This window comes from Peromyscus eremicus, chromosome 6 (genome assembly GCF_949786415.1).
Source record: "Peromyscus eremicus chromosome 6, PerEre_H2_v1, whole genome shotgun sequence".
In the NCBI taxonomy this organism is placed as follows: Eukaryota; Metazoa; Chordata; class Mammalia; order Rodentia; family Cricetidae; genus Peromyscus; species Peromyscus eremicus.
In genome coordinates this window covers 15233282-15355177 of record NC_081421.1, presented here as the reverse complement: position 1 = coordinate 15355177, position 121896 = coordinate 15233282, and the positions used below count along the sequence as shown (strand labels likewise).

The window sequence follows — 121896 nt, the reverse complement described above, 5'->3', positions numbered from 1 at the left end:
AGCACCTAGAGGGTAATTTGGAAGATTTTATAGTTTGGGAAGATAATTATATGGCGGAATGAAAAGGGAACTAAGAGTTGTGCTAGACCCTGCTCTGAGTGAGATCCTGGAAGGATTCTGAGCCCATCTGTAAAGTCATGCCCTTGAACAAGATTAGATGACTCCTCGCTCCCTTCTCCAAGAGAACCCATAGTACCATCATGCTGACAGTTTGAAGTTCAGAAACATTGACTGTCATTGGTTTCAAGCTCTGTTTTATGAACAAGGTAACAGACTCAGGAAGGCAGGTCATTGTTTGTCTAAAATCTCTCACTTAAATTTGAATATCAGAATGTCAAGTCCCAGGAAATGCAGCCCACATGATTTCACACATAATTAATATTTCATTCTGATGGGATTTACGGGTTTTTTTTACTTCATTTCTTATCTTTTTTGTATTAGCCAAACCTCTCTGATAACAGCTACATCACTTAATAGAATGCAAATAATGAGATAACTTTTATAAGTCCATGTTTTAACCATATGCTTTCAAGTAAATCACTTGTTTCTCTGTAAAATAGTAACTACCTTCATAGCTTTTTCCTCCCTTTTGTTGAGAATTAGATGAAGCTGTCTATTCATAAGCCTAGTGTACGGGCACACAGTAATGAAAGAATCTGCACTTGACATGGTCACTACTGATGCCTCCTGGCAATCCATGTCACTATGTGAAGTTCCTCTAAGCTTGAGAAAGTATCCTAGACAAGTTCTCCAGTAGGTAGAGTGTGAGTGTGTGCGTGTATGTGGGTGGATGGGTGAGTCTGGTTGCCACTGTATAATTTTGTCCACACTGATATCTGCTACCTCCACATTACGTAGATGGGCGATGTGTTATAACCAGGTGGGTGGTGCTTAGCTGGGAGTCAGACCAGTCATATGGCTACCACCCACACTCAGCAACTGGTGATTTGCACAAGAAGAATTGAAACATAAATTAACGAGAGAAAACTCCAACCCAGACCTCTAAACCAGAGATTCATGGGTGAGCTTGAACCATGGGACATTTTGAAACAAGGCTCCCCAGCCTGGGCCCTGTTCACATCTCAAGCTAGATTATTCTGGATGTGGCTCGCGTACTGTATTGAGCAGGATCCCTGGCATTTATGGACTAGCTGCCAGTAACACCTTCCCAGTCATGGGTCGTGGTTACCAAAACCATCTCCAGACTTTGTCAAATGTCTCCTGGGAACTATTCTTTGCCCTTCTCAGGAATTTTGTGAGAAAGCTTAATGTGTATTGCACTGTTTTCCTGGGAGGCTCATTACGTTCATCGTATTCTTACGAAGGATAGGCTTGGAATCACTTAAAACCTTTCAAACAATCACGAAAACAACCCCTGTCTCCAGCTGATGCTACCTAATTAAATGGTGCACTTGAAATTTTATTATGAAATATGCTCTCACTCAATTATTACTTCCAACTACTTGGAAAAGGCACATCACAAAAACTGTATCTGGGAAAGTATGTACTCCAAAAGTTGCCGTTCCCAGATGGTAGCTTCCTAAAATAACTGTCCTCAGTGGAGGCAGGGGTCAGCCAGTCACCTACAGAACAAGGCTGCGGCTTCCAAAGGGTTAAATGCTGATGTCAAGTCCGAACCCGGGCTGTTCCGGAGGAGAAATCAAAAGGAGCTGATTTTCAGAGAGGGAACCCAAAGGTTGTGTAGATTATAAGATTGATCATGGCGGGCGGGGGGGGGGGGTAGGGTAAGAGGAAGGGAAGGAGAGGGAGTGAGAAAGGAGGGTGTAAGAAAGCGCAGAGGGATATGGGGAGAGGAGGAGGGAAGGGAGTGGGGAACACCGGGAAGAGGAATATCTTGAAAGAGGTTCCCAAAGGTGTGCAGCTGTTGGGAGAGGCTGGCTAGAGGACTCGCCCGCCTTCTCTCTGGCTTGTCCCCCCACTGAATCCAGCAGCCTCGCGTGGTGTGCCCAGCCTTCTCATCCCTACGTCCACACCCTTCCATGGTCTCTGTCCTCCGAAGTGATCACTTCTCAAGAGCCCCTTAAAGCTCACAGACATCACTCTACCCCCTCTCGGAGGCTACTTCCCATCCTCGTCTCCTAAGGGCTGCGGGAACACTGCAGCTCCAGACCCCAGTGTTTGACCCAGAAAAGAATACAGGGCTAGGGTGTGGCCTCGGCGCCCCCCGAGGAGCTGCGGAGAAGGCGAGCAACTTTCTCCGTGATTTCCCAGTCTGTCTGCCGCCCCCACTCTCGCGCGTCCAGGGCTGCGCGGCGGGGCCAAGGGGAGGGGACAGCGGAAAGGCGAGGGCGGGGAGGAGGCGGCGCGTGCCTCGCCTGCCAAAGCTGGAGCCGGCATCCGCGCTGCTCCGGGGCCGTACGGCCACAGCCGGCGGGCTCTCTGAGCGGGTCCTCCTGACCCTCCACCCCGGCTCTCCAGAGTCGTCCCGATCTCTGTCTCGATAGTGGCGAAGGCGAGAAGGACAGTCTTCCGTGCCGCTCTGTCCCCGCCGGGGAAAGACAGCAAGTTGTGCTGCGCCCGGGACCCGCTAGGGACGGTGGCCGCCGCCCGGCCCGGTAAGTAGCGCGCGCCGCGACTCGGGGCCCCCGCACCCGGGTCCCTCCTGACTTCCTGAGCCGCTGGGTTCAGCTGTGGTCGGTGTCGGCCTCCGGGGGGTGCTGCCTTCCCATCCTTATCCGCCCCTTTCTCCGAGCCCGCTGCAAGAACTTCCTTGTGCCGCTTAGCATCCAGAGATCATTGTGTGTGTCCCTGGTGCTCCAGGGTGCGGTGGTTGTGCCAAGCAGTTTGCGGGGGAGCAGGGGGAGGGGGTGCGTGGGGGTCGCGGCTCTGAGTTGATCTGGACTAGGGCACCTCACTCCAGCTGAAGAAGAGGCCCTCCTTCCTCTCGCTCCTCCCAATTTCTGGTCCTTCTCAGACCAACTCAACTCCAGCCTCTGCTCAGAACTGACAAGATTTTTAAAACTGTAGCCAGAGGGAGCTCCCTTTGGGTAGAATCCAGAACTGAGGGCGAGAGAAGTGTTGGAAACAGAGTTTGCTTGTAGGCTCTGAAGCTGGAGTTAGGAAGCAGTTTGCAGATGGAACCCCAGGGTGGGTGTACTTTTGCATTCTTTGTGCGGAGTGTGTCCAGGTATGCAAGTCAACCCACCTCGTGGAACCCTTTGACTTAGCTGATGTTTGACACTGGGTTTTGGAAAAGTGTGAGTGCCCTCCCTAGTTAAGTTAAACACAGGTGAAATGACCAGCAGGTGAAATCACTGACGCCACTGAGTCCCAATAGGAGATGTGAAAATCACAGAGGCTTGCATTTACCCCTGGAAATTTAAGACCTAATGAGTTCTCGGTGTTATTGAGTACTGGGAGTGTGCGGTTCTATTCTAATGCATACACCTGGGTGGTAGATGATGTTAGTTAAATTTACATACTCTGTAATTGTAAGACGTTACCATCATTTTGCTTGGTTGGCGCACCCACCAAGAGATGCAGAGAAATTGCTAGGAACTAAGTGTGAACTTGCAAGCCAAATAAACAAACAGCAGTATGGTTCATTTTATTTTAATGTCCTGAATTATGTCTACTGCTAGTAAAAAAAAAATGCTACATTGCTTTTAATGTGAGTATGTGAAATGAATTCACTGGCTTGGCAAATAGAAGCCATTCATTTCTTTAAGTAAATAGCTGTCAGAGTTAATTTGGGAGCGTTTTACAGGAGATAAAGACATGGGGAAGCTTTGAGCTAGTTTGGCAAAACTTGTACAGAGATGCGTACAGAGTGCATTAATTCTTCCCACTTTTGAAGCATTGAAGGAAGTTTGACGCTTCTTAACTGAAAATTGTGGCACTTCTAGAGACCTATATAGAAGCTAGAGGTACTTAACTTTCACTGTTTCCTGTTGCTGTTTCACCAGGGGCCACCATCATTACTACAAAAGTATGAGAGCCTGATACCCAGTAAGACTGAAGATTGGCTACTGCTAGTAGCTGCATCCTCCTTGAAGAACTGTGCATTACCTGGGAGCTTCTAGCAACCAGCCGCCTTCATTCACACCTTCGGGACAGTCACGTTGGGTCCCCCTTGCATTGCCTGGTGAAAGATGGCACCCAGCCTGACTTGTACTGGGGTGATCTGGGCTTTGCTCTCCTTCCTGTCTGCTGCCACCTCCTGTGTGGGGTTCTTCATGCCTTACTGGCTCTGGGGATCACAACTGGGCAAGCCTGTGTCCTTCGGCACTTTCCGGAGGTGCTCCTATCCTGTGCAAGATGAGAGTCGGCAGATGATGGTGATGGTGGAGGAGTGTGGGCGCTACGCCTCTTTCCAGGGCATCCCCAGTGCAGAATGGAGGATCTGTACCATAGTGACAGGCCTGGGCTGTGGCCTGCTCCTCCTGGTAGCTCTCACTGCCCTGATGGGTTGCTGTGTGTCGGACCTCATCTCCAGGACAGTAGGAAGAGTGGCCGGAGGAATACAGTTTCTGGGAGGTAAGTGACTTTGCTAAACTTGAGTTGGTTCCGTAGAATCTCAAAGCAGTATTGAACATTATGTTTCATTTGTCTGCTGATGCAGTTGTGATTGACACTTGGAATGCATGGAGAAGTAGGTCTGAAATGGCCATGGTAATAGATGGAGTAGAGTCAAAGTTTTTTTACTGGAATTCTTTTACTTGTAAGGGTTCTTCATGCCCATTCATCCTTAGTACACGTACACATACACACACACACACACACACACACACACACACACACACACACACACACACACCCTTGGCCTACTGGGTACCATCTATGTGAGACAAGCATGTATAGGCTGTTTATTATATATGTACTGGGGAGGTGGTTTGCATTTAATAGCCTCTGGCTGCTTTTGTCCAACAGTAGACCCCTGGATTGTCTTTGCCTTGCTAGATACTTGAGGTCATTGGAGGCAAGGATTTCATAGAAAAACGCAGAAGGTGTTTGGTTCAATATCGTGATCACGATAAGCATTAAGACTCTTGGTGGTTATAACATTGACCCTTGTTTAATTTTCCACTACATTTCAGAGTAAGTTTCAGCTGAGTTATAATTTCATCTTGTCAACTACGTTTTTCACAGTGTTACAAATACAGTTCTAGGCTGGTTATAGTGAGATCTTAACTTCTCTGGTAACTTTTTCTGTTGGGGAAAGAACAGAACACAGTGTTTAGAGAATGATGTGAGCTGTCCCAAATGGACTGGCTAGTCTCACTAACACCAGACAAAGTCTGAGTTTTTTTTCACTTGGCACTCTTCCAGAAAGTATTGCTTCAATATCTCTGGTCATGTGGTTCTAATTGCGCTTTATATATTTTCCACTGGGCTTTTTCACCTCCATCCTTCAACCTGACTGGCTGAACTTGTCTGATTTACAATATGCCCTGGTGAAATATGACAACCTCCATTGATGGTACAGACTGAGGGGAAACAGGAAGCCTGGAAGACCTGTAAAACTGCATTTGTAACTTCATAACAAAGTAAAAGTCTATTATTCTCACACTTGATATTTTCTTACAGTCTTTGGTGAAGAATCCAGAAGAAGAAAAGGCCTTAAAAAATGACCCTTTTTGTGGTGTCTGGTACAGATTAGAAAAACCCAGTGCCTTATTTCAGATTATTTACTGTAAAACTTTGTAAGTAAGTGTGCTGAAAATGGGTACAGCAAAGCAACTTTGTGTTTCCAGGCAAGACTTAGACTTACATGCAGTCCTTTGTTTTCTTATCTGGCATAAACTGCACTTTGCCTCCTTGTCTGTGCTGGGATCTGCTTTGGGTGCCTGACAATCTCTCCTGCCTGCTTCTCTACTCACCACTGTCTTTAACACATACATTTACACAGAAATATAGTAAAACTTTTAGGAACCATCAGGAGGTTGTCATTGAAAATGGAAATGTAGATACAGTGCTCAGAAACTTGTTGGTGTCACAGATTTTTAGAGCAAAAATAATGTGGAGAATATGGAGAGGAATTTTTTTCTTTGAGGATAAACTGGGCTTGCTGTTGTTTTACTTGGCTCTGGAAAAATGCTTAGGCAGTTTCATTTTTCTCCTCTTATGGTAAATATTACTTTCCATTTTTTTTTTCATTTTGGAACAGAGACTGCTATTATTTCTGGCAGAATAGGAAAATGCTTACAAAGAGAAATCAGCTTTTATTGATTATCTCTAAACGTGTAATGAAGGAAGGCAACAAGAAGGGAATCCGAGACCCTGGAGATTTATCCTTCCCTCGCTAAGCTAAGTATAGATTTTTTTTTTGAATTATATGGAGCCAACTCTTCACTTTATAGACTACCCAAGGGAACAGACAATTGAGAAAGTTATATACATTTTTAAATAATCATGCTTTTCTTTGTATATATGCTTCATGATCCTGTTTGGTAAGAGTTACTGACATTAAATTAGGGATAGATATCATTGATATAGTGGGCCCTCCCTCCCTCCCTCCCTCCCTCCCTCCCTCCCTCCCTCTCTCCCTCCCTCCCTCCCTCCCTCCCTCTTTATCATTTTTCCCGGTGTGTGCTTGTGTTTCTGCATGTGTAGTAAGTGGACATATGTCCCTTTGTAGGTGCATGCAGAGGCCAGAGATGGACATCAGGTGTCCTGCTCTGTCACTTTCCACCTTGTTTCCTTGAGAGTCTCTCACTGGATCTGGAGTTCAGGCAGAAGCCTGCAAGCCAAGCATTCCTCCATCTCTACCCCAGAAGTGTTGGGGTTTCGGTACATGCACAGCCAAGCCTGACTTTGCACATGGGCACTGGGGATTCGAACCCAAGCACTCACGCTTATGCAGCAAGTATTCTTACCCTCTCAACAGTCTCCAACAGTTGGCATTGTCTTATTTCCTATACATGTTTCTTAGGTCAGGCAGAAATAACTCTGGTAGTAAAAACCAAAGAGGTTTATTAAGAACTCTTAACTCTTAAACAGACATGCCCATTACTACAGATAATAGTGAATTTAGAGTTTAAAAAAAATAACTTGGAACATGGAGAGAGATTTTGAAAATCTGTTGCTAGTCATCAACAGCTAATAAGAGAGCAGATGATAAAACAAAGTGCCTTCAGAAGAATTTCTCCAGTTGCTCACTACATAATTGTTTTTCTTTTTATTCACAAAACTTATGTGGTTAGGAGTTTTGTTTTATTTGATTTTTCATAAAGTGGGCGGGTATTTTTAAAGACCAGAAGATGCCTAATGAGTGAGTTCTGAGAGGCTTTAGCTTGGTGTCAGAATGTAATCAGCATTTAGGAGGCTCTGCCGGGAGGCAGATTCTCTTACTAAAAATGAATCGCCCAGAAGGGGTATGTTTAACTAAAGTGAGGGTTGTTCCAAGAACAACAGGAAGCAGAGGAATGGCATGATACAGAGGCATCTTGCTTACTCCTGCCTGCTGGATCTGGAGTCTGCCCATATGGTGTAACATCGGGCAGTATAACCCCTGCAGTATTTTGGAACAAGGTAAAGGACAGAGTGTCAACCTTGAATTTGAATAATCTTGTGATGGCTGAAGAGAGGTTGACATGACACCTTTCAACCAGTGAAACAACATAAAATGGAGACTTCTGTGTGGAGACCTTCTTCTATCTTAGGAACACTTCAACCAATGAATGCTACTTTCCCTGAAGTAACTTGTGGGTGAGCTTTATTGCTGTTGGCCTTATTAAAAGGCACACTTATATCTTAATTTAAAAATAGTGAGCTTCGAATTTTAGTCTTTCTTGAGTTTTTAAAAAGCCTGTAGGAAGGCTTTGGAACATATAATGTATAATAAAAATATTAGCATGTATGGAGTACCCTTAGGGTAGTCTGTAAAAATAGATGTTTGCCTTCTTTCTTGTCCAGTATAAAATTGTGTCCTCACAAACACTGTAGTTATTAAATACTGAGAGAGAGAGAGAGAGAGAGAGAGAGAGAGAGAGAGAGAGAGAGAGATGAATGGTTAGATTGGGAGGGCACTGGAGGAACTAGCTTTCATTAGTGGATGGTTTCCTGGTCTTCAACACATGTACAGAAGTAGATGATCCACTCTTGCTCAACGGTAGGGACCCTCAAAATCTCAGGATCCTACTTTTCATTACAGTCATGGGTCCTGATAACACACGAGGAATAAGATTGAGCTGGGGACATAGACAGTGCTTCGGTATGAGCAGGAAGATTTACAGTCTGATGTGACATTGACAGTGCTTGCCCGAGTCTGCCTGCTCCAAGTTCTAGGTTCCTTACAGGCAGGAATGATGACATCTTAGCTAATCATTCATAAAATCGGTAACACCGAAGTTTATATATTCGTCCCCAGTAAGGTTCTAAATGGCGTGTTTCAGGTAGCCATTGATGTCGGTCTTATGTTTCACTTGAAGAGCTTTTCTGAGCCTTGACCTAGGACTTTCCTCGTTGTTTTGTCCCGTTCCTATGAAGCTTCCAAGCTTCTCAGGGAGGGATTCAGTGCAGCATTCTTTTAGCTCTATGAGAGGCCTCGAGGTATCACCAGTGAGCATATTCCTCATGGAGAATCCAGAGCTCTGCCCCAGGATTCTCATGTTCAGCAGGGCTAGGTGGAGCCCAGGTGGAAAAGGTTGGATGAACTTTCCCAGGGAAGACAGGCCCAGGTGGTGCACAGGACCCTTTTTGAACCACAAGCCAATGCTACCTACTTAAACCCTCATCCTCTGCTCTAGGTCATACTGTATAGGTCACGGTGTAGACTTACACAGGTGCCAATCTTAGATGAAGCCATCAGACTTGTTATTTGGGGATAATAAGATTTGAGGCAAAGAACATCAGGATTGGTGCTATGGAAACAGCCTTGTCAATTCGGATATTGGCTTCTCTTTTAAAATATCCTGATTACCTTAGGTGGTAGTTACCCTACTACATGTGATTATAAAGCAAAGGAGAACTAACTATTATTTTCCATGCTATACTTTGAGAAAGATTTTATTTCAAGTGCTGGGCTTGAGTCCTTCACCTTGGGATCACGTGAGGCAACCTTATATCCTGTTGGTGACCTTCGGGTCTTGGTTTCTTTTCTGTGAAAGTGTACTCAGCCCCACCCCTGCACCATCCCCAGTTTGAGTTACTGTTTTTGTTTTCTTCTTAACATTGCCTCTCTGAAATAAATAATAGTAATGCCAATAATTCTTAAAAATGACAGAACATAGGGTTATCCATGGCCCAGGGCCAGCATATTAGCAGCCCCATGACAATTCTCCCTTCAGTTGCTGAAGTTTCTGACCTGCCTCAGTTCCTCTGTATTTTTTCAGAAGTGGAGAGTCATGTGATTTTTTCCCCTTAACTCTTCTTGTTACCACCAGTTAATCCATCCACAGCTAGAGACTAGAAAGGCTGGGGTTAATAATGGACTAGTTGCCCTCACTAGTATATAGGCTGCAAACTGGTTCTTCACAGAGTGAATTGACTGAGGAATGTGAACTAATAAGCATTTACTAGAAAAATCTCAAGATAGACAATTGAGATCCTTACATTGTTTCTATAAAGCATCAGAAGATGCATGACGTTTTCATGAAACGTGGAGGCATCATTGTGTGCCATGAACCTTCCAACATAGACAGAGTGGATTTGTAGGTGTGGGCTAGAATCAGAAAAAATAATTATACTAGTCCAAAAATGTCATTCTTGGTGCCTTTGGAATTGACTTTGTTGCTCTCCAAGTATCATCTTCAAGACAGTCTGAGGAACATTAATTCCTATGTGTACCAAGATGTGTTAACAAGAATAAGCTAATTAGCAGGAGCAAGAAGAGGTCAAGTGGTTAGTTATGACAATAATCAGCTTACAACAGATCTTTACAGATCTCTTGGTGTGCTGAGTCATACAGGCAGTCTTTGTGGAGAATGGACTGGACTATAGTATTAAGTATTCCCTTAAGTCCAACACCATGAAGACAACCATGTTTCAATTTTCATTTCACCTCAGTTAAGCAAGAAACACTCTTCTTATAGATGAGAACACTGAATTTTAGAGTGAGACCAATGATGTCTCCATTTTTTATTGATTAGGTTACAAATACTATCACTATACTATGAAAGTGTTAACAAAACACTACTTTATGGAGCTGGAGAGATGATTCAACAGTTAAGAACACTTGATGCTCTTGCAGAAGACCCGGGCTTGGTTCTCAGCACTCACATTGGGCAGCATACACCCACTTGTAACTCTAGCTCCTGGAGATCCAATTCTCTCTTCTGGCCTCTGAGGTTACCCTTATGCGTGTGCTCATACACACAGACACGTACATATACACATAAAAAAAAAACTAAAACAAATTCTTTTTACCAGCTGTTTTAGGTTGTATTTTGAATTCGAAGTTTCTGACCATGACAGGTAGTGGCTCTCTTAGTGCAGGTGACACGGTTTAAAGGTTTATTTGTTTTTATTCTGTATGTGTGGGTGTTTTGTCTGTATACCTCTCGGTGCGTCATATGTGTGCAGTGACTCCAGAGGCTGGAAAAGGCATCGGATCCTCTGGAACTGGAGTTGCAGATGGATGGGAGCTGCCATGTGGGTGCCAGGAACCAAACTAAGGTCCTCTGTAAGACCAACAAGTGCTCTTAAACACTGAGCTGTCTCCTGTGTCCCAGGTGAATATTTTATTGTCTCTGATGGCTTTTGCTTATGACTCTGGCAGAAACCAGGTAGTTGTATTATACAGCAACTTTTCACAAATATACATTGCAGGTTAGTGGTCATAGTCCTCTTGTTTGTGAAGCCAGTGCCTTCCTGACTGAGCCATTACCCTAGCCCCTCCTAGATCTTTAATGTGACTGTCTAATTCTATCTATCTATCTATCTATCTATCTATCTATCTATCTATCTATCTATCTATCTATCTATCCATCCATCCATCCATCCATCTGTGTGACTAGGGGAATATAACTTTCCACTTGCACTCTATCCTGAAAGTTACAATCAATCAGAGAAGACAGACATATACTTCTAATTAAAGTATTAAAAATTGCAAAATGTCATTAGCACATAAATTTTAGAAAGGTAAAGAACAAAGTCAAAATGTTAAAATAAGACCTTATTTTTGGAGTCCAACAAAGAAAGTGCTGGAGAGATCTGTGATAATAATTTGCTGTCTGCTCCAAACTCTGTATAATATGGGCTCTTTGAAAGTTTTTTTTCTTTTTTTTCAGAATGGCAGATGCTAGCCTTGTGTTGAATATTGATGTTAGCATCTGCCGTCAAGATGTCCAAACTCTAGAATCAGAATCTGTGCAAACAAATGTGATGAAAAGGCTAAGAAGCTTCCAGTAGATCTCCCTAAGATCCTTTGCAACCACCCTTTGGGTAGGTGTGAAAAAAGATCAGCCCATGGTATGCTTAGCCAAACTCCGCTTCAGATCCCAAGTTCTTTATTCTGAATATTCAGTACTCCTATGAGAGAGTGGTAGGAGCAGTCGAGGAGCCAAGGTTACACCTTGGGAGCTCTGGAACACTTGACTGCTGGCCAGAGTCTCACTTTGTAAAGTGTTCTTCAGAATCACTGAGGCCATTGAGTATCTATCTTCTCTTCTTCGTGCCTTGTGGAGAAGGACTGTCTCTGTCTTCATGCCCTGATTACCTCATCTCCGCATCCTCCAGTCAGAGTTCTCACCAGATGGTGGTACTCTTGATTGGCCATTCTTCTGAACTGGACTCTGCAGAAGTGTATGAGGCAGAGAGGAAGGGGAGGGGAAGGGGGACGGAGGAGGAGGGGTAGAGGAGTTGACAACCGGTTGTCACTGATGAGGCAATGGTCACTCTGGTTTCAAGTTGAAGTGACACCTAGAAGGACACTGTCATTCATGGAGAGGAAGATGTCTACAGATTTGGACAGCAAGGTTGTCAACTCATTTCTGGACGTTTGTTTGGTTCCAGTTCTGGTAGGAAGGAGTTCAAGGCTGAAGGTCAAGTTGGGAACATTGAACATTGAGCTTATAAGAATGATCAAGATTAGAACATATAGAATTATAGAGGTTTTGAAACTTCATGTAAGAAGACCTTACCCCATTTACTCTCAAAAAGGCGCAGCTTTTTACGTTTCATACTTACTTTTACCGTTTGCCTGCGCTGGCTGAAAGGCAAGCCCCGGCTGCGTCTGACTTAATGGTGGATGTTAAGCTTCCCCTGGAGAGTTCCAGCTGCTTGGCAGTCATTATGTGGTGGTTCAGGACCACAGAGGAGTTTTCACTGTGGGAGTAGTTTTTACTGTCTGGAGTAAAATGCCATGGAAATCAAGGTACAAAAATCTTTTTGCATAGTGTTCGTTAACAAAAAGCTGCCTTGGGGAAGAAGAGTCCAGAAAGGACTGGACACAAAGAAGAAAGGTGACTCTACCTTAACTTTCTGTAGGCGTGTGTGTGTGTGCGCGTGTGTGTGTGTGTGTGCGTGTGTGTTTGTGAGTGTGTGAGTGTGTGAGTGTGTGCGTGTGTGTGCGTGTGCGCGTGTGTGTGCGTGTGTGTGAGTGTGTGTGCGCGTGTGCGTGCGCGTGTGTGTGTGCGTGTGTATGTGTGTGTGCGCGCGCGCACGCGTGTGTGTGTGGGGGGCTCATGCATAAAGATGATGTTCCATTTTGATCCCCTAGTAGAGAAAAGTCAGTTCATTTATCTCCTCTTCACTGGTGGCTATCCTGAGCCATTTAAAATTCAATTTGGCTACCCATGCCCTCAGTGCTCAGTGGGTTTCATTAAATGACACAGCAGTGACTTCTTCTTCCCTGTGTGGCACCTTTTGATACGCGTTTGACTTTGCTGTAATTTCAGACAATTGTGCTCTGTGTGCAGTGGGCTTACCATGATAATCTTCCAGTCCACTTAGGGTAGACCCAGAGATAGGAGTCTGAGGGAGTTTGAAGACAGTAGAAACTGCACAGAAGAAATGTTCACATCTCTTTCTATGTTTGCTGTTCAGCTTGTTAGGCTCATAGGTTTTGGGTTTTTATTTATTATTTATTATTTATTTTTTTGCAAATAGTTTTTGTGACATTGCTTACAGCCTAAATGTCGGCTAGTATTTTTCCTCATGTTAGGTATTTCAGAATTTTCATGGAGTTGGATTCTAAATCACAGCCTCCTTGAACTCTTAAGTACAATTAAATATTACTATCTTTTTTCTCGTGTTAGCAGCCCTTAAGGTACTGCTCACTGTTTGTGGGTTCTCGTGGGAACTAAATAGACCCAGAACACGGTCATCAGGCTCGTGTTTCTGGCCCTCCCCTCAGTCCTTCAGTTAGTACTTAAACATACGTACTCATTGAATGTTTTGTGACTTTCAGGTATATATTCTATCAGGCCCCATCAAATAGATTCCCGATCAATGACGTCTATTATTGACAGGCCACTAAATACATGCTGACTGACCACCACTGTGTGCTAGCTGCCTTCCTGATGTTTGAGGGAAAGCAAAGGCCGAGGCTGACTGAGAGGATGGTGTAAGGGAAGAACGTGGATCCGCAGCAGTGGGAAGAGGGAGGGAGGAGAAAGGAAGGAAGGATTGTATCATCATTCGTTGTAAGTTTGCTACTGTTCCACACTGCAGCTCTCCTGCTGGTTTATGAAGTATTAATATTCTTATTAGGTGATTTTTTTAATTAAAGACATAAAAAGCTCCTCTTTTTTGTGTGTACACCTGTGCATATGTGTCTGTGCACGTGTGTGCATGCATGTGGAGGTCAGAGTTGACACTGGTTATCGGGTTTTTTTTGGTTTTTTTTTTGAGCTGAGAATCAAACCCAGGGCCTTGCGCTTGCTAGGCAAGCTCTTTATCACTGAGCTAAATCCCCAACCCCTTGGTTATCGTTTTTGATCACTCTCTACTGTATGTATTGAGGTAGATCTCTCGATGAAGTGGCGGTTGTCTTTTTTGTCTTGTCTAGCCAGCTAGCTCGCTTGGGCAAGTCCCTGCCTCTGTCTCCCGTGTACTGGGGTTCTATGGGGTCATCATAGCCTTTTGGCTTTTATGTGGGTACACAGGTTTGCGTGTTAAGCACTTTACCTGCCGAGTTGTCTTCCCAAGTCTGAAAAATCCATTTTTTTTTAAAGGCAGTGTTTTTGCCCTCCACAGACCACCATTTGAGATGCCTTGTGGGTATCTGTAGATGTTCCCAGTGTCCAGACAATTGTGTTCTGCTCTGTTTTGCTTGTGCTCAGTGTCCATTTTCTCACTTACAGTGTACTTTCTGGTCTTATCCATTTCATCTGAGAGAACTGCTTGTATCTGGGCATAGAACTCGGGGCTTTGTATCTGCTGGGCGGACCTTTTACCTCTGAGCCACACGTATAGCAAGAAACTTTCCCTTTAACTCTGCATCTCTCTTCCAGTACACCCCACATGTATTTTTAGTCCAATAACAACTTGTTTGCATTCTTCAAAATCACCAGAGTCACACTTTTAACATAGCAAGTATATCATGCACTAAATTATTCCCTACATGTTTTCTCACATAATCTTGAGAGGCTGCAGCACCTTTTGCTTTCAACTGTGATGAGTGGAATAGCAGATGCTTATATAATTCAGGGCAGAACTTGGAGAAGTCTGCAAATTCACTGCTTTGGCTGCTAGACTCTTTCCTTCAGGAATGCGCTACTGTTATTCTACGAACAGAAAGCTCCAGCACCGCTGTAGGGTTGGATTGTTACTCTGTCTTCCAGGGTGATGCTTGTCACGGTATGTTCAGGTGTCTGTTGTGATGCCAAGATGAGTGCACAATTCAGGGTTTTGAGAACTTTCATTTCTGATCCTCAGGGGAACTAAAGTGTGTGTGTGTGTGTGTGTGTGTATTTAAAAATTGTAGCAAGTACAGTGTAAGAGAAAAAAAATAAAAATACTTTGAAATTGATGTTAGAGATGGGTCATGGGAATTCACTGTAAAAATGAGTCATTTTGCTGGCCTGTGGTGGCATATGCCTTTAACACCAGCACACGTGAGGCAGAGGCAGGTGGAGGCAGGTGGATTTCTGTAGTTCAAGGCCAGCCTGGTCTACATAGCGAGTTCCAGGACAGGCAGAGCTGTTGTTACATAGAGAAACCCTGTCTTGAAAAAACAAAAACAAACAAACAAAAAGAGTCATTTGAGACCAGAGACTGAATCCTGGAAATGAAAAGAAATTTTGTCTTGAATATTCTTCATGTGATATGCAAATTATATGTAACTAAATTATGCTGCCATAGTCACGACTTCGATGCCCATTTACTGATAAAGCCGGGTGGCATTGTATATGGTTCCCAGTGTTGTGGCACTGAGTCTGCCTTCTGCCTGGTCTGTCTCCCTGCTTTCTTATTCCTCCCCATCTGTCCTCATGTCTCTGAGAGAATAATGTTGGCTGACCATGGCCCTTCATTCCTCGATTGCCCCGGTAAGACAAAGGCTTCCTGCGATGTGCTTTGGGCCCCATGGATGATGGCTGCAGCCTTGGACTTCTTCTTGTACTTGCAGCTAAACTGGATCCTTTAAAGTTCCCTGTCCTTCTGTCCACATCCTGTCTCCATGCTTTGGAGAGCACTGTTCCTTAACCTTTCATTTCCCTTCTTCACAGAGCCAGCTCTGCTTATCTTTCCAGATGCGCCCCACCCCCACCCCCACCGTGAGCCCTGACTTCTCAGGGGTCACTTCTGCCCAGCTGGTGAGGAGCCCTGCCAGAGCTCACATGGAGTCTATCAGCATGCTTTTCTGGAGGTGATGAGGACACTGTGCCCCACATATGACTGTCACATGCTCCTGCTGCAATCTCAGCAAACTGTGCCTGTTACATTTTTCTACACACTGGATTGCTGATGCCCATAAAAGTATTCAGGGAAACTTTATGTCCAGGTGTTCACTGGAGCAAGAGACACATTGGAGCCGATGACATGCTTGGCTCATGTGTTCTGTATTGCACTGTCGAGGTCCCTCTTTTCTCTGGGTGAGTCACCTGCGTTTGACACACTCATTTCACAAAGGCAGAGTCTGGCATTTTCTCCTTTGCACTCCATGGGCTCTATGCCGAAAAGAAAGCCTTGTTTAGGTGTGAATAGTTCTGATCCACACTGAAGATGGTCTTTTGTCTGGTCTCATTTTGCTTGTATTTCTACCAATAGTCGATGATGTAGTCGGTGGTGTAACTGTTCCTTTGGAAGAGTTCAGGGCCATTGCTTCCTGGTGATACTATCAGGATATCCAGCTGGGCGGGGTGCTTTTGTCTTATTCCAAGATGATTGAAAGGGAAAAAGAAGAGGTTGCCATGTGTGTGTTAAAGGCAGTGGGCGTCTTCAGAAGCCTGCTCTTTACTCCGTCTTTGTGGATGAATATTTTTTTTGTCGGGCTGCCAAGGCATTCTTAGTTCTGTGTTACCCAATGTTTCTATTTGAAAGTATTAGGCAATCCAAGAGTTAGTATTGGCTTGTGGAAGGAAGCTATCAGTTGTTCCTGATCTGCTCAAGTGTCTTCCTATTCCCTGTCCCAGCCATAAGGAGTGATAATGCAATTTCTCTAAGCAAAGTCCTCTAGGAAATACCTCAGATATTGTACTTTTCATTGGGATAAGCTTTAGAAGGTGACCAAAAGAACTTTCCTGAAACTGGGCTACAAGTGACCCTCAAGTGTTTACTGCTCCAGTTTTGCTTGGGGTAACTCCACTGTATCACTCCATATGGGTGGGACAGGGAAGGGCAAGCACTTGGGTAGATCAGGGGAGCAGCTAAGTTGGGCATTTTTGCTAGTTTAGGAATACATCTTTGCTCTGTGTACCCCTTGTTCAAGTTTCACAGGTCATCCTAGCACTTAAATATGATTTTTCACTTTTTCTTTTGTCTGTTGACTCATGGTAGTGACTATGTCCTATGACTATGTCAAACTGAATTTTCCTGTGCCTGTAACACCTCTAATTCACTGAGATTCCATTATTGATTGATTGATTGATTGATATATTGATGAACAAATGCCCTTTTGAAACAGCATGGTGGCCCATGTCTGTGATTTCAGTACTCTGGATGCTGTGGTAGAAGGCTCAGGAGTTGAGGCCAGCCTTTGCCACATGGCCAATTTGTAGGCAGCCTGTGCTAGATAACAGGACAAGAAACAACTACCTTAATTCCATCATTTAACACATAAGAGCAATTAACTAGTGACATTTGTATCTCTCACATAGGACAGGTGACATAATTTGAAGAACAGTCAAAACAAACACACAGGCCTCCAAGTTAAAAAATTACTGAGATTTTTTAAAAGGCAATGGAAGAGCCTTAAAAACTAAGAGTGAGTCTGTGTATCTGTCCAGGTTGGACACCATTCTACTCTTCTGTAATGTAGAAAGGAGACTGAGGTTTGAATTAGCATCGTGTGTGTGTGTGTGTGTGTGTGTGTGTGTGTGTGTGTGTGTGTTAGTTACACATTGTGTAAGTGTTATGCAGAGACTAGAGAAAGACATTGGGTATCCTTTTCTGTTGATCTCCATTATTTTATTTCTCTGGATATAGGTTTTTTTTTTTTTTTTTACTGGACCTGGAGCTAAGCCTGCAGCCAACAAATCCTGCAAGATTCTTTTCTTATGTCCACTCTCTTTGGTGCTGGGGTTCAGGCAGCATGTGGAGACTTTTTACCTGGTTACTGGAGATCTGAACTCAGATCCTCTTCTTGCACAGCATGCACTCTTACCACAGGCACATCTCACCAGCCCCCATCTTGGGAAATGAGTACACATCATCATTTCATTTCTAGGTAGTGGTAAGAAGGCCTTCACTTACATTCTTACCTGTCATGGCACAAATTGGATCTAATGCTTAATTTACCATCTTTGAAATGTGCCTTGTATCAGCACAAAATTTAAGGCAGTACACCCTACCAATCTAAGCAGCCTGTTCTCATTCACAGCCCTGGTATTTTTTTTTTTTTTATAGACTTTAGCTGTACTGCACAGGTAAATCATTGACTCAGCTCTAGTCTGTGTGAACTCTGGTAAAATGATTATAAATCAGAGTAGTGGGAAGTGGCTGAGTTCCACGCTAATTTTGGAAACATAAGGAGAAGTCTAAAATGAGATAGTCTCTAGTCCCAAGATCAGGAAAGAGCTCTTCCTGTTGAGGAAATCCCCTGGGGGAGTTTTAGTTTACACAAGAAATTGAATTGTAATAAAGCAGATAGAAGCGATGTCTCCTTCAGGACTCCTTGCGCAGTACATAAACTTGAAAGTAAATGTTGGCTACTCTGTGATCTCCACAGACTTGAGGTAAATAGGATTGCTCGTCTGCCCTGTCACACTGATTATCTTTTGGCCCCTGGAAGTCAATATCAAAATCTGTAACTGTTTTAGTTTGCTTTCCAGTGCTGTGCTAAAATACTGTGACTCAAAAGCAACTTGGGGAGGAAGCATTTTATTAGGTTTGTATGTTCCAGTCGCAGTCTATCATGAAAGGAAGTCAGGGTAGGAACCTGGAGACAAGAACTAAAGCAGAGGCCATGGAGGAGTGCTGCTCACTGGCTTGCTCCTCCTTGCTTGCTTAGCCTGCTTGCTTAAACCACTCAGGACCACCTGCCCCAAGGTAGCACCACCCACAATGGGCTTGACCTTCCCACATAAATCATTAATTTTAAAAAATGGTCCACAGACTTGCCTATAGGCCAGTCTGGTGAAGGCGTTCTCAGTTGAGATTCCTTCTTCCCAGATGACGCTAGCTCGTGTCAAGTTGTCAAAGACAAAAGAAAACAAAAACTGAAGGAGCAGAGGAGGCAAGCCTCCTACACCAGGCTGCCCCCAACAAATGGTGCACATCGCCAGAAGAGAACCCTGCCTCGCAGGAGTGTGAGCCGTTCACCCCCCCCAACTGTCCATCATCCTTCCTTGTAGGCATTTGGAGCTTTCTAAGAGCAGATGTTGCCCCAGGGTCTTGCTGCTGCTTATCTTCACGTTAGCTGCTTACCCCATGTCCCTTGCTTCTAAGAGGTAGGTCTTTTGGAATTCAAATCAAACTCAAATCAAACCTGGCCACTTGAAACTCTCTCATTCCCAGTTATGGAGACTTAGTGAATCGGGAAGGTTCTTTGACTAAAGTGGTATCCACCCTATCAGAAGGGGACATAGTCCAAAGAGAAACTGGGCCCTTCCTTTCACCCGTCAGACTACTGTAGTAATGGAACCCAGAGAGTTAAACATTTTCCAGGCATCCCATGCTGAGGAAAGAGAAGGAAATGAAACCCTGATTCCTGCCAGAGGAGCACTTGCCTTCCAGGAAAGCATTCCATACAATTCTGATACACAATCAGATCACCTTGTAAGATATACCAGAACTGAGAGGTCAGTGATAGGCAGGGCCACACCTTGACCAGGGGCACTTACTTATGCATACTTCTTTATTTAAACCTAAACTTCATGTTTAGGTTTATCTAACGTGGACTACCCCAAAAATCAACTTGGGGTGAATCACTGGACCCCTTTATTCAATCCTCTTTCCATTGTAGGCACATTAATCAAATATTTTTTTCTTTTCTTTTTTTTTTTTTAACTGCGGCTTATGGTCACATACATAGTACAGGCCTGGAAACATCTATGGTTGATAAAAGAAACCATAATAAATGATAGAGGAAGATTATTTCAAACTTAATTTCTTATGTTTTATACATATTCTCCATAAAGTTGCAAAATGATTAACTCTTAGGCTGCAAAATTATTTCCAATATTTCTTTTGTGGGGTAAAATATGACAAAGATATATTGTCATTTTATTTAAACTACAAATATTTTGTGAGTCATATGAAACAAGAGCTTGTAAACTTTTCACTTTTTAAGCTCAGCAGTTTGACCGTCACAACTCTGGTTGCTTAGATGGTGTGCTGGCTCATTGTAACTGTCAATTTGACAAACCCAGAGTTACCCAGAGGAGAGTCTTGATAAGGGATATCTAGATCAGGTTGGTCTGTGGGTGTGTCTGTGGGGGACTGTCTCGATTATGAGTGGATGTGGAAAAACCCAGCCCACTGTTGGTGACACCATTCCCTGATGCTAGGCCCTGAACTGTATAGAGTGAAGCAAACAGATTGATGTTATGTGATTATGTACTTCATTGATTTTTTTTCCCAATATGATGGACTGTAACCAGGAACTGTAAGCTAAACTCTTACTTCCCCAAGTTGTTTTTGTTTGTTTGTTTGATTTTGGGGGGGGGGTGTTCATCAGACTATTTTTATCACAGCAACAAAATTGGAACTAGAACAGAAGGAGATACTCATAAGTATTTATCTATTATGATGATTCTTGACTCCTTAGAATAATTTTATTTGTTCTACATTTTAGTTAAGACTCTCCAAGCATATTCTAACTCTATAAAAATGAATGTAAACCATTTTTTAGGGGTAAGACAGGGGGCTTTAACATCCTGGCTTTCCTGGAACTCACTATTTAGACCAAGGTGACCTTGAAATCAAGAGATCTGCCTGTCTCTGCTCCCGAGTGCGAGATTAAAAGCATGTGTCACCGTGCCTACTCCATAGACCATTATTTTTAAGAATCTATATTAAAAATGCCACATTATGAAAAGCCATGCATAAAATCTTTTTATTGATACTTATATTTAAGTTGTAAAATAACTTATTCCCCCAACTTTATTTCCTTAGCATTTAAGTAAGAACGAATCCCTATTTCCTAATTTCAGTTGTATTAATTAGGAGTAATCATAGTCGACTTTTGAGAAATTAAAATACAGAATTGTATTCAGAATTGTTTACTATATAAACTTAGAAAATTCCACCAACAGCATTATTTATAGCTTGCATTAAGTTTAAAAGACAGATACAATGCATTTAGTTTTAGACCTGCTTTTTAAAGTTTAGACATTTACAGTCATTGAACTGTAATGCTGTGTCTCACCTTTAACATCATTCATTACTATCCTGTTAGTTCTGATCCTCTTGCCCGGAGTCTCTTGACCTTAACGCTTAAGATTCTGTGCCTGGCCTGGGAGGGAGAGATGCTAATGGTCACTAAGTCCCCAGAAATCCTCCCGTACTGGAGAAAGATGGCTTTTCCACCAAACGTTGATGGCTCAGGCTTGCAGGCCAGGTTAAGATGTGTGTATTTGTCTAAGAGCCAAGGCCAGTACATGGGGATGATCCAAGCAAACAGGATGAGGCAGGCAAGTGGGAAGAGTGGAGGAGCCAGCCAGCACATTTTAGATGTGAACACAAGGGAAGTCAGTGGCCAAGCCTACTATCTGTAGAAAATTGGGCAGTGCCATGCTTTGCCAAAGCAGGCATAATGCTTTGAAAAAGCAGAAGAGGCGTATACTTACATTATATTATTTACTAAGTATATAAAACTTGAATCTCAAGATCAGATCTCTGTAGAAGAGTTCTAACTGGGCTTTGCATTGGTTCATTGACACACTTCCTCTAACAAGGCCACACCTCCTAATAGTGCCACTCCCTTTGGGGGCCATTTCTTTTCAAACCACCATAAGCTCTGCTTCCTATATGCATAACTGTAGATTGTTCTGTATCTTACATGCTCTATTCTATATTTTTTGCTCTGTATTTCATTTTAGGTATCTTTTAAGTTCTTCTGTGAAGGCTTTCTATTTTGCTCTCTGGTTGCTTTTTATGTAGGACACAGGCTGAGCTCTAGGACTTTCCTGGCCTGTGCTCTGATACCTTTATACATCTCGTGTCTTTTCCTCCCTGGTTTGATGATTGCATTTATAACCTTATGTATATGATGAGTTGCAAAATTTACTTATACCGACCAAGATCCTCGTCATCAGTTCATTGCTAATAGATCCCTCATGCATGTTAACTCCCCATTGCTGTTTAACTATCATTCAGACAAGTACAAAGGCATGTGTGGGTTAACACTTTGTAGTGTAGAAAAGAAGCCCAATACTGCTGTGGGGCAATTTTGTCCATCTATCTGTAGATACTAAGCCTCTGCTTCATGCCAGGAAGTGAGCTGAGTACTAAATATTTGCAGACGAACAAGGAAGGACTCATGGATTTTGCTCTTACATAGTTTCCTTTTTTTTTTTTTTTTTTTTTTAATTAACAATGGAAACCAGGATAGAAAATGGTTTTGGGCTCTACTGAAAGCGACTTCCCAGGTTTCAGGGAGGATGAATGAAGAATGGGATAGCTCAGTAGAAGCTGCTCTGTGTTTGTTGAGCCTTCTAAGATCCCTGACTTTGGAGATGGAGGCCGCTTGTCTTCTGCTGGGCAGTGAGGCAGGCCATTCCCTTGGAGGAGGTAGTGCTTGCCTCCTTCCTCCAACTGGACCCAGCCTGGAGCTTCTGAGATGGATGGGTGGGAGGGAAATCTGACTTTTGTCATACGGAAGGAATGTGAAAGAGAAACCGGCTGAAAACAATCTTGTAGTATTTTCCAAATCTAAGTTCTAAGATGAAACAGACTTGAGAGAAAGATGGCTAGCTGAGAAATCTGACTTTTGGAAATGAGTTTACTTGGGTCAGATAACGGGCACTTGGAAACCGCTTTCAGTAAAAAGCACTGACTCCTGGGGCGGGGGGGGGGGGCATCCACAAAGTAACTAGATGCAGGCTGGAAGCCTGGAATCTCTGCCTTTATGTACTGGATTTTGGATAGTCTCTTGCTTGACTTTGCATATGCATGATAGTCCCTGAGGAGTGTCGGTCTACCTGAACTATGTCAACCCCTTCTGAGACTGGAGACACAAAGAAAGGTCAATGTTCTGTGTGAATATGTGTGTGTGTGTGTGTGTGTGTGTGTGTGTGTGTGTGTGTGTGTGTGTTGAGGCTGACAAATAGGGGCCTCTTGCTAGTTATGTTAATATTCTCTCTCTCTCTCTCTCTCTCTCTCTCTCTCTCGTGTGTGTGTGTGTGTGTGTGTGTGTGTGTGTGTGTGAGAGAGAGAGAGAGAGAGAGAGAGAGAGAGAGAGAGAGAGGCACACACAGCGTTTTGCTCTATTTACTTAGCATTATATCTTTTTATAGATTTGAATAGAAATCGATCCGTAGAAGAAACATCTTAGATGGGAGCAGGTCATTGTTCTGGGTAAAGCGACTGATTGTGCTCGCTAAGCTCTTCTTAGGCTCACCAAAAACTCATCTTCCTCAGAAGGATGCCTTTCTGCCCAAGTGTATACTGAATGTCCTCCTTTGGGGTTTTAATAGACTATTTCAACTTTTCATAAAATATTTCATAAAAGGCAGTATTTCTCATTCTCTGCTGTTACAAACTATGAAAAATATATATGCTACCCATTTTAAGAAACAAATTCTTACCTCACATTGTCTTCTTATATAAAATTTATCATGCTTTGACTTTTATATATATAATGTTATATATATATATATATATATATATATATATAACATTGGCCAAAAAAAAAAAACCAAAAAAAAACAAAAAAAAAAACCCAAAACAAAACAAAAAAAAAAATCTCTTTCAACCAAGCAGCTGGGGCCATTTGCTCAAATTCTTCCTGTGGTTGAGAGTTATGGAGAAAAGTATTAAGAACAAAGTGTTTTTGTTGCTCTAGAGCAGAAAATGTCATTTCCCATAAGAGCCAGTCAATAAATAGTATTTGGGGCTTTGTGGGCCATAGTGTCTCTGTGGAAAGGAGTCTCCACTATGAGGAATCTGGAGGCAGTTTGTGGATGAGTGAAGGCTGTGTCTAATAAAGCTTTATTTAAACAACAGGCTGCAGGCAAAATTTGGTCTTTGTTGTGTAGTTTTTTGACTCCTATCAGCAAATCCAGTCTGGAAGCCTTTGTAGGTTTTTTGTTTTGTTTTTGTTGTTCTTTTAAAGCTTTGTTGGAGGAGAGTGGAAGGAAGGGGAGAGAGAGGAAGGCAGAGGAGGGGAGAAGAGAGGAGGGGATGCAGACAGAACCAGACCTTATGTGGTCTGAAAGGCCTAAAATATGTGTTTTGAATTTTTTGGAAAAATTTATTGTAGCTCTCTAAAAGATGGTTTACTTCTTCCTTAATAATCTTAAGTTATGGTTGGAATTAGGGCTCTTTGTCAATTTGCCTCTGCTTAAATTTCAATAATAGAGAATAAGAATTTATTAGAGAAAATGAGTCTTTAAAATTTTGATAATGGACATGAGAGAAAAATAAACGGATAGTTTTCCTTGGTTACTTCTTGTATAATTTATAATTTTATTGGAAAATTAGAGATTTGTTTTTATTTCATGTGTTCTGGTGTTTTGCCTGCATGTATGTACTCACCAGCAGGTGTAGTGTCTGTGGAGGTCAGAAGAGGGCGTCAGATCCCCTGGAACCGGAATTCGCGTGTGTGGGTGCTGGGAATTGAACCCAGGTCCTCTGGAAGAACAGCCAGTGCTTTGATCCGCTGAGCCACCTCTCCAGTCCCTTTATAAGACATGAAACCAATGTATATACTGTCTTACTTGAAATGCCTGTGTCTCAGTGAGATCATTTAAAAGCATTACTTCTTTGCTGGGCTTGAAATTTAGAGTCTCCTAGCCTGTAATTGGGACACCAGGGCTGTCACAATAGCTGTAATATTCTTGATGTGAGGCACAAAACAACATTAGTTAACATGTATTCATTCCATGGTTGCTATGTGAAAGGCACCAAGCCAAGTGTTTAATCAACATCTCCTCGGAATATTGAACGGACGTTGTGGTTATAAACCCTGGTTTTAGGGGAAATTAAGTGACTACCCGAAGAAACAGCCAGAAGCCGTCCCGTTCAGTTTTCCTAAACCCCCTCTTCCCAGCTGCTCTTCCCTGCCGTGGCTTTAACCTCAGTAACCTGACAGTGACGATATAGGGACCAGGACACACAGTCTGTCACCGAGCCTGTTTCTGCTGTATAGAGACATGTTAATACTTCAAAGTGATGCTTGAAGTTTTAGCAAGTAGACAACCTCTGGTTACCTAAGTAGAATTTAGCAAGAAAAACAAAACAACTAGAAAAATTAGCGGTGTTAGGTTCTCTTGTGCCCCATAAGCTAAGTACCATTTCCACCTCTCACACCCAGGTGAGAGCTCCATTTGAAGACATGATCCTTTTCCCGTCAGCCTTTCCAACATGACAAAAAGCATGCTCATGGTACTTCACGCTAGAGAGGAGCAACTTGCCACAAAACACTCTCTCTCAAGTCCCCAGAAGTCATGTCTGCGTGTGTTTGCCTTTGACTTTCAGTGGTATCTGAGAGCATCATTAGTTAGAGACTGAGTTCAAATCTAAACAGAATGGCTTCATTGCTTTTCTGTTCATCTGACTTTTGTTTGGCAGGCACCTTCTCATCGTGTTGTTATTCCCCATGTGACTTCCCAAGCTGGTTGGCCCAGAGGAGGGACAGAACGTGGGACCCATTCTCCTCCAGCTCAGGCTGGTGGCTAAGGCTGTGAGTCAATGCACTGGAATCTGTGAGATCCAGAGGGATGGTCCTCATGCTAGAAGTCCTTAAAATTTCAGAAGACTGACTTCCAGCTTTCTACTTTGGAAGCCACTCTGCCAGGAGTTTACACTTGGACTAAATTTTATGTGGAACGTAGTTTTCTAATAAGCGAATGTTCCTTCAGAAAGTACCCAGCAGTGAGGGCTAAAACTTCCCACCACCCACACAGCCTCCTGCAGACTCTTAGTCTCCTCTGGGCTGTATTTCTTTGACTGTTTCCTCCTCGTTCTGTGGCTTGTTTTCTGTCCTGTGACAGTTTGCCAGCATCCCATCTTATTTTAACAGGCACCTAAAAATACAAACCACAGTACCAAAATTGTAGCTGGAGCTCGGTTTTGCAGTAGGAACTGTATTGTCATGTGTGGCCTGCAGTGAACTTGAACACAGTGAAATTCTAAACTTTCCTTTTATGTATAGTGCCCAGACTTGATCTCTCTGATGCACACTGGGTTTTATTCTTTTTAAAGAATTCTTTGTCATTCCTTGATATTATAATGCAATTGTAACCTTTTTTCTAACCCTTTCCCGTTTCTCTTCATTTTTTTATATATGAGATGAGCTGCATAACGAGCTTATTGGGAGACAATTTGTTTTGATTCTAAGCAAATGGTGTATTTTATTCTTCTATGCTTCCCACACCCTCCTCGTAAAGGATGCAACCCAGATCCTGTGCATGTTGACTAAGTGATCTCTCACTGAGCTATCCCTCCATCGCTAAGTGGCACCTTTTAAAAACAGCACTGGTTATTTTTGCAAATACTCTTGGGGTGTAGTAATGTAGGAGAGGCATATAGACTTTAGGAATGCCACTCATCTGATGTGGATCCTTTGTATCAAGTAAAAACTCATTTTGCTTATCATGGAAGGGTGTTTGTATCACAATATCAAGATGTAGTAAGGAATATAGACAGGCCTTACAGACTCTTGTCTCATGAGTTGTAAATCAATCTCTCTCTCTCTCTCTCTCTCTCTCTCTCTCTCTCTCTCTCTCTCTCTCTTTTGGTTTTTCAAGACAGGGTTTCTCTGTGTATCTTTGCGCCTTTCCTGGATCTTGCTCTGTAGCCCAGGCTGGCCTCGAACTCACAAAGATCCACCTGCCTCTTCCTCCCGAGTGCTGGGATTAAAGGCATGCGCCACCCGGCTGTAAATTTTTCTTACATTAGTACAGTGCCTCAGCTTCCAGAGGAGAGTTAGGTGGTGATCGGGGATGGGAGGCACCACCTTGACTGTTTATGAATGGAAAGACTCTCAATATAAGTATGCACACTTAATCTTCCACCAGTGTTTCTATGGCCTCATGGCCAAAGTCAACTCTTATACAGATAGCTTGGTGTTTTCAGCTTGTATAACCCAAATTGTGTAATATCACTGCACAGTTGAGGGAGTTTGGAGACAGTGGTTATTTTTGGTGGACAGTTTGCCCGGAGTAAGAGGCTACATTTGATGTCTTATAAACAGAATCAAAGACCATTATTTCTTGTTCTTGAGTCTTGGATTGCATGTGGAAGTGCACAGGCTGTTGCTGCTCTTGATGGCTTTGATGTAGGTAGATGAGCGTCTGATATTCATTGTTTACCGTTTCCACTGGGAAGGAGGAGCCCAAGAGGTCACTGCATGCAGCCTTAGCAACGTTTACCACATTTTATCAAATACCCCTCACCAAGCGCTCAATATTTATCTTTGTGTTAGATGTTCGACTCGGAGTATACTAACTAGAATTAGAAATTGGCCTTGGCAATTTTCATTTTAATCTGGCCAAATCTGTGATGTATGTGTGTGTTTTTTTTTAATTAAAAAAAAAAACAAAAACAAAAACAAACTCTCTAGAGGAGACCAGTTCACAAATTGCCAGATTTGGTGGATTTTGGCGGTAGGAACCCTTCTGGTACAGTGGTAGCAGCAGCTCCTGTGTGCCTGGTGTTCACCAGGGGCCTGGCATGGTATTAGTGTAACTTGGACTTTAGGGTAAAAGCCCAGATTCTAAGAGTCCAAGTGATAAGCCAGTACATTTTCGGAACAGTCTCTACTTGCCTTTTGTACTAGGAGTCTTACATGCACATTGCAGGGTTTTGATTGCTTTGGGGGAAATACACAACAAGTGTCTGCTCTTTCATATGACAGACAGCCCTGGGGATGCTATCTGTTAACCTCCTCTTCCAGAGGAAAAGCATTGAACCTGGGAAGAAAAGGATCACACCAGACCTCATTCTTCACTTTGTTCCCAGTTCCCTCAGTTAGCCTTTGTATTTTATGACCTCAAATTATTAATATAATCTGTTACCCTGGCAGGCATAATAAAATACAGAGACATGACAGTAGATTAATAAAGATCTGATGAGGAGCAAAAAAAAAAATCTCCTGATCACTCTATGAAATGTTGTTCCCAGGGCAGCAGAAATTATGACCCAAGTCCCATACCCATGCTTGCTTGTCGGTTTTATTCTTATTAGCCACGAAGACATTAAAGTATGCCCCAGTGCTGCTCGGGAGAACGCTTCTGTACTGCTGACTTGCAAGCTTTGTTCCCTTATCTCATTCTCTAACATCTATTTTGACCTCTGTAAGTCACTTATCAACCCCCTGGACTCACTCATTACAGTCAACTAAGAATGCATTACTTGGCTAGATAATTCATATTCTCTTTCTCTCTTTCTCTCTCTCCTCCCTCCTTCCATCCCTCCCTCCCTCCCTCCCTCCTTCCCTCCTTCCCTCCCCACTCTCACTCTCACTCTCTCTCTCCATATTGACCTATGTCTTTATGACTCATAATAAGGAATTTTAAAAAATTACTATCACCCCCGCTGCGGTCATTATCAGTCATCACTCATCCTTATACATGAAATACCTTTTTTTTTTTTCTCTTTGAATACCCTCTATTTCCCCTCTGTGTGGAATTTATTCTCCCCTTGGTGCGTGGGGACAAATTACGTTCATAACAGTCATTAATGGTAATGGGAAGAGTATATAAATCTTTGATGCATTGAAAACTAAATGGTGCCCTGGTGGGTCTTTTTCTCTATCTTTCCTTACCAGATTTTGTTTGGCAGCATGTATAGTAGGCTGTCTAAAGTGCATTTACTTACGATTTTTCTCCTTATTGTGGATACATAGCACACACACACACATACACACACACACACACACACACACACACACGCATGTGTGCATGCATAGTGCTTCTCTCTGTGTGTGAAGATTGCCCCTCATTGCTTGGTACCCCCATGAGAGTGAGAACTGATTTGGCTTGCTCCGCTCTCCATGTTTAATATTGAACACGACGTTATGTTAATAGTGGGAGCTCAATAAGGTTTTATGAGCACAGGAATGAAAGAGTCCATGAACATTAAAGCGAATGACTACTCACCCTGCCTGGACAGGATCCTAATGCAGAGATAAATACTGTAAGAGCCAATGAGTAGATGTGCATTGTACAGTATGGGGACCCCGTAGAAAAATGACAAGCATTCAAAACTTAAATTTAGCTAAATTTGGTGTTCATCTTGGTAATCACTGACTGAGTTTTGAGGAATTTCCCTCAAGTCTTTAGCCTCAAGTTTCCTCATCTGTGGCTCTGAGGGCTTCTGGGAGAAGCCCATGAAAGTGTTTCCTCATTGACTCCCAGAACAGTCACAGAGTCCTGGCCTCCTGAGCTAAGTTTAAAGATAAACAAGACCCCACTCTTTTCATCCTGATTTCACAGGTTGTGAAAGGAAGTTCTCATCAAAGTTGGTAGTCTACACATACCCCATGAGACTTTATTAATGTGAGATCTCCCGCTCTAGGTTTTGGGAGAGCCTGAGATTCCTGGGAAAATCTGATGTTGCTGATCCATGGACCACAACTTGAATAGAAAGGCTCTCAGGAGAGGTTAGCAAGTACTTAGTTAGGGTTTCTATTGCTGTGAAGAGACATCATGACCATGGCAACTCTGTATGTGTGTGTGTGTGTGTGTGTGTGTGTGTGTGTGTGTGTGTGTGTCTGTGCGCGTGTGCGTGCGCGCGTGTGCGTATATGTGGGTGTAAGAAAGGGTTTATTCCGGATAACAGGTTACATATTCCATCATCTAGAGAAGCCAGACCAGGAGCTCAAGGCAGGGAACTGGTTGCAGGAACTGAAGCAGAGACCATGGAGAAACATCATTTATAGGCATTCTCAGCTATCTTTCTTATGTAGCCCAGGTCTACCAGCCCAGGGATGACACCACCTACAGTGGGCTGGCTCCCCTGCACTATATCAACCATTAACCAAAGAAAAGCCTCAGACATGCCACAGCAACTCTTATAAAGGAAAACATTCAATTGGGGCTATCTTACAGCTTCAGAGGTTTAGTCCATTATCATCACGGAAGAAGTATGGCAGCATGCAGGCAGACATGGTGCTGGAGAAAGAGCTGAGAGTTCTACATCCAGATCAGCAGGCAGCAGAAAGAGACACTGGGCCTGGCTTGAGCATCTAAGACCTCAAAGCCCACCTTTAGTGACACACTTCCTCCAACAAGGCCACACCTTCTAATAGTGCCACTCCCGATGAGCCTGTGGGGACCATTTTCTTTCGGACCACCATAGCAAGCAATAGTGCAGGGTGGGAAGGACCGCAGCGGCCTTCCAAGAGAGCAGCAAGGGCTGGAAGTGATGCTCAGCGAGCACATCCTTGGCACAAATGAGGCTGGGTCCAGTTTTCAGCACTGTAAGACATAAAGATAAAAAAAAGGTAGAGTGAGAAAGCTGGAGTTGTTTGTGCTGGGTAGGAGAGACAAGGCAGAGCACATTGCCTAGAAATGGACAGGCAATCTGGGTCCTGAAGATTTGTGGTGATTTTTCAGGCAGAACAGAAGGGTTTTGGTTGTCCCAATGTAAACTATAGCTAACTCCAGCTGGAGAGTAAGGAAAGCTGAAAAAGGAGGTAAGAGAAGAGAATAGAGAGCTTACTCAGAGCTGGATGAGCAAGATTTGGCTCTGTTTGCAAGGCTAAGACTGGGAATTAACGTAGAAGTTAGCTAGTTAACTAGGAGGCATGAGGTTCAGTAGAAATATTCCATAGTACATATAAAATTGTTGGGAAATTTTTATCACAAGGTGGATTGTGCTTGGATACTCAGTATTTGCAGGTAGTAAATGCCCTTTGAAAGAGTAAGACTAAGATGAAAGGCAAATATTTAGATTTTCATTGGCTTTGGAGACACATGGAACAGGGATTGAGCCTTCCATGTTCTAGCTTGTCATGGTAAATCTTGGTTCTCAACTCGGTTGGATTGAGACATACCTAGGAGATTATAAAAGCACACATTGGGTGTGTCTGTGAAGGCATGCCTTTCCCAAGAGTATTAATAGTGGACGAAGTTCTGTCCTGAATGTGAGCAGCAGCACCGTCACATAGGCTCAGGGCCCAGAGGAAATAAAAAGAAAGAAAGGAAAAATCTGATTAATATGACCATTCTCCCTCTATGCTTCCTGGCCACTGTGAATGTGAGCTGTTTTACTCTGTGAAAACAGACTGAAACCTCAGAAATCAGGAGCCAAAAGAAGTCTTTCCTCTCTGGATTTCAGTTGATTTTCTGGGCATTTTGTCATAGTGACAAGAAAGACTAACACATAGTTACATAGCCTTGATAAAAGTCAGCTTTCTGACCTTATTTTTCTTATCAATACAGTGAAGGTAATAAATACTGTCATCCTCTTCTGGCCTCTGTGGGTACTACACATATGTAGTACAAAGACATAAGTGCAGGCCAACTCTCATACACATAAACAAACCTTTGAAACAATCTTTTGGGGCTGGAGAGTCCACTCAATGGTCAAGAGCACTTATTAGTCTTGCAGAGTACCTTAGTTGGAGTCCCAGCATCCACATCATGGCTCATAACCATTTGTAATTCTAGTTACAGGGAATATGAGGCCCTCTTCTGACTTTTATGAGCACTGCATGTACGTGGCGCACATACATACATGCAAGCAAACATTCGTACACAGAAAATAAACCTTAAAAAAATTCTTTCAAACTTATGTGTGTCTACTGTTATCATGACAAGAATATTATACTATGCACAATTTAATACCTAAATCAATGTCATAAAAGTCTTGCTGCATTCCCTTATGATCATTTGTGAGAACAGCAGTTTCAATAGACTGAATGTTTAATAAGTTCACTGTAGTTTATTGTTCTGTTAGTCTCAGCCAATCACTTTACAGATTAAGGAGAGAGTGACCTACAGAAATTTGAACCTTTCTGATGGCCATTGAGCTGCTTTCTCAAGGAACACCATCAAGGAGTTTATAGAACTGCCCGCTGAATACAATTGTTTGTCCCTTGAAGTAGCTGTCCCATGAGTGTTGGTATTAACATGTCATTTTTGTTCTTCTTTTCAGAGCAAAATGCAAAAACTTTTTTTAAATGAAAAAAAAAATAGAGTTCTGTTTTGCGAAGTTTTACTGCATGCATAACCATCTCTTACATATCTAATTCTGCCAAATGTGACAGACAGACATGGGGGAGAGTAGAAAGGCGCTTCTGGAGTGTCTGGATTCTAATTGGAATTAGCATAGTTGTTGTTGACAGTCTCTGGAGCAGGGGTGGAACACTTGCTGCTGCGGTGTGACATGAAGTGAGAGTTTTGAAAGAGCCAAGAGTAGCTTCATCTTGTGCTGCCTTCCCATTTTGATCTTGGTAATAGGTATTCATTTGCCCCAGATCTTGGTGTGCTTCTTGGTCAAACAATTCAATTCCTTCCGATCAGATCTTCTCCCCTCTGGGAAGCCAAGATTACAACACATTCAATTTAAGCATATGAAACCTGTGCTATGGGTATGAAGCGCACAAAGAGTCAAGAGCTGTGTGGCCAAAGGATTTACAACCTTCTAGCATCCTGACTAAATAGAGATCGAGCTGCATTGAAGATCTTACCAGAATGGAGGTATGGTTAGGGCATTAGAGGAAAGGTCAGATCTACCCACGGTGCAAAGAAGGGCATAGGAGTGGCAGTGAGGGATGCATACCTATGCAGGAGAGTTCTTAGTTGAATCAGTTGGTAGCCAGTTCATTAACCGAGGAAGAAAGAGGACAACATTTCAAAGTGCTGAGATATGAAAGGGCATGGTCTGCTTTAGCAGCAACTCTAGTTTGAGTTCTGAGGAAGTGCAGAGGGGGGCATTAGCAAAGAGCAAGAAGAGAAAGTTGGCATCAGATAACGGAGCATCTTGGCATGCATGCTAAGCTTTTCAGAACATCTTGTGGGTATCTGGGAGCTATTAAGGTACCTGACTTGTACTTATAGGATGATATGTCCCAACATGTATTTTAGTAAATAATGATTCTGATTTAGCAGGAAATTGCTCCAGTGATTAAAGCATGAACTAAAAGGGCCAAGGAACAAGGAAAGGAGGTCTTTTAGAGGGCAACTAATGAAGGGCTATGATAGGCACAAAAGATGGAGGGACATGATCTGAATGGCCCATAATGGGAGGAACAGAAGAAGGACAGGCTGAAGTCCCTGGTTCAGGCAAATAAGCTAAATGGAGGGTCAGCAACACACATCCCAAGCCTAGATATGTTACAAAATTCTATGATTATTTTCTGCAATTCCAATCTGAAAAGGACAGGAATTTGGCAAAGGTAACAGGAAAGGAAGCAGTGGCAGAGGATCACAGATATTTTTCATTTCAGCCCTTGGTTCTGAACATTCTCTAGCCCACCCTCTGTGATACCACATTCCTGTTTTCTATAAAGACTTCAGGTTGCTCAAGTAAGTTTCAACAGAAGAATCTATTTGTCATTTCTATCAATTAAGCACAAAAGGTAGTATAGTTTCCAAATTACATTCAACCCTATCCATTCCCAGATGATTTTCACCATCCTGTGTCTATGTAAATAACTTTATTGTCTTTCAAAAACTAATTACGAGGCCAAACTCTTCGTCCTATTGGCCTCCATGATTTTCCTTTCGAAATTGCCCTTCCCCTGTTAAAGTCATTCAAATCATCCACCATTAGGCTACTTTTAATGCTATTCTTGGAACACTTGACTCATTCCCATATTTTCCTACAGAAATTCTCAATCAAATACTGGTCAGTAAGGACTGGTCTTTTAGTGAAGGAATGCATGGGAATCTAAATTGGGCCATTTGTATTTCCACCTCCATAGAATACTGTGTTTTAATTTTGGCTTCTCCCTCAGAGCAACTGTTTATGTATAATGTTGGATCTAGCATTCTGTGCTCAGGATATTTTTATTAGTTTTCAAAATTCCTTAAAAACTACAAATTTTTCAGATATGAGATTTTCTAATAAAACAAGAAGCAGTACCTGGCAGTCAAAAATTCTAAACTATAGGTCAAGAAACACGAGGAAAAATAAATGTACAGTAAAAAATTTCAAAATGCTTAGTGTCATGGGGAAACAAAGACTTGATAAAACAAGAAAAAAAAAAAACCTTCCTGTACCCAGGCAGTCCAGTAGTTTGAAGAGAAAACAAAACTGAGTATAAGTTCATAATGTCCCTTATATAGATGCTCAATTGTATCAACATAACATGGTATATGTGCACATGGACTACCATTCCAATAATGTAATTCCAAGCCTTCTGTCATCTTGCTCATTTCAAACCTATGGCACTACAGACACAATTAAGAGAGGTTCCCCCTCCAATCTTGATAGCAATGTAGTGTCTAAGAACAACTTTCAAAAAGAAAAACTATGGAGTTATAGACAGGTTTCTCAGGAAAACTCTAATCCAGAGTTGACACATAAGGAAAACTGGTTTTCTACATGAGATCATCTCAATGCAGTCACAGGAACAAGAGAATGCACAGGCTGACAGTTCAGTCAAGAGCTGGCAACTTGTTACCTATGGGATCATAGAATTAATCAAACTCTCTGGATGACGTTTACTAAAGTAGTAAGACACTTAGTCACAAGGATATAAAAGCTTTAAAATGTATGATTATATTAATGCATCATGGACACTAAATAAATCAGATGGAATCAGTGAAGAACACAATATTCAATAAACATTAGTTCTTTTTTCTGCTTCTAATTATAAGTTAACATTCATATTCAAAGACCTTAAAATCTTACCCTGATGAAAAGACATCTTCAGGCTGATTTCCTATAATTGAATGAAAAGTAGACATATTTCAGTCGATTATATTAGTCTATAAAATATCATAGGGTAAATCTTCTAGAGTAAAAAATCTTCTAGGGTAAATAATAACTATGGTACTGGAATATAACAAATGCATCAGGAAATCTTCACCTCGTTTGGATTTATTGAATAAAAGAATGAAAGAAATTATCAGCATTTGATACCTCAAAGTAGGTGACCATGTATACTGACAACAATTCCAACTAGTGGCAAATAGTGTCATTGCCAGAATCATTGCCTATCATAAATAAATAGCAAAGAGAGTAGTTTTCTGGAAGAACGGTACCAGGATCAATTTGAAGACAGCATAAATATTTTTTTGTTATAACACAACAAATATTCCCCAGATACACAGCTGCAGTCCTTCAGGTAGGGATGAAACAACCTATCAGAGAGAACCTGAGGCAATGATCATTGTACTTATCAATCTCCCCTAAAATTATGGAAACCTATCTGGACAAGGTTTCTCATAAAGACTTGCAAGGTATCAGAAAAGAGAGGTAAGGTGAAATCAATGCTGCCTACCCTCCCGATCTCCTCTGTGGTTAGGTTCTAATGAGCTCTTTTAGATATGGTGTAGTTCTCATACTTACCTATGATGCAATAAGGTAGAAACTCAATTGCTCTTGTCACCTTTGGACATAACTACTGGTAAGATCCCCTCCTTACGAATATATCTATTCTGCACATGGCTAAAATACAGAAGATTAAAAGTATGTACTAGGAAGGCTAGGTCAGAGAAAGTTGCTTTGGAGGTTTGTTTATTATAAAACTATCAATCCATATGTAGGTATCTACATATATATCACTTAATAACTCACTTAAGGTCTTTCTACTGGGATAGAAACCTAGTTCCCTATGGTGGTATTTTATTTGTGCTGAAATGCAATTTTATTTGTATGTTAATAAAGATGCCTGGAGATCAGAAGTAAAACCGAGCCATTAAGCAGAAGTCAGGTGGTGGTGGCACATACCCTTAATCCAATCCCATGGCAGGCAGAGTCTCTGTGTGGTCAAGGACACAGCCAAGGAGTGGTGACCTGAACCTTTAATCCCAGTACCAACCATAGAGACCTGGAGGTCTGTATAGACAGGCAGTGACAGGGAAGTCATGTGGTTGGGTTTAGAGCCAATGAGAAGGCAGAACAGAAAGGCAATAAAAAGACAAGTCACACAGGAAGAAGGTCTCTCTCTCTAGAGAAGAGACAGCAGCCAGGTACTAAGATAAGGCTGTCTTGGCTCTTCACTAGTGCTCTGATCTCTTGGACTTTTAACTCTGTATTTGGCTCTGTGTTTCTTATTTACTAAGACCATTTAGAATTTTGTCTACAGTTCTCCTTTTATATAAAATAAGAAAGACCACACATGGTGAGATCCTATTGACATTACCCTTGAGAAAGTATCTTCCCATGGAAAATGAAGACTAGAAATGTGCCCAAGTGGCAGAGCACCTGTCTTGCAAAAATAGGGTAAAAGTTAAAATGGGGTTGTGGATGGATAGTCAAGTATTCTCTGGTGTATGAGTGGCTTCATATTTACTGATAAACACTATAGATATTAACCACACACAATAAAAACAGAATTTAAATCTGGAATTTGTAGACTAGTTTCTTCTTTTTTTCCCCAAAGAAGAGGTTCATGATTTGCTTCATCTGTAGTATTCACATTCTAAAGGTTACTGCATATGGGAAAAAATCATGTGAAAGACTTGACTACAGTTTGGAAAAGTATGACCTCTGGAGATTGCCTTTTGGCAGTCAAGGGTCAGTTTGGCAACACAAAGCAGGAAGACAAAAATAAACAAAAATAAAAATAAAAATAGGGTCATTGGAGTAGCAAATACATAGAGTACCTCCTTCTTAAAGTATGAAACCTTGAGTTCAACACCTCACAGATAAGAATATTAATTTCTAATTATACATTTAGGAACCAGACCGTTGCCATACAGTAGAGCCAGAAGTAATAACCATGTATATAAACATTTCAGTAACACTATATGATGTATTTGTTTAAATGAAAGAATTTGAATACAAAATTACCATTCTTTTAGGTTTTGTGCCACCTTTATTGAATAAGTCTCTTTTTTTCTGTCACCCCCCAAAAAACTGCCCTCAGTAAACTCACACCTGCTCCAGATCCAAGCTGACAACCCTCTTTGTTTGTGAGCCACCATTGTTGGGCAATTCTCTTTTTCCATTTCCCATCCTATTATCTCCTACTACTATCTCCAAACCTACATGCCTTGCTTGAGAAATGCAGCAGGCATGGCCACCATGTTTCCTAGCTACCTTTGCTAGCTAGGTGGCTATTTCATTTTCTCTGGAAGCCAACAATCCTATTCCAGACCCAAAGCTGTGAACCCTCAGTTGCAGGAATCCTAAATGTTATTTTAATTAAAAAAAAATGGAGCCAGATATTGGGGAAAATGCTGAAAGATCAGAGAAACAAAGAAACAAGTCATAGCCAAGTCTAACCTCGCCAACTCCAGGAATCCTCTGACTGAATGCCTCTGAGTCCTCAGCTGAAAGCTCTCCAGCTGAAAAGCCTCTAGACAAAAGGTGTTCCAGCCAAAAAGCCTTTAGTTCCTGTCTCCTCATGCCTTATATACCTTTCTCCACCCAGCCATCACTTCCTTCCTAGTGTTGGGATTAAAGGCATGTGACTTCCCAGTAATGGGATTAAGGGTTGGTGCCACCACTGCTTGGCTCTGTTTCTCTCCTAGACTGATTAAATCTCATGTAGTCCAAGGTGGATATAACTCACAGAGATCCAGATGGATCTCTGCCTCCCGAGTGCTAGGATTAAAGACGTGTGGCACCACTGCCTGACCTCTATATTTAATCTAGTGGCTTGTTCTGTCCTCTTATCTTCAAGCAAATTTTATTAGAGTACACAATATATCACAACCTTTTCTGGGTAAGTCACTTCTTCCCTGTTCTGCCCCCACATTTTTTGTTTGTGGCTGTCACCATACACAGAAGACTAGGTCCAGATCAATGGCTGCAATAGATATAATACTGAAAATTTCAGCATCCCAATTAGAAAGTTCAGAGAAAAACCTTACCAATATAACAAATCAAACAAAAGATAGAATATGAGAATGTAAAGAAAAAGTAGAAAATCTATAATTAATTAGCAAGTAATATAAAAAAAAAAGAAAAAAAGCCATGCTAGAAGACCAGGCAAGAAATTTGAGATACTATCAAAGGCTCAAATCTTTGAATTCTATTGGCATACATGAGGAAACAGTATTCTCAATCAATAGCATAGACAAGATTAATAGAAAGGTCACAGAGGAATTCTTCATCCAAGTAAGGAAATATATACACACACTGATACAAGAATCAAACAAAACCCAACCAGACAAGATCAGAAAAAGAAAACTCCAAAGCATATGATAGTAACACCACCAAATATACAAGACTAGGAAAAATATTGAAAGCTTAAGAAAAGAAAGTATACAAGTCATTTGGAAATGAACATGCCCAGGGCAACAGCTGAATTATTAAGTAAAACTCTGAAAAGCAGAAGAGCCTGAAGCAATGAACTTCAAATACTACAAGGCCATGCATGTCAACCAGGACTCATGTGCCCAGTGAGTCTGTCTGCCATAGCTGAAGAGGAAACACTTCCATGATACAAGCAGCCTGAAACAGTCATAGCAAATAATAAATTCTAAACAGACTACTAAATGTAATACTTCTAACTGAAGACAGGAGTAAGTACGAGAGGAGACTTTTAGAAAAAAAAACAAGCAAAGCTATAATTTAAGGAAATACAAAGGGCATCTAACAACACAAAACAACAGGAAAATAAAACACTGCAATCTAGGTACAACTTTCAATAACGAATCCAGATATCAATGGCCTCAACACTCCAGTCAAAAGACAAAGGCTACCTAGACAAATTAAGAAACAAAATCCAACTATCTATTGTCTATGAAAAGTCCCATCTTAGTTTAAAAGTCAAGCACCCTCTTACAATGAATGGATGCAAAATGTATTCTCAAAATGTATTCTAAGCAAACACTGTCAGGAAGCAAGCATGTGTCGGCATACCTGAAAAATCATTTTCAAACTAAAATGAAGCAGAAGAGACAAAGATGTGCACTTCATACTAATTAAAGTGTCAACAAATACAAAATAGAATACTTACACACACACACATACACACACACACACACACACACACACACACACACACACACACATATATATATATGCAGGTGCACCCAACTTCACAAGAAACCTAATGGAACAAAAGGCACAGATCAACACAGACGCAATAACATTATGTGATTGCAAACACCGATTTTTCCAATTGATTGGTCATCCAGCCCAAATACATACAATCTCAGAATTAAATGACTTCTTCCTTCAATTGACCTAACCAATAATTAAATATTCCACCTCAACACCAAAGAATATATATTCCACTCAGCAGCACAAAGAGGCTCCTCTTAAATAGAGCATATGCCTAGAGACAAAGGAAACTTTAAGAAATACGGAAAATTGAAATAATGCCATGTACAGTATGCAACCCTTGAGTCATAAAAGTTAAAATTGACAGCAAAATAAACTCCAGTATGCATATAAACAAATAAATGACCTAATGATCCAAGTCAAGAATTTGAAGAAAAACAAACAAGAACAAACCAAACCCCCAAACAGTAGATAGTAAGAAATAATAAAAAGTAAATGAATTAAATAGAAAAAAGAAAACTGTACAAAGAACTAATGAATCTAATAGCTATTTTTCTGAGAAGATAAAGATGACCCACTGACACCTTCATCAAGATTCTCTTGAGTCCCACACCAGAATGTAGACATGAAGCAGAGATCAGCAGAGTCTAGGGATCCCAGTCTCAGTTGATAAATCAACATTACAACTCCAGCATCTATAGCTCAGGGAACATCACAGAACAGGCAGAGGGAAAGACTGCAAACATCAGGAAGTCTACTGTGAAACAGTCTCTCATGGAAATGGCTACATTAACAAGATCTGAACAGAGACAATATCAATAGACATGCTAAGGAAGAAGTAGGGAGGAATCTCCGAGGGCCATGCTCCTGGACAAGAAACTGCAGGAAACTAATGACTGCTGAGATAGGGATAGTGAGTCTCTCTCAGACAGGAACCCCTAATTGCTTGACTGATGAAATTGTAGTCAGCACTGAAACCATGTAACTACAAACAAGAAAACTGAACTCAGTAGGTTGTAGTTACACATTTGTGTCTCTGTGTGTGAATGAGTGCATTGAAGAGTAATTATAAGGGAAGAAGAGACTATCAATTTGAGACCTGCAGGGACATGGAAGAAGCGGAAGTGTGGGGAGAGTGCTGGAGGGAAGAAAGGGAAGTGGGAAAGTGATCTAATTGTACCCTAGTTAAAATCTATAGAAAAGAAAACATTCCTTTAATAACATACACAGGAAAGGAAATCATAAAAGGATTGAATATTGTGTCTTGTTTAGCCATACAAATCATGTTTTCTATGATATGTATAACAAAGTAATTGTGTTCACTTACTGCAATGCATTCATTTTTACTGTGAGAAAATAATGTGTTTTTTTTTTATAATGTGTGTGGGTAGCTAAGAAGACAACTTAGAAGTTAACAGCATGCTTTGCTCTTCAAGAGGACCTGTGTTCTGCTCTCAGAACCTATGTGGTATTTTACAATCACCTGTAACTCCAGTTCCAAAGAATACAACACCATCTTCTCTCTCCCACAAGCACCAGACATGAACATGGTGCACATGCCTGGTGTACATGCAGGCAAAAGCACTCACACATGAAATAAAATAAACAAATAAAATGAATTACAATACAGTGTAGTGGAACTATTAATGAAGTAGACACTATGTCAACATTTTTAGAAAAAAAAATGTATGAAGTACACTAAAATGTGCTGTGGGCTGGGGAGAGGCTGGCATCTCATCACAGTATGGTAATTTAAAAAATATTTTTACATGCAAGTATGTAATTCTGGTGCAAAACTGAGAAACTTTTTAACCAAGCAGTTTCATATAACTAATTTCTTAAACAATTCAGCCGTCAATAGGCACTTGGTTTTTAAAACTGCCTAGGAGGAGCTGGAGAGAGGAATGTAAAGGAGGAAAGGATATTAATTCGATCATAATTTAAATGCATTTTAAAAATAAAAACTGCTCTTTGCGAGTGAAGGGGAAGGGGAACACTCATCCACTCACCCAAAGGTAAGGGCATACAAACATATAACCACTATGGAAATCTGTTTGGCCATTATTCAAGAAGCTGGTTATGGATCTACCTCAAGATCCAGCTACACCATTCTTGGGTATATACCCAGATAATATCTAATTACAGAGAATTGAAAAATTCTAAATGCAACATTTTTAATCTAAAGAAGGGCTACAGAGAAGGAAACTTCAAGAGACTTACGTGTGAAGGTATTTTGTTGTCTCCAGAGAAGTAAGTTGTGCTGAATAATCACCATTTTTATGCCAAGTATGGAAATGGTGGTAAACAACGTTATTATTTTAATATGGGTGGAAAACCATTTATCAATATATTAAATATTTAAAATATTTCAAAGACAATACAAGATTCCATCAAGTCATCTGGACATACCCTTCAAATTTATTAGTTCTAAAAGATTTTACAAAGTGTCTCATTTTAGAAGGAAAGAACAGTGTGAGATGGTGTAGATTTACTATGGTTCAAATCATCTGGATTATCTTGACAGGATGGAAAATGCCCTAATATAGGAAGGAGTCCTAAGTATTCTTGCTCTGGGAAAGTGTTTCCTTAGGCTCCAACTTAAGTTTCCAAAACTCAGGATTTCCCTACTTTAGTTTAAAAGTTTGCTATGAAAATTTCACCACCTAAAAACAGGCACAGAAATAGCAAAGCAGTATCTAACTTGCTTCTCAGTCTTGATCTGATTAGAACCCTAAATGAAAGCACTCTGTAATTCATGAATGGACCTATTATCAAATGCTACAGAATTCAGAATTTGATATTACTGAAATAAAGAGTAAGCCCATGGTGAGAACACTAATGAATTCCAAGACATAGGTTGCTCTATTGCTGGTCTTCCTTTAGCCAAGAAGGAAACAATGATCTGAGTTTTGTCATAATGATCCTGAATCGCCATGCTTACCATCAACCTACATGGAAGACAAAAATCATTTTTTATACATGTTATAAGTATACTCATGGGCTGTGATGGGGCTTAAATACTGAATACAGTTAATATAATTTAGATTCACAGAATTGTATTCCGTGTCTTCCTTCTGAGGCAGAGTTGTGAAATATCCTGAAATCTTGAGGTAAAGATTCAAGTATCTTGAAAAATGTTCCTTTTCACAGAAAAAGCACTTTCTGTCATCTTCCCTGGGAAAGGCGCTAGAGGTCTGTCACAAACACAGATTGTGCTACAGAGGATGATACAAAGGAACCCTTGCCTACAGATTACTATGAAAGAAAGCAAGCTCTGGCCTCTTTCTGCAAGTGCTTGGATTCATGGGATAATTTAGTATATCTGCAAACCCATTTGATGGCTGAAAAGAGAGACTCCTCCAAAGTATCGTGCCATGATGGTCTTCTAGGATACTGGAGTGCTTTGAATAAGTGATAAGGTTCAGATGCCTAGCAACAGCTTTGGAGAAATCTTAAGAGTTTTAGCTGCCAGAGAACACTGTTATATTAGGAGAAAATTTGAATTTTCAAGCACATAGTTGAATTTTCAACTACCCTTTCCTCATGGCTCCATAACTATTATGATAAAGATACAGATCAGTAGGTACAACCTGATAATCAAGTTTATTTAACACTGGACTAAAAGACAGGTGTAATCACATTAAATCCCCATGAATAAATGCTTCCTAAGTTTTCCTCATGTATGCCATATCTATCTGATATATGTAGGAATTTTTACTTTCTTGGACTGAGGGAGCATGTTAGATTGTTGAGCATTCAGGTAATAAGTTCGATGAAATATTTGGAAGATAAGTGTGAAGATTTTCTATCAAACTACAAATGTTTAGATTCAAAGAAGTAACTCAAAAACTAAAATTCTGTGCCATGCATTGCTTTATTTTTGGAACGACCAGAGCATGCTGGGATCTTGAAAGATAAAGATATTAAGGCTTCCAAAAGAGAGTTTAGCCATGAAGTTGAGTGGTAAAATAAACGCCTCATACATTCAAGCCCCTGAGTGTGATTCTCAGCATCATCATAGATCAGTCTTGAGATTAAGACTCTTGCACACCCGTTGCTATTCTGACCAATCTATCCCTTTGCTTGTCTCATGGCAAGTGGAGTTGACTAAAATGCTTCCATTCCAAAAGCATTTAAATAATGAAGTCACGCTTGGTTAAAATACAACATTGGTAAATATTTCATGTCTAAATTTAGTTTCAATTAGCGTTTTAACTTTTGGACTTACGTTTTGCGTTTCCCCATAATGGCATAATAAAGAGCACTCCATCCAAATGTGTCCTTTAACTGGTGATCAACACCTTTCTTCAGTAAAATTTCAACCATAATTTCACAATCCCATCTAACAGCATACATGAGTGTTGTTCTAGAATGACAGAGGCAATTCAATTACTTAAATGGTGAACTGTATACATTTTACCATCTAAGTATAAGGCCTTTGTGTGTAGAATGGACCATTAACTAAGTAGCCTTAAGCATCCTGAAAGCAGAGTTCAGATTCCTAAAATATGTCCAAGGCTAAAACTAGAAAACAAGCAGAAAACTTCTTAGCCCACTATGATACTTTATAGAGTAGAATTTGTATTTTAAATTGTTTATGGTGAATAACTGTTTGGAGAAAATTGACCAGAAGTACAGAAAGCTTTATATGAAAAAGAACACCATTTCCTTCCTATTCTATTAAAATACAATTCACTGTTAAATATGGAATCGCAATTTGCGTAAAATGATAGTAATAATGTTATCAAATAATTTTAATGTTAAAAATGAATGTTTTCAATTCCTGATACTAATATCATGCCATATATGTAAGTTTACAACTACCATTCATGTATCATCCTTCTCTGCACACCACCAAAAGTATTTGAAGATTAAAGGGTGTTCACAAGGTTGTGTGATTGCAAACTTGAAAACACTGGAACTGACACTGTAAATGTACAATCTAATATAAATGCTATCAACTCATAGAAGATCATATGGCAGTCAAAATAAAAATCAAAATAAAAACCTCTCATTATGAAAGGGAATATGAACCTGACTATCGTTCTTTGGCATAACCATTTCATGTAATAGATATTTTTAGATATGTAACTGATGTTTTATTGACTTTTTCTAATCTAGTCCCATAACACATTTGAAATGAATGATTTTTACTATTCTAGACTATTTTCAACACAAGTAGTGTTTTAAAAATGCAAAGTGTAGTACCTTAGATATTGATCAGATACGTGAAGATTCGCACCGTGTGTGATTAGGTATGCTGCCATGCGGGGTTTCCTTTCTCGGAGTGCTAGCAGCAGAGGGGTCAACCCATCCTGTAATGATATCAATTAATCATTCACAATACCGCATATTTCACAACTGAACTGAAAATCATATATGTAGCCCTGTGATCGTAATGTTTACCATAGACTTGACCGCAGTAGTCTTTTCCTTATTAGCCTAATGCACCTGCTAACGATCCTCAAGATTGCAATGTTCTAACCATGGCTACGGTTGTCACAAAGTCCTCTAGTCCATTACAGAACTCATGTGACACCCATGGACCTGTGGTTCCTGTCACAGAAGTTGTCATGGTACTTTGAAGCCATGGCACTCTCCCCTCAGAGTTTATCTGAAGAGACACACAGCGACACACAGTGGCAAAGGTGTTAGATCCTAAGTTGCATGGATGAGCAAAATTGTCTTTTCCATGTCAGAAATTCTCCTGTATTTCAAAAGACAGTTATGTGGCAGATGTAGCATTTCCCAACAGAAAAATTCAATTAAGGACGATGACAAAACTATGGAATTGTCCAGTATTTAAAACCTGATTTCTGAAGTACTGTTTGGCAAATCTTCTGTGGGGCAAATATCAGTCAGCAACAGCAGAAGTTGTTTCACAGGCACAATTCTCAGAGTCTGCCTCTTGCTCAGAACAGGTCACCAAAGAAATGACCTCAAAATGAGTAAGATCTCAAAGAATCTTTTTTTTTTTTTTTTTTTTCTCACAAAGATCCGCCTGTCTCTGCCTCCCAGTGCTGGAATTAAAGGCGTGTGCCACCACCGCCCAACTCAAAGAATCTTTGATTGCTTACCTTGAAATGTATTCTGTCCTGTTACAAGTTGAAAACGGTCTTAGTGTTTAGAAAATCCAGTACATTTTTAAAATGTTTTTTATTTATATTATCTTTAGACAATTTCCTACACGAGATCTGTATTTACATAGTTTCTACACCCTCACTCCTCCAACTCCCCCTAACTCCCTCTGAAATTCAGGACCTGTTTTTTATTACTGTCACACACATGTGTATTATGTACAACCTACTGGTTCCATGTAATGTGAGCAGACTCTCTTTTTTATGTCTCTGCCTCTCCTTTTCTCTTTCCCTCCCCCTCTGTCTCTCTCTTCCTGTATGTGTGTTGGTTTGTGTGTGTGTGTGTGTGTGTGTGTGTGTGTGTGTCCATGTGTAAGTGTGTGTGTTTAAGCATGGCCACTGTGGTTGGATAAACTATTGAGGAGTTTAGAGTGTCTCCCTGGAGAAAATTGAATTCTACTCTCAGCAGTTATGGATAATGGGCAACTCTTGATTTACGAGTGTAGTTTTGAAGTTTCCCCTATCAAGTGTTTGCAGGTCAACTGGTGTTTTCCTTGTGCACGTCTTCTTTAGGCAACCATATTATTGAGATTTCGTAGATGAATTATCCCTTTTGTATCTAGAAGACACTTTTCTGCAACAGTCATCCTGGTCACTGGAACTCAGAGTTTTTTTGTTTGTTTGTTTGTTTTTTCAGAACTTTCTTTCTCAGGGTCACCCGAAACTTAAGTGTGGGTGTTGTATTGTAGATGTAGGATTGTGGTAGGCACCCATGGTCCTTTGGTCTTTGCATTTTCACTAGTTGTGGATCTCTGTTATACTCTGTATTTGCTGCATTTTAATCATCATTGCATCTAAGTCCAATTTACTGAGTGACTGTACTGTACTATAGCTAGTGCATACAGATCAGTGTAATGGAAGTTTTAGAGATGGGCAAGGCATTGCTTTCTTTCTGGTTTATATTTTCCTTAGAAAACAACCTAAGCAGGAATCAAAATAGAGCAATAATTTAAAAGTATTTTAAACATTAGAATTCAGAAATGAAGACACAACCGTAATCCCATCAATAGAGTGCAGGGTATTATTGCAGGAAGATCGTGACTTCTAGGAGAGTCTGGGCTACGTAGTGAAACCCTATCTAAAAAATTAATATTGGAAGTCTATGGTGATTTTAGGATCATCAATATCAGTGAGATTAAAACGATGTATTGTAATTTACATGAAGTTATGCAACAAGGGGTGAAAAAGCCTTGCCCAACTGCACAGCTAACAAAATACACAGTGCCAGGCAGGTAAAAATTCCCTAGACTTTTTGGGAGTTCCAGACATTTCCCAAACAATATGAGCTACTGCCAGTGCTCTTGGTTGCCTCCAGTCACTTAAGTGTAAGATCTTGCTACAAAAGACACCAAATCCTTTGGAGAAAAGACTAGCAGGAATAAAGCTGGAACTAACCCAGTGATTCCTACCCAAGTACTAGCTTCCTGTGGTGCTCTGCAAACTGCCAAGGGAGAAAAGGAATCTTCAGACATCCTAAATTTATATCAAACACTAAGAAATAAGGCTAGTAGACTGAAACACCTGTATCGGCAAAGCAGGTGAAATGGGGGAATACAGCTCTGGTTTGTTAGCAAATAAAACACACTTGGAGGTTGGATTGTGGAAGTACCTCCTGCAGGGAACCATTCCATCATAGGGGCTCAAAAGCAAAATGATTTGATTTGTTATAGTCAGGATGAAGGATAGTTTTAAAAATTCTCCTAGAGATTGAGCGTGCACTGCATTCCTGGAGAAAACGGAGGTTATGAATGGACTGCGCTGTTCCATAGCCCTTGGGATTGTTTACTAAAATTTTAATCTCTGCTGCATGCATACTAATGGATGTGTGGAAATCAAGTGCTTGTAGTGCAATGTACCATGCTTCAGTTGCAAATATTCCGTCTGTGATAGCAGTTGGAAGGTGAAGTGTCACCCACAGCATGAAGTGATTTATATCCCAGCACAGCTTGTCAATATTTTGGGTAGGTGTTGAAGCTTTTGGAATTGGATATTTGACGGGTGTGATATTGGTATGTAGGCAGTTTGGGGGTACACCTATTCTGAGTTTTTCAAGAGGCCATTGATTCTGTTTCTGTGGAGATATGAGGAGGAAGGAAGGATTACAAGTTCCTGATACCACAGACAAAGCTATACCCAGCTGCCTATAGGAAGTTATCTTGATGGCTAACCAATGAAGAGAACCCAGCCCCTGGTGGGTGGCACCACAGCCTTGTTTCAGAACATGGCTGTGTAAGACTTTACAGAGATAGCTGCAGAGTAAGCAAACAGGCATCCTGGACTCATTCATTTCTCCCTCTCTTGAGGATAGATGATATGTCAACAGCTTTCTCAAGATCCTGATTCTGTGCTTTGCCCAGTAATACACAGTAACTTGGAAATGTAAGTCAAATAATCCTTTTAGTCCATTATCTATTTTTATAAATATTTTCCATGGCTCCATAAAAGTAAGCTAAATTCTCTAATACTGATTTCAATAAATTAACATTTACTTCTCCCCCTTTGGAAATAATTTTGAGAGCTATATTCAATGCAGTTTAATCGTATTCACCCCTTCCCTTTCACTACTTTCCAAATGCACCCCTCTTCTGTACCCACCCATCTTTCTAACCTTATTGATATAAACCTCCTCTCAAGTCTCTGGGGTCACTGTAGAAGATCAGGTTAAAGCTTGTAAGAGCCAGGTCCACTGGATGACCAAAAGCAAAGAGTGTCTCATGGGCACACCAGCGTAGATGTTCATATGACATCACAGTCACCGTGAAAACATTCAGAAGACCGTTGGATGCTCAAGTGACACAAAATGTCATTATGCAAGCAGGAATTTAGCATGAAGTTCTGCTCTGAGCTGAGAACTTCTTGACAGTTATAGCTGCTAGGACTGGATAGTCCTTTTCATTTAAAGGTGTGGCCTGGGTGGACTGAGCATGCTCCAGGAGATGGTCACATACCCAAGAGTATGTGGGCAGCACGAATTGGACTCAATGGGGGTAAAAAACAAACTATAACAACACATCAATACTTAGATGGATACCGATCAAGTTATTTCAAAGTGCCAGTCAAGTAATACTTCAACTTCTAAACGTGAAAAAAATTGGACCAAGATATGACAACTGTTAAAGCATATAGTTTTCATTTTTTTTTTTTTTTTTTTTTTTTAGGTTTTTCGAGACAGGGTTTCTCTGTGTAGCGTTGCGCCTTTCCTGGAACTCACTTGGTAGCCCAGGCTGGCCTCGAACTCACAGAGATCCGCCTGGCTCTGCCTCCCGAGTGCTGGGATTAAAGGCGTGCGCCACCACCGCCCGGCGCATATAGTTTTCAAATACTTGGGAATTCAATTTAGAAAATCTTTACCTTTGTAGTATCTTCAATGTTTCCCCCAAATTCAAGAAGACTGCTGGCAATATCTGGCCTGTCTACATACACTGCATGGTGGATCACTGCTTCTCCGTTGCAGTCTTTGATATTGGGATCTGCTCCATGATCAAGTAGGACAGACACGATCTCTGTCTCCCAGCTCTGTACAGCCTGTGGATATCGTTACCAGGAAAACACTGTCAATTTAAAGAACACACAAGAAACTTCCCCCAGCTTTCACCATGATTTATATTTAAGTGACTTTAATTTTACTTTCATTCTAAACACTTAGATCAACTTAATTACTGAAATTGAAGTCTTTGAAATACCTTCATTAGTGGTGTGGACATTTGATTATCAAGGGCATTTATCTCACAGTCCTTAAATATCAGAAAACGAACCAGATCGATATGCCCATAGAAGCACGCAAAGTGGAGCGCAGTTCTGTGGGAATGAGAGACATTTTGAAGGAAAACTGTAAGGCACTATTATCAACATACACAATCACTCTGGCATTTATAAATATTATATAGTATGTAAGTCCATAGACACATAAAAAATATTTAACTTCATTCAAAATTTATTTTTATTTGCTCTTATAATTTACTGTATTTAAAAATTTATTGCAACTATCATTTATCCCAGTGTGAATAATACACACAGCTGTTGCAGCCTAGATAAGTGCTCTATTAGTGAACTACGTAGTAAAGAGCAGCCTATTTGAACAAAAAGAACATGACTATTGGGTGAACTCATTTTCAGTTTAAATTCTACTCTAGACACTACCATCAACCAACTACATCTCAGCCTTCCTGTGTTGTGAATTCTTGTCCAGAAAATGGGTGTTAAAAGGAATACTTCTATCAAATTAGGATGACTCAATTAGATTCTTTGCAACTATTAGAAAATATTCTTCAACAACAACTTAACAATCTTTTCGGTATTTAAGTTATGAATGTTAACACTATAATAAACATATTTCAAGTCAATGTTAGTTCCATTATCTCTATTTTGTAAATATATTAAGGAGTATAAATTTTAGAGTCTAAGGACATCACTTCAAAACTTGAGACAAGTTCTACAATAAATTTATGCTTCTGCTGCCTCAGCCTGCAAAGAGCTGGGATTGTAGATATGACACACCACTGAGCTTGAGATTTGGTTTTTCACACATTTTAACTCAGCTAAAATTGAAATGTCACTTACAATTCATAATGTACAACAGTGACTGCCAAAACTTAAAGGCAATTCTTAATACATAAGATAGCATGTCATTTTGCCATGCATGATGTCTCTACTAAGTGAAACGTGATATATAATGTGATATACATATACATACATATACACATATCCATATATATAAAACATTTCTAGACTTTTACTGGATTTTTTAAAGAAAGTTACGAAATGTTCTATTGACAAAAACTGAAAATTATCAACAGCAAAATCTAAATGCACAGCAAACTTGGCTTTGATTTTTAAGGAACTTTAGTTCAAAGGAAGTAAGTATGGAACTTCAAGTCAAATACATAAGAATGCCCATTTTTGATAATAGTTAAATTCATAACATACAGAGAAATTAGATGTATGCTATGCCTAACGTCAGTATCTAATATCAATTTCATGAGGGAGATTTAGTACATTGTGGGCCACCTCGAGTAAACCCAAAATTGGGAAAACAAGACAGTTTGTTGATTTGTAAATCATGAAATTCACAGCAAGTTCCATTCACCTCTATCAGAAGTAAGTAAAGATGTCAGAAGTAACTTTCAGAGAACTTGGAGCTTGTCAGCATATTGTGTTATTAAAATGGTGGCTGATCAAGGCCGCACTGAATAAACTTTCAGAAACAGATGACGTAATGAGTGAAGGAACTTAAAAGAAATTTACAGAGATGGGAGAGTGAAACTAGTGAGAAACAACAAGAAAATGAAGGAGCAGCAGGAAGAGGAGCACACAACCATCTATCAAGTTTAGATTATTTCTGTTATTTTCAGTTAGGAATATAAATGTTAGTACACACAGATAAAAGATCCATATTCAATGTTTTTGGGTGATTTTAGGTGGGAGGAAGACTATTGTGAGGAACACTACTCTTGATCTCTGTAGTTTCTACAGTTTACACAACATTGTGTTTATTAGGCACATTGAAATTAAATCCCATTACTTTATAGTTTGTTCAATTATTCTATTGTGTATTCGATGCTCCATAAGAAAATGCTCCATAGGGGAATTACGGGGTGACAGTAAACCTGCTGGAGCTTTGGTCTTATGGTTCTCCTGCTCCAGAAGAAGATCTGGACACTGGACCTGTGTGATCACGGGTACCAAGGAGACTGTAGTCCAGAAAGCACAGCTGGTCTCTCCTCACTCCTGTTGCCCTCAACAGAGCTAGGAAAAGTAGGCTTCTCCCATCACCCGATTTCCTCAAGGCCCCTCATCCTTAGCTTCCAAGTGTTCTTACCGTTTCCCTTCATCCTCATCGTTCACATGAAATTGCTTCTTCCCGAGGAGACGCACCACCACTTTGAGCTTTCCCATGCATACTGCCTCATGAAATTCGTTTTCAGGGTCATAAGGCTGGCAGTACCTGTCTTCAGTTCCACAGTGAAAGCAGGACAAGGATCCCGTTGCCCTGCTTGGGCCGTCACAAAACCCCAAGGGGGTTTTCGGCTCCTTCTTAAAGCATAAGAGCTTCCTCGGGGTGGACAACATAGCTGTCACCACCTTTCTATCAACTCAACACTAAGTAATTTTAGGAAATGATGAACTTTTAACCACTGACCGTCTAACAACCAGAGCCTAACTCTGCGACTCTCACAAGTGCGAGGCTATGGTTTGACCAGTAAAACTGAAGCATCCAGTTATAGAACAGTCGTTGCTAAGCAACACTGGTAAACAAAAGCAAGCTCGTTCTTCCTCAGGCATAACTGACAGTTTATGGAGCAAATAGTGCTCACTGTGCATGTGCAATGTAAATGGGGAGGTCTTCTGTGCTCGTTTGCACATATCCTCCACCTCTTCCTCAGGTTTGGTGGATCCCTTTCCTCCCCGCTGTAATCTTGCTTGGTGCTTCTTTTCTTTGGGACTGCAATTATTCATTATAAAATTTCTTCTTGGGTTTGTGGTTTGTTTTTATTTACATTTTTACTAAGAGGTCATGGATGGATTGCTTTCCTAAGGACATGGAATTTCTTGAAACTTCTCTCTGGTGTTTTTGGTTCTGTGTTTTTGGAATTTTCAGTGAGGTGAAAAGCTGTAAAATAACGATTTTTATGTGCTTGGGAGTGATGGTACACACCTTTAATCCCAGTCCTTGGCAGGAGACAGAGACAAATGTATTTCTGTGAGTTTAAGGTCAGCCTGGTCAAGTGAGCCAGAGCTGCATTGTGAGAACCTCCTCAAAAATGGCAAATTTTCTTTCTTTCTTTCTTTCTTTCTTTTTTTCTTTCTTTCTTTCTTTCTTTCTTTCTTTCTTTCTTTCTTTCTTTCTTTCTTTCTTTCTTTCATTAAGAGATTTTTCTATTCATTTTACATATCCAGCAGGGATTCCCCTGTCTATGGTGGTATTTTACTTGTACTGAAATATGATTTAAATTGTATGTTAATAAATAAAGTTGCCCGGGGGTCAGAGCTATTAGAGCATTATCAAGAGCATGGCGGTGGTGGTGCAAACCTTTAATCCCAGCACTTGGTAGCCAGAGCTAGGTAGATCTCTGTGTGTAAAAGGATACAGCCAGCATTGGAGACACACGCCTTTAATCTCAATCCCAACCATAGAAGACCTGGAAGTCTTTACAGACAGGCAGTGACGAGGCATGGTTTACAACCAATGAGAAGGCAGAACAGCTAGACTGTATAGAGACATACACACAGGAAGTAGGTCCCTTTTTCGGAGAGCTCTCTTGGCTGAAGAGGATCGCTGAAGCAGGAAGAGTGAGGCTCTTAGCTCTGACCTCTTGGCTTTCTTCTCTGAATCGGCTCTGTGTTTCTTATTTAATAAGACGGTTGGTTACATCTACACCTGTCCTCCTTCCTCCCACTCCCCGAGCCTTCCCTCACAACCCACTCTCCCATTCCCACCTCCTCCAAAGCAAAGTCTCCCCTGGGGAGTCAGTAGAACCTGGTATGTTCAGACGAGGCAGGTCCAAGCTCCTCTTCCCTGCTTAATGTCTTTACAATACAATGTGGAGAAGTTATTATCCAACCATGGCTGTTGTGGTTCTAAATGTCTTCTGTAGAACTGGTTCATAAATTTCCTTAGATATGAGGAAATTTCTGCTATTGTTTCACAGAACTTGATTTTTATGCTCTGATTATCTCCACTCTATCTGCAATGCCAGATATTTATATTTAGTCTCTGAGGTGTTTTTCCACATGAATGTCCCCCACAGGTTTAGATAATTGAACACTTGGCCCCAGATGGCGGTACTAATTGGGGAGGATGTGGAATATCTGGGAGATGGAGCCTTAATAGATGACATCTGTCCCTGGAGACAGGCCTTGAATAGTCTCTGCCCTTGTGTTTGCCCTCTGCTTCCTGAGTGTGGTTGAGATGGAACCTCTAAGCTTCCTTTTCCTGCCCCCATGTGGGCCATTTGTGCTAAGTCTCTCCACCATGATAGACTCTGATGCCTTTGGATCTGGAAGCCCAAATACACTCTTCATTCTGTAAGATGCTTCTGGTCATGGTGTTTTATCACAGAAACAGAAAATTAACAAGTACAATATCTGAATAGCAGCATCCCAGAGATCTTGAATGATGTGTCCATTACATTTAATTTATTAATGCCTTAATATAATCATATGCCCACCTTGATTCCCAGCCCCGATGTTCTTCTGCTTGATTCTCTCTATTGCTGATGCATTTTAAAGTTTCTATACTTGTTGTATAGAGATATCCATGTTATTGTTTTCCTTTTATCATGAAGAGACTCATTTGAAGCAGGAAACAGAGACACAGCAACATCGAAACTAATACACACTCTTTTGATGAGAAAACTGACCCGACACCCGTCTGATACAAACCCAATCAAAACTGGGCTGGACTAGGTTCACTAGCCATGGACATGGACATGGAGGGCTCAGAGTCACCATCCTGTGTAGAGATCTTCTGAAGGAATTTCCCTAGGACTCCTACTGTGAGAGAAAGAAAGGGCAAAAGGGAGTTTGTCACTGGAAAGAGATTTCATAGTCAGGCCAGTGATGACAGTCTCCTTGATCAGGATGGGTCACCTTAGCTATGCTCCTTTTCCCCTCTGTTTACACTCAGACCTCACTGAACCTCTTTGTTCCTTCCCCCAAGGTGGCTACAAGGAACAAATCCCCCTTTTTCTGCTTTTCGTTATCAACTGTGTTTTTAATGGACTCATTGAGGACAGGTGACTTGTTGGGGCCAACTCCGACGGCCTGAACACAAAGCAGGAACATGATTCAGAAAATGTTTTTAAATTTTATATTTTAATTGCATGTTTTTAAACATCTCTCTGAGAATTTGTTAAAAATAATAAAAGAATAAAATTTCTATGAGAGAATCATACTAGTCACACAAAATTTGAAAATCCAGAATGTCAGCAGCTTTTAAGACACCGGGCAGTTTGGGGAGTCCACTCATCTTTGCCCAACATTATGTTCCATTTGTCGTACAAAAGACGCATTACTGCGAATCTGGAAATGTGCTTAAAGCAGATATTGTAATTCAAAACACTGAATTTTTTCAACATTAGAAACACAAGGAATACTCCAGCCCTGCTTCATGGGGTGTTCTGTACACACGCTGCTCTTCTTTTGTTCTGTTCATGGCCTCCACTCCTGGGGCAGGAGGCTGGCTTACTCACTGTTTTCTGTCCTTGTCCTTTTGCGTTTACGTCAGACATTCGAGCGTCATGGACACCTCTGCCACAGACTTCTCAACACCTGTTTCTTAGGTTTCATTCTTGTCCCAATAGGGGCTTCTGGGGTGATAGCCTGTTAGTAACAGCTTGTAGGCATGTGACAGGAAACTAGAGACCAGGGTGAGCTACATCAAGGCTAACACATGAAAGAAGTCAGTTGGCCAAGAAAGCCCTTTCTGCTGGCTTTCATGTAGAAAGGGAGGGTGCCAGATATGACCATGTAAATGGCCTAACATGGGCTCTGCCTAGTAATTTACCTCGAGCTGAAATATCCCCTCCAGAAGGAGAGGAGAGGCACCTGAGATGCCACACATCTGGGAAATATGAAATCTAGAAGATTCATGAGGTCCTTCCCCTAGGTTACAGAAACAGTCAGCTGCGGCTGGACTGTGGGCATCTGAGCTTCTGGGAGCCACATCCCAACCTGTTGCCCTGCCTTCTGCTCCCCTACGGCAGGGAAGGCCTCCGTCTCTGAGCCAGGTGTTTGGCACTGGATATGAAAAAGAAAATTTTCTAGCTTCTCAAGAGGGTGAACCGAGATTCCACAGATTCTGAACAGCAAGTCATCGCTAAAAGTCAGAAAAGGTTGTACGTGCATGCATGTAATTCTGTGTGTGTCGTTTGCATGCACACATGCATGTACATTTCAGCTGTCTGGTAACAGTATACTAAACATGTGCTGTTCACCTAATTTCCCCTGGGCAGCCTCTCCTTGCTTAGACTCTGAGGATATCATTTCTGGAGGATGCAGATGTCTTACAAACACTAATTGGCTGAAGGACTGCAAAATGCTCAGAATAACATTTGCCACTAACTTGATAATATGTTCCACTTCTTACTGATTTCTGTTACTTTTTAGGGTCCGTCCTCTTTTGCAAAGATATTCCACGGAAAGAAATTTTACTGTTGACCTATAAATATTAAGGAACACAGGCTTTGATAATAAAAATTCCACTTTATAGATGAATATTTGCATGTAAATCTTAATATGAATTTCATAATACTTCATTTTAAGGAAAAAACTCCTCAAATTACCATACTCAAATTTTTGAGTAAAATTACTCAAAAATAACTTTATTATTTTCAAGTAATCACAATGTATAGATTGTAATGTCCTAATTATGAAACTGATTACTTTTGCCCAGGAATTATGAAATATATTTACAATGTAGCAGTGACCCCCAGTGGTCAGAAAAGGATGGGCAACTGTTCATAGTTTAAAAGGCAGAGAGCCCCTTCCTTCCAAACTGAATTTTTACAAAGAGTTAAACCCACGCTCATGTTGTTTGATCCAGGCAGGAACTAGTATTTGTAACTCTGTAGTTTACAAAGTACTGTGAATGCATGTAGCCAAGTCATAATCACAAGAATATTAAATTACCGCTCAAAGGCATTTAACTGTGCACGAATCAGGATTGTCTTATCAATTTTAGTAGTGTTCTGAAATTTGGAAATTCCTCTAAACATCCACCTATGATGGAGGGGAAAATGAGAAATAGACAAGCCACCTGGCCCCATCATATTTTTTTACTTAAAGGTCTGAAGGACTCATATCAGATATTTCACTCAAAAATAAATGTCTGAAAGGAATCACCCTCACATCCATGCCTGGAGCATGCTTCATTCCTGCTTCATTTCCTTGTTCTTTTCTTTGAGATATGGTCTCACTGTGTAGCCCTGGCTGGCCTGGAACTTGATATGTAGGTCAGGCTGGCCTTGAACTCACAGAGATCCGCTTGCCTCTTCCTGAGGCGTGCTGGAATCAAAGGTGTGCACCTCCTCACACCAGCTCTGACTTTGTTTCTTGAACTGATTCCTGCTCATCACAGTTATCCTCTCTTCTGGTCTAGCAGTGTGGCTGACAGCCTCAATGACTTCCGGTGTCAAGTTGAAGTTGAGACAACATGTTGACCTTACTGATGACCACAACTCAGAGCTAAACCTATCTCTTGGAATGTTTATATGCCATTGTTCTTGTGTGCAGGCCGTTTGTTAATAGTTTTCTTCCTGTGCCTGTTCTAAGTTTAAACACTTCTGCAGGGCAGCACCATGTACTGTGTATCTGAGCTCTTGATGCTTCTGTTAAAACCGTGATTCCCTCTTTCCCTGACGGTCTTCAAAACACAGAGGCAGGGAAGGTCAAATTGATTACTTACTAGGAGAACTACTGGAACATCAAGAACAGCTCCAGAGCAAGTGGACGCCAGAGGGATGATGGACACTCTGAGGCTCAAGGGTGAGGGCTGATGGTTAAGGCTACCTAGAATATAAAACGCCACTGATGTAGACTCACTAGCATACTACAGACAGGCAGTGCAGTGGTCAGAGAGCCTGAAGACGGGTTCATAGACATGTCCCCAGAGAAAGGATAAGTGATGTGGTATCATATTGCTACTGAAGAATTACACGGGTGTAGGTTAAATGGCAGAGGAGGAGGAGGAAGGAGAAGAGGTATTTGTGGTAACAATGCCTGCAGCTTTCCAGTTTCTGACAGAAACCTAACCCTAGTCTCAGGCTGCTGGTGGCCAGGCTATGCTGTCTCCTCCTGCTGCACTAGGTCAGTTAAGAACAGAAACAGTAAACACACTGACTTCCTTCTCATAGATTCCTTCTGCTGTGCTCGTCCTCTCGGCGAATTTCCACACTGTTTTGCAGTTGCACCCCACTTTTCTCCTCTGCTTGCCTTCCTCATGGTGCTCTGCCTTTTGTCGCTTCTAGACACCTAAGGTGTTTCTCCTCCCTGCATTTGTTTTCAAGGTTTCTTCCAGCATCTTCAGGTTTTAGGAGTTGAAGATGGTACTTAGTCTTGAGTGTGTTTATCTGGCCTGGTGTCCTTGAGCGTCCTCAGCCTGCCTTGATGTTCACATGGCCCATGTCTAGTCAAAGGGATCTTCTGCAGTCTATTCTAGGTCCTCTCGGACCTCCCCCTTTCTTAATACAGTGAGTCCTAAATCTATCAATGATGCATGAACATCTCAAGATTCCCCCCAAAGCACATGTGTAAGTTTCCTCAGCATCTCCACAGAGACAGCTAATAGCATTCTCAAATGTCACATCTGGTCTTTCCCATGTCATGTAATGTCAACTCACTCTTTTATGCTCCTCAGTACTGCTAGGTTTCAAACCTGGGACAAATGGCTGAGGTGCCTATACAACATATCAAAATAGACCTGGCCACCAGGTTCTCCCTGCATCTTTCAGTCCCTATCTGTTAAAGGGTCCTCCTGGCTGGCATACCCAGCCCCCTACCCTGACCTTCTCCAGCCCTGGGGCTAGGCTGCCCTTCTCCTAGCTATCCTTCCTTAATCCAAACATTTTGGTTGAGTGCTATCTGTGTACCTTTGGGCCTCCTGGCTGCTGCACCTGGTTCCCCTCTTTCCTCTCTCCCTTCCCCTCCTCCATATCCTCACATGACCCACCTCAGTCTGGTCATGTCCATTCTGGGCTCTCCCGGATGTTCTAGTCTCTGGCTATGCTCTCCCACATATCTACAATAAACCTTCTCCTCCATACATACCTAGGAGCGGTCATGCATCCTTTTCCTTTTTTTCCATTCAAGTACATACTTTGTTCAACTTAGATGCTACTCTTTGTCTATCCCTCATTCAACAAACACTCATGCTCGGGTGTCCCTCCTACATGCATGTGTTTAAGTCTATACTGAAACTACAGCAGTGAGCAACAACTTGGCCAAAAAAAGGCTTCACGGGGCTTACATACAAGAAGGTAGGCTCAGGCAATATGCAACATCAAAATTTACAGGTGGGGATCAAGAGTGCTGCGGGTGTCATTTGACATTTTTAGTGGCATGATGAAAGCTTCACCAGGAAGGTGGCGGCTGAACCTCTCCTTGGAGGGCATGAGAACCCAGGTGTGTGAATATGTAGAGAGGTTCTCCAGGCAGAGGATATGGTAAATGCAAACACTCTGAGTCACCTGGCCCAGAACGATGAGGCCTGTGTGACTGGAGCCCCATGGGAGCTTCAAGACAGGAGGGTGAGGAAACAGAAACGGAGGCAAGTCAGATCTGGCGGAGACTTGACAACCAGTGAAAGATTGGTTTTTACAAGATGAGACGGGAAGCCCCAGTTCTGGACAGAAGAGTCATGACTTGGCTTCTTCTTTTTTTTTTTTTCTTTTTAAACCAGGGTTCCCTTGCCTTTTCTCTGAGAAATCACCATTTGAAGGTGAAGGTGTGGTCAGTAAAGGAGGTTGGAAATGATATTGACTTCACAGATTCACAGCTACAGGGCTGTCCTATACACCCTATGAACTAGCAAGCTTAACACTTGGGAAGACTCAGAAACGTTTGAGGAATGCCTTAATGGTCTAGAAATCACCGTCCAAACAATGTTACAGCAACCCTGAGAAAAGCAGGGGACTGTCCCAGAAATGGATCAATTTTAAGATGAGCGTAAGATTCAGGTGTGGGAAAACCTGGAGTAAATTTCAGCTTCTGCTTTCAAATGGGTATCTCTATTTCATCCTACATAGGTTTTAGAGTAATCTTGTTGTTTACTCATTTTTATTAAATATCTTGGGTTTTGTTGTTGTTGAATAAACTATAAAAATGTAAGAGCATATCAATGCAATAAAATAGTCTATTGATGTGGTTTTACAGGGGTTGTCTACTTGACAGGATATAGACTCACCTGTGAGGCAAGCCTCTGGCAGGCCTGTAAGGGATTGTCTAGGTTATGGTAATTGAGAGGGAAGACTCACCCTAGGTGTGGAGGACTATTCGTTGGACTAAGCTCCTGGACTGTGTGGAAAGAAAGCTCTCTGAGCATGAACACTCACTCATCTGTCTTCGCGCTCTGACTGAGGCCGCATCATGATGAACTGCTTCAAGCTCTGGCCTCCCGATTTCTCCACTGTGATAAACTGCACCCTCCAACTACGAGTACAGACAACCCTTTCTTCTTCCATTGGTACACTGTATCACAGGAACAGCAAAAGTCACTGAGTGAAGAGTGCCCCAAACCTCCAGAACGTTCATTTGAAGTCTCTTCATGTACTGTATGCATAGGTATATACACATCTGAGATACTTGAGGCTCCACTGTCCAACCTACCTGGGGAATTAAAGGCCATGCTCCTGTCCTGGGACACAGTCCATGCAGCCTTTGGTATTCTTTACCCACCTGATATTTAATGAGAGTAAAGAGATGGAATTGCTTTTAAAAGACTGTCTTGTCTTAGCCACTGAGATGGCTTAGCAAAGAGGCTTGTCAACCAAACCTGATGCCCTGAGTTTGATTCTTTGAGACCCAGATGGTGGAAGGAGAGAACCGACTCCTGCAAATTGTCCTCTGGCCTCCACAAGCATGAACAACATATGCACATACACATAGAAAATAAATTAATATATAATATTTAATAATAAAATGTGTTTCATTGCATTCAGCATGAGATTGCAAAGAAACCCTACCTTCTCATGACCACGATGTATGAATCACAAAAGGTTTTTCAAAGTCTTTCAGAGAATGGGAGTCTATCCAGAGGCAGAACTTTCTTGTTCCACAAGATCCCTGAAAGGCGCATGTGCAGGCTGCATCACCGGGCTTGTTTCTACAGGCTGGGAAGCCACAGCATACCCTGCTTCATGTTCCCTCTGCTTCTCCTCTGGCCTGGCAGAGAATTCCCACGCCGGCCTTCTTCAGCGGACACAGTAAATCTTTTAGCATCTCAGGAAAGTTCTCCCAGGAGTACAGGATGGCTGCATGTGATGTGCTGCCTCCACGGCAGGGTTTGATCACAAAGCCGAATGCAGCTCTGGGCCTGGTTTGTATCTCAGTCATCAGAGGATACAGAAAACCACCATCCCACAGACCTTCGCCTGCCCTGAGAGCTGTGCCGCTTCTGACACCATCAGGATGCCAGATTCTACTGACTTTTCTTCATCCAGTGGCTTCATCCAGCCCAGCGCTTTGCACCAAAGGAAGGCAAAGAGTTACAATGATACACACCCCACCTGAGACTTAGCCACAGATTTGCCTGGGGATAAAGCCGGCTTCCCAGACACGGTCACTCATAATCTTCTATTTTCTGTTTAGTGTGTCTTTCTTCAGGTCCCCAGACCAATGTTAAAGAATTGGATTAGCATGTGCTCCCCAAGACTCAGTCAGAAATGCTATAATAATACCCACCTCAGCTCTTTGGGGGCCACACTACCCCCAATCTTGACTTTTAAAGTACATGTAATCCCAAGGGCTTTTAGCAAGAAAGTGGATTTAGGTAGGGTTCTATAATACAATGGCTAATCTTGGTGTCAATTTGACACACCTGGGAATTGGAAATAACAATGGAGGAATTACCTGCAGATTAGCCTTCTTTTTTTTTTTTTTTTTTTTTTTTTTTTGTGGTTTTTCGAGACAGGGTTTCTCTGTGTAGCTTTGTGCCTCTCCTGGAACTCACTTGGTAGCCCAGGCTGGCCTCAAACTCACAGAGATCCGCGTGGCTCTGCCTCCCGAGTGCTGGGATTAAAGGCGTGTGCCACCACCGCCCGGCCTATAGGGCACTTCTTAATTGCTAATTGGTGCAAGAAAGCCCAACCTGAAGGGGCTATACCACACCCCTAGGCCTTGGGTCCTGGGATATATAAAGAAGCCAGCTGACCTAGAGCCTGAGGGTAAGCCTGTCAGCAGCATTCCTCCACAGCTTCTGCTTCAGTTTTTGCCTCCAATTTCCTGTCCTGGCTTCCCTTGATGACACACTGTAACCTGCAAGCAGCCAAATAAACTCTTTTCTTCCAAAATTGTGTTTGGTCAGTGTTTTGTCACAGCAACAGGAAACCAAATTAGGTCATAGGCTAATCTGGAAAAATGACCATCACATCTTAAACTTAAAAACTTTTAAAGGAGCATGGGATACAAGTCCTTGAAAAACAAATGTATACAATCACACATGTGTTCATGTGCTTCAATATAGGCACAAAGATAGAGATCTCTGGAAACATATGCTGTCACTGCATTTTTTTTAATCTTGGTTTTTACAAGTCTGCACCTTCAGCTCTGTGCACAGAGGATTTTGGAAAAGTTGTAGTGAGAGGTAGGGCGCACAAGCACATAATATCCTTTCATTATCAACCTAATTAATTTTAATCTTCATGAAAATCTATTATTATTATTATTATTATCATTATTTTTTTTTTGGTTTTTTGAGACAGGGTTTCTCTGTGTAGCTTTGCGCCTTTCCTGGAGCTCACTTGGTAGCCCAGGCTGGCCTGGAACTCACAGAGATCCGCCTGGCTCTGCCTCCCGAGTGCTGGGATTAAAGGCGTGCGCCACCACCGCCCGTCATCTTCATGAAAATCTAATACAGAACATCTCAGAAGACAGATGGAATAAATTTACATCAGATTTTTAATTTAATATCTAGTATTAATTCACTGAATTAATGTATATTTTACTCAGAATTTTATAACATTATCCAAATTATACAAGATTCAGTATGACAGGCATTTCCATCTGAACTGAACGTTCTTATAACACTGCTGAATGGTTTTGAAGCTACATTAAACAGAGACTCATTTTTTGATGTAATAAACTTTTGTCACCACGAAGCTTGCCTCAGTGGGAGTTAGTAATGACGTAACAAACGGTATCAGGCTGTGTGTGTCCCGTCCCTGCCCGTCCTGTCCCGTGTGTGTGTCGTGTGTCATCTGTCCCCCCCCCACACACTGTGCCCCGCTATGGTGTAAAGACTGTCTCAACTGTCTCAACTGATTTTTAAGCACCTAGCCTGACCCATGACCACAGAATTACATTGACCTCTGCCCGGACCTAGGAGTCAGTACAAACCGTTCTTCGTAGGAAACTCAATGGCCTCAAATACAGTAAATTAATTTTAAAGAAAATATATACATGCTGGTGCTAAAATACTTTATACGTGTTCACCAAATAGAGGAGAAAGTAAGCCAAGACACATTCAGCCAAGCAGATCTTAGATTTATGTTTTCTAATATGCAAATATAATTCTTGATAGAACATTATTCTACACTTGGGGGATATCATTGAATTTGTCTAAAATGTTAAGACCATTAGCTCTTGTACAGTCACAATAGTTCTGGTTGATGTGATAAATACATTACGAGTGCAAATTAAGGGGGTGCAGATTAATTCCAGCTTACACTGCAAGCAGTATGGTCTGTCCTGGCAGAGAAGTCAGAGAAGCTAGCTGGTCACATGACACCTGCAGACTGGAAGCAGAGAGACAGGAATGCATGCATTCAGTTGCTTCTCTTTTAGGTCACCCCGGGACCCTAGCTCATGGGTAGGAGCTGCCTACATTTAGGATGGGTCTTTCCACTTTAATTAACCTAATTTAAAACATTTCTCACAGACAGCTCAGAGGTTTGTTTTCATGGTATCTCTGAATAGTATCAAAGAGAAGAAAGCAACCACCAGGTGGCAAATGGGTACTTGGCTGCAGTGATTATGAGCCCTGGGAATGGGACCTTTCTCTATTGTCCTGTGAAAAAGTGGACCTGGGGGTAGTGGTGTAGATAAATGTTGGTCTCTTATCTGGGAAGTAAAGGGCTGGGAATTTAAGGATTATTAGTATAAATAGGGAACATGAAGAAAGAAGACAGATGTCAGATTGATCTCTGCAGTTTGAGCATTCATAGAGATGTCATTCGAAAGAGGCCATGCATTCACAAGGTCACAGGGCAGGAGCCACATGCCCCGGCTGGCCCCGAGGATGATCAGTCCTACCAGGAAAGGGAGGCAAGGCAAATTTCTCCTGTCTCCTGGAGGTCCAGATTCAGCACACAGGAAGCCATCACCCCCTCACCTGAAGGCCTGCTGCTCAGAAAGAAACCAGAGAATATTGTCACCAGGGGACCCAACCAAAGAGAGGAAAAGGAAGACACCATTCCCAGTGACTTCTAGCTTCTATTAGTCATGGAAAGGAAAAAAAAAAAATTTAGCGAATGGTGGTAAAGAAGCTCCCTCTTTATGGACAAATCTGCCACCCTGTGGCAATGGAGAAAAATACACTTAAAAAAAACCCTGCTTGGCATTTCAGCCTAACCTAGTGGAAGACCCACAGCATGAGATTTCAGGGTTATTATGCCATGTATGCTAAATATTACTTTGTATTTCTGTTGATTCATTTTGGAAGCCTTAAGTCATCTTAGAAGGAGAGAACCAAATAGCCTGGTTCAAGGAAAGACGCTTGTCTTTGTCTTAAAGAATATGTATGTATATGTTTATGAATGTCAAGAATGTGTGATAATTTAGACTCAAAAAACAGAGAAAAATATATCCTTCTCAGTTGTTAACATGGTGTTTACACAGATAGCCAAGAAAATACTCTCACTTCTCTTTCATATTTGCTGTCCGTCTTCGCAGAAAGCAGCCTTCTACCTAGAGAATTGCATCCCGCAGAGAATTCTCACCACAGTGGCATGTGTTGACTGTCTTATCAATAAATAGTGTACAGGGTGGTCCTTGACTTCACTATCAGGACAGAAGTCACCAGAGCACAGTGGCGAGTCACCAAGGGCACCGACTGCAGAGGCAGGCAGAACCTGCAGGTATGGGGAGTGCCCAGGACTTGGGGTCTCTTTCTGAGTGGAAATAGCCTTGCCAAGAAAATGAGGTGGACATCTGGATTCCATAAATTTTAAAGGATTAAATACGATGATTTAGCTTAATGACTGTACAAATTATGAAAAGAGTGGTGACCAGTGGGTACCGGATATCCAAAGACACTAGAGAATAATTTTTAAATTTTGTGGAGTGGAGTAATAATATACTAGATATGCAGAATAAGCAATCTTGATCTTTGCAAGTGGCTGATCTCTGAGTTTTAGGCCAGTCTGGTCTAGAGATCCAGTTTCAGGAGAGCCAAGCTTAGGCAGTGAAGGACAGAAAGCCAGGAAAGATTTCAATTGAACAAGTGGGTCATGTTCCAGCTCCAGTAAGCAGCAGATCTTGGCAGATTTGGCCATGTGGTTCTGGCTTTAGAGTTAAGGATAGAAGAAATGGCATGTGTCAGGATGTCCCTGAATGGAGGCCTAGGAGAGAGGCCATTGTGTGAAGCTGGGAAGTTGAAGCCTGGATTTCCTTGGAGAACCCAATGTTAGAGATGCCAGTGTCATGGGATACCTGCAGAGGAGAGCTGCTGATGGAGAATGGAACCAGCTCAAGAGAGAGAGAAATGTGTTGCACTCAACAAAGTTGAACAGAGTTGGACATCTGAAGAACTTCCTAACATCAGACATTGAAATGCAGCATTTGGAGTTTGTCTGGCTGATTTTCAGTCTTGCTTTGATCCAGTTTTCCTCACTATGCTCCCTTCACTACATTTTGGAATGTTAATATGCATCCTGTGCTATTATATGTTGGAAGTATGTGATCTGGTTGTTTTATTTTGATTTTATAGGGGATTACATTTAAGAGACTTATGAATTTCAGAAAAGTCCTTGAACTTTGGACTTTAAAACATTGTTGAGATTGTGATAGACAATGGAGACTTTTGAAGTTGGACTGTATTCATTTTGCATTATGATATTTTTACAAGTTTATGGGTACAGGGGAGTGGAATGTGGTAGACTGAATGTAACTGACCCCCATAGTTTCATAGGGAGTGACTATTAGGAGGTATGGTTTAGTTGGAGTGGACATGGCCTTTTTTGAGCAAATGTGTTACTGTGCGTGTGGGCTTTGAGGTTTCCCATGCTCAGGACACCACTGAATGTCTTAGTCGACTTCCCACTGCCTGCAAGATATAGGATTCTCAGCTACTGCTCCAGCACCATGTCTGCCTGCATGCTGCCATGCTCCCCATCAGGATGATAATGGAGTGAACTTCTGAAAGTGTAAGTGAGCTCCATCAATTAAATGTTGTCCTTCTAAGAGTTGCTGTGGTCATGGTGTCTCTTTACAGCAGTGGAAACCCTAACTAAGGCAAGTATGCATGAGGGTGAGGTCTAAAGTGCCATGGACATGCTAGGATGCTGGAGATGCAAGGAATGTGAGATGTATGTAAGCACTCTCACATTTAAAAAGTGGAATGAGCCTGAGAGAGGCCAGATGTACTGCAGAAGTTAAGGCTGAAAAAGGCCTCTCTATGTCCTTTGGAGTTCATTTCTTGTAATCATATTCCCCACTTTCTTGTGCTGGAGCTGCAAGCTTTGGTATTTTTCTCACTTGTATTTGGTCTCGCTCTTTTTAAGATTTTTGTGTACCATTACCTACATTTTCCTTTTAGAATGCTGGTCTTTAATTTGTGACTTTGTATGCTTAAAGACTCAATATTCATTCTGATTTTCCAAATGATTAAAGCTTTGAGACTCAGAAGAGCCTTTGGATTTCAGACTTTTGTACATTGTTTGAATTGTGAATCATATGGGGACATTCCAAGTTGCACTAAATGCAGTTTACATTATGAGAAATTCATGAGCCTTATGTATGGAATATTCTTATTTATTTGTGAAGTGTCTTCCAGAGAGCCATCCAATAAATTCCTTCCCCAAAAATAGAGGTGCATTTTTTTTAATGTTGTGGGATCTTTAAAAGTTAAGGAATGCCCTGTACAGTAAGTAGATCGCTAGAGCCACCCCTTTGAGGGATTATCCTCAATCTTTAGTTTCAGAAGTGCTCAGCTTATAGGTCAACCATAACCAGAACATCGGCCACCTCACAGTTCAGCCACCTTCCACTGATTTCCTACACCATGCCTTCTTCATTCACATGGACTTAAACTCTCTAAAGTGATGTGCCAAAACCATGCTTTGTTTCTCAAATGGTGTTTGTCACACGACTTAAAGAAGTAATATAGTATCATGGAACAGACAACATTTCATAGTAAATTTCCTTTCTCCTCCTGTCCTTTTCACCAATGAAAGAATGAATTCTACTGAGCAAATATTGTTCAAAATAAATTCCCATCAGGGCTTGGTTCTGAGGCTTAAAGTATCTTAAAAACAAATATTGACATATCACATGTATTTTTTTCACATATAAGACTGTTTTTGAAACAGAAAAGTCCTGCATTTATATTTATCTCAAACTATAAATAAGGACATAGAAAAGTGTTCCAATGCAGCGGTTTAACTAAAGCAGTGCTTCAGTCTTGATGGACAGGGAAGGAGCTTGGCCCTGTCTCAACTTGGCATATCATGCCTCGTTGACTCCCATGGGAGGCCTTACCCTTTCTGAGGAGTGAGTTGGGGAATAGAAATGAGGTTGGAGAGGGAACAGGATGAGAGAGGAAGGGGTGTGTGTGTGGGAACTGTGGTTAGTATGTAAAATAAACAAAAAAATTTAATGAAAAAAAAGCAAGAAACAAAGTAACAAGAGAGGACCAATATTTGCTGATTGCCTTGCATGGGACACTCAACAGTCAACAGAAAAGGCTTCAGTAGGTTTTATTTTACCCAGAATCACTGGAATAGCAGTAAAAAAGACATTGCAAAAGCAATCAGGATAGCTACTATACATAAAAGGAAGAAGTGCCAGAAAGGGTGTGAGAAATTGTAACCTTTGTGCATTGCTGATAGGTATGGAGAGTGATGTAGGAGCTGGGGGATACAGTATGGTGCCTCCTCACAAACCTAAATGGGGAATTACCATATGATTTTTTTCATACACATTTATATTTACTTCACATCTATATTTATTCCCCAAAGAATTTCATGTCAGGTCTCAGATACTCATGTACTTCTGAGAAAACACACCTCTGCATTGCTCATTATAATTGAAAGATACCAAGAAGAAAACCAATCATGGTTAAAAGAATAAACAATGGATAAACTAAAAAAACTAAAACAGTGCTCATTTACATAAAGAAGGTATGGATGAACCATCAATGACCATCATCAAATACTGTATAGCTACATTAGTAACTAGAAGAGCTAAAGGGAAATATAGCAATTAAATGGACTCAAACAACTTTGAATGGGTAATTAAATTATTATTATTTAATTATTATTAATTAATTATTCAATAACTTTGTACATTCAAAAATGGTATCTTCTAAAAATATATTACAAAGCACATAAACATATATACATATGTACACATATACATGAACTATTTACATCAAGGGAAGGAAGGTAAATGTAAAATAAACACTGAAGAAAGCATAATATATTAACATAATATAACATAATCTAATAAAACAAGATAAACATATGGAAATAAAAACTGAAGATAATATAATAGTGTAATATACTATAACATAATAAAACAAAATAAACAGGTGAAAATAACACTGAAGATTATGTAATATAATACTGTATTATTCTAAAACATAAAATAAAAATGTGCTTTTTCTTAAAGCAATTATTGGAGAAGAGACAGATTTTCTCCTGAGTTGTCTTATTGTGGATGGTCGGAGAAGTTGTCAGGCAATTGTCGTAGGCTTGTCCAAGTTCTAGGATGAGAATAATTCATTTTAAATACACAGTGCTCTCTTCTACTTTATAAACTGTATGGTGAAAAGAGCTAGTTAGAACATTCATAAAATGCATTTCTAGAACATGTGTGCCAATAGAGATGTTTTTGTAAAGTTCACCTTTCATCCATCGTGAACATTCCATTGAATACTTCACTTTCATGACAGATCTATATGCTCCATGACATTTGTGAACCTTAATGCTAACACCTAACTCTAACCTTAAATCTACTCTAACTATATAACAGGAAGCCTAATCATAAAACTCAACCGAGCCTTAAAGTCTAAATTGGAACCTAACTCTAGTATGTAACAACAGTGAGGAAAACATGGAAGATGGTTAGGAATATCTTTTCTTCTTATCAATGAAACCTTTGTGTTAGAAATCGATTTATGTTCTTTTTACATTTTCAACACCATACTATTCCTTTTCTAAAGACTTTATTCTCTCCCCGACCACCAGACACACTGCCCCATTTTCCTCCTTTATGTCCAGTATTTGAAACTGTTCATATTCTTTAGCTCCCAGCTTTCTCTCTTCAGCTTTATTTCCTAATATTCCTGAACCTTTGAAATGTGACCAAAACATACATACACACACATTCTAGATATCTATCATCTGTCATCTATCTATCTATCTATCTATCTATCTATCTATCTATCATCTATTCATCTATCCATCTGTCCGTCCATCTGTCCATCCATCCATCCATGCATCCATCCGTCCTTCTATTTATCTTACTATCTATATCTATATAATCTATCTAAATAACTGTATATATATATGTATATATATATATATATATATATATATATATATATATATATATGCGATTGATGACAATCTTGATTTAGCCAGTTGTTGACTCATGAGATAATCATTCCATTGACAGTTAACTCTTTTTATCCCCCATGCTGCACTGAAATACTTATACTCCTGAGCTGGAAAACTGAGTATATATTTTAGATAAACATTCTTTCTAATACATTTTAAAAGAAAATATAACTCTTACCATCACTTTTTTATGTTTTCTCTTCTATTTCTTGTAGTGGGAAGAAGAGATCCGTTTTTTGGTGAAACATGCACAAAAGCATGCTCTTATAGCATCAATCTGAAAGAGATTATGTAAAATAAGTAGTTTTTAAACTAAAAATTAAAACAATGTCACCAAAGATTTGAACCATCCATTCAACTAAAAAGGGCAACTATGGCTGATTGCATATTTTACATACATTCACAATTTTAGAATAAGTTACAATAGTATGAGAATTAAGTACTAGGACTCCTTCAGAAAGGAAGGGACTTGAGTTCTAGGCTTAGGCTACCTCTGATATTCCAGAAACTCCAGAACCAGATGAAAGATTCTGACTTCCCTTTAGGGCCACATAAGATACCCATGAACTTTGTCCTGGGGCCTGACTTGCATGATCTCCTACAACAACATAAGGCCCAGGGATTTTCCTCCAGAATCCCAGGCAGTATGACTTCCTACAACAAGTGAGGGACCCTGCCTTCTAGAGGTTAGGCCCACTGATGAACTAGGCAAACTCCACGACCAGATGAGAGGCTCTCACTGCTTTGATTCAACCTATGTATTCTGCTCGGGACCATTCCCACAGGTGGCTAGGTTTCACCTGCCAGGCACCACCTGTATTGACATATGAAACCTGTTCTAGGCTTAAACAGAGGCTGACTCCCAGAAGAAGGATATCCTTCAAATCACAAACATATTAAAAATCTCCTTTGCATGTAATTCTAAAATCTAAAAGAAATGGATGTATTTCTAGATTCATTGTATGTAATGAAATTAAGTCAGGAGGAAGGAGATGATTTTATATATATATATATATATATATATATAATATATATATATATGCACTATTGAGATTGAAGAAGGAACAAAATACTTTTCAACTAAAAACTGACCAGGACCAGATGGATTATTTGCATAGTTTTACAGAATACCAAAGAAAAATGAATATCATTGCTACTCAGACCATTTCATGAAATAGCAAAACAAAGGATTTCTCCAAAATTTTTATGATGCCAGTAATACCTTGATACCCAAACTAGAGAAAGATTCCTATGAAAAGAGTTAAAACCACAGACTGATTTTCATGATGAGAACAGATACAAAACTTCTAAATGTGAGATTGACAAGCCTGGGTTTGAGAGATGCCCCAGCATTGACAAGCAATGCCTATTCTTCCAGAGGACCCACTTTCAATTCCCAGCATCCACACCATATCTCACAGCTATCTGTAACTCCAGTTCCAGGGAATTGGATGCTCTTTTCTGGCCTCTGAGTATACCAAGCACACATATCATGAACAAGAATACATGTAGACAAATAACCATATATATAAAATTAAAAATGATATTGGCAAAGAGAATTTAAGACCATAAAAAAAAGTATATCCATGACGGCCCTTATGGTTTCATGCAAGAATGCAGGGTAAGAGAAATGTATGTAAACCAATACATACAACAAATCAAATAAATGGAATAAAGAAATTCACATGATTATCCCAATATGCATGAACGACCACTAACACAATTGAACATTTGGACAATAATGATAAAAGTCAGGAGAGGCTAGGTATAGGTAGAGAATATGTCACAATTATACAAGCAATAAACAACAAGCCTACCATCTACATGTTCTAAAATGGAGAAAAAATATTAATCTAACCATAATGATGAGAAAAAAAGGCAATCATGGTTCACTGTCTCCATACTTTTTAATAAAGAGCTGAAGTTCTAGATAGACCCAATAAGGTAAGAAGAATATTAAAGCATACAAAGTGTGAGAGAACTCAGGATGCCCCTACTTAAAGATGGTAGGATTTTATCAGCTGTAAAAGGGTTGAGGCTCCACAAAAAGTCTTACAGCTGATAAACACTACAACAAATTAGCATTTCACAAATTTAACACCAAAACCAGTGATAACAAACTGAATAAAAAATCAATGAAAGAATCCCACTCACCTGCCCTAGGATATAGAATCAAACTTGATAGACATCACCAGATGAATGGATAAGGAAAATGTGGTATATACACACAATGGAATATTACTCAATGTAAAGAAAAATGAAATAGTAAAAATTGCAAGTGAATTAATAGAACTAGAAGAAGTTTTACTCAATGAGGCCAGCTAGGATTAAAAAGCAAATGTGATACGCTGTCCTCATGTGCAGATATTAGACTTTTGTATGTTCAATTAGGATTATACGAGGAAACCTAGAAATTAGACATGGTCTATTGTAGATGGACCCATTGACAGGAAGATAGGAAAATATATGTAAAATTAAGTCAGAGAAGGAGAATACTGGATGTTGACAGTTTCAATCATGGAAGGATTGGAAGCTAAAGGACAGAAGGATGAGTGCCAAATAAAAATGAAGGTCTATGAAAAAAGCCTGATAGGAACCAAGATCTTGCAAATTAAGTAAAATATAATTTAAGGGGAGGTAGAACACAGGTGACAAGAAATAACACTGGAGCAATAAGTACTCTGGGCTAAGGTTTAAGTGGCAATGAAGGTAGAAGAATATGTCAGAGCAGGGACTAAGGTGTAACTGAACGAAGACTAAGGCTGTATGAAGGCTTGTGGAAGCGACTAGTTGGTCAAATAGTTAAAAAGACATACTAAAAAGAGTTTGTTCAGAGGTACCTGGAATGTGGTGACTTATCTCATAAGACATGAGATTTACATTGAAACTCCAAAACAATGGAAAGGATACCTCCTTTTGAGTTATTGGTCAAGTAGGCCTCCATGTCACCCCAAATAACATAATCTATATCTTCACATTCTGGTTGTTTGTCATACATAAATGGTAAGACTCTTTTGTTGAAGATACCACACAGTCTGGTTGCATGGCATTTAGAACTCAATCCCTAGAAGACGAGTAAATTCTGCCTTTCATCATAATAAAAGTTGTAGTTCTAGTCACTGGTCATGAAATACATCAAGAGTCTATCCAGTCTTGGACCTTTCCTATGACAACAGTGACCAGCCTGGCAAGCTGTCCACAATGGTTGGGTGGTAGTTATGTAAATAACCAACCTTGTTAGGAATGGATGGGAGACCTGTTCCAAGCAATGGATTAAATGTTTGATGCTATAAACCTTGTCAAAAGCTTATGTCTGGAATAGTCATAAGCTAGTTCAGGAGAATCAACTAGTGCTATTATTTACATTTATACTCATAGGTTTGTTCTGCTCTCATTGTAGGTCATATGATTTTTTTCAAAGGGTAATGGTTAATGTAGAGACTCATAACTAGTTACCATGATAAGGATAAGCCAGAGTGAAGGCTCATCTGCAGAAGGGTCATTTGCATTGACCTTCCACTACTGAAAGCTCAAGAAACAATGAGGAAGAATGGTCTGAAAACAATGTAAGAGTTTGAATCTGGAGAGAAGTACACTGAAATGTTCTTTTTGGGACATGGCATAACGGATGCACAGATCAACTCAGAACAGCTGTGTCATACACTAGACTTGCACAAGCTCAAGCCAGTCAAGATGTAAGCATGAATGAGGAAACATCTCTCAAGGCCCCAGCACTACATGAGGAGCAATAGGCCATGGCTGGTTGTGAAAGGAAGAGATTAATTTATCTGTGGGCTGTGGCTTAGGACAGATTGCTCATGTCCCAGAAAGTGTCTTCACACACATTCACAGATTGTCAGCCCTACTTGGACTCAGTGGGCTCTTAATAGTAATATTAAGAGCCAGACAGTGGTGGCACAAACCTTTAATCTCAGAACTCAGGAGGTAGAGAGAGGCATATCTCTGTGAGTTCGAGGCCAGCCTGCTCTACAGAGTGAGTTCCAGGAAAGGTGCAAAGCTATACAGAAAAACACTGTCTCAGAAAACAAAAACAAAAACAAAACCAAAAGTAATTTTAAGAGACATTAAACAAAGAAGAAGAAGAAGAAGAAGAAGAAGAAGAAGAAGAAGAAGAAGAAGAAGAAGAAGAAGAGAAAGAAGAAGAGAAAGAAGAAGAAGAAGAGGAAGAGGAAGAAAGAGGAAGAAGAAGAAGGAGGAGAAGGAGGAGGACGAGAGGGAGGAGGAGGAGGAGGAGGAGGAGTTCAACCAGCACAAGGTGGAGATAGTCAGTGGTAAATGTAGTTTTCAAAGAAGAAATAATAAGAATATATATAAAAAAAATTTACGTTCTATGTATTAATTCTAGAAGACATACTAAATTTAACCGTATTTGGCCTATGGAACATTACCGTGGAAACAGCTTAAATGTGCAATGTAAACTGAAGTATATACTTACAAATGGCCGCTTAGTTTTTCTAGCACTGTGCTGCCTCTGCTCTTCTGAGGTATGCTCTTGGTCTTCCATGATGGATGCTGTTAACAAGTGCACATATTTCACTAAGCAAAGTACAATGAACATTTAGGGGAAAAGCTGTCCATTGCTCTAATGAAGACACATTAGGGATGAGAAAATATTTTTTTTCATTTTCCCAAGCAAAAGTTTGAATTAAGTATAAACTGCAGTGGAAAAATTTAACTTATCTTCTCCATTTAATAAAGAATCTCTCATAAAAACAGGTGTTTGAGTATGGTTTTTCTCTGAACAGAGGTTTGAGAAGCAGACCCCAGTGTATGGGAGTTCACTTCACTTACATATTCAGATTGATCTCATATATTTCTGAAGATAAAGCAAATGAAATATGGACAATGAGAAGTGGAAGCAAGGACTCCATCTTTGACAAACAAAATCTTATCTGTTGCTCAGATTTGATAATGTGTGTGTGTTATTACCATTCTACTAATCCTTTTGCTTCCTATATGTGTAGTTGTCTGTCTATTACAGATAGTGTTCTGTTCTATACACAATCACTCTATAGAACAAGTATATTTTCAAATGTAGTACTTACTTCTCTCCTGATGCAGGATTACATTCTTTTCTGCATCATTGTCCATATTGGATGAGTTGGGAGCTTTTGTGGAAGATTTCTGTGGTCCATTAGGGTCAGACACACTCTATCAACAGGAGTATTGGTAACATATGTTAGAAAGGACTTATTTGATTTCTAAGAACATACTTGAATTCTTAATTTTGTGACAAGTGTCCTTGAAATTCTATGTAGTATATATTGAAGACAAAGACATTTTAATAGCAAATCTATTGTGCACAGTAAAGTTTAAATCTATCCTTCATTTTTTCATGGCACTTCACTATGTAAGAGGTACAAAGAAAAAAGGAAACACATTCAGAGGATTTGACCTGATGCACGATATTAACAAAACAAAAGCAACTACTTTTATGTAAGAACTGTTAATGCTATTTATATTCCCAAATGAATTTGGAGGATACTTATAAAATAAACAATTGCCTACCCTATTATCAGGAAAATTTCTTTGGACAGTGTGGTACTTTGAATGCAAGTGGGCCCCATAAGCTTATAGGAAGTGTCACTATCAGAAGGTTTGGCCTTGTTGGCAGTGGTGTGACCTTGTTGGGGGAAGTTTGGCTCTGTGGGGGCCATTTGAGGTCTCCTGTGCTCAAGTTACACCCAGAGTAGACACAGGCTCTTTTACTGCTTGCTGATCAGGATGAGAACTCTCAGCTCCTTATCCAGGACCATGTCTGCCTGCATGCTGCCATGTCCCACCACGATGATGGTGGACAAAACCTGGGAAACAGGAATCCATCCCAATGAAATGGTTCCCTAATAGGAGTAGCCATGGTCATGGTATCTCTTCCCAGCAATAGAAACCATAACTAATACAAACAGTATTGATTTCTAGTCTCCTATTTGTCTCCCTTTAATTTTGTTCTCCTGATGTATTGCTCCAGCTTATAGATTGAGCACAACATTGAAAAGGATTCAAGATGATAAACAAATTTGTCTCTTATGACCTCAAGGGAGTCATGTTTTCATCTATTGAAGAAGACGTTGGCTGTGAGTTTCCCATTATATAATTTTTATTGTGTTGAGATATGCTCCTTTTCTTACACTCTCTGGATTATTATCATGATGGTATATATGGTTTTTAGCAAGGGCCTTATCTACATGTATTGAGAAGATTAGGTGACTTATTGTCTAAGTCTGTTTCTGTGCTTTGTTAAATCTGTTGACTTGTGTATTTCAAACAATCTCTGCATCTCTGAGATCAAAACAACTTGGTCATTGAACATTTGAACAACTGAACATGTGGAACTTAGTGAATAAAGTTAAGCAGAGGCTAGGTGTGGGTAGAGAATATGTCACAATTGTACAAGCAATAAACAACAAGCTTACCATCTACATGTTCTAAAATGCAGAAAAAATATTAATCTAACCACAATGATAAGAAAAAAAGGCAATCATTGTTCACTGTCTCTACTCTTTTTATTAAAGAGCTGAAGTTCTAGATAGACCCAATAAGGTAAGAATGATATTAAAGCATACAAAGCGTGAGAGAACTCAGGATGCCCCTACTTAAAGATGGTAGTATTTTATCAGCTGTAAAAGGGTTGAGGCTCCACAAAATGTCTTAAAGCTGATAAACACTACAACAAATTAGCATTTCACAAATTTAACACCAAAATCAGTGATAACAAACTGAATAAAAAAATCAATGAAAGAATCCCACTCACCTGCCCTAGATTATAGAATCAACCTTGATAGTCATCAGCATATGAAAGGATAAGGAAAATGTGGTATATACACACAATGGAATATTACTCAATGTAAAGAAAAATGAAATAGTAAAAATTGCAAGTAAATTAATAGAACTAGAAGAAGTTTTACTCAATGAGGCCAGCTAGGATTAAAAAAGAAATGTGATATGCTGTCCTCATGTGTAGATATTAGACTTTTTTATGTTCAAATAGAATTATACGAGGAAGCCTAAAAAATTAGACATGGTCTATTGTAGATGGACCCATTGAAAGGGAGATAGGAAAACACATGTAAAATTAAATCAGAGAAGGAGAATACTGGATGTTGACAGTTTCAATCATGGAAGAATTGGAGGATAAAGGACAGAAGGATGAGTGCCAAATAAAAATGAAGGTCTATGAAAAAGCCTGATAGGAACCAGGATCTTGCAAATTAAGTAAAATATAATTTAAGGGGAGGTAGAACACAGGTGACTAGAAATAACACTGGAGCAATAAGTACTCTGGGCTAAGGTTTAAGTGGCAATGAAGGTAGAAGAATAAGTCAGAGCAGGGACTAAGGTGTAACTGAACGAAGACTAAGGCTGTATGAAGGCTTGTGGAAGCGACTAGTTGGTCAAATAGTTTAAAAGATATACTAAAAAGAGCTTGTTCAGAGGTACCTGGAATGTGTTGACTTCCCTAATAAGGCATGAGATTTACATTGAAACTCCAAAACAAGGGAAAAGATACCTCCTTTTGAGTTATCGGTCAAGTAGGCCTCCATGTTGCCCCAAATAACACAATATATTTCTACACTTTCTGGTTGTTTGTCATAACTAAATGGTAAGACTCTTTGTTTGAAGATACCACACAGTCTGGTTGCATGGCATTTAGAACTCAATCCCTAGCAGATGAGGAATTTCTGCCTTTCATCATAATAAAAGTTGTAGTTCCAGTCACTGGTCATGAAATATATCAAGAGTCTACCCAGTCTTGGACCTTTCCTATGACAACAGTGACCAGCCTGGCAAGCTGTCCACAATGGTTGGGTGGTAGTTATGTAAATAACCAACCTTGTTAGGAATGGATGGGAGACCTGCACCAGGCAATGGATTAAATGTCTGATGCTGTAACCTTGTCATAAGCTTATGTCTGGAATAGTCATAAGCTAGTTCAGGAGAATCAACTAGTGCTATTATTATTTACATTTATACTCATAGGTTTGTTCTACTCTCATTGTTGGCCAGATGATTCTTTTTTCAGAGGGTAATGGTGAATGTAGAGACTCATAACTAGTTAACATGATAAGGATAAGCCAGTGTGAAGGTTCATCTGCAGAAGGGTCATTTGCATTGACCTTCCACTACTGAAAGCTCAAGAAACAATGAGGAAGAATGGTCTGAAAACAATGTAAGAGTTTGAATCTGGAGAGAAGTACACTGAAATGTTCTTTTTGGGACATGGCATAACGGATGCACAGATCAACTCAGAACAGCTGTGTCTTACACTAGACTTGCACAAGCTCAAGCCAGTCAAGATGCCAGCATGAATGAGGAAATATCTCTCAAGGCCCCAGCACTAGATGAGTAGCAATTGGCCATGGCTGGTTGTGAAAAGAGGAGATTAATTTATCTGTGGGCTTTGGCTTAGGACAGATAGCTCATGTCCCAGGAGGTGTCTTCACACACATTCACAGATGGTCAGCCCTACTTGGACTCAGTGGGCTATTAATAGAATTTTAAGAGCCCGGCAGTGGTGGCACACACCTTTAATCCCAGCACTCAGGAGGCAGAGATGGGCAGATCTCTGTGAGTTTGAGGCCAGCCTGGTCTACAGAGTGAGTTCCAGGAAAGGTGCAAGCTACACAGAAAAACACTGTCTCAGAAAACAAAAACGAAAACAAAAGTAAATTTTAAGAGACATTAAGCAAAGAAGAAGAAGAGGAAGAAGAAGAAGAAGAAGAAGAAGAAGAAGAAGAAGAAGAAGAAGAAGAAGAAGAAGAAGAAGAAGAAGAAGAAGAAGAATGATGAGTTCCACCAGCACAAGATGGAAGGAGTCAGTGGTGAATGTAGTTTTCAAAGAATAAATAGTAAGAACACTTAAAAAAAATGTTTACATTCTATGTATTAATTCTAGAAGACATACTAAATTTAACCTTATTTGGCCTATGGAATACTACTGTGGAAACAGCATAAATGTGCAATGTAAACTGAAGTATATACTTACAAATGGCTGCTTAGTTTTTCTAGCACTGTGCTGCCTCTGCTCTTCTGAGGCATGTTCTTGGTCTTCCATGACAGATGCTGTTAACAAGTGCACATATTTCACTAAGCAAAGTACAATGAAATTTAGGGGAATAGCTGTCCATTGCTCTAATGAAGACACATTAGGGATGAGAAAATACTTACTTTCATTTTCCCAAGCAAAAGTTTGAATTAAGTATAAACTGCAGTGGAAAAATTTAACTTATCTTCTCTATTTAATAAAGAATCTCTCTTAAAAACAGGTGTTTGAGTATGGTTTTTCTCTGAACAGAGGTTTAGGAAGCAGCCCCCACCGTATGGGAGTTTCCTTCACTTACATATTCAGATTGATCTCATATATTTCTGAAGATAAAGCAAATGAAATATGGACACCTGAGAGGTGGGAGCAAGGACTCTGTCTTTGACAAACAAAATCTTAGCTGTTGCTCAGACTTGATAATGTGTGTGTGTTATTACCAATCTACTAATCCTTTTGCTTCCTATATGTGTAGTTGTCTGTCTATTACAGATAGTGTTCTGTTCTATACACAATCACTCTATAGAACAAGTATATTTTCAAATGTAGTACTTACTTCTCTCCTGATGCAGGATTACATTCTTTTCTGCATCATTGTCCATATTGGATGAGTTGGGAGCTTTTGTGGAAGATTTCTGTGGTCCATTAGGGTCAGACACACTCTATCAACAGGAGTATTGGTAACATATGTTAGAAAGGTCTTATTTGATTTCTAAGAACATACTTGAATTCTTAATTTTGTGACAAGTGTCCTTGAAATTCTATGTAGTATATATTGAAGACAAAGACATTTTAATAGCAAATCTATTGTGCACAGTAAAGTTTAAATCTATCCTTCATTTTTCATGGCACTTCACTATGTAAGAGGTACAAAGAAAAAAGGACACACATTCAGAGGATTTGACCTGATGCACGATATTAACAAAACAAAAGCAACTACTTTTATGTAAGAACTGTTAATGCTATTTATATTCCCAAATGAATTTGGAGGATACTTATAAAATAAAGAATTGCCTACCCTATTATCAGGAAAATTTCTTTGGACAGTGTGGTACTTTGAATGCAAGTGGGCCCCATAAGCTTATAGGAAGTGTCACTATCAGAAGGTTTGGCCTTGTTGGCAGTGGTGTGACCTTGTTGGGGGAAGTTTGGCTCTGTGGGGGCCATTTGAGGTCTCCTGTGCTCAAGTTACACCCAGAGTAGACACAGGCTCTTTTACTGCTTGCTGATCAGGATGAGAACTCTCAGCTCCTTATCCAGGACCATGTCTGCCTGCATGCTGCCATGTCCCACCATGATGATGGTGGACAAAACCTGGGAAACAGGAATCCATCCCAATGAAATGGTTCCCTAATAGGAGTAGCCATGGTCATGGTATCTCTTCCCAGCAATAGAAACCATAACTAATACAAACAGTATTGATTTCTAGTCTCCTATTTGTCTCCCTTTAATTTTGTTCTCCTGATGTGTTGCTCCAGCTTATAGATTGAGCACAACATTGAAAAGGATTCAAGATGATAAACAAATTTGTCTCTTATGACCTCAAGGGAGTCATGTTTTCATCTACTGAAGAAGACGTTGGCTGTGAGTTTCCCATTATATAATTTTTATTGTGTTGAGATATGCTCCTTTTCTTACACTCTCTGGATTATTATCATGATGGTATATATGGTTTTTAGCAAGGGCCTTATCTACATGTATTGAGAAGATTAGGTGACTTATTGTCTAAGTCTGTTTCTGTGCTTTGTTAAATCTGTTGACTTGTGTATTTCAAACAATCTCTGCATCTCTGAGATCAAAACAACTTGGTCATTGAACATTTGAACAACTGAACATGTGGAACTTAGTGAATAAAGTTAAGCAGAGGCTAGGTGTGGGTAGAAAATATGTCACAATTGTACAAGCAATAAACAACAAGCTTACCATCTACATGTTCTAAAATGCAGAAAAAATATTAATCTAACCACAATGATAAGAAAAAAAGGCAATCATTGTTCACTGTCTCTACTCTTTTTATTAAAGAGCTGAAGTTCTAGATAGACCCAATAAGGTAAGAATGATATTAAAGCATACAAAGCGTGAGAGAACTCAGGATGCCCCTACTTAAAGATGGTAGTATTTTATCAGCTGTAAAAGGGTTGAGGCTCCACAAAATGTCTTAAAGCTGATAAACACTACAACAAATTAGCATTTCACAAATTTAACACCAAAATCAGTGATAACAAACTGAATAAAAAAATCAATGAAAGAATCCCACTCACCTGCCCTAGATTATAGAATCAACCTTGATAGTCATCAGCATATGAAAGGATAAGGAAAATGTGGTATATACACACAATGGAATATTACTCAATGTAAAGAAAAATGAAATAGTAAAAATTGCAAGTAAATTAATAGAACTAGAAGAAGTTTTACTCAATGAGGCCAGCTAGGATTAAAAAAGAAATGTGATATGCTGTCCTCATGTGTAGATATTAGACTTTTTTATGTTCAAATAGAATTATACGAGGAAGCCTAAAAAATTAGACATGGTCTATTGTAGATGGACCCATTGAAAGGGAGATAGGAAAACATATGTAAAATTAAATCAGAGAAGGAGAATACTGGATGTTGACAGTTTCAATCATGGAAGAATTGGAGGCTAAAGGACAGAAGGATGAGTGCCAAATAAAAATGAAGGTCTATGAAAAAAGCCTGATAGGAACCAGGATCTTGCAAATTAAGTAAAATATAATTTAAGGGGAGGTAGAACACAGGTGACAAGAAATAACACTGGAGCAATAAGTACTCTGGGCTAAGGTTTAAGTGGCAATGAAGGTAGAAGAATAAGTCAGAGCAGGGACTAAGGTGTAACTGAACGAAGACTAAGGCTGTATGAAGGCTTGTGGAAGCGACTAGTTGGTCAAATAGTTTAAAAGATATACTAAAAAGAGCTTGTTCAGAGGTACCTGGAATGTGTTGACTTCCCTAATAAGGCATGAGATTTACATTGAAACTCCAAAACAAGGGAAAAGATACCTCCTTTTGAGTTATCGGTCAAGTAGGCCTCCATGTTACCCCAAATAACACAATATATTTCTACACTTTCTGGTTGTTTGTCATAACTAAATGGTAAGACTCTTTGTTTGAAGATACCACACAGTCTGGTTGCATGGCATTTAGAACTCAATCCCTAGCAGACGAGGAATTTCTGCCTTTCATCATAATAAAAGTTGTAGTTCCAGTCATTGGTCATGAAATATATCAAGAGTCTACCCAGTCTTGGACCTTTCCTATGACAACAGTGACCAGCCTGGCAAGCTGTCCACAATGGTTGGGTGGTAGTTATGTAAATAACCAACCTTGTTAGGAATGGATGGGAGACCTGCACCAAGCAATGGATTAAATGTCTGATGCTGTAACCTTGTCATAAGCTTATGTCTGGAATAGTCATAAGCTAGTTCAGGAGAATCAACTAGTGCTATTATTATTTACATTTATACTCATAGGTTTGTTCTACTCTCATTGTTGGCCAGATGATTCTTTTTTCAGAGGGTAATGGTGAATGTAGAGACTCATAACTAGTTAACATGATAAGGATAAGCCAGTGTGAAGGTTCATCTGCAGAAGGGTCATTTGCATTGACCTTCCACTACTGAAAGCTCAAGAAACAATGAGGAAGAATGGTCTGAAAACAATGTAAGAGTTTGAATCTGGAGAGAAGTACACTGAAATGTTCTTTTTGGGACATGGCATAACGGATGCACAGATCAACTCAGAACAGCTGTGTCTTACACTAGACTTGCACAAGCTCAAGCCAGTCAAGATGCCAGCATGAATGAGGAAATATCTCTCAAGGCCCCAGCACTAGATGAGTAGCAATTGGCCATGGCTGGTTGTGAAAAGAGGAGATTAATTTATCTGTGGGCTTTGGCTTAGGACAGATAGCTCATGTCCCAGGAGGTGTCTTCACACACATTCACAGATGGTCAGCCCTACTTGGACTCAGTGGGCTATTAATAGAATTTTAAGAGCCCGGCAGTGGTGGCACACACCTTTAATCCCAGCACTCAGGAGGCAGAGATGGGCAGATCTCTGTGAGTTTGAGGCCAGCCTGGTCTACAGAGTGAGTTCCAGGAAAGGTGCAAGCTACACAGAAAAACACTGTCTCAGAAAACAAAAACGAAAACAAAAGTAAATTTTAAGAGACATTAAGCAAAGAAGAAGAAGAGGAAGAAGAAGAAGAAGAAGAAGAAGAAGAAGAAGAAGAAGAAGAAGAAGAAGAAGAAGAAGAAGAATGATGAGTTCCACCAGCACAAGATGGAAGGAGTCAGTGGTGAATGTAGTTTTCAAAGAATAAATAGTAAGAACACTTAAAAAAAATGTTTACATTCTATGTATTAATTCTAGAAGACATACTAAATTTAACCTTATTTGGCCTATGGAATACTACTGTGGAAACAGCATAAATGTGCAATGTAAACTGAAGTATATACTTACAAATGGCTGCTTAGTTTTTCTAGCACTGTGCTGCCTCTGCTCTTCTGAGGCATGTTCTTGGTCTTCCATGACAGATGCTGTTAACAAGTGCACATATTTCACTAAGCAAAGTACAATGAAATTTAGGGGAATAGCTGTCCATTGCTCTAATGAAGACACATTAGGGATGAGAAAATACTTACTTTCATTTTCCCAAGCAAAAGTTTGAATTAAGTATAAACTGCAGTGGAAAAATTTAACTTATCTTCTCTATTTAATAAAGAATCTCTCTTAAAAACAGGTGTTTGAGTATGGTTTTTCTCTGAACAGAGGTTTAGGAAGCAGCCCCCACCGTATGGGAGTTTCCTTCACTTACATATTCAGATTGATCTCATATATTTCTGAAGATAAAGCAAATGAAATATGGACACCTGAGAGGTGGGAGCAAGGACTCTGTCTTTGACAAACAAAATCTTAGCTGTTGCTCAGACTTGATAATGTGTGTGTGTTATTACCAATCTACTAATCCTTTTGCTTCCTATATGTGTAGTTGTCTGTCTATTACAGATAGTGTTCTGTTCTATACACAATCACTCTATAGAACAAGTATATTTTCAAATGTAGTACTTACTTCTCTCCTGATGCAGGATTACATTCTTTTCTGCATCATTGTCCATATTGGATGAGTTGGGAGCTTTTGTGGAAGATTTCTGTGGTCCATTAGGGTCAGACACACTCTATCAACAGGAGTATTGGTAACATATGTTAGAAAGGTCTTATTTGATTTCTAAGAACATACTTGAATTCTTAATTTTGTGACAAGTGTCCTTGAAATTCTATGTAGTATATATTGAAGACAAAGACATTTTAATAGCAAATCTATTGTGCACAGTAAAGTTTAAATCTATCCTTCATTTTTCATGGCACTTCACTATGTAAGAGGTACAAAGAAAAAAGGACACACATTCAGAGGATTTGACCTGATGCACGATATTAACAAAACAAAAGCAACTACTTTTATGTAAGAACTGTTAATGCTATTTATATTCCCAAATGAATTTGGAGGATACTTATAAAATAAAGAATTGCCTACCCTATTATCAGGAAAATTTCTTTGGACAGTGTGGTACTTTGAATGCAAGTGGGCCCCATAAGCTTATAGGAAGTGTCACTATCAGAAGGTTTGGCCTTGTTGGCAGTGGTGTGACCTTGTTGGGGGAAGTTTGGCTCTGTGGGGGCCATTTGAGGTCTCCTGTGCTCAAGTTACACCCAGAGTAGACACAGGCTCTTTTACTGCTTGCTGATCAGGATGAGAACTCTCAGCTCCTTATCCAGGACCATGTCTGCCTGCATGCTGCCATGTCCCACCATGATGATGGTGGACAAAACCTGGGAAACAGGAATCCATCCCAATGAAATGGTTCCCTAATAGGAGTAGCCATGGTCATGGTATCTCTTCCCAGCAATAGAAACCATAACTAATACAAACAGTATTGATTTCTAGTCTCCTATTTGTCTCCCTTTAATTTTGTTCTCCTGATGTGTTGCTCCAGCTTATAGATTGAGCACAACATTGAAAAGGATTCAAGATGATAAACAAATTTGTCTCTTATGACCTCAAGGGAGTCATGTTTTCATCTACTGAAGAAGACGTTGGCTGTGAGTTTCCCATTATATAATTTTTATTGTGTTGAGATATGCTCCTTTTCTTACACTCTCTGGATTATTATCATGATGGTATATATGGTTTTTAGCAAGGGCCTTATCTACATGTATTGAGAAGATTAGGTGACTTATTGTCTAAGTCTGTTTCTGTGCTTTGTTAAATCTGTTGACTTGTGTATTTCAAACAATCTCTGCATCTCTGAGATCAAAACAACTTGGTCATTGAACATTTGAACAACTGAACATGTGGAACTTAGTGAATAAAGTTAAGCAGAGGCTAGGTGTGGGTAGAAAATATGTCACAATTGTACAAGCAATAAACAACAAGCTTACCATCTACATGTTCTAAAATGCAGAAAAAATATTAATCTAACCACAATGATAAGAAAAAAAGGCAATCATTGTTCACTGTCTCTACTCTTTTTATTAAAGAGCTGAAGTTCTAGATAGACCCAATAAGGTAAGAATGATATTAAAGCATACAAAGCGTGAGAGAACTCAGGATGCCCCTACTTAAAGATGGTAGTATTTTATCAGCTGTAAAAGGGTTGAGGCTCCACAAAATGTCTTAAAGCTGATAAACACTACAACAAATTAGCATTTCACAAATTTAACACCAAAATCAGTGATAACAAACTGAATAAAAAAATCAATGAAAGAATCCCACTCACCTGCCCTAGATTATAGAATCAACCTTGATAGTCATCAGCATATGAAAGGATAAGGAAAATGTGGTATATACACACAATGGAATATTACTCAATGTAAAGAAAAATGAAATAGTAAAAATTGCAAGTAAATTAATAGAACTAGAAGAAGTTTTACTCAATGAGGCCAGCTAGGATTAAAAAAGAAATGTGATATGCTGTCCTCATGTGTAGATATTAGACTTTTTTATGTTCAAATAGAATTATACGAGGAAGCCTAAAAAATTAGACATGGTCTATTGTAGATGGACCCATTGAAAGGGAGATAGGAAAACATATGTAAAATTAAATCAGAGAAGGAGAATACTGGATGTTGACAGTTTCAATCATGGAAGAATTGGAGGCTAAAGGACAGAAGGATGAGTGCCAAATAAAAATGAAGGTCTATGAAAAAAGCCTGATAGGAACCAGGATCTTGCAAATTAAGTAAAATATAATTTAAGGGGAGGTAGAACACAGGTGACAAGAAATAACACTGGAGCAATAAGTACTCTGGGCTAAGGTTTAAGTGGCAATGAAGGTAGAAGAATAAGTCAGAGCAGGGACTAAGGTGTAACTGAACGAAGACTAAGGCTGTATGAAGGCTTGTGGAAGCGACTAGTTGGTCAAATAGTTTAAAAGATATACTAAAAAGAGCTTGTTCAGAGGTACCTGGAATGTGTTGACTTCCCTAATAAGGCATGAGATTTACATTGAAACTCCAAAACAAGGGAAAAGATACCTCCTTTTGAGTTATCGGTCAAGTAGGCCTCCATGTTACCCCAAATAACACAATATATTTCTACACTTTCTGGTTGTTTGTCATAACTAAATGGTAAGACTCTTTGTTTGAAGATACCACACAGTCTGGTTGCATGGCATTTAGAACTCAATCCCTAGCAGACGAGGAATTTCTGCCTTTCATCATAATAAAAGTTGTAGTTCCAGTCACTGGTCATGAAATATATCAAGAGTCTACCCAGTCTTGGACCTTTCCTATGACAACAGTGACCAGCCTGGCAAGCTGTCCACAATGGTTGGGTGGTAGTTATGTAAATAACCAACCTTGTTAGGAATGGATGGGAGACCTGCACCAAGCAATGGATTAAATGTCTGATGCTGTAACCTTGTCATAAGCTTATGTCTGGAATAGTCATAAGCTAGTTCAGGAGAATCAACTAGTGCTATTATTATTTACATTTATACTCATAGGTTTGTTCTACTCTCATTGTTGGCCAGATGATTCTTTTTTCAGAGGGTAATGGTGAATGTAGAGACTCATAACTAGTTAACATGATAAGGATAAGCCAGTGTGAAGGTTCATCTGCAGAAGGGTCATTTGCATTGACCTTCCACTACTGAAAGCTCAAGAAACAATGAGGAAGAATGGTCTGAAAACAATGTAAGAGTTTGAATCTGGAGAGAAGTACACTGAAATGTTCTTTTTGGGACATGGCATAACGGATGCACAGATCAACTCAGAACAGCTGTGTCTTACACTAGACTTGCACAAGCTCAAGCCAGTCAAGATGCCAGCATGAATGAGGAAATATCTCTCAAGGCCCCAGCACTAGATGAGTAGCAATTGGCCATGGCTGGTTGTGAAAAGAGGAGATTAATTTATCTGTGGGCTTTGGCTTAGGACAGATAGCTCATGTCCCAGGAGGTGTCTTCACACACATTCACAGATGGTCAGCCCTACTTGGACTCAGTGGGCTATTAATAGAATTTTAAGAGCCCGGCAGTGGTGGCACACACCTTTAATCCCAGCACTCAGGAGGCAGAGATGGGCAGATCTCTGTGAGTTTGAGGCCAGCCTGGTCTACAGAGTGAGTTCCAGGAAAGGTGCAAGCTACACAGAAAAACACTGTCTCAGAAAACAAAAACGAAAACAAAAGTAAATTTTAAGAGACATTAAGCAAAGAAGAAGAAGAGGAAGAAGAAGAAGAAGAAGAAGAAGAAGAAGAAGAAGAAGAAGAAGAAGAAGAAGAAGAAGAAGAAGAATGATGAGTTCCACCAGCACAAGATGGAAGGAGTCAGTGGTGAATGTAGTTTTCAAAGAATAAATAGTAAGAACACTTAAAAAAAATGTTTACATTCTATGTATTAATTCTAGAAGACATACTAAATTTAACCTTATTTGGCCTATGGAATACTACTGTGGAAACAGCATAAATGTGCAATGTAAACTGAAGTATATACTTACAAATGGCTGCTTAGTTTTTCTAGCACTGTGCTGCCTCTGCTCTTCTGAGGCATGTTCTTGGTCTTCCATGACAGATGCTGTTAACAAGTGCACATATTTCACTAAGCAAAGTACAATGAAATTTAGGGGAATAGCTGTCCATTGCTCTAATGAAGACACATTAGGGATGAGAAAATACTTACTTTCATTTTCCCAAGCAAAAGTTTGAATTAAGTATAAACTGCAGTGGAAAAATTTAACTTATCTTCTCTATTTAATAAAGAATCTCTCTTAAAAACAGGTGTTTGAGTATGGTTTTTCTCTGAACAGAGGTTTAGGAAGCAGCCCCCACCGTATGGGAGTTTCCTTCACTTACATATTCAGATTGATCTCATATATTTCTGAAGATAAAGCAAATGAAATATGGACACCTGAGAGGTGGGAGCAAGGACTCTGTCTTTGACAAACAAAATCTTAGCTGTTGCTCAGACTTGATAATGTGTGTGTGTTATTACCAATCTACTAATCCTTTTGCTTCCTATATGTGTAGTTGTCTGTCTATTACAGATAGTGTTCTGTTCTATACACAATCACTCTATAGAACAAGTATATTTTCAAATGTAGTACTTACTTCTCTCCTGATGCAGGATTACATTCTTTTCTGCATCATTGTCCATATTGGATGAGTTGGGAGCTTTTGTGGAAGATTTCTGTGGTCCATTAGGGTCAGACACACTCTATCAACAGGAGTATTGGTAACATATGTTAGAAAGGTCTTATTTGATTTCTAAGAACATACTTGAATTCTTAATTTTGTGACAAGTGTCCTTGAAATTCTATGTAGTATATATTGAAGACAAAGACATTTTAATAGCAAATCTATTGTGCACAGTAAAGTTTAAATCTATCCTTCATTTTTCATGGCACTTCACTATGTAAGAGGTACAAAGAAAAAAGGACACACATTCAGAGGATTTGACCTGATGCACGATATTAACAAAACAAAAGCAACTACTTTTATGTAAGAACTGTTAATGCTATTTATATTCCCAAATGAATTTGGAGGATACTTATAAAATAAAGAATTGCCTACCCTATTATCAGGAAAATTTCTTTGGACAGTGTGGTACTTTGAATGCAAGTGGGCCCCATAAGCTTATAGGAAGTGTCACTATCAGAAGGTTTGGCCTTGTTGGCAGTGGTGTGACCTTGTTGGGGGAAGTTTGGCTCTGTGGGGGCCATTTGAGGTCTCCTGTGCTCAAGTTACACCCAGAGTAGACACAGGCTCTTTTACTGCTTGCTGATCAGGATGAGAACTCTCAGCTCCTTATCCAGGACCATGTCTGCCTGCATGCTGCCATGTCCCACCATGATGATGGTGGACAAAACCTGGGAAACAGGAATCCATCCCAATGAAATGGTTCCCTAATAGGAGTAGCCATGGTCATGGTATCTCTTCCCAGCAATAGAAACCATAACTAATACAAACAGTATTGATTTCTAGTCTCCTATTTGTCTCCCTTTAATTTTGTTCTCCTGATGTGTTGCTCCAGCTTATAGATTGAGCACAACATTGAAAAGGATTCAAGATGATAAACAAATTTGTCTCTTATGACCTCAAGGGAGTCATGTTTTCATCTATTGAAGAAGATGTTGGCTGTGAGTTTCCCATTATATAATTTTTATTGTGTTGAGATATGCTCCTTTTCTTACACTCTCTGGATTATTATCATGATGGTATATATGGTTTTTAGCAAGGGCCTTATCTACATGTATTGAGAAGATTAGGTGACTTATTGTCTAAGTCTGTTTCTGTGCTTTGTTAAATCTGTTGACTTGTGTATTTCAAACAATCTCTGCATCTCTGAGATCAAAACAACTTGGTCATTGAACATTTGAACAACTGAACATGTGGAACTTAGTGAATAAAGTTAAGCAGAGGCTAGGTGTGGGTAGAGAATATGTCACAATTGTACAAGCAATAAACAACAAGCTTACCATCTACATGTTCTAAAATGCAGAAAAAATATTAATCTAACCACAATGATAAGAAAAAAAGGCAATCATTGTTCACTGTCTCTACTCTTTTTATTAAAGAGCTGAAGTTCTAGATAGACCCAATAAGGTAAGAATGATATTAAAGCATACAAAGTGTGAGAGAACTCAGGATGCCCCTACTTAAAGATGGTAGTATTTTATCAGCTGTAAAAGGGTTGAGGCTCCACAAAATGTCTTAAAGCTGATAAACACTACAACAAATTAGCATTTCACAAATTTAACACCAAAATCAGTGATAACAAACTGAATAAAAAAATCAATGAAAGAATCCCACTCACCTGCCCTAGATTATAGAATCAACCTTGATAGTCATCAGCATATGAAAGGATAAGGAAAATGTGGTATATACACACAATGGAATATTACTCAATGTAAAGAAAAATGAAATAGTAAAAATTGCAAGTAAATTAATAGAACTAGAAGAAGTTTTACTCAATGAGGCCAGCTAGGATTAAAAAAGAAATGTGATATGCTGTCCTCATGTGTAGATATTAGACTTTTTTATGTTCAAATAGAATTATACGAGGAAGCCTAAAAAATTAGACATGGTCTATTGTAGATGGACCCATTGAAAGGGAGATAGGAAAACATATGTAAAATTAAATCAGAGAAGGAGAATACTGGATGTTGACAGTTTCAATCATGGAAGAATTGGAGGCTAAAGGACAGAAGGATGAGTGCCAAATAAAAATGAAGGTCTATGAAAAAAGCCTGATAGGAACCAGGATCTTGCAAATTAAGTAAAATATAATTTAAGGGGAGGTAGAACACAGGTGACAAGAAATAACACTGGAGCAATAAGTACTCTGGGCTAAGGTTTAAGTGGCAATGAAGGTAGAAGAATAAGTCAGAGCAGGGACTAAGGTGTAACTGAACGAAGACTAAGGCTGTATGAAGGCTTGTGGAAGCGACTAGTTGGTCAAATAGTTTAAAAGATATACTAAAAAGAGCTTGTTCAGAGGTACCTGGAATGTGTTGACTTCCCTAATAAGGCATGAGATTTACATTGAAACTCCAAAACAAGGGAAAAGATACCTCCTTTTGAGTTATCGGTCAAGTAGGCCTCCATGTTACCCCAAATAACACAATATATTTCTACACTTTCTGGTTGTTTGTCATAACTAAATGGTAAGACTCTTTGTTTGAAGATACCACACAGTCTGGTTGCATGGCATTTAGAACTCAATCCCTAGCAGACGAGGAATTTCTGCCTTTCATCATAATAAAAGTTGTAGTTCCAGTCACTGGTCATGAAATATATCAAGAGTCTACCCAGTCTTGGACCTTTCCTATGACAACAGTGACCAGCCTGGCAAGCTGTCCACAATGGTTGGGTGGTAGTTATGTAAATAACCAACCTTGTTAGGAATGGATGGGAGACCTGCACCAAGCAATGGATTAAATGTCTGATGCTGTAACCTTGTCATAAGCTTATGTCTGGAATAGTCATAAGCTAGTTCAGGAGAATCAACTAGTGCTATTATTATTTACATTTATACTCATAGGTTTGTTCTACTCTCATTGTTGGCCAGATGATTCTTTTTTCAGAGGGTAATGGTGAATGTAGAGACTCATAACTAGTTAACATGATAAGGATAAGCCAGTGTGAAGGTTCATCTGCAGAAGGGTCATTTGCATTGACCTTCCACTACTGAAAGCTCAAGAAACAATGAGGAAGAATGGTCTGAAAACAATGTAAGAGTTTGAATCTGGAGAGAAGTACACTGAAATGTTCTTTTTGGGACATGGCATAACGGATGCACAGATCAACTCAGAACAGCTGTGTCTTACACTAGACTTGCACAAGCTCAAGCCAGTCAAGATGCCAGCATGAATGAGGAAATATCTCTCAAGGCCCCAGCACTAGATGAGTAGCAATTGGCCATGGCTGGTTGTGAAAAGAGGAGATTAATTTATCTGTGGGCTTTGGCTTAGGACAGATAGCTCATGTCCCAGGAGGTGTCTTCACACACATTCACAGATGGTCAGCCCTACTTGGACTCAGTGGGCTATTAATAGAATTTTAAGAGCCCGGCAGTGGTGGCACACACCTTTAATCCCAGCACTCAGGAGGCAGAGATGGGCAGATCTCTGTGAGTTTGAGGCCAGCCTGGTCTACAGAGTGAGTTCCAGGAAAGGTGCAAGCTACACAGAAAAACACTGTCTCAGAAAACAAAAACGAAAACAAAAGTAAATTTTAAGAGACATTAAGCAAAGAAGAAGAAGAAGAGGAAGAAGAAGAAGAAGAAGAAGAAGAAGAAGAAGAAGAAGAAGAAGAAGAAGAAGAAGAAGAATGATGAGTTCCACCAGCACAAGATGGAAGGAGTCAGTGGTGAATGTAGTTTTCAAAGAATAAATAGTGAGAACACTTAAAAAAAAATGTTTACATTCTATGTATTAATTCTAGAAGACATACTAAATTTAACCTTATTTGGCCTATGGAACACTACTGTGGAAACAGCATAAATGTGCAATGTAAACTGAAGTATATACTTACAAATGGCTGCTTAGTTTTTCTAGCACTGTGCTGCCTCTGCTCTTCTGAGGCATGTTCTTGGTCTTCCATGACAGATGCTGTTAACAAGTGCACATATTTCACTAAGCAAAGTACAATGAAATTTAGGGGAATAGCTGTCCATTGCTCTAATGAAGACACATTAGGGATGAGAAAATACTTACTTTCATTTTCCCAAGCAAAAGTTTGAATTAAGTATAAACTGCAGTGGAAAAATTTAACTTATCTTCTCTATTTAATAAAGAATCTCTCTTAAAAACAGGTGTTTGAGTATGGTTTTTCTCTGAACAGAGGTTTAGGAAGCAGCCCCCACCGTATGGGAGTTTCCTTCACTTACATATTCAGATTGATCTCATATATTTCTGAAGATAAAGCAAATGAAATATGGACACCTGAGAGGTGGGAGCAAGGACTCTGTCTTTGACAAACAAAATCTTAGCTGTTGCTCAGACTTGATAATGTGTGTGTGTTATTACCAATCTACTAATCCTTTTGCTTCCTATATGTGTAGTTGTCTGTCTATTACAGATAGTGTTCTGTTCTATACACAATCACTCTATAGAACAAGTATATTTTCAAATGTAGTACTTACTTCTCTCCTGATGCAGGATTACATTCTTTTCTGCATCATTGTCCATATTGGATGAGTTGGGAGCTTTTGTGGAAGATTTCTGTGGTCCATTAGGGTCAGACACACTCTATCAACAGGAGTATTGGTAACATATGTTAGAAAGGTCTTATTTGATTTCTAAGAACATACTTGAATTCTTAATTTTGTGACAAGTGTCCTTGAAATTCTATGTAGTATATATTGAAGACAAAGACATTTTAATAGCAAATCTATTGTGCACAGTAAAGTTTAAATCTATCCTTCATTTTTCATGGCACTTCACTATGTAAGAGGTACAAAGAAAAAAGGACACACATTGAGAGGATTTGACCTGATGCACGATATTAACAAAACAAAAGCAACTACTTTTATGTAAGAACTGTTAATGCTATTTATATTCCCAAATGAATTTGGAGGATACTTATAAAATAAAGAATTGCCTACCCTATTATCAGGAAAATTTCTTTGGACAGTGTGGTACTTTGAATGCAAGTGGGCCCCATAAGCTTATAGGAAGTGTCACTATCAGAAGGTTTGGCCTTGTTGGCAGTGGTGTGACCTTGTTGGGGGAAGTTTGGCTCTGTGGGGGCCATTTGAGGTCTCCTGTGCTCAAGTTACACCCAGAGTAGACACAGGCTCTTTTACTGCTTGCTGATCAGGATGAGAACTCTCAGCTCCTTATCCAGGACCATGTCTGCCTGCATGCTGCCATGTCCCACCACGATGATGGTGGACAAAACCTGGGAAACAGGAATCCATCCCAATGAAATGGTTCCCTAATAGGAGTAGCCATGGTCATGGTATCTCTTCCCAGCAATAGAAACCATAACTAATACAAACAGTATTGATTTCTAGTCTCCTATTTGTCTCCCTTTAATTTTGTTCTCCTGATGTATTGCTCCAGCTTATAGATTGAGCACAACATTGAAAAGGATTCAAGATGATAAACAAATTTGTCTCTTATGACCTCAAGGGAGTCATGTTTTCATCTATTGAAGAAGACGTTGGCTGTGAGTTTCCCATTATATAATTTTTATTGTGTTGAGATATGCTCCTTTTCTTACACTCTCTGGATTATTATCATGATGGTATATATGGTTTTTAGCAAGGGCCTTATCTACATGTATTGAGAAGATTAGGTGACTTATTGTCTAAGTCTGTTTCTGTGCTTTGTTAAATCTGTTGACTTGTGTATTTCAAACAATCTCTGCATCTCTGAGATCAAAACAACTTGGTCATTGAACATTTGAACAACTGAACATGTGGAACTTAGTGAATAAAGTTAAGCAGAGGCTAGGTGTGGGTAGAGAATATGTCACAATTGTACAAGCAATAAACAACAAGCTTACCATCTACATGTTCTAAAATGCAGAAAAAATATTAATCTAACCACAATGATAAGAAAAAAAGGCAATCATTGTTCACTGTCTCTACTCTTTTTATTAAAGAGCTGAAGTTCTAGATAGACCCAATAAGGTAAGAATGATATTAAAGCATACAAAGCGTGAGAGAACTCAGGATGCCCCTACTTAAAGATGGTAGTATTTTATCAGCTGTAAAAGGGTTGAGGCTCCACAAAATGTCTTAAAGCTGATAAACACTACAACAAATTAGCATTTCACAAATTTAACACCAAAATCAGTGATAACAAACTGAATAAAAAAATCAATGAAAGAATCCCACTCACCTGCCCTAGATTATAGAATCAACCTTGATAGTCATCAGCATATGAAAGGATAAGGAAAATGTGGTATATACACACAATGGAATATTACTCAATGTAAAGAAAAATGAAATAGTAAAAATTGCAAGTAAATTAATAGAACTAGAAGAAGTTTTACTCAATGAGGCCAGCTAGGATTAAAAAAGAAATGTGATATGCTGTCCTCATGTGTAGATATTAGACTTTTTTATGTTCAAATAGAATTATACGAGGAAGCCTAAAAAATTAGACATGGTCTATTGTAGATGGACCCATTGAAAGGGAGATAGGAAAACATATGTAAAATTAAATCAGAGAAGGAGAATACTGGATGTTGACAGTTTCAATCATGGAAGAATTGGAGGATAAAGGACAGAAGGATGAGTGCCAAATAAAAATGAAGGTCTATGAAAAAGCCTGATAGGAACCAGGATCTTGCAAATTAAGTAAAATATAATTTAAGGGGAGGTAGAACACAGGTGACTAGAAATAACACTGGAGCAATAAGTACTCTGGGCTAAGGTTTAAGTGGCAATGAAGGTAGAAGAATAAGTCAGAGCAGGGACTAAGGTGTAACTGAACGAAGACTAAGGCTGTATGAAGGCTTGTGGAAGCGACTAGTTGGTCAAATAGTTTAAAAGATATACTAAAAAGAGCTTGTTCAGAGGTACCTGGAATGTGTTGACTTCCCTAATAAGGCATGAGATTTACATTGAAACTCCAAAACAAGGGAAAAGATACCTCCTTTTGAGTTATCGGTCAAGTAGGCCTCCATGTTGCCCCAAATAACACAATATATTTCTACACTTTCTGGTTGTTTGTCATAACTAAATGGTAAGACTCTTTGTTTGAAGATACCACACAGTCTGGTTGCATGGCATTTAGAACTCAATCCCTAGCAGACGAGGAATTTCTGCCTTTCATCATAATAAAAGTTGTAGTTCCAGTCACTGGTCATGAAATATATCAAGAGTCTACCCAGTCTTGGACCTTTCCTATGACAACAGTGACCAGCCTGGCAAGCTGTCCACAATGGTTGGGTGGTAGTTATGTAAATAACCAACCTTGTTAGGAATGGATGGGAGACCTGCACCAGGCAATGGATTAAATGTCTGATGCTGTAACCTTGTCATAAGCTTATGTCTGGAATAGTCATAAGCTAGTTCAGGAGAATCAACTAGTGCTATTATTATTTACATTTATACTCATAGGTTTGTTCTACTCTCATTGTTGGCCAGATGATTCTTTTTTCAGAGGGTAATGGTGAATGTAGAGACTCATAACTAGTTAACATGATAAGGATAAGCCAGTGTGAAGGTTCATCTGCAGAAGGGTCATTTGCATTGACCTTCCACTACTGAAAGCTCAAGAAACAATGAGGAAGAATGGTCTGAAAACAATGTAAGAGTTTGAATCTGGAGAGAAGTACACTGAAATGTTCTTTTTGGGACATGGCATAACGGATGCACAGATCAACTCAGAACAGCTGTGTCTTACACTAGACTTGCACAAGCTCAAGCCAGTCAAGATGCCAGCATGAATGAGGAAATATCTCTCAAGGCCCCAGCACTAGATGAGTAGCAATTGGCCATGGCTGGTTGTGAAAAGAGGAGATTAATTTATCTGTGGGCTTTGGCTTAGGACAGATAGCTCATGTCCCAGGAGGTGTCTTCACACACATTCACAGATGGTCAGCCCTACTTGGACTCAGTGGGCTATTAATAGAATTTTAAGAGCCCGGCAGTGGTGGCACACACCTTTAATCCCAGCACTCAGGAGGCAGAGATGGGCAGATCTCTGTGAGTTTGAGGCCAGCCTGGTCTACAGAGTGAGTTCCAGGAAAGGTGCAAGCTACACAGAAAAACACTGTCTCAGAAAACAAAAACGAAAACAAAAGTAAATTTTAAGAGACATTAAGCAAAGAAGAAGAAGAGGAAGAAGAAGAAGAAGAAGAAGAAGAAGAAGAAGAAGAAGAAGAAGAAGAAGAAGAAGAAGAAGAAGAAGAAGAAGAATGATGAGTTCCACCAGCACAAGATGGAAGGAGTCAGTGGTGAATGTAGTTTTCAAAGAATAAATAGTAAGAACACTTAAAAAAAATGTTTACATTCTATGTATTAATTCTAGAAGACATACTAAATTTAACCTTATTTGGCCTATGGAATACTACTGTGGAAACAGCATAAATGTGCAATGTAAACTGAAGTATATACTTACAAATGGCTGCTTAGTTTTTCTAGCACTGTGCTGCCTCTGCTCTTCTGAGGCATGTTCTTGGTCTTCCATGACAGATGCTGTTAACAAGTGCACATATTTCACTAAGCAAAGTACAATGAAATTTAGGGGAATAGCTGTCCATTGCTCTAATGAAGACACATTAGGGATGAGAAAATACTTACTTTCATTTTCCCAAGCAAAAGTTTGAATTAAGTATAAACTGCAGTGGAAAAATTTAACTTATCTTCTCTATTTAATAAAGAATCTCTCTTAAAAACAGGTGTTTGAGTATGGTTTTTCTCTGAACAGAGGTTTAGGAAGCAGCCCCCACCGTATGGGAGTTTCCTTCACTTACATATTCAGATTGATCTCATATATTTCTGAAGATAAAGCAAATGAAATATGGACACCTGAGAGGTGGGAGCAAGGACTCTGTCTTTGACAAACAAAATCTTAGCTGTTGCTCAGACTTGATAATGTGTGTGTGTTATTACCAATCTACTAATCCTTTTGCTTCCTATATGTGTAGTTGTCTGTCTATTACAGATAGTGTTCTGTTCTATACACAATCACTCTATAGAACAAGTATATTTTCAAATGTAGTACTTACTTCTCTCCTGATGCAGGATTACATTCTTTTCTGCATCATTGTCCATATTGGATGAGTTGGGAGCTTTTGTGGAAGATTTCTGTGGTCCATTAGGGTCAGACACACTCTATCAACAGGAGTATTGGTAACATATGTTAGAAAGGTCTTATTTGATTTCTAAGAACATACTTGAATTCTTAATTTTGTGACAAGTGTCCTTGAAATTCTATGTAGTATATATTGAAGACAAAGACATTTTAATAGCAAATCTATTGTGCACAGTAAAGTTTAAATCTATCCTTCATTTTTCATGGCACTTCACTATGTAAGAGGTACAAAGAAAAAAGGACACACATTCAGAGGATTTGACCTGATGCACGATATTAACAAAACAAAAGCAACTACTTTTATGTAAGAACTGTTAATGCTATTTATATTCCCAAATGAATTTGGAGGATACTTATAAAATAAAGAATTGCCTACCCTATTATCAGGAAAATTTCTTTGGACAGTGTGGTACTTTGAATGCAAGTGGGCCCCATAAGCTTATAGGAAGTGTCACTATCAGAAGGTTTGGCCTTGTTGGCAGTGGTGTGACCTTGTTGGGGGAAGTTTGGCTCTGTGGGGGCCATTTGAGGTCTCCTGTGCTCAAGTTACACCCAGAGTAGACACAGGCTCTTTTACTGCTTGCTGATCAGGATGAGAACTCTCAGCTCCTTATCCAGGACCATGTCTGCCTGCATGCTGCCATGTCCCACCATGATGATGGTGGACAAAACCTGGGAAACAGGAATCCATCCCAATGAAATGGTTCCCTAATAGGAGTAGCCATGGTCATGGTATCTCTTCCCAGCAATAGAAACCATAACTAATACAAACAGTATTGATTTCTAGTCTCCTATTTGTCTCCCTTTAATTTTGTTCTCCTGATGTGTTGCTCCAGCTTATAGATTGAGCACAACATTGAAAAGGATTCAAGATGATAAACAAATTTGTCTCTTATGACCTCAAGGGAGTCATGTTTTCATCTACTGAAGAAGACGTTGGCTGTGAGTTTCCCATTATATAATTTTTATTGTGTTGAGATATGCTCCTTTTCTTACACTCTCTGGATTATTATCATGATGGTATATATGGTTTTTAGCAAGGGCCTTATCTACATGTATTGAGAAGATTAGGTGACTTATTGTCTAAGTCTGTTTCTGTGCTTTGTTAAATCTGTTGACTTGTGTATTTCAAACAATCTCTGCATCTCTGAGATCAAAACAACTTGGTCATTGAACATTTGAACAACTGAACATGTGGAACTTAGTGAATAAAGTTAAGCAGAGGCTAGGTGTGGGTAGAAAATATGTCACAATTGTACAAGCAATAAACAACAAGCTTACCATCTACATGTTCTAAAATGCAGAAAAAATATTAATCTAACCACAATGATAAGAAAAAAAGGCAATCATTGTTCACTGTCTCTACTCTTTTTATTAAAGAGCTGAAGTTCTAGATAGACCCAATAAGGTAAGAATGATATTAAAGCATACAAAGCGTGAGAGAACTCAGGATGCCCCTACTTAAAGATGGTAGTATTTTATCAGCTGTAAAAGGGTTGAGGCTCCACAAAATGTCTTAAAGCTGATAAACACTACAACAAATTAGCATTTCACAAATTTAACACCAAAATCAGTGATAACAAACTGAATAAAAAAATCAATGAAAGAATCCCACTCACCTGCCCTAGATTATAGAATCAACCTTGATAGTCATCAGCATATGAAAGGATAAGGAAAATGTGGTATATACACACAATGGAATATTACTCAATGTAAAGAAAAATGAAATAGTAAAAATTGCAAGTAAATTAATAGAACTAGAAGAAGTTTTACTCAATGAGGCCAGCTAGGATTAAAAAAGAAATGTGATATGCTGTCCTCATGTGTAGATATTAGACTTTTTTATGTTCAAATAGAATTATACGAGGAAGCCTAAAAAATTAGACATGGTCTATTGTAGATGGACCCATTGAAAGGGAGATAGGAAAACATATGTAAAATTAAATCAGAGAAGGAGAATACTGGATGTTGACAGTTTCAATCATGGAAGAATTGGAGGCTAAAGGACAGAAGGATGAGTGCCAAATAAAAATGAAGGTCTATGAAAAAAGCCTGATAGGAACCAGGATCTTGCAAATTAAGTAAAATATAATTTAAGGGGAGGTAGAACACAGGTGACAAGAAATAACACTGGAGCAATAAGTACTCTGGGCTAAGGTTTAAGTGGCAATGAAGGTAGAAGAATAAGTCAGAGCAGGGACTAAGGTGTAACTGAACGAAGACTAAGGCTGTATGAAGGCTTGTGGAAGCGACTAGTTGGTCAAATAGTTTAAAAGATATACTAAAAAGAGCTTGTTCAGAGGTACCTGGAATGTGTTGACTTCCCTAATAAGGCATGAGATTTACATTGAAACTCCAAAACAAGGGAAAAGATACCTCCTTTTGAGTTATCGGTCAAGTAGGCCTCCATGTTACCCCAAATAACACAATATATTTCTACACTTTCTGGTTGTTTGTCATAACTAAATGGTAAGACTCTTTGTTTGAAGATACCACACAGTCTGGTTGCATGGCATTTAGAACTCAATCCCTAGCAGACGAGGAATTTCTGCCTTTCATCATAATAAAAGTTGTAGTTCCAGTCATTGGTCATGAAATATATCAAGAGTCTACCCAGTCTTGGACCTTTCCTATGACAACAGTGACCAGCCTGGCAAGCTGTCCACAATGGTTGGGTGGTAGTTATGTAAATAACCAACCTTGTTAGGAATGGATGGGAGACCTGCACCAAGCAATGGATTAAATGTCTGATGCTGTAACCTTGTCATAAGCTTATGTCTGGAATAGTCATAAGCTAGTTCAGGAGAATCAACTAGTGCTATTATTATTTACATTTATACTCATAGGTTTGTTCTACTCTCATTGTTGGCCAGATGATTCTTTTTTCAGAGGGTAATGGTGAATGTAGAGACTCATAACTAGTTAACATGATAAGGATAAGCCAGTGTGAAGGTTCATCTGCAGAAGGGTCATTTGCATTGACCTTCCACTACTGAAAGCTCAAGAAACAATGAGGAAGAATGGTCTGAAAACAATGTAAGAGTTTGAATCTGGAGAGAAGTACACTGAAATGTTCTTTTTGGGACATGGCATAACGGATGCACAGATCAACTCAGAACAGCTGTGTCTTACACTAGACTTGCACAAGCTCAAGCCAGTCAAGATGCCAGCATGAATGAGGAAATATCTCTCAAGGCCCCAGCACTAGATGAGTAGCAATTGGCCATGGCTGGTTGTGAAAAGAGGAGATTAATTTATCTGTGGGCTTTGGCTTAGGACAGATAGCTCATGTCCCAGGAGGTGTCTTCACACACATTCACAGATGGTCAGCCCTACTTGGACTCAGTGGGCTATTAATAGAATTTTAAGAGCCCGGCAGTGGTGGCACACACCTTTAATCCCAGCACTCAGGAGGCAGAGATGGGCAGATCTCTGTGAGTTTGAGGCCAGCCTGGTCTACAGAGTGAGTTCCAGGAAAGGTGCAAGCTACACAGAAAAACACTGTCTCAGAAAACAAAAACGAAAACAAAAGTAAATTTTAAGAGACATTAAGCAAAGAAGAAGAAGAGGAAGAAGAAGAAGAAGAAGAAGAAGAAGAAGAAGAAGAAGAAGAAGAAGAAGAAGAAGAAGAAGAAGAATGATGAGTTCCACCAGCACAAGATGGAAGGAGTCAGTGGTGAATGTAGTTTTCAAAGAATAAATAGTAAGAACACTTAAAAAAAATGTTTACATTCTATGTATTAATTCTAGAAGACATACTAAATTTAACCTTATTTGGCCTATGGAATACTACTGTGGAAACAGCATAAATGTGCAATGTAAACTGAAGTATATACTTACAAATGGCTGCTTAGTTTTTCTAGCACTGTGCTGCCTCTGCTCTTCTGAGGCATGTTCTTGGTCTTCCATGACAGATGCTGTTAACAAGTGCACATATTTCACTAAGCAAAGTACAATGAAATTTAGGGGAATAGCTGTCCATTGCTCTAATGAAGACACATTAGGGATGAGAAAATACTTACTTTCATTTTCCCAAGCAAAAGTTTGAATTAAGTATAAACTGCAGTGGAAAAATTTAACTTATCTTCTCTATTTAATAAAGAATCTCTCTTAAAAACAGGTGTTTGAGTATGGTTTTTCTCTGAACAGAGGTTTAGGAAGCAGCCCCCACCGTATGGGAGTTTCCTTCACTTACATATTCAGATTGATCTCATATATTTCTGAAGATAAAGCAAATGAAATATGGACACCTGAGAGGTGGGAGCAAGGACTCTGTCTTTGACAAACAAAATCTTAGCTGTTGCTCAGACTTGATAATGTGTGTGTGTTATTACCAATCTACTAATCCTTTTGCTTCCTATATGTGTAGTTGTCTGTCTATTACAGATAGTGTTCTGTTCTATACACAATCACTCTATAGAACAAGTATATTTTCAAATGTAGTACTTACTTCTCTCCTGATGCAGGATTACATTCTTTTCTGCATCATTGTCCATATTGGATGAGTTGGGAGCTTTTGTGGAAGATTTCTGTGGTCCATTAGGGTCAGACACACTCTATCAACAGGAGTATTGGTAACATATGTTAGAAAGGTCTTATTTGATTTCTAAGAACATACTTGAATTCTTAATTTTGTGACAAGTGTCCTTGAAATTCTATGTAGTATATATTGAAGACAAAGACATTTTAATAGCAAATCTATTGTGCACAGTAAAGTTTAAATCTATCCTTCATTTTTCATGGCACTTCACTATGTAAGAGGTACAAAGAAAAAAGGACACACATTCAGAGGATTTGACCTGATGCACGATATTAACAAAACAAAAGCAACTACTTTTATGTAAGAACTGTTAATGCTATTTATATTCCCAAATGAATTTGGAGGATACTTATAAAATAAAGAATTGCCTACCCTATTATCAGGAAAATTTCTTTGGACAGTGTGGTACTTTGAATGCAAGTGGGCCCCATAAGCTTATAGGAAGTGTCACTATCAGAAGGTTTGGCCTTGTTGGCAGTGGTGTGACCTTGTTGGGGGAAGTTTGGCTCTGTGGGGGCCATTTGAGGTCTCCTGTGCTCAAGTTACACCCAGAGTAGACACAGGCTCTTTTACTGCTTGCTGATCAGGATGAGAACTCTCAGCTCCTTATCCAGGACCATGTCTGCCTGCATGCTGCCATGTCCCACCACGATGATGGTGGACAAAACCTGGGAAACAGGAATCCATCCCAATGATATGGTTCCCTAATAGGAGTAGCCATGGTCATGGTATCTCTTCCCAGCAATAGAAACCATAACTAATACAAACAGTATTGATTTCTAGTCTCCTATTTGTCTCCCTTTAATTTTGTTCTCCTGATGTGTTGCTCCAGCTTATAGATTGAGCACAACATTGAAAAGGATTCAAGATGATAAACAAATTTGTCTCTTATGACCTCAAGGGAGTCATGTTTTCATCTACTGAAGAAGACGTTGGCTGTGAGTTTCCCATTATATAATTTTTATTGTGTTGAGATATGCTCCTTTTCTTACACTCTCTGGATTATTATCATGATGGTATATATGGTTTTTAGCAAGGGCCTTATCTACATGTATTGAGAAGATTAGGTGACTTATTGTCTAAGTCTGTTTCTGTGCTTTGTTAAATCTGTTGACTTGTGTATTTCAAACAATCTCTGCATCTCTGAGATCAAAACAACTTGGTCATTGAACATTTGAACAACTGAACATGTGGAACTTAGTGAATAAAGTTAAGCAGAGGCTAGGTGTGGGTAGAGAATATGTCACAATTGTACAAGCAATAAACAACAAGCTTACCATCTACATGTTCTAAAATGCAGAAAAAATATTAATCTAACCACAATGATAAGAAAAAAAGGCAATCATTGTTCACTGTCTCTACTCTTTTTATTAAAGAGCTGAAGTTCTAGATAGACCCAATAAGGTAAGAATGATATTAAAGCATACAAAGTGTGAGAGAACTCAGGATGCCCCTACTTAAAGATGGTAGTATTTTATCAGCTGTAAAAGGGTTGAGGCTCCACAAAATGTCTTAAAGCTGATAAACACTACAACAAATTAGCATTTCACAAATTTAACACCAAAATCAGTGATAACAAACTGAATAAAAAAATCAATGAAAGAATCCCACTCACCTGCCCTAGATTATAGAATCAACCTTGATAGTCATCAGCATATGAAAGGATAAGGAAAATGTGGTATATACACACAATGGAATATTACTCAATGTAAAGAAAAATGAAATAGTAAAAATTGCAAGTAAATTAATAGAACTAGAAGAAGTTTTACTCAATGAGGCCAGCTAGGATTAAAAAAGAAATGTGATATGCTGTCCTCATGTGTAGATATTAGACTTTTTTATGTTCAAATAGAATTATACGAGGAAGCCTAAAAAATTAGACATGGTCTATTGTAGATGGACCCATTGAAAGGGAGATAGGAAAACATATGTAAAATTAAATCAGAGAAGGAGAATACTGGATGTTGACAGTTTCAATCATGGAAGAATTGGAGGCTAAAGGACAGAAGGATGAGTGCCAAATAAAAATGAAGGTCTATGAAAAAAGCCTGATAGGAACCAGGATCTTGCAAATTAAGTAAAATATAATTTAAGGGGAGGTAGAACACAGGTGACAAGAAATAACACTGGAGCAATAAGTACTCTGGGCTAAGGTTTAAGTGGCAATGAAGGTAGAAGAATAAGTCAGAGCAGGGACTAAGGTGTAACTGAACGAAGACTAAGGCTGTATGAAGGCTTGTGGAAGCGACTAGTTGGTCAAATAGTTTAAAAGATATACTAAAAAGAGCTTGTTCAGAGGTACCTGGAATGTGTTGACTTCCCTAATAAGGCATGAGATTTACATTGAAACTCCAAAACAAGGGAAAAGATACCTCCTTTTGAGTTATCGGTCAAGTAGGCCTCCATGTTACCCCAAATAACACAATATATTTCTACACTTTCTGGTTGTTTGTCATAACTAAATGGTAAGACTCTTTGTTTGAAGATACCACACAGTCTGGTTGCATGGCATTTAGAACTCAATCCCTAGCAGACGAGGAATTTCTGCCTTTCATCATAATAAAAGTTGTAGTTCCAGTCACTGGTCATGAAATATATCAAGAGTCTACCCAGTCTTGGACCTTTCCTATGACAACAGTGACCAGCCTGGCAAGCTGTCCACAATGGTTGGGTGGTAGTTATGTAAATAACCAACCTTGTTAGGAATGGATGGGAGACCTGCACCAAGCAATGGATTAAATGTCTGATGCTGTAACCTTGTCATAAGCTTATGTCTGGAATAGTCATAAGCTAGTTCAGGAGAATCAACTAGTGCTATTATTATTTACATTTATACTCATAGGTTTGTTCTACTCTCATTGTTGGCCAGATGATTCTTTTTTCAGAGGGTAATGGTGAATGTAGAGACTCATAACTAGTTAACATGATAAGGATAAGCCAGTGTGAAGGTTCATCTGCAGAAGGGTCATTTGCATTGACCTTCCACTACTGAAAGCTCAAGAAACAATGAGGAAGAATGGTCTGAAAACAATGTAAGAGTTTGAATCTGGAGAGAAGTACACTGAAATGTTCTTTTTGGGACATGGCATAACGGATGCACAGATCAACTCAGAACAGCTGTGTCTTACACTAGACTTGCACAAGCTCAAGCCAGTCAAGATGCCAGCATGAATGAGGAAATATCTCTCAAGGCCCCAGCACTAGATGAGTAGCAATTGGCCATGGCTGGTTGTGAAAAGAGGAGATTAATTTATCTGTGGGCTTTGGCTTAGGACAGATAGCTCATGTCCCAGGAGGTGTCTTCACACACATTCACAGATGGTCAGCCCTACTTGGACTCAGTGGGCTATTAATAGAATTTTAAGAGCCCGGCAGTGGTGGCACACACCTTTAATCCCAGCACTCAGGAGGCAGAGATGGGCAGATCTCTGTGAGTTTGAGGCCAGCCTGGTCTACAGAGTGAGTTCCAGGAAAGGTGCAAGCTACACAGAAAAACACTGTCTCAGAAAACAAAAACGAAAACAAAAGTAAATTTTAAGAGACATTAAGCAAAGAAGAAGAAGAGGAAGAAGAAGAAGAAGAAGAAGAAGAAGAAGAAGAAGAAGAAGAAGAAGAAGAAGAAGAAGAAGAAGAAGAAGAATGATGAGTTCCACCAGCACAAGATGGAAGGAGTCAGTGGTGAATGTAGTTTTCAAAGAATAAATAGTAAGAACACTTAAAAAAAATGTTTACATTCTATGTATTAATTCTAGAAGACATACTAAATTTAACCTTATTTGGCCTATGGAACACTACTGTGGAAACAGCATAAATGTGCAATGTAAACTGAAGTATATACTTACAAATGGCTGCTTAGTTTTTCTTGCACTGTGCTGCCTCTGCTCTTCTGAGGCATGTTCTTGGTCTTCCATGACAGATGCTGTTAACAAGTGCACATATTTCACTAAGCAAAGTACAATGAAATTTAGGGGAATAGCTGTCCATTGCTCTAATGAAGACACATTAGGGATGAGAAAATACTTACTTTCATTTTCCCAAGCAAAAGTTTGAATTAAGTATAAACTGCAGTGGAAAAATTTAACTTATCTTCTCTATTTAATAAAGAATCTCTCTTAAAAACAGGTGTTTGAGTATGGTTTTTCTCTGAACAGAGGTTTAGGAAGCAGCCCCCACCGTATGGGAGTTTCCTTCACTTACATATTCAGATTGATCTCATATATTTCTGAAGATAAAGCAAATGAAATATGGACACCTGAGAGGTGGGAGCAAGGACTCTGTCTTTGACAAACAAAATCTTAGCTGTTGCTCAGACTTGATAATGTGTGTGTGTTATTACCAATCTACTAATCCTTTTGCTTCCTATATGTGTAGTTGTCTGTCTATTACAGATAGTGTTCTGTTCTATACACAATCACTCTATAGAACAAGTATATTTTCAAATGTAGTACTTACTTCTCTCCTGATGCAGGATTACATTCTTTTCTGCATCATTGTCCATATTGGATGAGTTGGGAGCTTTTGTGGAAGATTTCTGTGGTCCATTAGGGTCAGACACACTCTATCAACAGGAGTATTGGTAACATATGTTAGAAAGGTCTTATTTGATTTCTAAGAACATACTTGAATTCTTAATTTTGTGACAAGTGTCCTTGAAATTCTATGTAGTATATATTGAAGACAAAGACATTTTAATAGCAAATCTATTGTGCACAGTAAAGTTTAAATCTATCCTTCATTTTTCATGGCACTTCACTATGTAAGAGGTACAAAGAAAAAAGGACACACATTCAGAGGATTTGACCTGATGCACGATATTAACAAAACAAAAGCAACTACTTTTATGTAAGAACTGTTAATGCTATTTATATTCCCAAATGAATTTGGAGGATACTTATAAAATAAAGAATTGCCTACCCTATTATCAGGAAAATTTCTTTGGACAGTGTGGTACTTTGAATGCAAGTGGGCCCCATAAGCTTATAGGAAGTGTCACTATCAGAAGGTTTGGCCTTGTTGGCAGTGGTGTGACCTTGTTGGGGGAAGTTTGGCTCTGTGGGGGCCATTTGAGGTCTCCTGTGCTCAAGTTACACCCAGAGTAGACACAGGCTCTTTTACTGCTTGCTGATCAGGATGAGAACTCTCAGCTCCTTATCCAGGACCATGTCTGCCTGCATGCTGCCATGTCCCACCACGATGATGGTGGACAAAACCTGGGAAACAGGAATCCATCCCAATGAAATGGTTCCCTAATAGGAGTAGCCATGGTCATGGTATCTCTTCCCAGCAATAGAAACCATAACTAATACAAACAGTATTGATTTCTAGTCTCCTATTTGTCTCCCTTTAATTTTGTTCTCCTGATGTATTGCTCCAGCTTATAGATTGAGCACAACATTGAAAAGGATTCAAGATGATAAACAAATTTGTCTCTTATGACCTCAAGGGAGTCATGTTTTCATCTATTGAAGAAGACGTTGGCTGTGAGTTTCCCATTATATAATTTTTATTGTGTTGAGATATGCTCCTTTTCTTACACTCTCTGGATTATTATCATGATGGTATATATGGTTTTTAGCAAGGGCCTTATCTACATGTATTGAGAAGATTAGGTGACTTATTGTCTAAGTCTGTTTCTGTGCTTTGTTAAATCTGTTGACTTGTGTATTTCAAACAATCTCTGCATCTCTGAGATCAAAACAACTTGGTCATTGAACATTTGAACAACTGAACATGTGGAACTTAGTGAATAAAGTTAAGCAGAGGCTAGGTGTGGGTAGAGAATATGTCACAATTGTACAAGCAATAAACAACAAGCTTACCATCTACATGTTCTAAAATGCAGAAAAAATATTAATCTAACCACAATGATAAGAAAAAAAGGCAATCATTGTTCACTGTCTCTACTCTTTTTATTAAAGAGCTGAAGTTCTAGATAGACCCAATAAGGTAAGAATGATATTAAAGCATACAAAGCGTGAGAGAACTCAGGATGCCCCTACTTAAAGATGGTAGTATTTTATCAGCTGTAAAAGGGTTGAGGCTCCACAAAATGTCTTAAAGCTGATAAACACTACAACAAATTAGCATTTCACAAATTTAACACCAAAATCAGTGATAACAAACTGAATAAAAAAATCAATGAAAGAATCCCACTCACCTGCCCTAGATTATAGAATCAACCTTGATAGTCATCAGCATATGAAAGGATAAGGAAAATGTGGTATATACACACAATGGAATATTACTCAATGTAAAGAAAAATGAAATAGTAAAAATTGCAAGTAAATTAATAGAACTAGAAGAAGTTTTACTCAATGAGGCCAGCTAGGATTAAAAAAGAAATGTGATATGCTGTCCTCATGTGTAGATATTAGACTTTTTTATGTTCAAATAGAATTATACGAGGAAGCCTAAAAAATTAGACATGGTCTATTGTAGATGGACCCATTGAAAGGGAGATAGGAAAACATATGTAAAATTAAATCAGAGAAGGAGAATACTGGATGTTGACAGTTTCAATCATGGAAGAATTGGAGGCTAAAGGACAGAAGGATGAGTGCCAAATAAAAATGAAGGTCTATGAAAAAAGCCTGATAGGAACCAGGATCTTGCAAATTAAGTAAAATGTAATTTAAGGGGAGGTAGAACACAGGTGACAAGAAATAACACTGGAGCAATAAGTACTCTGGGCTAAGGTTTAAGTGGCAATGAAGGTAGAAGAATAAGTCAGAGCAGGGACTAAGGTGTAACTGAACGAAGACTAAGGCTGTATGAAGGCTTGTGGAAGCGACTAGTTGGTCAAATAGTTTAAAAGATATACTAAAAAGAGCTTGTTCAGAGGTACCTGGAATGTGTTGACTTCCCTAATAAGGCATGAGATTTACATTGAAACTCCAAAACAAGGGAAAAGATACCTCCTTTTGAGTTATCGGTCAAGTAGGCCTCCATGTTACCCCAAATAACACAATATATTTCTACACTTTCTGGTTGTTTGTCATAACTAAATGGTAAGACTCTTTGTTTGAAGATACCACACAGTCTGGTTGCATGGCATTTAGAACTCAATCCCTAGCAGACGAGGAATTTCTGCCTTTCATCATAATAAAAGTTGTAGTTCCAGTCACTGGTCATGAAATATATCAAGAGTCTACCCAGTCTTGGACCTTTCCTATGACAACAGTGACCAGCCTGGCAAGCTGTCCACAATGGTTGGGTGGTAGTTATGTAAATAACCAACCTTGTTAGGAATAGATGGGAGACCTGCACCAAGCAATGGATTAAATGTCTGATGCTGTAACCTTGTCATAAGCTTATGTCTGGAATAGTCATAAGCTAGTTCAGGAGAATCAACTAGTGCTATTATTATTTACATTTATACTCATAGGTTTGTTCTACTCTCATTGTTGGCCAGATGATTTTTTTTTTCAGAGGGTAATGGTGAATGTAGAGACTCATAACTAGTTAACATGATAAGGATAAGCCAGTGTGAAGGTTCATCTGCAGAAGGGTCATTTGCATTGACCTTCCACTACTGAAAGCTCAAGAAACAATGAGGAAGAATGGTCTGAAAACAATGTAAGAGTTTGAATCTGGAGAGAAGTACACTGAAATGTTCTTTTTGGGACATGGCATAACGGATGCACAGATCAACTCAGAACAGCTGTGTCTTACACTAGACTTGCACAAGCTCAAGCCAGTCAAGATGCCAGCATGAATGAGGAAATATCTCTCAAGGCCCCAGCACTAGATGAGTAGCAATTGGCCATGGCTGGTTGTGAAAAGAGGAGATTAATTTATCTGTGGGCTTTGGCTTAGGACAGATAGCTCATGTCCCAGGAGGTGTCTTCACACACATTCACAGATGGTCAGCCCTACTTGGACTCAGTGGGCTATTAATAGAATTTTAAGAGCCCGGCAGTGGTGGCACACACCTTTAATCCCAGCACTCAGGAGGCAGAGATGGGCAGATCTCTGTGAGTTTGAGGCCAGCCTGGTCTACAGAGTGAGTTCCAGGAAAGGTGCAAGCTACACAGAAAAACACTGTCTCAGAAAACAAAAACGAAAACAAAAGTAAATTTTAAGAGACATTAAGCAAAGAAGAAGAAGAGGAAGAAGAAGAAGAAGAAGAAGAAGAAGAAGAAGAAGAAGAAGAAGAAGAAGAAGAAGAAGAAGAAGAAGAAGAAGAAGAATGATGAGTTCCACCAGCACAAGATGGAAGGAGTCAGTGGTGAATGTAGTTTTCAAAGAATAAATAGTAAGAACACTTAAAAAAAATGTTTACATTCTATGTATTAATTCTAGAAGACATACTAAATTTAACCTTATTTGGCCTATGGAACACTACTGTGGAAACAGCATAAATGTGCAATGTAAACTGAAGTATATACTTACAAATGGCCGCTTAGTTTTTCTAGCACTGTGCTGCCTCTGCTCTTCTGAGGCATGTTCTTGGTCTTCCATGACAGATGCTGTTAACAAGTGCACATATTTCACTAAGCAAAGTACAATGAAATTTAGGGGAATAGCTGTCCATTGCTCTAATGAAGACACATTAGGGATGAGAAAATACTTACTTTCATTTTCCCAAGCAAAAGTTTGAATTAAGTATAAACTGCAGTGGAAAAATTTAACTTATCTTCTCTATTTAATAAAGAATCTCTCTTAAAAACAGGTGTTTGAGTATGGTTTTTCTCTGAACAGAGGTTTAGGAAGCAGCCCCCACCGTATGGGAGTTTCCTTCACTTACATATTCAGATTGATCTCATATATTTCTGAAGATAAAGCAAATGAAATATGGACACCTGAGAGGTGGGAGCAAGGACTCTGTCTTTGACAAACAAAATCTTAGCTGTTGCTCAGACTTGATAATGTGTGTGTGTTATTACCAATCTACTAATCCTTTTGCTTCCTATATGTGTAGTTGTCTGTCTATTACAGATAGTGTTCTGTTCTATACACAATCACTCTATAGAACAAGTATATTTTCAAATGTAGTACTTACTTCTCTCCTGATGCAGGATTACATTCTTTTCTGCATCATTGTCCATATTGGATGAGTTGGGAGCTTTTGTGGAAGATTTCTGTGGTCCATTAGGGTCAGACACACTCTATCAACAGGAGTATTGGTAACATATGTTAGAAAGGTCTTATTTGATTTCTAAGAACATACTTGAATTCTTAATTTTGTGACAAGTGTCCTTGAAATTCTATGTAGTATATATTGAAGACAAAGACATTTTAATAGCAAATCTATTGTGCACAGTAAAGTTTAAATCTATCCTTCATTTTTCATGGCACTTCACTATGTAAGAGGTACAAAGAAAAAAGGACACACATTCAGAGGATTTGACCTGATGCACGATATTAACAAAACAAAAGCAACTACTTTTATGTAAGAACTGTTAATGCTATTTATATTCCCAAATGAATTTGGAGGATATTTATAAAATAAAGAATTGCCTACCCTATTATCAGGAAAATTTCTTTGGACAGTGTGGTACTTTGAATGCAAGTGGGCCCCATAAGCTTATAGGAAGTGTCACTATCAGAAGGTTTGGCCTTGTTGGCAGTGGTGTGACCTTGTTGGGGGAAGTTTGGCTCTGTGGGGGCCATTTGAGGTCTCCTGTGCTCAAGTTACACCCAGAGTAGACACAGGCTCTTTTACTGCTTGCTGATCAGGATGAGAACTCTCAGCTCCTTATCCAGGACCATGTCTGCCTGCATGCTGCCATGTCCCACCACGATGATGGTGGACAAAACCTGGGAAACAGGAATCCATCCCAATGATATGGTTCCCTAATAGGAGTAGCCATGGTCATGGTATCTCTTCCCAGCAATAGAAACCATAACTAATACAAACCGTATTGATTTCTATTCTCCTATTTGTCTCCCTTTAATTTTGTTCTCCTGATGTATTGCTCCAGCTTATAGATTGAGCACAACATTGAAAAGGATTCAAGATGATAAACAAATTTGTCTCTTATGACCTCAAGGGAGTCATGTTTTCATCTATTGAAGAAGACGTTGGCTGTGAGTTTCCCATTATATAATTTTTATTGTGTTGAGATATGCTCCTTTTCTTACACTCTCTGGATTATTATCATGATGGTATATATGGTTTTTAGCAAGGGCCTTATCTACATGTATTGAGAAGATTAGGTGACTTATTGTCTAAGTCTGTTTCTGTGCTTTGTTAAATCTGTTGACTTGTGTATTTCAAACAATCTCTGCATCTCTGAGATCAAAACAACTTGGTCATTGAACATTTGAACAACTGAACATGTGGAACTTAGTGAATAAAGTTAAGCAGAGGCTAGGTGTGGGTAGAGAATATGTCACAATTGTACAAGCAATAAACAACAAGCTTACCATCTACATGTTCTAAAATGCAGAAAAAATATTAATCTAACCACAATGATAAGAAAAAAAGGCAATCATTGTTCACTGTCTCTACTCTTTTTATTAAAGAGCTGAAGTTCTAGATAGACCCAATAAGGTAAGAATGATATTAAAGCATACAAAGCGTGAGAGAACTCAGGATGCCCCTACTTAAAGATGGTAGTATTTTATCAGCTGTAAAAGGGTTGAGGCTCCACAAAATGTCTTAAAGCTGATAAACACTACAACAAATTAGCATTTCACAAATTTAACACCAAAATCAGTGATAACAAACTGAATAAAAAAATCAATGAAAGAATCCCACTCACCTGCCCTAGATTATAGAATCAACCTTGATAGTCATCAGCATATGAAAGGATAAGGAAAATGTGGTATATACACACAATGGAATATTACTCAATGTAAAGAAAAATGAAATAGTAAAAATTGCAAGTAAATTAATAGAACTAGAAGAAGTTTTACTCAATGAGGCCAGCTAGGATTAAAAAAGAAATGTGATATGCTGTCCTCATGTGTAGATATTAGACTTTTTTATGTTCAAATAGAATTATACGAGGAAGCCTAAAAAATTAGACATGGTCTATTGTAGATGGACCCATTGAAAGGGAGATAGGAAAACATATGTAAAATTAAATCAGAGAAGGAGAATACTGGATGTTGACAGTTTCAATCATGGAAGAATTGGAGGCTAAAGGACAGAAGGATGAGTGCCAAATAAAAATGAAGGTCTATGAAAAAAGCCTGATAGGAACCAGGATCTTGCAAATTAAGTAAAATGTAATTTAAGGGGAGGTAGAACACAGGTGACAAGAAATAACACTGGAGCAATAAGTACTCTGGGCTAAGGTTTAAGTGGCAATGAAGGTAGAAGAATAAGTCAGAGCAGGGACTAAGGTGTAACTGAACGAAGACTAAGGCTGTATGAAGGCTTGTGGAAGCGACTAGTTGGTCAAATAGTTTAAAAGATATACTAAAAAGAGCTTGTTCAGAGGTACCTGGAATGTGTTGACTTCCCTAATAAGGCATGAGATTTACATTGAAACTCCAAAACAAGGGAAAAGATACCTCCTTTTGAGTTATCGGTCAAGTAGGCCTCCATGTTACCCCAAATAACACAATATATTTCTACACTTTCTGGTTGTTTGTCATAACTAAATGGTAAGACTCTTTGTTTGAAGATACCACACAGTCTGGTTGCATGGCATTTAGAACTCAATCCCTAGCAGACGAGGAATTTCTGCCTTTCATCATAATAAAAGTTGTAGTTCCAGTCACTGGTCATGAAATATATCAAGAGTCTACCCAGTCTTGGACCTTTCCTATGACAACAGTGACCAGCCTGGCAAGCTGTCCACAATGGTTGGGTGGTAGTTATGTAAATAACCAACCTTGTTAGGAATAGATGGGAGACCTGCACCAAGCAATGGATTAAATGTCTGATGCTGTAACCTTGTCATAAGCTTATGTCTGGAATAGTCATAAGCTAGTTCAGGAGAATCAACTAGTGCTATTATTATTTACATTTATACTCATAGGTTTGTTCTACTCTCATTGTTGGCCAGATGATTTTTTTTTTCAGAGGGTAATGGTGAATGTAGAGACTCATAACTAGTTAACATGATAAGGATAAGCCAGTGTGAAGGTTCATCTGCAGAAGGGTCATTTGCATTGACCTTCCACTACTGAAAGCTCAAGAAACAATGAGGAAGAATGGTCTGAAAACAATGTAAGAGTTTGAATCTGGAGAGAAGTACACTGAAATGTTCTTTTTGGGACATGGCATAACGGATGCACAGATCAACTCAGAACAGCTGTGTCTTACACTAGACTTGCACAAGCTCAAGCCAGTCAAGATGCCAGCATGAATGAGGAAATATCTCTCAAGGCCCCAGCACTAGATGAGTAGCAATTGGCCATGGCTGGTTGTGAAAAGAGGAGATTAATTTATCTGTGGGCTTTGGCTTAGGACAGATAGCTCATGTCCCAGGAGGTGTCTTCACACACATTCACAGATGGTCAGCCCTACTTGGACTCAGTGGGCTATTAATAGAATTTTAAGAGCCCGGCAGTGGTGGCACACACCTTTAATCCCAGCACTCAGGAGGCAGAGATGGGCAGATCTCTGTGAGTTTGAGGCCAGCCTGGTCTACAGAGTGAGTTCCAGGAAAGGTGCAAGCTACACAGAAAAACACTGTCTCAGAAAACAAAAACGAAAACAAAAGTAAATTTTAAGAGACATTAAGCAAAGAAGAAGAAGAGGAAGAAGAAGAAGAAGAAGAAGAAGAAGAAGAAGAAGAAGAAGAAGAAGAAGAAGAAGAAGAAGAAGAAGAAGAAGAAGAATGATGAGTTCCACCAGCACAAGATGGAAGGAGTCAGTGGTGAATGTAGTTTTCAAAGAATAAATAGTGAGAACACTTAAAAAAAATGTTTACATTCTATGTATTAATTCTAGAAGACATACTAAATTTAACCTTATTTGGCCTATGGAACACTACTGTGGAAACAGCATAAATGTGCAATGTAAACTGAAGTATATACTTACAAATGGCCGCTTAGTTTTTCTAGCACTGTGCTGCCTCTGCTCTTCTGAGGCATGTTCTTGGTCTTCCATGACAGATGCTGTTAACAAGTGCACATATTTCACTAAGCAAAGTACAATGAAATTTAGGGGAATAGCTGTCCATTGCTCTAATGAAGACACATTAGGGATGAGAAAATACTTACTTTCATTTTCCCAAGCAAAAGTTTGAATTAAGTATAAACTGCAGTGGAAAAATTTAACTTATCTTCTCTATTTAATAAAGAATCTCTCTTAAAAACAGGTGTTTGAGTATGGTTTTTCTCTGAACAGAGGTTTAGGAAGCAGCCCCCACCGTATGGGAGTTTCCTTCACTTACATATTCAGATTGATCTCATATATTTCTGAAGATAAAGCAAATGAAATATGGACACCTGAGAGGTGGGAGCAAGGACTCTGTCTTTGACAAACAAAATCTTAGCTGTTGCTCAGATTTGATAATGTGTGTGTGTTATTACCAATCTACTAATCCTTTTGCTTCCTATATGTGTAGTTGTCTGTCTATTACAGATAGTGTTCTGTTCTATACACAATCACTCTATAGAACAAGTATATTTTCAAATGTAGTACTTACTTCTCTCCTGATGCAGGATTACATTCTTTTCTGCATCATTGTCCATATTGGATGAGTTGGGAGCTTTTGTGGAAGATTTCTGTGGTCCATTAGGGTCAGACACACTCTATCAACAGGAGTATTGGTAACATATGTTAGAAAGGTCTTATTTGATTTCTAAGAACATACTTGAATTCTTAATTTTGTGACAAGTGTCCTTGAAATTCTATGTAGTATATATTGAAGACAAAGACATTTTAATAGCAAATCTATTGTGCACAGTAAAGTTTAAATCTATCCTTCATTTTTCATGGCACTTCACTATGTAAGAGGTACAAAGAAAAAAGGACACACATTCAGAGGATTTGACCTGATGCACGATATTAACAAAACAAAAGCAACTACTTTTATGTAAGAACTGTTAATGCTATTTATATTCCCAAATGAATTTGGAGGATATTTATAAAATAAAGAATTGCCTACCCTATTATCAGGAAAATTTCTTTGGACAGTGTGGTACTTTGAATGCAAGTGGGCCCCATAAGCTTATAGGAAGTGTCACTATCAGAAGGTTTGGCCTTGTTGGCAGTGGTGTGACCTTGTTGGGGGAAGTTTGGCTCTGTGGGGGCCATTTGAGGTCTCCTGTGCTCAAGTTACACCCAGAGTAGACACAGGCTCTTTTACTGCTTGCTGATCAGGATGAGAACTCTCAGCTCCTTATCCAGGACCATGTCTGCCTGCATGCTGCCATGTCCCACCACGATGATGGTGGACAAAACCTGGGAAACAGGAATCCATCCCAATGAAATGGTTCCCTAATAGGAGTAGCCATGGTCATGGTATCTCTTCCCAGCAATAGAAACCATAACTAATACAAACCATATTGATTTCTATTCTCCTATTTGTCTCCCTTTAATTTTGTTCTCCTGATGTATTGCTCCAGCTTATAGATTGAGCACAACATTGAAAAGGATTCAAGATGATAAACAAATTTGTCTCTTATGACCTCAAGGGAGTCATGTTTTCATCTATTGAAGAAGACGTTGGCTGTGAGTTTCCCATTATATAATTTTTATTGTGTTGAGATATGCTCCTTTTCTTACACTCTCTGGATTATTATCATGATGGTATATATGGTTTTTAGCAAGGGCCTTATCTACATGTATTGAGAAGATTAGGTGACTTATTGTCTAAGTCTGTTTCTGTGCTTTGTTAAATCTGTTGACTTGTGTATTTCAAACAATCTCTGCATCTCTGAGATCAAAACAACTTGGTCATTGAACATTTGAACAACTGAACATGTGGAACTTAGTGAATAAAGTTAAGCAGAGGCTAGGTGTGGGTAGAGAATATGTCACAATTGTACAAGCAATAAACAACAAGCTTACCATCTACATGTTCTAAAATGCAGAAAAAATATTAATCTAACCACAATGATAAGAAAAAAAGGCAATCATTGTTCACTGTCTCTACTCTTTTTATTAAAGAGCTGAAGTTCTAGATAGACCCAATAAGGTAAGAATGATATTAAAGCATACAAAGCGTGAGAGAACTCAGGATGCCCCTACTTAAAGATGGTAGTATTTTATCAGCTGTAAAAGGGTTGAGGCTCCACAAAATGTCTTAAAGCTGATAAACACTACAACAAATTAGCATTTCACAAATTTAACACCAAAATCAGTGATAACAAACTGAATAAAAAAATCAATGAAAGAATCCCACTCACCTGCCCTAGATTATAGAATCAACCTTGATAGTCATCAGCATATGAAAGGATAAGGAAAATGTGGTATATACACACAATGGAATATTACTCAATGTAAAGAAAAATGAAATAGTAAAAATTGCAAGTAAATTAATAGAACTAGAAGAAGTTTTACTCAATGAGGCCAGCTAGGATTAAAAAAGAAATGTGATATGCTGTCCTCATGTGTAGATATTAGACTTTTTTATGTTCAAATAGAATTATACGAGGAAGCCTAAAAAATTAGACATGGTCTATTGTAGATGGACCCATTGAAAGGGAGATAGGAAAACATATGTAAAATTAAATCAGAGAAGGAGAATACTGGATGTTGACAGTTTCAATCATGGAAGAATTGGAGGCTAAAGGACAGAAGGATGAGTGCCAAATAAAAATGAAGGTCTATGAAAAAAGCCTGATAGGAACCAGGATCTTGCAAATTAAGTAAAATGTAATTTAAGGGGAGGTAGAACACAGGTGACAAGAAATAACACTGGAGCAATAAGTACTCTGGGCTAAGGTTTAAGTGGCAATGAAGGTAGAAGAATAAGTCAGAGCAGGGACTAAGGTGTAACTGAACGAAGACTAAGGCTGTATGAAGGCTTGTGGAAGCGACTAGTTGGTCAAATAGTTTAAAAGATATACTAAAAAGAGCTTGTTCAGAGGTACCTGGAATGTGTTGACTTCCCTAATAAGGCATGAGATTTACATTGAAACTCCAAAACAAGGGAAAAGATACCTCCTTTTGAGTTATCGGTCAAGTAGGCCTCCATGTTACCCCAAATAACACAATATATTTCTACACTTTCTGGTTGTTTGTCATAACTAAATGGTAAGACTCTTTGTTTGAAGATACCACACAGTCTGGTTGCATGGCATTTAGAACTCAATCCCTAGCAGACGAGGAATTTCTGCCTTTCATCATAATAAAAGTTGTAGTTCCAGTCACTGGTCATGAAATATATCAAGAGTCTACCCAGTCTTGGACCTTTCCTATGACAACAGTGACCAGCCTGGCAAGCTGTCCACAATGGTTGGGTGGTAGTTATGTAAATAACCAACCTTGTTAGGAATAGATGGGAGACCTGCACCAAGCAATGGATTAAATGTCTGATGCTGTAACCTTGTCATAAGCTTATGTCTGGAATAGTCATAAGCTAGTTCAGGAGAATCAACTAGTGCTATTATTATTTACATTTATACTCATAGGTTTGTTCTACTCTCATTGTTGGCCAGATGATTTTTTTTTTCAGAGGGTAATGGTGAATGTAGAGACTCATAACTAGTTAACATGATAAGGATAAGCCAGTGTGAAGGTTCATCTGCAGAAGGGTCATTTGCATTGACCTTCCACTACTGAAAGCTCAAGAAACAATGAGGAAGAATGGTCTGAAAACAATGTAAGAGTTTGAATCTGGAGAGAAGTACACTGAAATGTTCTTTTTGGGACATGGCATAACGGATGCACAGATCAACTCAGAACAGCTGTGTCTTACACTAGACTTGCACAAGCTCAAGCCAGTCAAGATGCCAGCATGAATGAGGAAATATCTCTCAAGGCCCCAGCACTAGATGAGTAGCAATTGGCCATGGCTGGTTGTGAAAAGAGGAGATTAATTTATCTGTGGGCTTTGGCTTAGGACAGATAGCTCATGTCCCAGGAGGTGTCTTCACACACATTCACAGATGGTCAGCCCTACTTGGACTCAGTGGGCTATTAATAGAATTTTAAGAGCCCGGCAGTGGTGGCACACACCTTTAATCCCAGCACTCAGGAGGCAGAGATGGGCAGATCTCTGTGAGTTTGAGGCCAGCCTGGTCTACAGAGTGAGTTCCAGGAAAGGTGCAAGCTACACAGAAAAACACTGTCTCAGAAAACAAAAACGAAAACAAAAGTAAATTTTAAGAGACATTAAGCAAAGAAGAAGAAGAGGAAGAAGAAGAAGAGGAAGAAGAAGAAGAAGAAGAAGAAGAAGAAGAAGAAGAAGAAGAAGAAGAAGAAGAAGAAGAAGAAGAAGAATGATGAGTTCCACCAGCACAAGATGGAAGGAGTCAGTGGTGAATGTAGTTTTCAAAGAATAAATAGTAAGAACACTTAAAAAAAATGTTTACATTCTATGTATTAATTCTAGAAGACATACTAAATTTAACCTTATTTGGCCTATGGAACACTACTGTGGAAACAGCATAAATGTGCAATGTAAACTGAAGTATATACTTACAAATGGCCGCTTAGTTTTTCTAGCACTGTGCTGCCTCTGCTCTTCTGAGGCATGTTCTTGGTCTTCCATGACAGATGCTGTTAACAAGTGCACATATTTCACTAAGCAAAGTACAATGAAATTTAGGGGAATAGCTGTCCATTGCTCTAATGAAGACACATTAGGGATGAGAAAATACTTACTTTCATTTTCCCAAGCAAAAGTTTGAATTAAGTATAAACTGCAGTGGAAAAATTTAACTTATCTTCTCTATTTAATAAAGAATCTCTCTTAAAAACAGGTGTTTGAGTATGGTTTTTCTCTGAACAGAGGTTTAGGAAGCAGCCCCCACCGTATGGGAGTTTCCTTCACTTACATATTCAGATTGATCTCATATATTTCTGAAGATAAAGCAAATGAAATATGGACACCTGAGAGGTGGGAGCAAGGACTCTGTCTTTGACAAACAAAATCTTAGCTGTTGCTCAGACTTGATAATGTGTGTGTGTTATTACCAATCTACTAATCCTTTTGCTTCCTATATGTGTAGTTGTCTGTCTATTACAGATAGTGTTCTGTTCTATACACAATCACTCTATAGAACAAGTATATTTTCAAATGTAGTACTTACTTCTCTCCTGATGCAGGATTACATTCTTTTCTGCATCATTGTCCATATTGGATGAGTTGGGAGCTTTTGTGGAAGATTTCTGTGGTCCATTAGGGTCAGACACACTCTATCAACAGGAGTATTGGTAACATATGTTAGAAAGGTCTTATTTGATTTCTAAGAACATACTTGAATTCTTAATTTTGTGACAAGTGTCCTTGAAATTCTATGTAGTATATATTGAAGACAAAGACATTTTAATAGCAAATCTATTGTGCACAGTAAAGTTTAAATCTATCCTTCATTTTTCATGGCACTTCACTATGTAAGAGGTACAAAGAAAAAAGGAAACACATTCAGAGGATTTGACCTGATGCACGATATTAACAAAACAAAAGCAACTACTTTTATGTAAGAACTGTTAATGCTATTTATATTCCCAAATGAATTTGGAGGATATTTATAAAATAAAGAATTGCCTACCCTATTATCAGGAAAATTTCTTTGGACTGTGTGAATATATGTTGCTCCCATGGGTTAATAAATAATGGTGCGTCGGGCTATGGCAGGGCAGGATGGAACCAGGCAAGAAAACCAAGAGAGATAGAGGAAGAAGAAGAAGGGTGGAGTCAGGGAAGATGCTGCAAGCTGTCAGGGGGAGCAAGATGTAATAAAATACAGGTAAAGCCATGATGCACATAGACTAATAGAAATGGGTTAATTTAAGATATAATAGCTAGCTAGCAATAAGCCTGAGCCATATATCAAACAGTTTATAATTAATATAAACCTCTGTGTTTTTATTAGGGACCAAGTGACTGTAGGACACAGGAAAACTTCCATCTACACCAGACTTGAAAAATTGTTTTTAAAAGTTAGTGTCCTGAGTAAGAGGTTTTTTTTTTTTGATATTTTTATTATTAGGAAATTTTATATTCATGTTACATAATAACCACAGATTCCCCTGTCCTCCCTCCTTGCACCCCCAGCTTTCCTCCCCAACCCACCCCCCATTCCCATCTCCTCCAAGGCAAGGTCTCCCATGGGGACTCAGCAGAGCCTGGTACATTTGGTTGAGGCAGGCCCAAGCCCTCCCTCATGCACCAAGGCTGCTCAGGGTGTCCCACCACAAGAACTGGACTCCAAAAAACACACTCACACACCAGGCACAGATCTCAATTCCACTGCCTGGGGGTCCACTAAGCAGTTCAAGGCAAACAACTGTCTCACCTATCCAGAGGGCCTAGTCCAGTCCCATGGGGGCTCGACAGCTATTGGTGCATACTTCATGAATTTCCACTAGTTTGGCTGGCTCTCTCTGTACATTTTCCCATCGTGATCTCAATGTCCCTTGCTCATAGAATCCCTTCTCTCTCTGATCAGTTGAACTACTGGAGCTTGGTCTGGTGCTTGGCCATGGATCTCTGCATCTGCTTCCATCAGTTACTGGATGAAGGCTCTATGATGACAGTTACGGTATTCACTAATCTGATTACCAGAGTAGGCCAGATCAGGCACACTCTCAACTATTGCTAGTAGTCTAAGGTGGGGTCATCCTTGTGGATTCCTGGGAACTTCCCTAGCACTCTGTTTCTCCCTGTTCCCATGATGTCTTCATTTATCATGGTATCTCTTTCCTTGCTATCCCACTCTGTCCCTGCTCCAGCTCAAACCTCCCATCGCCTTATGTTCTCATCCCCCATTCCTTGCCCTCCATTACTCCCCCTCACCCTCAATTTGCTCATGTTGATCTCATCTATTTCTCCTTCACTGTTTGATCTATGAGTCCCTCTTAGGGTCTTCCTTGTTAGCCAGCTTCTCTGGAGTTGTGGGTTGTAGTCTGGTTATTCTTTGCTTTACATCTAGTATCCGTTTATGAGTGAGTACATACCATATTTTTCCTCTTGAGTCTGGGTTTTCATCCATTTGCCTGAAAATTTCATAATATCATTGTTTTTTACTGCTGACTAGTACTCCATTGTGTGTATGTACCACATTTTCTTTATCCATTCTTCATCTGAGGGGCATTTAGATTGTTTCCAGTTTCTGGCTATTATGAATAATGATGCTATGAACATAGTTGAGCTTGTGTCCTTATGGTATGATTGAGCATTCCTTGGGTATATGCCCAGAGAGTGGTATAGCTGGGTATTGAAGAAGACTGACTCCCAATTTTCTGAGAAACCACCATACTGATTTCCAAAGTGGCTGTATCAGTTTGCACTCCCACCAACAGTGGAGGAGTGTTCCCCTTCCTCCACATTTTCTCTAACAAAGCTGTCTTCAGTGTTTTTGTTTGTTTGGTTGGTTTGTTTTGTTTTTTGTTTTTTTTTTTTGGTTTTTCGAGACAAGGTTTCTCTGTGTAGCTTTGTGCCTTTCCTGGGACTCACTTGGTAGTCCAGGCTGGCCTCAAACTCACAGAGATCTGCCTGGCTCTGCCTTCCGAGTGCTGGGATTAAAGGCGTGCACCACCACCGCCCACCATCTTCAGTGTTTTTGATCATAGCCATTCTGACTGGTATAAGATGGTATCTCAGAGTCATTTTGATTTGCATTTTCCTGATGGCTAAGGAAGTTGAGCAATCCCTTAAATGTCTTTTGGCCATTTGAGATTCTTCTGTTGAGAATTCTCTGTTTAGCCCTGTAGCCCATTTAATTGGATTGTTTGGAATTTTGATGTCCAGTTTATGGAATTCTTTTATATATTTTGGAGATCAGCCCTCTGTCAGATGTCAGGTGGGTTGGTAAAGATCTTTTCCCATTCTGTAGTCTGTTGTTTTGTCCTATTGACTGTGTCCTTTGCCCTACAAAAGCTTCTCAGTTTCAGGAAGTCCCATTTATTAATCCTTTCTCTCAGTGTCTGTGCTACTGGTGTTATATTTAGGAAGCGGTCTCCTGTGCCAATGCATTCTAGGCTACTTCCTACTTTCTCTTCACATGTTCAGTGTAACTGGATTTATGTTGAGGTCTTGGATCCACTTGGATTTGAGTTCAGTGCATGGCGACAGATAGGGATCTATATGCAGTCTTCTGCATGTTGACATCCAGTTAACATGTAGTTGA

The 121896-nt window shown here is 39.5% G+C and overlaps 2 protein-coding genes and 1 long non-coding RNA gene across 3 annotated transcripts; 1 reads left to right on the top strand and 2 right to left on the bottom strand.

Annotated features, from left to right (window-relative positions):
- The first annotated feature begins 2413 nt into the window (after positions 1-2413).
- LOC131912928 (LHFPL tetraspan subfamily member 6 protein-like) lies at positions 2414-74442 on the top strand. Its single transcript, XM_059265219.1, has 3 exons — positions 2414-2576; positions 3927-4497; positions 74352-74442. The coding sequence occupies exons 2-3, from the start codon at positions 4113-4115 to the stop codon at positions 74411-74413; spliced, it is 447 nt and encodes a 148-aa protein (XP_059121202.1). The 5' UTR covers positions 2414-2576; positions 3927-4112; the 3' UTR covers positions 74414-74442.
- On the bottom strand, positions 29524-51097 carry LOC131912927 (ankyrin repeat domain-containing protein 7-like). Its single transcript, XM_059265218.1, has 7 exons — positions 50692-51097; positions 48557-48671; positions 48225-48398; positions 43945-44051; positions 42965-43102; positions 32392-34498; positions 29524-30083 (listed from the first exon to the last, which is right to left on the bottom strand). The coding sequence occupies exons 1-6, from the start codon at positions 50940-50942 to the stop codon at positions 34486-34488; spliced, it is 798 nt and encodes a 265-aa protein (XP_059121201.1). The 5' UTR covers positions 50943-51097; the 3' UTR covers positions 29524-30083; positions 32392-34485.
- Positions 67024-72927, bottom strand: LOC131912932 (uncharacterized). The gene is made up of 3 exons (XR_009379753.1): positions 72819-72927; positions 68541-68639; positions 67024-67506 (listed from the first exon to the last, which is right to left on the bottom strand). It is a non-coding gene; the product is annotated as an uncharacterized LOC131912932 (long non-coding RNA).
- Positions 74443-121896: the final 47454 nt, after the last annotated feature.

Excerpts from the sequence above, each read along its gene's own strand:
- LOC131912928 (XM_059265219.1), top strand. The coding sequence starts at position 4,113 with ATGGCACCCAGCCTGACTTGTACTGGGGTGATCTGGGCTTTGCTCTCC. Across the intron at positions 4,498-74,351 it reads AGGAATACAGTTTCTGGGAG|CTTATAGATTGAGCACAACA; the intron begins GTAAGTGACTTT and ends GTATTGCTCCAG.
- LOC131912927 (XM_059265218.1), bottom strand. The coding sequence starts at position 50,942 with ATGTTGTCCACCCCGAGGAAGCTCTTATGCTTTAAGAAGGAGCCGAAA. Across the intron at positions 48,672-50,691 it reads GATGAGGATGAAGGGAAACG|AACTGCGCTCCACTTTGCGT; the intron begins GTAAGAACACTT and ends TCATTCCCACAG. Across the intron at positions 43,103-43,944 it reads GTATCTGATCAATATCTAAG|AACAACACTCATGTATGCTG; the intron begins GTACTACACTTT and ends CTGTCATTCTAG.